The sequence below is a fragment of the Dreissena polymorpha genome, chromosome 3 (genome assembly GCF_020536995.1).
Source record: "Dreissena polymorpha isolate Duluth1 chromosome 3, UMN_Dpol_1.0, whole genome shotgun sequence".
Taxonomy (NCBI): domain Eukaryota; kingdom Metazoa; phylum Mollusca; class Bivalvia; order Myida; family Dreissenidae; genus Dreissena; species Dreissena polymorpha.
Genome location: NC_068357.1, coordinates 13,064,775 through 13,208,953, shown reverse-complemented (window position 1 = coordinate 13,208,953; position 144,179 = coordinate 13,064,775). Strand labels below are relative to the sequence as shown.

The window sequence follows — 144,179 nt, the reverse complement described above, 5'->3', positions numbered from 1 at the left end:
AAGCCGACCCACTTTTTCAAAATTGTTACAGAACTTAAATTAACTTAAAAGGAATTGCGAATGCGTGTATTTTTTAGAACGCTTGCATCCCTCCAAAATACATCTAGATGGTTTGTTCGAAATGTTTTGTGTATCTTTCTGCACATATCATGATTATTCTACATGCACTGATTTTTTTTCTGTTTTCTTTTCTTATTGCACATATACATGACACTTTTGGTCGAATAAACTCAGTCATGAATGCTAAAATGTGTGCAACGTGCTTATATTGTTCACAGACATTAGTTAATTTAAAGTCACCAAAATCAAACAATGGAGATTATTATACAGCTTACCTTGAACAGAGAGATGTTCGTATAATACATTTTTTAGAAACGTAATATATACTTTATTTTATAACTAAATACAAGGTAGGTAGTATATTTAATTCACTGTATCTCAATAAATGTCCAATGACTTTGTAACTTACTGGGTTTTTTAATCAGATTATTATTGAAATATTGCTACAATTAAAAATCAATAAACATTTCTAGCCTTATAACATTTCTGTTTATTTCACGTATGAAATGTTTACTAAGTTTAACGGCCACGAAGTTATGATTAAATACAAAGTTATGAGTACAAGACATAATTACTGGGGTTAAAGATTTGAACAGAAACGACAAAGCCTTAATTACAAGCATACTTTGCGTAGATCCTATCTCTTTTTTATGGTTGTAATTCATACGCAAACAACTTCAATGAATGATATATTAGCTGACCGTTTACCGTTATTACGCCTACACGTTGTGTCACCCCCTATCAACAGGTTTAGCTATTGTTAACGTTTCTCTGAAATGTTTGAGATATTTAAATACCGGAATATCAGAGAATACTTTCGAACGTTTTATATGTGTGATATATTTTTCACAACGTTTACAGAGGCCAGAAAAAGGTCTGGTTTTAACAGTATGTAGCAGTTTACTCGTAATTGATCGGTAATGTTCGGTTAAACTCGGACTGTCCAAGACGGAATACCTTGGACGCCCACGTGTCTAATACGGTGAATTTTGTGATGACCATGTGTTAGAAATGACAAAAATGATTTGATATAATTATTTATGTAATAACATGGTCTATCAACTAAAGAACGTATGACTGAAAATCAATTCATACAAGAGCTCCGCGATCGGAGACTTATGCCTACCAAACAGGGCCTTGACACAGGATTTTTTGCAACAAAACGGATAATGATACCGGATAAACGGATAACGGAAAAAACGGAAACCAATCTAACAATTAATTTCACAGTGACCTTGGCCTTTGAAAAAATGACCCCCGATTTCAATAGAGGTCATCTACTGTCCAAGGTCAATGTACATGGGAAGCATCAAGCAGTCAATTCATTGACGAATTATTGACCGGAAACGGTTTTCACACTTATTGTGACAGTGACCGTGACCTTTGACCTAGTGACCTAAAGTTTAAAAGGGGTCATCTACTGTTCAAGGTCAATGCACATGTGAATTATCAAGCCAATAGGTCGATTCGTTGACGAGTTATTGATCGGGAAAGATTTTTTAACTTATTGAGACAGTTACCTTGACCTTTGACCTAGTGATTCCAATTTCAATAGGGGTCATCTACTGTCCAAGGCCAATTCACATGTGTAGTATCAAGCCAATCGGTCAATTTATTGAAGAGTAATTGATCGGAAACGAACTGGACTACCGACAGACCGACCGACAGACAGACCGATAGACAGACAGACTGACTGACCGACTGACCGACTGACCGAAATCCAGCAAACAATCCAGCTTTGCACTCGTGATTTAATTCATACGCATCTATACTCCTTACTGTGGGTTATTCGACAACAAACCATGATAGAAAAATATTATTTCTTAAATATTATACCTCACATAAATTTGTTTCTTCTTTGCGTATATAAACTACACAGGTCTGTTCTTTCGAATAATGCCCGGTAAAGATGCGGGCGCATCTAATAGTTCCCGCTAGAATGTTAGTTATTTGTAACAATTGTGCAAGTTTTACACCGCAAAGATTTTTCGAGTACTGTTTCCTATGTTTACAATGATGTCGTTTGGTGGATGATTTGCCTGTTTAACAGAGGAAGAAAAAGATTTGATGGAATTTATATTGTGTTATTAATTTTTATTTCTATTGACATTTATCTGCACAATAATGTTCGGTATAATAAAAGAAATAGAAAACCTCACTTCAGGCCCAACGGCTTCGGTCCATATACTATTTGGGGCTGCCTGGCTGGTTACTATTCTGCCGTAGGGCCCTCAGTGAAGTTTTCTATTGTTCCCTGATTCCTTATTGCGCCAGTGTTTTCGAAATCGTTTACACTATTTAATAGCGTCCACGTTTTGGTCGACGTTTCATTAAGCAGTTATAATATTTCTTGTCTGAATCATGTAAATGAAAAATCGTTTTTATCGCTCTACTTTGATCAAAAGCATAATTATGTTTCTGTATGCGCGTCTTATACTTTATCGACTTTGTTTAAGCACATAATAAACGGAGGCACGTAATTCTCTTACATTACAGAAATATTTATATTTTAAAGGGGCCTTTTCACGTTTTGGTAAATTGACAAAATTTTAAAAAGCTGTTTCAGATTCGCCAATTTTCGTTTTAGTTATGATATTTGTGAGGAAACAGTTATACTGATAATTTACCAAGCTCTAAAATATCCAATATATTCATCTTTGACGATTTAAAAACCTGAAAATTATAAAGCGTTGCAACGCGAAACGATTGAATAATTTGGAGAGTTCCGTTGTTGTCGTAACATTTTGTTAAACTACGCGGATTGCTTATATGGAGTATAAAATACTCTCAATATTGCGTGAGCGCGGTTTGCCAAGACACCAGGACTCCAGGGGCAGTGGTTCGAGCCCAGTTGTGGGTTATTTTTTTTTCTTTTTAAAATTGTATTCTCGATTTTTCACCGGAGCTTTTTATTTCCAATGTTTACAATTATCAATATAAAGCATTTAATGACAAACTTCAAAACATGCAAAAATCTGTGAAAAGGCCCCTTTAAGCATGCATACGTATTTAATTTTAGCCGAGTCTTGTTGTAATAATTCATATAGGACCGGCCTTTGTGTTAAAAGACCATGTGGCGTATTTCAAGAGAACGCTTCTTGCATTTACAATGACACCTCTGCCATTTACTATCAAGTGATTTCCAATACCGTTATTTACATAACGCGTTTCTTAAGTGTCAATTTAGATTTTCTTTTTAGTGACTCACTGATTTATCTGCAAACCAGGGACCTTCACGCTAGTCTCGCGCCGAGCCGTAATTAAAAAATATAATGGTAACAAAATGAATTATAATAAACTTAATAAGCAGAAACAACCTAATGTGCGTGACAAAATAAATAGTTAATTACATAGCAAATGCTTTAATTTCCGTACTTGCTTCAATTATCCCATACAAGCTTAAGGCTTTTTTTACTAATTGTGTAACTTCAAAACCGGGTCCCGATAAAAACTTCAATGAAAGATTACAAATAATGCCGACGCCTTTGTAACAACTGGATGTAAAATAATTGCCTTTTTATGAAATACAAGACATATAAGAAAACAATGCAGCATTTTTTTTCGAAACTTCAAAAATTGACGATAGCACAAATATATAAATAAGCCATAAGCGATTAAAGTATTTTATCATCGTTTTTAATAAATTGAATTATATTTTTATAGCAAAAATCTTTTTTTTCAAATCATTTAATTTGAACGTAACGAAACTTTAGGTCATTTGTCAAGTTATTAATAGGGCAAGCTACGAAGCTATGCTTAGTCTCCGTATTTGTATATAGAATAGAATGTTACCTATAGTGTTTCCTATACTTTTTAAGTTATGCAACTTGTCTCAAATATTCAAGAAATCGTTTTATAACTTTTGAGTTAAAATAGTTAATTCATGTCTTGTTCGTGAATACCTGATTATCTACTAATTCAAGTGTATCCAGAAAATGACTATATTCAAACCGCCGTGTTTCGAAGTCAACGTAACACATAAACAGCAAAGAATGCCACTTAAGTGAAGCTGGCAAGATGAGTTGATGAAATCATGACGTACATGTATTTGTTTAACAATATTTTTTGTATCTCGATCATTCGTATCGAAGCGTTGTAAAATTTGCAATTTGTCATTAATTTGCTACACTAAATAAATTCCCATCCGTGGTATATTTTAAAAAGACCAAAGCCAATTGATATGGTGCATTATATAAAACGTTTGTGGAGAGGATACTCAAGTCAGCCATTTTCAGATAGTTATTTGTGGTTTTACTTGTGAAAAGATCTGACCGAACATGGATCTGAATAAATCCTTACCGTCTATTGTCTGTATATTTAAATTTGCTATCACTATTTCAATTTAAAAAACATAACTTGTCATTGGGTTAAGGAACATCGGTCAAAAAGTATTCGATAGAACGGAGTCCCGTCCACTTTAATACGCAATTTTCAGAGTGTTCAGAGCACTATTAAGTACGTTTGTGAGTTGGAGATAGCTGCTGAACGCATTTAACAACAAACACCAATTCAGGATTCAGTATGCAGATTCAATTCTACCCAAAAATCATCGAATATACTTTTTAATAAGGCAGTATTCAAAACGGAGTTGGAAGGGTTTACCTACTCTGACTAATTATAAAAAACACTTCACTAATTGGAGATTCGTTATAATATAGTAAAGCAGCAACTAGGTAATATGAAATCAAGATGTTTGAATACTTAAAATACAGCTTGGACCGATCCTATCCGAATTTCATAATTAAAAAGTATCGGTATTAAACGTATGTATGTTTTTTGTTTAAAGTTGTCTCCCCTGTATACCAAAAAATGTCACCTTATAAAACGTAAATACACCAACCACAGGATTGATGATTCACCCACCCCCACCCCCCCCCCCCCCCCAAAAAAAAAAGTTGTTATTCCATTTGTTCGAAGTAAACAATTAGTTGATGTTTTTAACGAGTAAACGTGTATGCGGCGCTACAAGCTTGGCTGTGTATTTACTTACAAGTATAACGGATATAAACTTATACAATTAAATTATTAAACGTTCTTTTCGTGCTCTAAAACTATTCACATTAAGCCCTCGTGTTTTTACTACACATTTAAACGCGAACGTCAATCATGTTCGTTTATAAATTTATTTTTTAATAATGTGTACGATTAAAATGCTAGTGTACTGGTAAGTAAAATGATGCCATGAAAACATGCATTAAATAACATATTCAAATGAACAACTTACCGAAACAGCCGAGAAAAATCAAAATATCCTGGTGCCTCATAATTACTCCCAATTTTCTTGCGTCAATGCGCCACTGCTTATTATACCCGTTCAAATGCGGTATTCAAAAGACGGACGAATCTAATTATTGGACTTTATGCGACGAGCGCTTTCGATCAAGGCCAATGGCATTCAAAAGGACAACATAGAAATTTGAAGCTTCAAACAATTACATATTAGTAACTAATACAATGTCAAAATTACACATATTGATTATGTAATAGTATCCGCTCTGAATGTTTACGCTTTAACTTCAAGGTTTAAAATGCATTGTTGCAATTTGTTCTTATTTCTTTCAAATAAAGTTTAATAGGGAATACATTTGCAAAGGTGGAATACGCTAAGACAAACATTTTTATAGAATATATTTTCTTAAAGGAGAAAGGTCATGATTATAACGAAAAATGCTATTTGTTAAATAAATATGACCTAAAACTATTAAAATCTTCAAAAAATGTGTTACTAACAGCATATGATTGTCTTGATCGGCAATTTCCGTAATTCGCTCGGGTATTTCCGCAACCTATTTTTGGGATTGACGTAGACTCTTCCCAACGCACATGAAACGGAAACTCGTCCATTTTTATGACGCTTTGGAGCTTGAACATTTTGCGCGTAACGTCAACTTTTCATATAAATATCGTGTTATTTTATTATAGTTTTTTATTAAGTTTTATGGAAAGCGTGTGTTACAACTGTTTGTTTTGCTTGACAATCGTTACTATCATGGATTTAGTGTGTGCATTCGGGTGCAAGGAACGTCCGGACAAGGGAAACACGCGATTTTTTACCTTTCCGAGGGACGATGTTACTCGTTAGAAATGTATTCAGGCAGTCAAGGAGGGAAATTGATGAAAAAGCGGTTCATTTCAAACCGAGTAAGACTTCTAAATTGTGCTTGAAGCATTTTGATGACAGTTGTTTTGTTCACCGGCCAAGTGTTATGGCTAGGCTTGGAATGGAGAAAAAGCTCAGAGGCTTTGGGCTGTTCCAACCGTATTTCCTGAAACAGAGTAATACAAAGCTTCAAAGAAAGCCTAACTGAATCCCAACGACCTTGGACCAGTGAAGCACAAACGAGCGAAGTATGGGGCCTTTTCTAAAAGGAACCAGAAAAAGGTATGTTTTCAGTCTATGCTTGTGTATTTTGATTTTCACGGTGCCGACCATTTGGATTCAGAATAATATTATATTGGTTGCCAGACATTTAACTATAACATTTCCTGTGACATCTAGTTAGCAAAAAGTGTACAATACTCTCTGATTCAGGTAAATGCTATATACTTGCTAATCAAAAGTAGAGGAAGAATGGCTTTAGAAATATTTGTATCACCAATCCTCGCATAAGTTATATTGTCTGGTCTTTGAATCCCCAAACAGCTGATTTGTATTCCTGCTTACTATTTACCAGGCTAACGTTCACTATATTTAAATACAGTATAGTTCTGAATTCCGTAAAGGCTGTCCTGTTAGCGCAGTGGGTGATAAATGCGCCTCTTAGCTAGGCAACCAAAGCTCAATCCCAATTCCTGGAAAGTGTGGGATGATGTCAGTTTGTTTGATGGTCACCATGCCGGACAGATGGGGTTTCCTCTGGGTACATCGGCCCCCCCCCCCAAAAAAAAAAACAACAACAAAAGACCACACCAAAATTGACCAAATAGATGGAAATTGCAGCTATAATTTCAAATTCATCCAAACTGTCGGGAGTCTAGTAAGTGAATTAGGTAGGAGTGCTGTGGCACACTCTGGGTCTACACATGATGCAGCCTCATGCCCAGTACGAGCTCATTAGCTTCGAAATACACACACTGGATTCGATACCTTAAAATGCTTTTTACATTTTTTGTCATTGCGCGACAAAAATCTAAATGTATTAAAGGTTACTAGAAACATGGATATGCATTATTGTTATGACTTTATGTAGTTTACAGATTAGGGTTATTTTCAAAATGAACTAATTTTTCATAATTATGTATCCATTAATGCTTTGGTAACAAAAAAATATGTGAACCCTTCGCTTACTATGAAGGACTATAGGTGAATCAATACAGCAATACCAGGAGGAAATCCAACCTAACTGTCTGGTATGATGAACACAACCCAAACTCACATGCTTCCGGGAACGGGGATTGAACCCGAGTCGCCGAAGTGAGAAGTGGTGATACGCGCATGTATCAAAAACTGCGCTTACAGGACAGCCTGATTTTCATATTCTGTATTGAACTCAACTAATCATAGATTGCCTTAAAGTAAGTACCCGATGCTGAGAAATCTTCTTATAAAAACACCAATATACATTTAGTCGGACAGGAAGTTGTTCTTACTTGTGGAAGAGCCGGACGGTCTCCGGTTCCTCGACTTGCGTCATGAGAGGCTCGAACTCATCTACCGCGATCACACGAGGGAACGCGATGTAGCCGAACTTGTGGGACAGAAGCGACTGCGATAGAAAACTGGTCATTATAAGAGCCTCGTTCTGGGAAAACTGGGGTTAATGTAGTCCGCACATGGTTATCATGGACGACTATTTCCGTTTTTATAATTTTCGTCTAAAGGAAGTCTATTCTTAGCAAAAATCCTGTTTAAACGGAAAGTGTAGACCCAGATTAGCATTCGAGGAATGCACAGGCTAATCTTGGACGTCGCTTTTCGTTCATGCATTAAGCCCAGTATTCCTAGAACGCTGGTCTTAAGTAGTGCACCATCAGCATTTCTTTTATATGGGCGTCACGGATTCATAATGGTTGACGGCGAACCACTGAACAAGCCCTTTAACATTCTGCTTACTTATTTGTTTAAAATAGTCACATGTTGAAATTGCTTCAAGAACATTGTTGTCTTATTCGTGTGTTTGTTTTATATATAATTATCAATGTTAAGCCAAACAAAAAAAAAACAACGAACAAACAAACAAATAAAGTCATATTAATAAGGAAATCATGCGCAACAAATTATTTGTTCAACCCAGATACTTTAAGTAAGGCGAATTCATAGTTTTTAGTCACTATGAAATATTGCATCCACTAAAATCGCAACAAAATAAACAATCAAACATTAGTGCCTCGATTTGGGAAACTGAGATGAATGCATGTGCGTAAAGCGTCGTCCCAGATTGGCCTGTGCAACATGCCTTTACGCCTAAAATTCTATAAAAGCGGAAAGTGTCGTTCCTGATAAGCCTAAGCGGACTGCACAGGCAAATCAGGGACGACGTTTTACGCACATGCATTATGTCCAGTTTTCCAAGAACGAGGCTTATAAGAAGCAAACAGGATTGGGCGCGATGCGATGACCTGGTCCGGAAGTACGTACCAAGAAGCTGGGCTCGGTGGAGAGCTGCTGACACAGCCCGAGTTCCTTGAGACAGAGTTCCGTACCCAGTTGTTCATCAGTGGCCTCGTCTAGGACACCCCAACGCATGTCCACTACCTGCAAGACATAGCGAGCAGACGCTTGGTAACTACATTTAGTGTTTGTATTTCGATTTTTTTTCCGCGCCTCAGGCAGCATTATGTGAGGACCTGGAGTGTGCCCAAGCAATCCTACATAATGTGCTTACTACAATCATGAAATATAGCTGCACTTTCCAGACATTTAGTTTCAACTTACAGATTTTCCTTTCTGGTGGGGTCTTGTATTCTGTGGGGGCGGAATACCCGGATGAAACCTACCTGTCCGGTATGGTGACCACCAGCCAAACTCACATGAATCCAAAACTGGGTATTTAACCCAAGTGGCATATGTACGAGGCGCGTGCACTGCGCTAACCGGGCAGACACCACAGCATTTAAAAACACGAGCTAGTTTTTAGTTGTTCGCTTGCGGACAACTAAGGTTAGTGGTATGCGTTGAAAGTCAGTCTGCTTTTAACTACGCTAAGAACGATAACCACCTCATCTGCCGGTTTATACTTCATCACTGGTACTGCAGACAGTGAGTGTCTGTATGTAATCAAAAGTGTTTAACAGCTTGTGCGACGACATTGGCCAGTTTGTCATTGAAATCTGTACATATTGGCTGCTTTCAGGTCACAATATACTAAAAGATTTCCTACACAAATTCAATGTAAAAGCAATAACTTTAACGAAAAATAAAGTCAAACTTTTGCGCATAGAGACCCTCATTACCATACCTTTTCTCGAAGAGCATTTCAAGCCAAATTGATTTTAGTAATAAAAAAATAGATCACGCGGTATGTAAGAAAGAACTCGACACGAATCAAAAGTCACTGTTCTACGGCCATCTATGTATACGGTTCTCTCCAGATGAAGAGGGTTTCCCGCCATCTGTCAAAATCTTATGTAGTCTCCAACCTTCAAGTAAAAGAGTGAATTTCTAGTAAACAATAATGTTTTCCCTACCACATGCACACAGAAATATTCTAAAATCAAGTCATGGCTAGTGACCCTACAGAGAACCGTACCGTGTCTTCAAATTAATGATGTTCATGTTTGTAGAGGGTATAGAATTGCACTCCAAAATTATTTAGTATATTGTAACCTTCAGGGAAAACGGGGCTTAATGCATGTGAAATAAGTGGTGTCCCAGATTAGCCTATGCACACTGATTACCCTGTGCAATGCGCACAAGCTTATCAAGGACGACACTTTCTGATTGTATAGTGTTTTTCGTTAAGAGAGAGTACTTGGTACTGGGATCATGGTCAGATTTGTTCATTGTTAAGCATTTGATAATATGACAAGAGATTTCAATAGCCGCAGATTATTGCATTTTGACGCAATTAAATTGAAGTTGCTTTTTTTACAGATTTATTTCTTGAGTACCAACCCTTCAAAATTGTGACTAGTGATTCAACATCAATCATACACATAACACGTGCCATTGTTATGATTCAGCTATGTAACTTATTGACACCACCACTGTGTATTGAAAACACCATCTATGAATAAAAGTGACCCCATGGGACTTCACTTATCTATCTCAAGTTCATTCATGTCACTTTAATAAATGTGTATGTTGGAACAGAACAATAGGAGATGTATTTATATATTTCTCTTTAGTATGCGATTTGAAAAACATTCGATCCTTTGAGTTGAATAAATTATTTGACAAGGTTGAGTGCAAATATTAAATTTCAAATAATTCTATGGTACAATTATATTTGAAATCTGTAAAACAAATATCAATACCTCAAAACTGAATTCACCCTCCAAAGTAAATATATTTATGGTAAATGAAGGTCTCATTAAATAACCACATGCTTCGTAATAATCACACAATATTGATTATCTACACTTAAGTTGTCAAAACTATCAATAGGATATTTCATAATGGTTGAATTCGGTTATATCCATGCAAACTTAATGATCTGCGTTAAATATTTTCTGAATAACTGCCTTGTATAACCCTTTGCGAAATTGTCATGTCAGGCAATTTTAATTGAAACCCGTTGAATGCTTTCATGACAAGTTTTACTCTCGTAACATCCATGACAAATAGCCCCATGCTTGTAATGGAATCAAATTACAAGTACAGCAATCCTATTCAGTTAACAATTTTGAAATGTCTTGTACATCTAATTAAATAATCCTCAAGTAGTTGTCCATAATGCTCAATTTTTTAATTTATTCCTGTACTAGTGAATTTTGTCAATAGCTGTTTCTGCCCTCGAGAAAGATTCAATGACTGTTCATGAACTATTCATTAACATCACATTCATGAACAATCCATGAACTCAATCAAGATTCAACAAAATCATAAATATTCAGTTAATGCACATGGAACTGAGAGTAAAATGCATTCAATATGACTCTAAATTATAAGATGCTATTTATCACCATGGTTAAGCTTTTTTTGTTATTTAATAACAATTGAAAATATTGCGGAAAGAGATAGTTATTGTTTATTATGAGTCAATTTTTTCTTTGGTCACAATGTCTAAAAAGGCAACACAAAATTTGACCCTACATGGTACACTGTTACATTTTTGTTTTATTTAAATAATTAAATGCCAAGAAGTTGGCAAAGATTGACAGAATTTTTTTTTAAATACCCTGAACCGTACTTAATTAACTACTTAACAAATTAAGTTCATTTACTGTGTATTTTATTACCAGTATCATTCATGAAATTATCCAAATGTTAATTAACATTTGGTTCCTGAACTTTTAGTTTATAAGATTGTTGTGACTTTATGAATAGCCATTCGTCATTTATACTCGTTTGTGAACAAATTTATTGAACGTGTTCATGAATCTTTGTTTAAACGTTTTTATGCACAGTTCTTGAATGCGATTATAAACAGTTTTTTAACATATTTATGAACCGTTATTGAACACGTTGTTCGTGAAAAGTCCTTACATTTTTTTGCATTGGTTTGCCTCTGAGAATTGAAAGAGCTAAATAGTTTATGTGAAATATGCTTTCAAAAAAAGGCAATTCATGGTAACGCATTTTCAGATGTCCAAACATTACAAGTGTGCCAAGAGGATCAGCTAAGTGACTCCTCAGACTCAGATATATATATATATATATATATATATATATATATATATATATATATATATATATATATATATATATATTGTGTTTTTGTCATATGTAGTATTCGTGGTATGACCGTGAATATGATTAACATAGGGTCCCGTGTGTGTCACACAAACGATGTATGCATTTAGAGCTGGTGTCAATATGACGGTGGTCTTTTACCACCTTGAGTTTGTTCAAATCATGAACCAGGGGTCACATGATTTATAAAGACTATAGTAACATTTTTAACTCTTCTATGAAACCAATGGTGTCAGCTGTTCAACATTTAGTTTTTAATCTTAATTATAACACTTAAGATTAAATTAAACATGTACTGATTGTATGAAAATCTAGAGAAAGTGAAAGTTTACAATTGAGCTTCATATTTATGTATCTATATCATCTGATGTCTTTGAAAATTTATCTTTGCTTGTTTAATTTTCAGTTTTTCGCTGGTAACGGTAGTTGTAAACGGGGTCGTTTTGGCGTGTTTGCACTTTGTAATTGACAGCTTTAATTTAAATAAATAAACCCTTATTATACCCTTTCAACATTTATGTATTTCAAAATCTGACAAGAAAGATGGCACGAAATGTTTTGCATCTTAATGTCTTAATTTTAGAAGCTTGTATTGCATTATTTAAATATACTGTAGTTGTTCGTGTATGGCGCGCAACAATGCATAACGGGCAACGGCTTTTATATTGCAAAAATGAAAAAAAAAATCAAGATACAAAATCTAGCAAATCAGACCGAAAACGGGCGCACATTTTTATTGCGCAATCAATTTATTCATGTCATTTGAAAGCGTTCTTTTGAAAGAAGGTAGTGTTTAGAGATCAGAAGAATGAGTTGCTTAGCAGTTTACGTTTGACAATTTCTATAGACTATTCCCTTGAGAATATGGAGGAACTGAATAGGTGCAATTACATATTTTAAAGTTCTTAAAAGTCAATATATGTCTCCAATGTAAATAATTACCTTAAATTAGTCAAACAAACATGGCTTAAATATATATTTATTGAACTAAGTTTCGTTGGAATGTGAAAGCTTGTGAAAGTGAATGTTTGAAAGCTACAAAGCATTTTTCTCTTTAGTCAACTAATAGCACAGACATTATATTGCTAAGTTGATGCTTTTAGTTGATAACACATCTGAATAATTATAGTGGAAATTATGTACCTCCAAATGTTCTGTGGTCCAATTATGACAGTTGAACATTATTCAGTTCTGAAACTTTTCAATAGCTCCACAATTGAAATTACCCTCCCCAGTGTATCCCTTGAGGTCATAATAAAATGATTACATGACTGCTCTGCTAAACTCTTTGTGTGACTGTAGTGTATGGCAATCTGAAAATTTATTCACACTCAATTACATTTCGTTCTAATCTTATAATTACCGGTACTGCAAAAACACTTGAAGCCTTGGTCTACTTGTTGAAATATGAGATCCATATAAAAATTCTAAAATGAGCAATTTTAAAGTGTCTGTAAATAAAGTTATTTTGGGGAAAATATTAAATCCACTGGTAATCAGCATCCACTGGTAATCAGTTGATCGTTTCAGTTGATAACACGTCTGAATAATTATAGTGGAAATTATGTACCTCCAAATGGTCTGTGGTCCAATTATGACGGTTGAACATTATTCAGTTCTCAAACTTTTCAATAGCTCCACAAATTAAATTACCCTCCCCTGTGTATCCCTTGAGGTCATCATATATTGATTACATGACTGCTCTGGCAAACTATTTGTGTGACTGTAGTGTATGGCAATTTGAAATATATTTACACTCAATTAAATTACGTTCTAATCTTTTCATTACTGCCAAAACACTTGAACCATTGGTCTACTTGTTGAAATATGAGATCCATAGTAAAATTATATAATTAGCAATTTTAAAGTGTCTGAAAATAAAGTCATTTTGAGGGAAATATTAAATCCACTGGTAATCAGCAATTTAAGGGATTGTTCACACTATTTTTCATGTTTATGCTACTGTAGGAGGCCACATGGTAGTCACACTGTCTGTCCTTTAGTCAGAGTGGGTGTCCGGGGGGATTCTGTCCGAAATTGGTGTAGGCTCTGTATCTTTTACATTATTATGGGGATTTAAATATAACTTTTTATTATATTGCACATGACCAGATAATGAGTAGCAAAATCCTCACATGCTCCTATGTTACATGTCAAGGTTGTAGTTCAAGTTCAAAGTTAACATGTTTTTTTAAGGATTAAAAAAAAATACTCTTACATTCCTTGACCAGACAATGTGCCACTAATAAATCCCATGCTAGAAGGTGAAAGGTCACAATTCAAGGTCATTAGTCGTGAGTTTTCAGTTCTTCTTTTGTATTGAATTGTCAGTGATTTTTTCATTCAAAATTGGGTGCAGTAATCGGACCCATTCCCAATGGAAAAAAAGGATATTTTTTCCCAAATGGAAGCTTAAAATTCTCAATGGAAAAAATATTTATTTTTTTAGATATAATTATTTTGTTCCTCTTCAATCCATATAAGTTCAACCTTAGAAAATATAATACTGGACATACTTGTATCCCCAATTTTGAAGCATTTTTTTGCAAAGCAACAACACTAATGTCCCAATTTAAGTCAAAACGCCGCGAATTTTCCCCATCCAAAGGGACCAGGCCCAATTCCAAAAAAGGTGAAAAAAATACACTGGGATGACAATTAATGCATATGCATGTAACCCTGTTTTTCCCAAATGAAGCTTAAATTATCTTTTCTATTAATGATTTGAAAAAGATGAAAGTGTTAACTTCAAAGTTACAAGGCAAATAAGTAAAATCACTTTTAAATCAAATAAACAACCAATGAGTTTTAAATGATTACCCTGTGTCATTTTTAGTAAACATCTTAAAGGGACCTTTTCACAGTTTGTCCTTAAATGCTTAAAATTGATAAATGTAAACATTGGATCTAAAAAGCTCCATTCAAAAAACAAAAATAAAATTGCCGAAACAAAACAAGTTACCCTCAACTGGGCTCGAACCACTGACCCTTGAATAAAAGTCTATCGTTTAGACCACTCGGCCATACAATGAGAGATGTATTTTATACTTAAAATACAGTGGGGTTAGGGATTTTGTTCCGCAAATAAGGGGTTGCTTAGGGATGAATATTTTTTGGGATTAATCTCTAGCAATCCGGGTTTTTTTTAGGGATTAATCCCTAACAATCCCTTGTAGAGATTTTTGGGGTTGAAAACGGATTATTTGGGATTCTTAGGGTTGCTAGCACTCTGCGCATGCGTGCGGCATAAAAGGCGGAGTTTAGAATGTGAGCTTTTGCTATGACTGCGCATGCGTAGGGCTGAAAAGGCGGAGTTATTATTGCGAGCTGTTGCTCGCAATAATAACTCCGCCTTTTCAGCCCTACGCAATGCGCAGTACTTTAATGTATTAAAGCGATGATCTATAAATAAACAAAGATTGGAAACATCAATTCGGACCAATAGAAAGTATCCGGAATGCGCGCAACGATAACGAGATCAATATCACGTGACATCAATCGTGCAGACGCTAATCTCACCATTTTACCTGGCGTTATCATTCGCTACTGCAGCGTGTCTGCCCGCTTGATTCCAATACACAACATTTCATTACTTCGCACAATAGAACTGAAAACATATTAATCATGAACAAGTTTCGATAGTTAAAGCAGCGTTGATAAATTTAACGTGATTTTTAAATAAAACATAATAGATTTGAAAACGTATGAGTCGCTGAACCAATATTAAGTAATGAAACGTAATAATGGTATTTTAGGCCGAGTTAGCTTTTTTACAAGTACACCTTTCAATAGCCTTAAACTTTATTATTTCTTTCTGGCAATAATGATTTAAGAATAAATATAAGAGTGATCTCAAAATCTACAGTCTTTAACTTTAATATTTTCGCGGGTATTAAATAACAATACTTTGAGAGATTATCGGCCGAGTGAGAATATTTAAAGGCATGTAAATACTTCTCATGAACATATAATTTTAACGGTATTTTAAAATGTACAAGACTAAGATTTTTATTTTATTTTAACGTGAACGGTCTCCGAGATATTCATTACCGATGCATTTTTTTCTTATTGAAAAGTACATATCTGCCTTTTCCCAAAACTTAAATATTTCAAAATAAACATTTAATGTTGTAACATTTAGAGGTAATATAAAAAGCTATTGCCGAAAATTAACTTATATTAAACGGTTCTTGTCATGCTCTCTATATTTCCTAAAAAGATATATTTCTGTATTAAATTTTTACAAATAAAGTGTTTAAAAATAAACTTTATAACAGGAAACAAATATATTGATTTTAGTTTCGTTTATAACGTAAAAATAATATTAGCAAAACAATAAACATTTGGAATACACTACTCTTCAAGGGTGTTATGTCTGTGACACCACATGTGTTGATAAGATTATCACGATAAGATGAATAAGATCTCGTCGCAGGGAGTGAACATCCAATAACACTAATCTTTGTTTATTTATACATCGCACCTTTTTACTGCAAACATTTGCTGTAAACAAAATGTTAAACATTGTTACTTGTGACCATTTGCTCATAGTTATGAGTAAATTTATTATTCTCTATTCTCAAAATACTATTAGATTCTCCTCATCTTTATCAACCATATCATCATCATCCTTTCGACATCATTATCATTATAGTTTTCAAATATAAACCCAAATACAAAATAGGAGTGATTGCTTGTATTTGACAGGACTTCGACATACAAATGCAAAAAAAAAATTCTTCTGACGCCCGTATGTGTTCCATTTTCAACGGAGATCGACCTCAATGGCACCGCTCAGTTGATGAATGTCAAGACGACTTTAGACGGGGTAACATCCTTGCTCAGATGTCTAAAGAACCGAAACGATAATATTTTAATGATGCAGGGCATATAATTATAAATACTTAACACGCACATGTATGGCATGTGAAAAGTACAAATAAATTTATAACAATTCGGCGGAAAGTATATACCTAAAATCAAGAGTTAAGCCCAAGTCTCACTATTGCCGGTAGAGCGCCGGTCCATCCCGGTTTGCGGTCACACTATTTACCGGTGCCGCCCCGGTTGAGGCCGGTCAACAGCCCGGCAGAGTCCCGGTCAACCCCGGACTGGCTACGGTTTATCCCGGTGAAGCCCCGGAAGAGCCCCGGTTCTCGCCGGTTATGCCCCGGTTGAGCCCCGGTGAAAGCCGGCAGCGTCACAGCTGAGCCCCGGTATACCGTAACTCCGCCGGCACTCACCGGGGCTATACCGGCATTAGACTCCGTCAAAGCTGCGGCAACGCCCCGGTTTAACCCCGGTCGTCGCCGGTAATACCCCGGTTGGGCCCCGGTGAATGCCGGTGGCGTCCCGGCAGAGCGCCGGTTAACTTATGTACCGTAGCTATACCAGGACTATGCCGGCATTCACCGGGGCGTTGCCGTAGCTATGCCGGGGTCTGCATGGCCCCGGTGGAGCTACGAGGCCATCCCGTTTGTTCCCGGTGCCACGCCGGTCGTTGCCGGACCTTCCCGGAGACTCCCGGCTCATCCCGGAGGTATTTAACATTTTAATACTTTCCCGTTGAAGCCCGATTCATCCCGGTATTTTTTTTTGGAATTGGGAAAAAAAAATTCAATTGGGAAAAAAACCAGATTTGCATTGGGAATGGGGCCGAATTTCGGACCCGTGGCATAGGGCGGAAAAAACCTGGTATATATTATATTATATATGTATATATATTATGTTGTGTGTGTGAGTGTTTGTGTGTGTGTGTGTTAAATGTTAGATAGTTGTCACTCATACTCGATCACTAGTAACAATTACAATTGTGAAACATTCATTTGTTTAAAGAAGCTGCTATTATCTGCAAGAAAATTAGATTCATCCACAGCCACCAATGAAGAGAAGAGTACATGACTTCACGTTCACCCCATATATACAATAATCGGAAATAATGAATGATTAAGGTAAAACCGCGAGCGGGATACGCAACCCTAACTGCATATGGCGAAACAAATTTAACAGCTTTACTTAACCGACGTCAACATCTAACCAATCCCACCAAAACGAAATAATAAGACGTAGTCGTACAATAAGAGTATATTTTAAAATTAAACGTTTATTACGTAAGCAAACAAAAAAGTATAATACTGACATTTAAACATACCAAGATTTCAATAATTATGCTGGAAGTACTCTCCAGGAAGTGTTACAATATACAATACACATACACTATATGAAGTAAAGGATTAATAAAAACAATCAAGAAAACTTAGCTACTTCAGACTGACATGAAAATACACTCATAGACTTGTTATGTTATGAAATCGACATACCGGTTCGGAATCCATTTTAAACTTATTGGCGGGTGCACACAGCAGCGGATAATATGCCAGGTTAAAAATAGATTTTACATCCGGTGATGCGGGTTTTAAAACCCGACGCATATAAACACGTCGCTCTGAGTTATCTGAAAAATTCCCACGCACGGATTTCAACCGTCAATGTTAACAATCAATAAAGTGCACGGGTACTGGAATTGGTGTAGCGTTTTTTAAAGGTGTATGTCCAGCGCGTGTGCCGGGAAAACAGGGCTTAATGTATTTTTTTGTTCAGCTCTGTAATATTTATATCAAATATGTATGAAACAATGTCGGTGAACATTAATTCGGTGTTAATTTTTGAAAATATTTAGGCGTTCATTAATTATGGATCTAAAACGGAGCATTAATCCGCATATAGAAAACACCGGGCGTATTGCATATTAGTTCGGAGACATGACTCCCTTTGGCAAATGATCAACAGCTTTTTCATATGTAAACGAGATTAACACGAAATACCTACCCATCTATAATACATTTTATATGCTAACTTCAATATTATAGTTTTATAGCATTTTATGTGGTGCAATATAAGTGTTTTCTTACGAAAGAGCTGTTGGTCATTTGGTAGTCATGCTATGCTGCTTAAAGTACATATAGATGCATACCTTAATTTAGATTAAGCAAAATAAAACACTAGGTGTTTGCCAAGATCCATATGAGTCAAATACATACGAGGCGTAAGAGCGTAATCGTGCGCAGCGAGACTTGCTCAAATAGAATTGAACCTCTAATTGCTTTCTTTCGAAATAATTTCATGTCTCCGAACTAATATGCAGTTTGTCGGCAGGTTTTTTTGTATAATTCTACAGTAAAATGATTAATACCGTCGAATGTCTTATATTACACACACTAAATGTTGGCGTTAAGTACGCGATAAAACATATAATAATAAAAATTAATGATATAACAATTAATAAAAAGATAACTATTGATTTCCTCAAGTGAAAATGTTTTCCAAAACATTCGCACCAATGCGGAATTTATTCACGACAGTTATTTCGCATAAAACCTTATAACATAGGAAAGAGCTGTTTATCATTTGGAAGTCAGGTCCCAAAATGTGCTTAAATGGAAGTTAGTTCCAAAAAAGGGGGTTAACGCGTTATAATTCGGAATTAAATCAATTAAAAGACATAAAACGCGTCGATATAATAAAATAATCTTGATTTATTTTATAAAGACGCGCAAATCAGTATATGTTTTAATTACAAATTACAAGGCAATTAATGCAAAAAATGGGCAAGTATTGACCCATTGAGAAAAAACAAAACGTCAGATAACGACTTATGCATTGCAGTAGATGCATTTTTAAAGTGCCATACTACGATATTTGACAAGTACGTTTACAAAAATATTGGTGAGGCGGGGAAGGTGGAGGCGGGGCGTATATTAATAACCCGATACGGTAAATACATGGAAATTAATTACAAATGAAATGAAAATAAATGAAATTTAATTTTATTTTAAAAAATATTCAATTTTTAATTTAATGTGGTTTGCTTGATAAGTTTATGCAATGCTCAATGGTACCAATACATTTATGAGAAAAATTATGTTGTACATTCTGTGTTAGTCTTATACACAAAGAGACCGGTACAGGTTTCTCTACTGAATATCGGCTGAAATTCTAAATTCTGAGATTAACTTTGAAATATTTCAGGCCGTGGTAAACTTTCTTATTTAACAGTTCATATATGCCTTTGCCATAATCTAAAATTGTTTGTATGTTTCTTAATCAAGTATCAATTTAAAATTAATACAAAAACTATAGGTTGAACAAAAATGATTTATTGATATTTTACTGTCCCTGCGATGTTCTCTCTATTCCTAAACTGATCTATTTCTTAATAAAATGTTCCAAATGAAATTTATAATTTTAAGATTGAACTGCAAACAGAAAACACATATATTTATATTGCTTTCACTAATTATGGATAAATAATATATGAAAGACATTTTGAATTCAAATCTGCGATAGAAGGGCACACGCATTCATTTCAAGGTGGATTCCCCATTTTTTATTAAAAGCGTTTACTGGTATGCTTGTGACACCACATGCCGGCACATGTGTAAACAAGATTATAACGATAAGATACGTCATCTTTATCACTTAACTGAAATATACGTTGCCACAATGACACGAATCTTTGTAGCAGGACGGCAAATATTACGTATAATCCAACTTGTACCGTGCTGCCCGGGTGTTCGCCAAAGAAATAATTGATCCAATTAGACCAGTGCGTGATGGCCACTGAAACCTTAATGTGCACTGGTGTACAATTAAAGAATTGTATTATGCATAAAACCGACAAAATTAAAACCTCATCTAAAAATAGTTGTCTACGCCCCGCCTACTCGTTTACGGCAGTGATTAACTCCGCCTTTTCATCCGCATTCCCCGCTGACATCGACTGCGCATGCGTAGAGATTAATTAATCGCTTGAAGAGATGAATTCATCCCTTGCGCTGAGTTGCGATGAATTCATCCCTTATAGGGCTAAATTCATCCCTTGCGATAAATTCATCCCTTATAGAGCTTAATTCACCGCAATGTATCCCTAAAAACCACTGGAAAAGGTTTAATACATATGAACTCGGATAAAACGGGGCGAAAACGGATTAATCCCTAAAAATCGACTGAATGAGGGTTATTTTTTAAGGATTCTAAAGAGATTAATCGTGGAACAAAATCCCTAACCCCACCGTAAGCAATCCTCGTAGTGTGAAAAAATATAACGACAACAACAGAACTCTCCAATTTTTTAATTCGTTTAATTTTGTCAATTTACCAACACGTTAAAAAGTCCCTTTAATGCCTTCAGACTTGCAAATTGAATGAGTTCAATACACTGTCAGATCTTATATCATGAATAACTAACAGGTTTAGTTGTTGCCTGTTAGCCTGGGACCAGTAGATTTAAGCCCAGGAAACTCAATTTCAAAAGTTCGTTACAGTTGGGCTAAAAAGCAGGGCAACTAGCCTTTTCAAAGCGCGAACAACTCAATCCAATTTAACATAAAATACAATTTGGCGACTGTGGATCAATAAGGCATAGAAAATAATTCGATTCCGGCTCGCAACAAGACATGATGCATTAAAAGTCTGTAATAGCGGCAAAATTGTTGCTCAATAATTTGAAGAAAATAGATCAAGTATTAGATACACATAACACAACATATACATTATTCTAGGCTTGTTATTCTTAAGCAAGGCAACCAAAATTCTAAAGATGGTTGCAAGTGCAACACAAATTTGCGAAAAAATAGACATATTGTTGTTATTTTGTCTAAGTTATCTCTTTAACATAAATATGAGGATAAACAGTGCACACACATCTCGACAAGTTCTTTAAGACACACTCTTTATAAATTTGAATGGGTTGTGTTCATTTCAAACTTGCGATATAAAAAGCTATAACATAATTCTGTAAACTGAGTTGCGTCTAGGATTATGCAATAGCGAACAACTTCAGTGCCTTCAGCGCTTGGATTTAAGTTAATGAATGTAACGCAACAATAACCTTCGGAATGTGTTCATATAGTGATGATGAAGTGTGTTTTGCTTTACGACGCAGCAAAAAATCTTCAGATACCGTAATGTACATTTACGTCATTCATAAAATGCAATCAATGAAAAAACATTTAACATAGCTATTGAAGTATTGTTTTTATAATTCGGTAAAATCCAAGAGATATGGAGGATCTGCGCACACATTTTAACAAGTTGCCTTTAAACTTTATATGAAAAAAGCTTATGGAATTCCAAATTCCGCCATACTATTATAACTGGAAAGGTCCTGCAAAATAAGAATCATTTCCCGACTTTCCAAAATATTTTTGGAAAATTTTAAGGACTGGTTCATGAAATACTTTGTATGGGTGAATAAGCCCTATATATTATATTGCTTAACAAATTTCCTACAATACATACTCATAAACCTTTACTTGTATAAGTACGTATTGATCTCAACAAAACCGGGTAATTATGGGCAACATCAGCATAAAGTTGCATTCAGACATGTTAATGCTAAATGTCAACATGGAGTGCACCCGGTTGCTAACAGCAGACTATAAGTTACTGGCCACATCGCGGAGGAGTACACTTTAGGGCATGATTAGTGTGGGAGGTATAACAAAGCCGACAAACTGCCTTAAAACCACTAATATGTTTTATTGATAGTGACACGGGATTATCACGCATTACTGATTCATAACATTTCGCATCTAAAAGAAAGGTTGGAAAGCCACTAAGTTCAATTGGCCTTTTTCAATAGTAGCAATAATCTTACTCCCAGCTATTGACCCTCCGGGTCGCTGGGAGTTGAAACTGATAACAGCATATTTCATGTAAAGTCTCCCGCCTGAAATCCAGGCTGCACATTAATAGGTAAAATGAGCAACATAAACTATTTCTAGCATAAATAACCACACACAGATCATGAATATATCCCTAAACTGCACATTAAAACAACTTACTTGATGTGTTGTGCTCGCAGAATAATGATATTAATCCAAGTTTCAAACACGTCACCTGTTCACGAAAATGTGTTAAGTTTTTGAGAAGTTTTTTCGAATTTGAAAATATGCTATTTTATACATCGAAAAATTCTGGTATCCTCGGCGAGATAGATCTCGTGTCTTATCAACCAACGGTGCTATCCCAACTAACTTTGAAACCTCCGTAAGATAGATTGAATCGTTTATTCAAAACATCGGCTTTCACTTTGATTACGGTTAATTATAAACGTTTTGTTTTGAGCATTTTTCTACAAACAGCATGAACATTGATATTAATGGTAACATGTTTTGTGTTTGTTATGATGTTTAATGTTGATTGAGTTTGATTTTATATACAAACTAGAGACAGATTGATAATGTATCATGTATATAAACAATGTTTGAACTTTTAGTGCATTTAATGGAAATGCATTTGAATCACTTTCCAAATGGATCACATTTTACCTAACAATATTCTAAATGGATAAGAATAATATGTAGATTCTACATTGTTGCACTTTTCTTGCTCTTGGTCATCATCATATTACACATGTTTTTCAATTTCGTCAAATGATCTTCATAGTAATTCACTCCATTTCCATTTTAAAAGTGAAAGCTTTAAATATTACTTGGATCATACCAACGACACAGCAGATTTGAAATATCTTTAAAAATAAATTAATTGCAATTGTGTTGTAATAAGCCGAGCTTACGTAACAACACCGGTATCAGCTATTTCGAAATTGTAATCCTTAATGATTATAATTAAATAAAAAACAAGCATAACAAGTTACATAAGTAGAAAACACAATTTGCAAAATCATAATAAAAACAGAAAATGAAATTTTAATTTATAAAAAAAATGCGTTTTTGACAGTTTTAAGTAAAAACGTAAGTTTTTTAACAAATTGCGGAGGCTGTTTTTGTAAAATACATGTTATAATTTGTGAAATTGTGTCAAAATTGTTTCAACATTGTGAAATAAAGACCCTAATGTAAGAAGGAAAAAATGCAACATTTATAGGCTTGTTTTTCATAATAATAGCATGATTTATAGTAGAACAACAACATAATTTATAGCAGAACAACCTATCTTTAATTTTCTTCACTCTCTACAGAAAACAGGTTGGGGTGGTGGTAGAATGAGAACTAATTAAAGCAAAGTTTAAAATTATACTGTTCATTGAAGTTGAATAGTAAATCTACAAAAATCCGCACAAGTTCATTATTTGGACCAAAATGCATATGCTAGCCAAGTTAATATTATATGGCAAATGGGAGATGTTTGCTTATATACCAGTAGATGTATGGCAAGCATTGAAAAACAATGATAACAATTGTGTAGGCAACATGCAAGTACAATAATGTCATAGATGGGGTAAGTGATAACACAGCACATTGATGTATAAGTAATACACTGCGGTTTATGTTTAAAATATCAGTAAATTACAAATACTTTGCATAGCATCTTGTTGAGATTGTTTCAAATTGTATAACAGGTGTACACATTGAATCTTATAGAAAACACTCCTTAACCATTGATTAGATTCCAAACAAGACCTACTTCTTTAAGTACATAGTCAAAACAATAGTATTGTGAATTTGAGTGTGTCCTTCAGAAATATTTTCGTGTAAGGTAAATACAATAAATAAAATAGCCAGCCTAAAATCGTCCGTGTTACGGTGAACACACCTAGTTATTAACAAGTGGTTGAAGTGTGCATGCATGCCTCTGTATTGAACTACTTAAAAAAAGTCTATAAACATCGTCCTCTACTCTGAATGATAAATTATGAAATGTGCTTTTGAAATAGACAATAACAAAATGTTCAACTAAGAGTTTTATCATAGATTGAACAATTTCTAGCTTTTATATTCCATGACATACACTTTGATGGCCCATCAAAAGACAGCTTATGTAGCACCGGCTTTAAGCCATATTTGAAGATAAATATCTATTACAGTTGCGTAGTTATTTATATACAAAATTAAATCTGAAACTTAAGATTACTACAAGAATAGTGGCCATGAAAAATCAAAGCGCTGAAGGCACTGAAGTTGTTAGCTATTGCATAATTTAGGACGCAACTCATTTTTGACGATCTGAAAGCATATAAAATGGTTATGAGAACTGAATATAAAGGCAATTTGCAATCACCATCATATTGAATGAATATTGTTGGAATATCGAATACCTATCTCACTAAGAAAATATCATTTCATCATGAAAATTCCCTGTACAACAGTTTTGATTTTTGACACCAATACAAATTCAAAATATACAATAAGATAATTGATAAAAAAAATAAAAAAAACTGCAAGCAATACTTTTTACTCACGAATTAGGTAGTCATAAAGACAGAGCTGTTGACCCGTACTGTGTTGTTTATGCATTACTTGTTACCCTAGCAGTTCACACGATGTCAACAAATCTGACCTAAACATGGGTAAAAAGCACGAATGCGCTTTTCGGGGTAGCTGTTTTACCTAGCTTTACACCTTAAATGACTTTTACATTACGCCAGCAGACACGCATTGATATGTTCGAATATTGCATATGCTGATTCGAGATAAAGCCTATGAACTTTGGCTACATCACTGTGCATATGCTTTTGGCTACATCACTGTGCATATGCTCAGCGCAAAGGATGTAGCACTATTCAGTGTAAGGAATTCCGTACTACTCTATGTATGTTCAAGCGACACATATAGTGACTCAGTTACAATTACGCGTTAAAATCCATCTCGCAGAATTTCAGGGTCAGTACTCGTTCAATAAATCGTCCGGGGAATTTATAGATGAGAAAACAATCGTAACCAAAATCGTTCCTGAACGCCTGGCTAGGCTGCCCTTAGTTACCAGTTTGCTACTTTGAATTCGATTTTGTATCGAAAAGCATTGTGCTTAAATGTGCCATTTACAATTCGCAATGAGATTTTTAATGACTCCGTCATGCAAAAATGAGTCTTATTCCATATGCATCCATCATATTTATATATAGCCTACTCAGCCTGCGCATCTCTCAGTCTGGTCAGGAGATACATAATGAGACCATAACACAGTGAGTGATGTTATAGCGAACAGAATCGCCTCTGACCAGACTGCGCAATTGCACAGGATGGGCATAAGATACGCTGGCCGAAACGCATAAGACCCTTTGCGCATGTCGCGGATATGAAAGTGTGATTTAAATGTGTCGAAAGAAAACTGCGTGTAAACCAAATATTAACATACGATATATTTCGATGGTGAAGAAATACACTCATAATAAGGCATGTGAGGACACATATGATGTGCACTCCCATAGTATAATTTGTATCGACTTCAACTAAAATGTGGTTTACAATGATAACACACATTTCATGCGACGAATATGTGACTTACAAGTGAAAAAAACACAATAGTTAAACTTTTGTTTTTAATTTTATTATTAACATACTTAAATTGCAAACGTTATTGTAAAGTCAGCATTTACGCCGTCTACCTTTTTAAAAGATATGTCTTGTTATATTTAGTTTTTTATACTCGGTTTTAGCGAGTATACAGCATTTTTGTTGTTGTCTATAGTAATTGGTGAACTCATGTTCAACGTTTTTTTTTAAATTGAGAACTGTGAATTTAAACAAACTTAACCTTCTACTATTGCGTGTAAGCACCCGTGAATACAAAAGATCACCGCTATCTGTTGAGAACAAAAGAACGTTTCCCAGACATATCAAATTTAACCCCGCTGTATTTGCATGTGCTACGAACGAGGTAACGCAACATCCCACTATACTGGTTTATCAGCAGAAGTTTTATTTACCGCATCTATTAATAGCCTCAGATTATGAATGACCTGTGGTGAGCAAAAATACTACGTTATTAAGACGCAGCAGATAGTGGACTATTTTAATCATTCATTAACATTCTCTTCCGCGACACATATAAGACAAACATTGTTTATTGATTTTTTTCTATATAAGCTCCGTTGAAAATTGTTCTATTTAACACGATATTCACATTATGTTTCCATTTGTGAATAGATATAGTTGAAGAACTCAAACCTCTTGCGTAAATTATACAACTCTTTCTCGCGCGGATGCGGCAGTTATCAGATTTATCGTAGTTAAGAGCGAACTGACTTGAAATATTTGGTTCTAACATAAGTTGTTCGCAAGCACGCAACAAAAACCTAGATTTCCATCATAATTTATTTTTTTATTTAAATAACTACTGGACGACAACCATCAAAATACCACACAAATATAGGAAAACTATCAGACAGTTTGCTGCAAAATATGGTTGGTTCTTTAGCCCTTTTTCAATTAAAATATAAGAATTTCTTGACAGTCAGGTCTCTCTATATATTTTGGGAATTCATTCTTAGGCACACCTTTCTTTATCAAACTATATTGCTAACAGAGGTGGTAATAACGTGACAGTCAAGATGGTGACTTACATGCCGAAAAAGGTACTTTTGGCCGTGTAATACCATTTATTACTTTTGTAAATTGTTTAAATGCCGCTTTGTTTCCAGCCATTTCAGCAAACGTTTATTTTGTATTATTATATACACTCTATATCTCGACTTTACTCGCTTCAAATTTTCTTAGCGGGTTCTGTAATTTTGTGATAAAGTCGACATATAGAGCAAATATTAATACGAAATAAACGCTTAGCACTTTCTTGCTGATATGCCTGGAAAGTGAGCGACATTTGCGAAATTAATAAAAGTTATAACGGGTATAAAACTGCGATAAATACCTGTCTCAACCTTGATGTCGCCAACTTGACTGTCACTTGATAACGCCCTCTGGTTAAAAGCATGTAAAACAAGTCCTAATAATTGTTTATATTTCCTGTAACAGGACCAATCCTTACTCTTTACCACAAACCCTATATTTAGTTTCCACTATATACACTATACAGTCTGAAAAAACAGCTGTTATGGAGACCATAAATTTCTTTACGTGTATTATAGAGCAATTTGCATACCCCATATGTCGATCATCGAGTACTCATATTTTAACAAGAAATGTGTCCACACGACGCGGATGCCCCAAACTGTAACTTTTTCACCACATAAAAGCATAACTGTGTAAATGTTTTTTGAGATATACATCGCCTTTATTCTATTTAACTATTAGTTTGCTGCGTAACAGGTTTTCAATATTTAAATTTTGTTGTGTGTTACATATATCAACTGCTGCAGTTTGTAGATGTTTTATCTGCCAATTCTTTGCATGCAAATAACAGGAATGCACGTATCTTCTTGTCAACTGTAGAAAAAAACAACATGTTCTTATACTTACTGAAGCAAAGCGTTGAATACATTGATAGTGTACTTGTTTGTATGGCAGTCTTTTTCATGACACGTAGCACATTTAAGCAGGTGGATACTGGTGTATTGTTATGTGTTGCAGCTGAATGCATAATCTCAGAGTGTATGTTACTAAATCACAGATATATGGTAATGTCCATACCAGACGCTATCACGTTTTGACTAGATGATCATGTTTAATTAATTTTTCTTTACGAGATCTCATAGTGTTTGCGTAGATTAAGAAAACTAACTAATCTTAGAAGAAAATGTGTTTTAATAAAGGCAGAATTATGCAAAAAATTTACTTAAAACCGCAATAGCTTAAACAAATTTTAATAATTTAAGAATATCACTGATATCTGAATGTTTAAAACGCATCAAGTGACCCCGTGACCAAGTTTTTGGCCCGCATGACCAATGTTCGAACTTGGTGTAGACATTATCAAGATACAATTTCTGACCAAGTTTGGGGAATATCGGATATAAACTACTTGAATTAGAGATCGGACACCATGCTGAACGGCCCGGCATGACCCATGTTCGAACTTGTCCTAGACATTATCTAGATACAACTTCTGACCAAGTTTGGTGAATATCAGATGAGAACTACTTAAATTAGAGAGCGGACACGAAAAGTGTGACGGACAGACAGACAGACTGATCGACCGACCGACGGACAGTGCGAAAACTATATGCCGCCCGTTTAGGGCATACAAGGCAAATTCTGCCAATATCAATGATAAATGTGTTTAAGAATTCAAACGAACCTCTGCCATTATTTAAAAGTTAAAACGCAGTTGCACTATGACAAAGCAACAATGGAATTTAAATGAAAAAGACAGCATCATATACAATCAAATGTCCAAAAACTGTGCAAAAATCAAAGTAACTTTGTAGAGTCAAGGGTATGTGTAGAGTCAAATGGTATTTGTCTGCATTTAAATGACCTATTTGTTTACTGACTTCCAAATAATTGTTTTGACACAGTTCTGACTCTTCTAAACCTATTGGGGTAGTATAATGACATTCAGTTGAAAGCTAAATTCGGCATTACATCTTTCATATGAAAGACAGGGGCCTGGTCAATTGCTCCCATTCAAGTAGATGTACTATAAGGATCAATAGTTCAGTATGTTGACCTCAATTACAGATCTAGATATAGCATCAAAATATTGATTTATGACAGCCAAACATATACAAAGACTTTAAAAATCTTTCTTATGTGGGGAAGGAAACATACATAATTTTTTATGAAGCTTTAACTCAGCATTATACCATCATGCCTTGTATAAACCTTTGAATACTGAATATATAAATTCTCTCGCCGATAAATCTGATTTTATAAAGATTTTGCATAATATTAATGTACCTATGCATGAGGAATAAAGAGGATAAATAGGTTCTTTCACATGGTATATAAATACTCCTTAAATATAGATAATATTTTACGTAATTCACCTTCAAACAGTTAGACTTCAACCAGACACTATTTTAACACTATGCTCTTGACAATTAGGCAGAAACTATTCTATTTGAATCATATTTAGGGGACGAATGGCTGTGGAGCGTTTTATGAACAATCTAAACACAAGTTATGGGACCCGCCTTTGAAAACCCGGCAACCACGAATATGTTATCCAGAGCTCTACCTACTAAGTCGTCCTTTTTTTGTTGAAAAATGAAATAAGAAGAGCAAAAAATGGTTGAAATGTCACCATAAGGTTCTATTTTACCTTCTCCGCCACATATTAATAGCCTGTTTTAAAAGTGTTTAAAATGAACTTTTTATGCGCGCAAGTTGTATTTTTTCTTTGAAAATGGTCTGCATTTTGTATGACAATTCTTGTTGGAATTTCAAGCCAAATTAACACTTGATAAATTAAACCAAATAGCAGAGCAAAAGGACATGTGATTTTAGAATATATGATTGTTAAACAATGTTGATATATAAGTCTATATTAACTCGCCGATGTTTAGCACAAGGACATAATTTGAAGTAATTTAGTAGAGGGCAAACTTTTTTATATAATATACGAAATGTCAAAGCTATGGGATTGTAGTTTCTGATATGTTTATGTAGTTTTGCTTTGTAACTCTATATTTTTTCAAATACAGATACAATAACAATTACTTAGTGCAAAATCTATAAATATTTAATTGTGCTTTGCATAGATTCACAGTATGTACAGTATATTAACAGCCACAGTCAGTACAATTGGAAATCAAAGTATCACAAAGAATTAAGTCGCTTAAAAATTCTTTAACACGAAATTTAAGAGTATCTTGTAATTACTATTTTAAAGTCTCAAGGAAGTATTTGCTACCATTTTGGGCCAGCCACCTTCAGCAGTCTGTCTACAGGCCTGGTTATACACCTTGGTACTTGAAACTGGTTGTCACCAGATAAATGTAAGTAGGCGTATAAAAAGGAATATGATATACAATGAAACGGATGGCTCAAACGACAAGCTGACACGAACATGTCATTAAGATGCAATTCACATAACTTGATACTTAGTCTTTATGTCACATCGAAATGACTATCCCAAAATTTGGCAATAAAACCCATTTGGCTAACGATATATTAATTTTTGCAAACCTGTAAAATATATGCCGTGAGGAAATGTTGTTTATCATATATCTTTAATTTTCGTTAGAAGAAGATTTTTTCACAATGTACGAAACTTATGTACCACCATAAAAGGGCCAATTTCGACCACCAATTTCTCTTAAATTGGTAAAATACCACTATAGAAATGAAATTCAATGTTACAACCCAAAAACCAAAACACTGGGCCTTGTGGTTTCAGAACACCAGATTAAAAATGTACCTTTCTTTTAAAGTTTTCATTTACCATTACATCCCTTGCAGCGTAGCTTATTTTGATCGCAGTGTTATAATTTAAAGGAATGTTGTACGGGGCCACTACATGCCATTGTCCCCCTGCCACTGGGGGGGGGAAGTTACTATCAATTATATTCAAACAACACAAACACAAACGATATTAACGTCCATGTTGTAACTACTTAATGGATAAAAAAATGAAGATTTAAGAATCAAAAGATGTTATCTAAATGTAACTGACATAGGAGTGGTTTTCACGCTAATAATTATACTAACCATGAAATATATGCCAGTTTCTCAAAAAAGTGCCATCTGTGAAAGAAATGTTGAAACATTTTTCTCCACCATCACAATATCTATGAGCATGCTCTCTGCATCCACATACGAAGAACAAAACAAATTAATAAGAAGAGATGTTTGTAAAACATTGATCCCTCCACTCCCAACCCCCACACATTCATGACATTTTATGGTATCTTTACCCTAAAGTAATAATTCATTACATTGTTTAATATATAACTGCCAACTACAATGTGATTTGCATGATTGAAAGTCAATGCAATGTCTTCATAGTGTTTAGCCCAAGGACATAATTTTAAGGAATTAAGTAGAGAACAAACTTTATGATATTACAGTCAAAACTGACCTAACGGTCACTTGAGAATTACGGTCATCTGCAGAAAACGGTCAGTTTGGATCCCCCCCCCCGGCGAAAATCACTCTATATTACAATTGAGAATAACGGTCAATCGTTCATAACGGCCAACGTCCAATAAATTCCACTCCGAAAGTCATGTTTGAACTGAAAACAATGGTCACGCGTCAGTCGTTTCGAGTCGCGAAAAGTAAAATTACAGAACATCATGTGCCCGTCTATTTTGCGGGTAAAGCATCTGATATCGGTGCTTGCATTTAATATTATAAAAGTCGCCCGCTCCGAGTTAACAAATAATAGGGTGTTGAGAAGTTTTGTTTTCTGGAGATAATTATGGGGGGGGGGTATCGTCAAAATAAAATATGTCAGAGTTTGTGAAACGTTTAAAATAATTATCGCTAATTAAATGACCGCTAATTAGTACATCGTACTTACATCCTTGAGGGTGGATTTATGGACCATTCTTTGAAAGAGCTCACTTTTACAAGCATGAATATACATCACGGAATAACAATGAGTGGTAAACGTAAGTTCCTCACATTAGAGGAGTGAGTCAAGTGTTTGAAACTGTTGGAATCTGGAAAAAGTTCGCGTGTAATAGCAAGTGAGCTCTGTGTTGGACGTACGCAAGTGCGGTGTGTGCTTAAGCGTTAGCGAGAACTAATGGAGGAGTATAAATCGAATGGAGTTTGAACGGTCCAAATGTTGAGACGGAATACAGCGGGTTGAACGATTTGCTTTTCTAGTGGTTCACCGAGGCTACGGCTCGTATGATAAATGTTTCATGGTCAATGATTCAAGAAAAAGCAAAGGAGTTGTGCTGGTGAATTAGGACTTAATGATCGGACATGAATTGACGTGGAGTGTGAAAAGCTTTATTTACTGAATGAACGAGATGCATGAATAAACAATTATAATACTATAGTTGATGAAGTCATTGATTTAGTTTAACAATATGAAATTAAATCCATGTATAAGATATTATTCTGTGTTATTCAATGTAAGTCAATTATGTTATTATGCTTAGTTATCGGCAATAAACCTTTGTTTTTCACTGTATGCAAACGACTGGGTGGGGTAACAACGTAGCAATACTACCAACTGACCAACCATCTAAAAATTGTGATCCAAAAACAATGGTCCCCTGTGGAAAACGACCGCTGTTCTACGTTTTGACTGTATTATGTTTGAATGATCTGCCTATCACTTATATACAGTATTTAATATAATTGATTTATTTTTATGTTTGTGACAAAAACAAAATGATCGTTGGTTTCACGTTCTTTTCCTCATCTGCAAGATGATGATGATGCTTATAATGATTATGATGATGATAATGAGCACGTGTAAGCTATATGAGACAATTGCTGGACAAATTGTTACCATCTATCTGATAATGTCTTTCTATTCATGATCTAATATTATGTTACTTATGTTTAAAACTTGCTATAGTAATACAGAATCAAACAGGGAATACATTATATATTGGGTTGTCTTTTATACATCTTGTATAGGCGTTATTTCAATAGGTCTGTTAAAAACCGTATCAGTGTCAGATTGAATCACTTTGGGTTTAAAACTAGATCCCTAGATTCACCTATAGAAAAGGCTAAACACTTTAATTAGAATTCCCGTTGAATTATTGGAAGTAAAGCACAGTGGCACAGTGAAGAATTGAAAAATGCATAGATGTATTATGAGTCTAACATACTATAGAGAAAAAATGTATTATACTCTTTATTGCATATAATATGCAGTTTAAAGTTTTCACATTTTTTAACCATTTACTTGCATACAAATTTGCGCAAAGATTGGGCAAAGTGAAAACTGCCCTTATTAAATCAGAAGAATTTTCTGTATAAATATTTTTTGGAACAATCTTCACAAAATGTACGTAGCAGGGCTTTGAATGCAACTACTCAATCCTAAGATTTGCAGTTAATTTCTATGCCACGGAGCTAGCCAGCGGACCCGTATCTTGATAGCCTTCATGCTGTTTGTTTCTCGGTAAGGTATATCTTATGTCCGGACTGAAAGTACCACTGACCCCAGGATTTCAGTGTAACTAAAACTGCAGTAGGGTGTTGTAAGTTTATTGGCGTCGCACTGAAGTGCGGCGACTCGTATGTAATACTTTTTTTCGCTTATGGGAGGAGAAGTTATTTTACGGATCAATGTATATATTTTTGTTGTCAGAATATCTTGCATAGTGGTGATTTTTTGTGTAAATTAGTGTAAATAAGTACTGCATTTGTGTGTATTACATTTACTACAACATTTATTGCCAATAATGCAAAGCTTATTCTTTTAATTAATAACTGATCACAGGGACTGGGAAATAATAAAAGATCACAGGGACTGGGCAAATACGCGAACCGGTGAAACTTTCTGGTTTTGTATAAAACAAACCATAAACAAAATATATTTATTTTGTGGTTTTTGTAACAATAGCGCAGACTATTGCTGTTCGAGTTTTGGTTGACGCGTATTTTCTTCAATTTTACAAGACGACAGCAATTACACGGTTTATTGCTTTATTGATAACCGTTACACTACAGTCACTTATTAATATCTTAGTTAGAAGGTGATTTTTCAAGCGGTTCCGTAGAGTAGTGGTTACACGCTCACTTCACATGTAAGAGGCCCAAGGTTCGAGCCCCAGTAGAATCTTTTTTTTTATTTGTGTTCTATGTTAACTTTTTGTTTTGATGTAGACATTTTAGTTTAAATAAATATGCTGTTTTATTGTAGCCATTTTTGGTTTTTATTATGCCCATGAAATATATGTGTGAGAGGGGGGGGGGGGTCGTAAACACATTAAAACTTTTACAGGGTTTTCATATCAATGACTACTCAACCTCTATCGTAAATGAGCAACGTAAGAATAAGTTCAGAATCATCTACCCTTGAAGTTGCAAAAAATATGAAATAACGCATACAAGATGAAGCAGATTTTTTAAAACCTACACAGTTCTGTTCCATTAATGAAAACTGCACACGGATGCCAGTAAAAAAAAGGAAACCAATGTAAATAAAATTAACCATGAGATATTTGGGGGTTACAACACAAAATCATAGATAATGGTTATTTGGGGGTTATAACACAACATCATAGATAATGGTTATACCAGTATCTTTTTCTATTTTGTTTAAAATAATCGGCCAATAAATTAACATTTACAGTAGAAAAAAATCGTTCCATGTAATTTCATTGAGTGCCTTTTACACTGAAATTCCCGACGCCCTTTGATGCTTTGCATCAATAGTTATCTTGTAATCAAGATGAAATAAAATAATTTATCGGCTGAGTGAAATTCGATTCCTGTAAAAAAAATCTGTTTAAAAAACAAGACTGCAATGAGGCGCAGCAGTTTTCTTTTGTGGCTATAGGAAAACAATTTGACAACTCTAGCGGTAACACTTGTTTACAGTAACAAACCCATCATGACAGTTGTTAAACACATTAACACAAATTGTGCTGGTATTTTTTCTTGACACGATTATTTTGTTGTTTTTTTTTAAACATGGCTGCCTGGTGCTGGGGCAGTTTTCTCAACAAGTTAGTTGTAAAACCTTGCCAAAACCACCTGCTTATATAGCTTTAGTTCCATGCAGTCTTAGATGAGCGCCTCAGAACCTTTTTTGCGCTCTTGTGTCTTTTCTTGTATACCTTCAAGGCCGGTCAGGCATTGGCTTGGATCAAAACAATTATGTTTTAAGTTTAACAGCACTTCACATTGCTAATCTTAAATCATGACAATTATTCAGTTGGTACTTTATTTTTTCGTTCGACTGTTAACCATAGAACCTATCTTGTGTGCGCACATTCCATCCTATCAACGTTTCGTGGTCAAATGTAACGTATTAACAATTTATTTTCACTATTGCGCAGTGTACTTGTGCGTTTAATATATTTAGTAAGAGCACTATATACACAAACATCATTGTCTGGCACATGTTTACACTATCGAAGGATTGGAAAGTGAGTGGCATTTTAACAATTAAAAAATGTAATAAAGGCTATAAAACAGCAAACATACCTGTCTCGGCATGGACGTCGCCATCTTGTTTTTCAAATGATTGCAAATTGTTCAAATTGTAAATTTCAATGTTTTCTAAGAATTTAAAACTTTGTTTTCAATTATCACTTCCTACTTTATACGTTATATTACTTTTTGTATTTGGTAATGTTGTTTAATACAAACTAGTATTTAGACTCCTTTAATAATTGGCAAATTTATGCACATTTTACATGTATTTTCTGCAAGTTATTAAAACATTGCACAACAAACTTTATCTTAACTTGCATTTGACAATGGATTCAAGATTTGAATAAACTTAATCTCTTATTAGATTTGACCTAACAGTGGTTTTTATGGGAAGAAATTTCACCCCATTCATATGCTGAAAAGGTGTTTACTTTTCTCCATATAAACTTTATTTTTACATTAAATTGACTGAATTAGGACCAAAATTTACTAAATTACAGTTATTATTGTAAACAGTGTAAGCTATATTTATGACCCTGGTAGGGTAGCACATAGAAGTCGGACTGTCCGTTCATTCGTCTGTCCCTCCGTCCGGCATTCTATTTTCCGTTCCTATTCCTAAACACTTTTAGATAAAGATTAGATATTTGGTGTGTGAGTCTACCTACTTGACTTACAGATGCAGTGTTTCATTCCAGAGTTTCATTCCAGTCCATTGATTTTTGGCAAAGTTATGGGCCTTGGACTTACACATGTTCACTATAATAATGGTTTTCCACAGTTGTTTTTACAAAATGCTTTCAGAAATTTAGTTGATGTTTGATATATGAGTCTACCTATATGACTTACAGATGAAGTTTGAGTTTCGTTCTGTTCCATTGAGGTTTGGCAAAGTTATGGGCCTTGAAAATGGTCACCCTAATAATCGTTTTTCAGATCTTTACATGACTTTTAAGTGTGTGAGTTTACTTAAATGACTTTCATATCAAGTATGAGTTTCCTTCGGGTCCACTGATATTTGGCAACATTACAGGCCATGGACTTTTCTCTTGAATAACAGTTTTCCAGACATTTTTCCTAAACGCTTGCAGAAATTGACCTGATTTTGGTGTGTGTGTCTATTTACATGACTTATTCCGATCCAATTAGAGGAATTTACGGGCCTTGGACTAAGGGTTTTTCTTTAAAATAACACTTCCAATAGCTTGAAGTGAGTCGCACTTCTTGTGACATTTGTCTCCCTTGACAAAGGCTCTACTTAGTGGTATTTAAACAATTATGTGGAACTTTGTAAAAAGGTTCAATAATGAATAATTACTGCTGATATTTTGAATGCCTGGTCAATGATTTGAAATATAAAAAGATGCAACAGAAAACTGATAGACATTACTAAAATGAAGTTTGTTATGCAATATGGAAGTGTTTTTCGATTAAACACATAATAGTTCAGATGAAACAAGAAGAAGTTATTCAAATATCCTCAAGTTTACGATGGTCTTTTGCGGCACACTGCTGAACGAACATCGTGCACGCTGAATGATTGATAAGCAATGCAGCTGTAGACATATTGTAATATCAGTTGTTGTTGTCAATAGTTCATGGATGGGGTTTAAACTAAATTTTGGAAATGTTTATGATTTTTTTTATTAGAAAAAAAATAAGATGAACGTTTTTTTTTGCCTCCGTTAATGGGGGAGGGGGCATATAGCAGTCTTACTATCCGTCCACCCGTCTGTTCTTCCATCCGTCCGGCATTCCATTTCGATAATATTTTTCAGAAAAAGGAATGAGTTATGTACATTCCATCATTCAAATATTTTGCATGACATCAAGTCAAAGGGTATACAAGAGATATGAGCATTTGTTTCAACAAAACAACAAAATATAATGTTGAGTGACCGTATTTTATTACACTCTTTTTCGACCATTCTTCGTTTTGGCGTGGTGCGAGGTGATGGTAATTGTGAAATTCTTTGTATTTCCATACTTACTGTAACGAGTGGCAATTTTATTTCTGAGGGAACATTTCGTTTGTTGATTTCCGAGAAACAAACACAAAGCTTCATTCTGCAACAAACACTATGGAATGTTTAGTAAGCCCTTTGTAGTTAATTCATATTGTTTGTTTACGATATATTTAATGATAAGTCATTACCGTTTACCACAGCGCGACAATGTTATTATCCGTCCCATGATAGGTTCTATCCTATTTGCATGTGTTAGTGTTGTGTGTAGTTCTTCTTGAATGTTCTGAGCTTTTATGAGTACATACTTACAGCTCAGCGTTCTTCTTGATCAAACGAAATTCCATGTAAAAAATATGTCGCACGTATGTCTTTAAAATCGAGTTAAATCAACCTAATACATCTTTACAATCACAATACCTGTCCTCATCTATATCAATTAGCGAGTCATGTGTGGAGAAATACAAAAACTTTATACAAAAAAAAAACGGTTATCAAACCAAAAGCTGAAGTTTTGCATTGACGATTCATTCTATCTTACAAAGTTTCCGGAGAAAGTTGGTGTTTTACGATTGGTTGATTAGACACGAGATTGATCTCGCGGATCATTCCGGAGATAATCTATAGCGTATATTTAAATTCAGAATTTTCGGTTTTTTCCACTGCAAAAACTTACACATTTTCATGAACCGTTGACGTGTTTGAAACTTTGGATTTATATCATTACTATGCGAGCACACCATATCACGTAAGTTGTTTTAATTCGCGCATTTGTGATATATATATGATCTGTTTGTGTAAATTTATGCCCGGAAATAGTTTATATTTATAATATTACAGATTAAAGTACCGCCTGGATTCTGGGCGGCATGTTTCTATGAAAAATCTTGTTACCAGTTGCAACCCCCAGTGAACCAGAGGGTCAATAGCTGGGAGTTGGATTATTATACTAGTGTTATGTGTAGAAGTTCACAATTAACAGATTGAATTTGGAAAACAGATTTATAGTGTAGATTGTGAACTACGTAATGAACTGTGCTAGGTGTTTATTTTGCGGCTCGGTTTGAATGAATTACTAATGTGATGAAGCCCTATTAGTCTGCGTCAACAATTTGATGCGTTAGATGCAGACATGCATACCATATGAAGTTCTGAATACATATTTATAGTGCAGATCCTGTAACTTCTATTTACCTGCGTCTCGACAATCTTCGCAATTTTTTATACGGGTGCTATAGCGTTGGCGAAGAAATGAGCACCTATAAATCTGCATCCAGAACGTTCGCATCGAGCTTATAATGTTTAACTCGGGTTTATAAGTTATTGGTCGCTTATGATCTGTGTTCGGTTTGAATTGACATGCGCTTATACATGCATCAATTAGCCCATAGTTGCACATTTTCAATCTGCGTCAACAAATTGAGTGAGCTTATACGCTATTTAAGTATTTGTGCATTGGATGACTCATGGACTTGTATTTATGTACAATCTGCGCGAATACGGGTGTTAAAGCGTTTGGTAACTAATGAGCGCCTATTAATCTGCGCCCAGACAACGTTTTTCACATCCTAAAAGGTTATATTTGGGTTTAATAATGATTGGTAATGATAATCTGCGGCCAGTTAACATTCACATACGGTCGTACGTGCATTATAGAGCTAATAGAACCCTATCAATATGCGTCGAGTCAACACATTGAGTGTGGTTAAATGCTATAATTTGCATAAAAACTAAGTTAAGTCTCTTTATGTACGTCCATAAAATCTCCGTGTGTTCTTATACGTTTTTTACGATTGTAGAACTCATACGCCACCCCCATCAAAAACATCAACAAACAACAGCATCCACAAAATTTCCACATCGTGCTTATACGGTTGAAATCGGATTAAATCAGGATCCCTAATTATCTGCGCCCTGTATACATCCACATGCGATTATATGGTCTTAATTGCATTATGGGCTAATGGAACCCAATCAATCTGCACCAAGTGTGTAAATGGAGGTTGTTTATACAGTATCAATGGCATCAAATAACTTATAAACTTCTATATATCTTTGTCCATAGAATATCCTCATGTTCTTATACGGATTTAATAGCGTTGGAAAACAAATGAATCCCTATTATAATGCGTCAAGCAACGATCACATCGTGCTTTTAAATCGAGTTTTTTACATGAAGGACCCTTATAAAGCAGCGACCAACTAACAATCTCATGTGCTTATACGGTCTATTTTACATTTTAGAAGTTATGTACCATTTAAACTAATGGAGCAATACTGTTATATCAGGGTTGATTAATTACAACATTATGCTCACGCTCATCAAGCCGAAAACAAAGTGCATACAAATGCAAGTCATCAACAATCACTTAATAACATAATGTTAATGAATTCACGGTATAGTTGATCCTGTATACATTGGACTTCTTCTAAAGAAAAAAAACAATCGCTATTTTCGCCGCTTATAACTACAGCGGAATTCGAATAACATAAGGGAACGATGCCTTTTTAATCATATCTCAACAGTTATGAAGTTAAGAGAAACATAAATATAGATTTACAATAATAATAATATAGTATTAGGTTTATGTGTAAAGTACCATATATTTGAACGAAATTAAAAATAGGAAACAATGTAGGCGATGTAATTGAGGTATCTTCGTTTATCATAAATTGTATTTTAAATATTAAATTACTATTGTTAATTGCAAAATGTTATGTTTAATAAGAAATCGATAAGAAGCTCTTTTTGTCAGTAAAAATGTTTACAATTGCAAGTGTACCAGCCAACGAAAGCTATACAGTCTTATTATAATTGTTTTCATTTAGGCTATGTATTCGTTTAAAGTGACATGGATAGTCGTACTTTTAATGAACAAGATAACAAAACACCTTGATGAAAAAGAGCCGTATGTATACAATAATTAAAATATATCACGTCGTATTAGTAAAGGTTAAGTAATAAAATAATGCGGTAAAAGTCTAATGCAACTTTTTCATGCAACATGTGTTTCAAGTCACAACTTGAGATTAGGAAAAGATAAGTTGAGGGGGGGTGGGGGGGGGAGAATTACACTTTTATAACATTATTGGTGTACGTTATATATTCTCGTGGTTACAACAATTAAAGTTTCAGTTTATCAAGAATGTTATTATTGTCAATGACTTTATGTTCTCTGATCATCTTCCGTTTTTATTTTCAAATAATACAAATATTGTTACAAAAAAAACTTACTTAGAACAACAACCATATGTATTCAGCGATAAAGCTTATACAAGCTCATAGCCTACATTATATATGCATTATACAATTTATAAGTAATGTTAGAAGATAGAGGTTGGACGATAGTGTTATGAGATGGTTAACATGGTATGTTATGTAAGAAAAAAATCATTGCTTCTTAATATTGCAACTGCACATCTAAAATTTACAAATTTACTTACAATACATACAATTACAAGAATTTGCAGTAGGAGAAAAACATATTGATACTTATTTTTCCAAACAATAATTATTAACGTGAAATGTATCAAATAGATTGTTTAAAATCATTATTTATGTGGAACTTAAATTCAAAGACATCCATTCAAAGGGTATACAAGAGATATGATCATTTATTTCAGCAAGATGAAATGTTGAGTGACCTTATTGTATTACACTCTAGACGAAATCTAAAATGTTTGGATGCAAACATCACCAGGGAATTACTCCAAAGCAAACACATGTTTGAGTAATAAAGCTTGAATTATCTGAAGAATATTTAAAACAGAAATACAAATTCAAAGTCATCGTAATTTATAATGATGTAAAAGCAAACATAGTCAAGTACATATTCCTGTTTTCAAAATGTAAATAGATTCAACAAAGTATATACCACCCAAGATTGATGAACTAAGACCTATAAATATTGAAAGGTAGACGTGCCCAATTACAGCTTTCACAAAGATAACACAGCATTAACATGTCGGATTAATTTTTTATTTGACATTGATCAAACAGTGTGTGTGGTTGTTAGTTTTTACATTACTTTCATATTGAGTGTATGTTTTGCTAATGGCATTTTCTTATCATTAATATTATGTTTGCCAATGCTATACTTGTTTAAACATTATCTAATAAACTGCTGTAAGTTAACCAATAAAGATATCCAGCTTTTAGGCCGAAATATAAATGTTAAGTTTTCAGGTCCAACTGCATAGATTTTAAAGCCTCTATAACGCTCAATCTCAACGTAGATTTCGTAAAGTATTTCGTAAAATAAAGTTAACTCCTAAACAATCAGTGTTCTTTATAGCAATAGCCACAATTTCACAGCTAGATGTGGTATGATTACATAGATTTGTGTAGATACAAAATGCTCGTTATTATTTATTTGTGACACAATTAATTCCATTTTAATTTTCCGCCAATATATCTATTCATACAACACACCAACACTAAAATGGTACAATGTTCGTGTTCATGTGTCGTATGAATAGATATCGTTGCGGGAAATTCAAATGGAATTAAATATGCAAAACAATAATATAAACGAGCATTTTTCATCTACAAACATTTATTATACCAGACCACATCTGGCGTTGAAATTTTGGCCATTGCCATTAGGAACACTGATTTTTAATTGTTTAACTTTATTTAACGAAATATTGTACGACATTTTCGTTGATTTTGAGTAGTAATAGGGGCTTTAAAATTTCCGCTTTGAGTTTTGATCAATTGCAATTAATTATTGTATCAAAAATATATTTATAAGATATAGGTTTTAATTATAGGTTTTTAATTATTTTACATGTGTTTGTGGTCAATTTGTCAGATCGATTACTAATTCTATAACTCTGACCCTCAATTTGAAACTTCACGCATGTCTTTTGTATTATCATTTGTGGGCTCTGACAAAGGCTAATAACTCCGACCCATAATTTAGCAGATTTTTCCCCTTTCATTCTTGGACAAGTCGGGAAATTGCGTGAAACAATTTTATATCTGTGTCTACTACATATATTAAAATAAAACTACAGATTGGTTCATTTGTTTTTAAAGCAATCACTTACTACGACCCATAACTTTGACGAGCCTTTAAACGTGATTATACCCTTGTAGTACTTAGCGCAAAGTCAGTAAAGTAAGACACAAACTGAAATTCATTTGAGGTCACCAAACAAGGTCCATAAATATGTTTTCGCGCAACAAATCTTTTTATGAGGTTTTCTTTGGGACCCCTTTGGTCAAGGGCAGTGTTGCACTCAAAAACATTAGATAGGATGAAACTATTGTGCTGAAATTTTGTGTTAAGGTAGGTCACATACTGGTATAGTGACGGATTGCATTTTTGGATAGTGGGGTGAATTTCACCATTACTAAAAATAAAAAAGGCTTCGCACTGGATAACTTTAGTTTGGATGGAATTATTGTGCCTTAATTCTGTTTGCAAGTAGCTTAAATGAAGACATAGGGTGGGATTATATTGTAGACCAGTAGGGTAAAGGTAATGATTTCAGCTCAATAGCGTGAGTTATGATGGAAGTCATACTTCAAATTTTATTAACTTAATTAATTGGTAAATAGTTAAAAATCAAGTTTCTTGGAATGATCACTTTTCTGTTCCTTTTTCTGGATCTCGTTACTAATACTTTATAATTAAGGGGTGTCATTTAAATACTGCTTTTGCTACTGTTAGTGCTGATCCTATGGCAAAGCCATTACCTGTGTTGCTGCTGATTGCTGTTGCTGATGATGATAGGTGCTGCCATCAATAATTATGGTTGCCGTTAGACAGGCACTATTTTGCTGTTGGTACTTCTGTTGTTGCTGCTGATTATAGCAGTGGTCCTCACACTGCTATAGTTTCTAATGATATTAAAACCTTGTTGTCATTTTTTTCTTCTGTTGATGGAATTGTTGTAGATGTTGCTGCTGTCTATGATGACGGAACATTGCTTATACTAGTGTTTTTCGTAGGCCCTTTTTGTGTGGAACTTTGCCATGCCGTCGTTTTCAATGGCAAAAGCCACCACGCCCTTATTGATAACATCTTAATTGCCTCTTCAAGGCTCTTGACCAATCTTCTTAACCGAATAGTATAAGAGTGTGGTCTTAAGGCAGCCAAGATGCAAGCAGTTGTGAATAACCCCGTGTTAAAATATCAGTCGCTAATTTCATTGGCTTTGTTGTACCAAGCACACTTATCGGTCCATAATGTTTTATCCGCCACGATAAAATCATGGAAAGTTACTAAGGAGACTTATAACGAAAACCGAGTCCGATCCTCAATAATATGTGCCTTTATCATTATGGTCTTCAAGATAAGTAGTTATTGAAACAATGATTATACAACATACGATTTTACGTTGCTATGCGCACCTGTCGCTTCAATCATTTTAACAAGATGGCAGACACTATAGAAAAGAAATTTGGACTCTCCACAAATATTACGAATAACAATCAAATTAACGATGGGCATCATACAGGTAATTGAGATTAATGAAAAGCCTTTGATAATTTACGATGCATAAAAAAAGCGTAGATACAAACAATATATTCATTAATTTAGTTGATAAAACGTCTGAATAATTATAGTGGAAATTATGTACCTCCAAATGTTCTGTGGTCCAATTATGACAGTTGAACATTATTCAGTTCTCAAACTTTTCAATAGCTCCACAATTGAAACTACCCTCCCCAGTGTATCCCTTGAGGTCATATTATATTGATTACATGACTGCTCTGTCAAACTCTTTGTATGACTGTAGTGTATGGCAATCTGAAATATATTTACTCTCAATTACATTTCGTTCTAATCTTATAATTACCGGTACTGCCAAAACACTTGAAGCCTTGGTCTACTTGTTGAAATATTAGATCCATATTAAAATTCTATAATGAGCAATATAAAAGTGTCTGCAAATAAAGTTATTTTGGGGAAAATATTAAATCCACTGGTAATCAGCAATTTAAGGGATTGTTCACACAATTTTTCATGTTAATGCTACTTTAGGAGGCCACATGGTAGTCACACTGTCTGTCCTTTTGTCCGAGTGGTTGTCCGGGGGAATTCTGTCCAAAATTGGTGTAGGCTCTGTATCTTTTACATTATTATGGGGATTTAAATATTACTTTGTATTATATTAAATACATTTGAGAAACTACTTAAAATATGTTTAATTGTGTTTTACATTATCTAAAGAAAAAATAATTCCTTGAAATTTGAAATCAATCAATTGCAAATTAAGGGAGAGTGATGTCATATGCTAACACTTGTCAATAATCGCAATTTTCTCTATTTGTACTCAAAATAGATGTTATTGCTTGAAAAATATAAAGTTATCTCTCTTGTAAGATATTACTTGTGTTCATCTCTCAACATAACAAGTTCATTCATACAATAATACAAAATATAACACACTTTATACTCAGCCTTTAGTTTGTACTGGGATTTTGTGAAATTAATACTAAATAAATGTATGTTTGTTCAATGAATTAATAGTTATGATACAATCTACTCATTGTTACAAAAGTAGTAAAAAAAATGCATCAGTAATGGCATTTATTTAAAATCATAAAATTTAGATTTCAAAACAATGCTTACAGTTTTTAATCGCGACAATAAGAAGGAAACGTTCTGCATAAAATGTCCTTTTAAGACAGATGTATATCGTAGCAATCATATTGTACTTCTAATTATATTATACACGATAATTAATACCATTGTAGTAAAATGAAGAACTAAGAGCTTATATAAAGTATTAAATACATCTTTCATTGTATGGCCGAGTGGTCTAAACGATATATACTTTTATTTCAGGGGTCAGTTTTTGTTTCTTAAATTATGCCCCCCTTCGAAGAAGAGGGGGTATATTGCTTTGCTCATGTCGGTCGGTCTGTCGGTCGGTCGGTCTGTCGGTCCGTCCACCAGGTGGTTGTCAGATGATAACTCAAGAATGCTTGGGCCTAGGATCATGAAACTTCATAGGTACATTGATCATGAGGTCAAGGTCACAGGTGAAGGTCACAGTTACTGGAAATAGGCATTTTAAGGATTTAGTATTGTTCAAACAAGGGAAACAACTACCGTTTATGCATGTTCTTTTTGTTACAGCATTTGCCTCCCTTGTAATATATTTAAATTTTACCAAATGTAAGGCTAACTGCATTTTTGTAATGCATTGTATCCACCACCACCACCAACACCACCACCACCACCACCCACCGTTGTTCACAGTGACAAAAAACGTATTCACACAATGGCTGCTACTACAACTTATTGCCCATATAGGGGGGCATGCATGTTTAACAAACAGCCCTTGTTTTATTCTTGTTTTTGTAATGGAGCTATCAAGATCCAATGTTAACATTTATCAAGATTAAGCATTAAATCACAAACTGTGAAAATCTCCCTTTAAGATGTTTACTAAAAATGTCAAAAGGTAAAAAAATTAGAACTCATTGGTTTATTATTTGATTTAAAAATGATTTTATTTATTTACCTTGTCAATGAGATTACTTTTAAGTTATTATCACTTTTTCTGTTGTTTTTTTTTCAAATCATTAATAGAAAAGATTATTTAAGCTTCATTTTTGGAAAATAGGGCTTAATGCATATGCATTAATTGTCATCCCAGTGTTTTTTCGCCGTTTTGGGAATGGGGCCTGGTCCCTTTGGGTTGAGGAAATTCTCAGCGTTTTGACTAAATTGGGAAATTAGTGTTGTTGTTGTTTTGCTAAAAAATGCTTCAAAATTGGAGAAACAAGTGTGTCCAGTATTATATTTACTAAGGTTGAATGGATGGGAGATGAACAAAAAATAATTAGATCTAAAAAACAACAACAACAATTATTTTTTTCCATTGGGAATTTTTAGCTCCCATTTGGGAAAAACATATACCTTTTCCATTGGGAATGGGTCCGATTACCAGACCCAATTTTGAATGAAAAAACACTAACAATTCAATTCAAAAGAAGAACTGAAAACTCACGACCTATGACCTTGAATTGTGACCTTTCACCTTCTAGCATGGGATTTATTAGTGGCACATTGTCTGGTCAAGGAATGTAAGATTAATTTTTCTTAATCCTTTAAAGCGGGTATATACGATTTTTATATGTGCTGAATTGTAAAATATTGATACAAATATGTTATAATAACACACAATATGCAAGAAAAATGATACATTTAAGACAAATTTCATAAAATACAGCAAATACAAATTAGCGCCCCGAGCCGATTGTGACGAAGATAATTCGTAATTATTTTCCTACAATAACCGATGCATTCGTCTTTTTAGTAAGTGTTCGTGTGTCGTATGAATCGATATCGGTGCAGGAATTTCAAATGAACCGTTAAACTAAATTTAGATTCACATCGTACATGCATGATATACACGCTGGCAAATTCGGCTGTACAGCCTTTTTCGATTTCAGAATTAAATACCTGGCTTATTCAGCATTTTTCGACACATGTTCTTCTTAACTTTTATTTTAGTTTATATTGAAATACATGTATAATAAGTTTTTTACACATTTTTATTAATTAATAAATATTTGACAAGATCGTATATACCCGCTTTAAGACATGTATGACCTTTGAACTTGAACTACAACCTTGACATTTAACATAGGAGCATGTGAGGATTTTGCTACTCATTATCTGGTCATGTGGAATGAAAAGCTTTGCATATAACAAGGTTTTTCTATTGCCTTAAGTATATTTTTATCTTAAGAATCTGTTACACTTCATTACTTAAACAGTTTAATACATATATGCATTCAAACTAACAATGTTATAACAATGGTTGTACAAATGAATGAAAACAGTTTTTCTCATAAAAATGGCAACAATAAATGAATAATTTACATCGAAAATACAACTGTTTTGCAGTTGCTTTATCTATAAATACCAAAATATACCTTCATTCTGTGATCATGAAATATGGGTTAAGTTACTCACTGATTCCCGAGAATACAATCTGGATGTCTAAATTTGTCTAAATGTGTATAAATGAATATATATACAGCATAACAAAACAAATTTTAGCACGTATGAGAATGTAAGTCTATGATCTAACAACACAATTCATCAATAGAGTCATACTCTAATTATTTAACAAACCATAGCCATTTAAATCAACAAAGTACTGGTAGTAAATACAGAATTGATAATGTTAGGTAGATTGAATGATTTTTCCCAGAATTTATTTATATTCCCATGAAATAGTATGCTACTAAACAAGATTCTTGATTGATTACTGGCCCGGGTGAGCAAATTGACTAGGATTGTTTTCAGAAAGATTGATAGACAGACAAAGCTGATGTGTCATAACTCTCAGCCTTTCTGAAGAATTCTTTTAATTAGCACATCTATATTATTGGTAAAAACAGAAAACATGAACATGTTTCATTACAGGACAATACTTCAATATTTTTTCAATTTTGTCCAAGTTACCAGCATCATTTAAACAGCTTTGACAAAATTGTATCATTATCAGGATTAAAATCTGTAGTGAAAGTTTTATAATACAGAGAAAGACATTGAATAGACTTGTAATATGTGTGCTTACGATTTACGTTCTATATTTTACCAAAACTTTCCACATCAAATCACTGACAGCGTCATAATTACCATAAAACATAAACTAGTGTTTTACATTGAATACAACTTGGCTAGTCATATAAGAAATGTGGCTGTTGACATGACTTTCTGGCTTTCCTCCTGAATTGTTGTGATATGTCATTCTGCCATTTCGATCTGAACAAGGTCATTCATTTACACCCGTCATAAAATTCAAAGAGTCAGAGTAAGTGCTGAACAACCAGGAGGTATGTAGAGTCTAGCACATCTAAAACAGTATTTATCTCTGAGCTTCTTAGGTTTGAATGGGGTCAATATGGTAACAGCTACTGCTACCGGCTGTGTTTCTGATTGGATGGTCTGATTTCGTCAAATAGCATCTGAAAAAAAAACTCGTTACTGTAAATGTCAGTTTTTTATTTTATTTTGATACCAATGAAAAAACAAGCACAGCACTTGGTATTTAAGAATGTTACAACTAATCTGATTTGAATCCATAGATAAAATGATGGTCCTGAGACTATTCATAAAATAATAATTAAGAACAAAGACTTAAATTGAAGTATAACCTTTTTATTACCAAACACTTTGGATTGGGATTTGATGAAGGTACATTTTGCCATTGGACTCAAATGTCTTTTGTGACGTAGGAAAAAAGGTTTACCACCATGCACCCACAATTTTTGCTTTTGTCTCATAATTCCACTTATGTCAAAGAAATATGTTTGGTTTAATCACACTAGAAGCAATACTATTCGAGTTTAGACTAGACATAAACATTCAACAGCTGGATGTACATATGGATGGACACGGGTAAATTTACATGCAGCCACACATCTCTGAACTTGGGGCTTGCACAAACATGCACATGACTTGAAAACTCACCTGAGGTTTGCTGGAGATGCAAGAATCTCAAGATGATGACTGCTGCTGGTGCAAATGCTTCAAGAACAAACTCAACGCTTGGCTTTCCGGGTTTCTGTCAAACAAGACAACAATTTTAAAGACTTTACTAGCATTTCATTAATATTGTCAAGGATCAAAATGCGGGTTCAACCCGGACAACGCACTTGATAGTCTCTCAAAAAGCAATGAACTTTTAAAAAAAACAAGCATAACTGTACATATTTGATTAAAGCCTTGTTGTGGCCTATACATTCCAGAGTTTGATAGCTATTCACATGTTTTTAGAAGTTCAATGCAATCAAGCTAATTAAAAAGAGAATACAAATTATTTTCTTTCTGTGTATGACCAAATTTTATTTCACAAGTGAAGATAGTAAACAATAGAATTGTATAAGTTGCCAAACCATAAGTTTTTTTCTCTTATAAACAAGCAATATAATTGTTTAAAGATTCAAAACATTCAAAACAAGAGATGTGTTTGTCAGAAAAACATTGCCCCCTACTGCGCCGCTTTGAAATAAAAATAAAAATTATTACATCCCTTTAAAAAATATTACTTCCCTTATTTAAATGATCTGTACCTGCCAAATGATATAAAATAAAAATTATCTCCCTTTAAATCTTGTTACTTCCCTTTGTGTTGGTTTTTTTACCTTTGACCTTTAAGGATGACCTTGACCTTTCACCACTCAAAATGTGCAGCTCCATGAGATACACATGCATGCCAAATATCAAGTTGCTTATTAATCTTCAATATTGCAAAAGTTATGGCCAATGTTAAAGTTTTCGGAGGGACGCACAGACTGACAGACAGACCGACGGACTGACAGTTCAACTGCTATATGCCACCCTACCGGGGGCATAAAAATATATTTGTGTTTTATGTACAACAAATAACCAAACTTATGCAAGAAAAGCTTAAACTATACATGTTGATGTTTAACTGTGCAATCAATTTAACATGCAGGGTTTATATTTACACACTGACATCTTTTCAACAAAAATGAACTTAGAATACATAAATATAAGTTATTGAATAACTTGGTCTTAAAGTTATAATATATTTTATACAAATATTATTTAAACAGCAGTACAGCATTTTATTTAATATCCTAAAATAATTATAATATACAGATCAGAAAAAGCAAAAAAGCATCCATAGGTTTTTAAATTGGGATAATAAATATTGGATTACAAGCATTAAAAGCATTTTGCGATACCATACAATATGTAATTCAATATATTGGTTAAATGAGTAGTTATATGTTTCTTTATTTAAATATCTTGCCACCTTTAAATTGGTTTTAGTAATGTCATTTGGGTCAGTCAAACTGCTAATATAATATGTGAACAAGTTCCTTTAAAATCTTACACTTTCTTACTAACATGACCACCCAAGCCCATGTGACCTTTAACCTGATCCCCTGTTGAGTGATGGTGCACGGTCAAGGTCACGGTGGAGGATTTTATCCCTTGGCACTGAACGGTTTGGGGCGACCCATGACCTGGTTAGGAAAAGAGAGGCAGAGTGTTAAAATCAAACAATAGTTCAAAGCAAAGTCAAATATATCTATATGCTTAAATATGTTTTGAAACAAATTTTTGGGAATGAATTAAATAAAGAATGTCATACTATAAGTTGTGCATAAATATGTGTATTAGCTGTCATCCATATGCATCAGTGTTGTTGATTTAAGTGCATTACAAAATTATGATCTTACATGGGAATCAGCAATTATGCTTTATAACTCCGTTAGCTTTTATTCAAACAATCCATATTGTGCTAACGTTGCAACAAACTGCTACGACTAGGTAGCTCAAATGTGTAGGACAGCTTACTAGACTACTGCTGATGTTATTGCTGCTGTGCTGACGTGGCTTGGTTGCTAGGATATTGCTTGACACTGACTAACCACAGCCGAAAGACAAATATATACAGGGCAATTTGTCATAATGCAACATAATATTTCACAATGTTTCCTTTATGAACATGCTTGATTACAAGTGATGAAAGTGACCTTATGATTTTTTTGTTTTTAAACCAACATATTCACACAACTTTGCACAATGTGGGCACAATGTTAGTTAATAACCCTGAATATAATATAAGTTACACAGCCTCTGAATTCCCATGTATGAGATACAAAAACAATAAATAAATACTATGCAAACGAGTGACTTGGCCAATGAAAAGATAGAGTTTGTCACAAAATCACCACTTACCCACAGTTCAAAGGTTTCACACAATTGAGTAATTTCAGTACACTGAAAATAAAAAATCCGTATATGCAACTTTTTTTCTAAAGCAAACTTAATGTTACTTACCTGAAAACAAGCAAAATAGTCCGTCATTGACAATGATTAGAATGTTGTTAATGGAAAAAGAAGGCATGAAACGCTCACTTGAGTTCAAGGTAAACCTACTGTAGAAGACATGACCTTGTGACATAGTTTTTGACCTCATTTTAAATATTCTGATAAATTTTGCCTACAGAGCTATAAAAGGGTGTTTTAAGGTTTGAACTGGTGACCTTGTTTTTGAAAGCATGTGACACAGATTCAAACTAAACATAAAAAATATCAAGATAAACATTCTGACCATGTTTCTTAATGATTGAGTCATGAAAACTGAGTTTTGAGACCTAATTTAGTTTTACACAAGTCGCCCTGATTCAAACTCGGGCTAAAAATTGTCAAAATAAACTTTTGGAATACGTTTTATCAAGATTGAGTCCCAAATGAGGCCTCTAGTGTTAATAGTGATTTTCTGCGATTTGAATAGATGACCTAGTTTTAGGATGCAAGTGACTCAAATGCGAATAAGCCTAGATAAACAGTCTTACCAAAGTTCAGCAAGATTCAATTAAAATCAGGCCTCTAAATTGGCAACGAGCTAAACGTTGATGCAGCACACCGCACGATCTCTGATGTAGGGTGATCACAACTGCTTACTTTGAATACTTTGTGCTCAAGGCAGCTAAATGTGTTAATTACCAACACATATTACTTGGGAGTCTTCTGGGGGTAATAGCCATATGGAAAATTCCTGATGCACTAAATAAATTGCCACTGACACTACTACTATCATGTGCTTCTATTTACTATTACAATTATATAAAAAAGTCCATAGGTCATTATTGAACTAAACCTAGAAAATGTCAATATAAACATTCTGACCATGTTCTAACGCTAACCCTAACCCTGAACATTCCTGATAGCAGGCCTAAGCTTTCTTGATTTATCATCCGGAAACAATTTTACTGCTTCAGGTTACTGTAACCTTGACCTTTGACCTAGTGACCTGAAAATCAAAAGGGGTCATCTGCCGGTCAGGACAATTGTCCCTATGAACTTTCCTGATCCTAGTCCTAAGCATTCGTGAGTTATCATTCAGAAACCATTTTACTGTTTCAAGTCACTGTGACCTCGACCTTTGACCTAGAGTCCTGAAAATCAATAAGGGGTCATAAGTCGGTCATGACCAATGTCCCCATGAACTTTCCTGATCCCAGGCTTAAGCGTTCTTGAGTTATCATCCGGAAACCATTTTACTGTTTGAGTCACTGTGATCCCATTTCACTGTTTTGAGTCACTGTGATCTTGACCTTTGACCTAGTGATCTGAAAATCAATAGGGGTCATCTGCCCATCATGATGAATGTACCTATGAATTTTACTGACCTCAGGCCCAAGCGTTCTTGAGTTATCATCTGGAAACCATTTGGTGGACGGACCAACCAACGGACCGACCGACATGTGCAAAACAATATACCCCCTCTTCTTCGAAGGGGGGCATAAAAATGTAAATGTTATGGTAAAGCTTGAAAGCTTTGCATTTTCTTCACATTTCATATACGATACAATAGTTAGTCGCTGAAACCCTAAACTAAAATAAGATAAACTGGTAAATTGAACAGCAAAAAGCTCAGTTTGAATTGGGTTTTACCTGTTTGTTAAAGCTTGATTGCATCTTAAGTCTAAGGCTATTACAACTAGGTCTCCTGAATGCTTTGCCACAGTAACCCCTTTTGAAATGGCAAGGGGACTTACCTATTGAGATGTAGTGGCTGAGATGGAGTTGGGGAACATTTTTCTCTGGGCCTGAACTTGTGATGATAAGCCACTGTGAACAGATAAAAAAGATCTTAGCACATCCCAGAAATATGTCCCTGTAAACCAAATAATTTATTTCATTCTGAAATGGCATCAGTTATATTGGAAGTCAATCAAGTTTGTTTAAGTAAAAAAACATATAAGAAGCAAATTATGTTCTAAGGCTCTTGATACAAATGACATATTCACTAAAAACTTCGTACAAACAAGCCTACTATATAATGAACAATTGATACAAACATTGTTCATCCCTAGCTTACCAAAATTTATAAAGTTACGTGCTACTCCAGTAAGGTGTGACAGACATAGTGAATGATGGAAGGAAGGGAGGAGAGATTTACAGACAAGGACATATTTGTACGCCCCCACCCCCTGCGCTCCCTTTCAAGGCAATAAAAAATGGCGGCTATTATGAATATTAACGTTTATGTAGTGATTGTTTTTTAAGTTAGCACCCAGGATAGAGTATTATCAATATATAACATGCACACACTATTTAAATTGAAATTTTGAGTAAACAAGAGCTGTGTTCGTGAAACACAATGCCACCTACTGCGCCGCTTTGAAGCCATATTTTTACCTTTGACCTTTAAGGATGACATTGACCTTCACCACTCAAAATGTGCAGCTTCATGAGATACACATGCATGCCAAATACCAAGTTGATATCTTCAATATTGCAAACGTTATGGGCAATGTTAAAGTTTTCGGACGGACGGACGGACTGACGGAGGAACAGACAGACTGACTGACGAACAGACAGACGGACAGTTCAAAAACTATATGCCACCCTTCAGGGGCATAAAAAAGTTATGGCGAAAGTTAAAGTTTTTGGACAGACGGACAGATGCCATATATTTGACCTTTGACCTTGAAGGATGACCTTGACCTTGACCTTTCAAAATGTGCAGCTCCATGAGATACACATGCAAGACAAATATCAAGTTGCTATCTTCAATATTGAAAAAGTGATGGCCAATGTTAAAGTTTTCGGACGGACGGACAGACGCCATATATTTGACATTTGACCTTGAAAGATGACTTCTGCTTCACCTTTTACTACTCAAAATGTGCATCTCCATGAGATACACATGCATGCAAAATATCAAGTTGCTATCTTCAATATTGAAAAAGTTATGGCCAATGTTAAAGTTTTCGGACGGACGGACAGATGCCATATATTTGACATTTGACCTTGAACGATTACATTGAACTTCACCTTACACCACTCAAAATGTTCAGCTCCATGAGATACACATGCATGACAAATATCAAGTTGCTATCTTGAATATGGAAAAAGTCATGGCCAATGTTAAAGTTTTCGGACAGACAGACAGACGCCATATATTTGACATTTGACCTTGAAGGATGACTTCTATCTTCACCTTTCACCTTTCAAAATGTGCAGCTCTATGAGATGCACATGTATGCCAAATATCAAGTTGCTATGTTCAATATTGAAAAAGTTATGGCCATTAAAGTTTTCGGACGGACGGAGAGACTGACTGACACACTGACGGACAGTTCAACTGCTATATGCCACCCTACCAGGGCATAAAAACTGTACATTATGCAGAGTTAATTACAGTACAGATGTACCTTGTTGATGAGGTAATCTCGAACACTGGGCAGGAAAGTTTGGAACCCCAGGTTTAGAGTGGCTGCAACCTGCGGGTAGAACTCGTTGAGCATTTTTCCCAAAGTCCTAGGCCAGGAAGTGTCACTGGGCGTTTGGGCCCAGCCGACCATAGAGCCTGTTGTTCAGCTGGCTACCTATCTATGAGTGCACAGGATCCTGTAGGAACCTGCTCTTAAGACAAAATCCAGGAATTAAAATAAATATTGAAAATAAATGAAGATAATACTTTTATAATGTGCTGAAGCCATTTAAATAATTGTTTAACTAAAATTAAATACAATTTTTTTATGCAATGAAAAACTTTTGTTTCAGTGGCTCAACTTTGGCTGAACAATAGACAAAACTATGTCCTGACCTTCTATGATAAAAACTGATATGAGGTCTTCTTTTATTTGCTATTTAATTTAAAAACATAGAATTCCCATTTGATGCTATGATCTTTAACTCAATCCGGCAGAAAAAGGACTGAAGTTAAGTGAATTATGTGAGCGTCGTTCTGGGCAAATAGGACTCAATGTATGTGCAGTCTGCACAAGCTTATCTGGGATGACACTTTAAGCACATACATTAAGCCCCATATCCCAGAGCACCGCTCAGATACTACTTGTTGTTCTAGTTGCTGCTGCTGCAACCGGGCCATACACAGAGATGGAGCTTACGCCAAAGTCGCCACCGTAAACCCGGGAATGCCTGACAATAGCTGTTGTTGAATGGAGTCAATTGCAGGCTTAACAGCTGGCATAAGGTTCACATAATTCGAGAGCAACATATCCAGGTCAGTCACATTTACGGACGAGTCACTCAACGCCTGCTCTATCTCATATCGTTTCCATCACAGCGACTCGTTTGGAACAATTTGTCGTTGCTAAGCGACATCAATGCTGGGACGGAAGTCGAACTCACCAAGGCTCCGCTTTTGGGAGTGTTGATGTAGCCGCCTTGTGAGCACATTTTCATAGACAAGACGTCTTCATGCTGAATTTCTTGAGCGAGTTGTAGTAGTTGTGTGAGAAGAGGGTTGCAATTGTCAGCAACATTCACTACAACGACGTTTTTCTTGCTAGCTAACAATGTTTGCTGAAAAGAAAATGGAAAGTTAACTAAAACCCGATGTGTTCTGTGACAAATGAAAAGCCTTAAAACTTAACTTTACACACTTGCTTTTTTTAATGACAAACATTGGGTCTATAATTTATATTAAGGATTAATTTTTCACCAATTAGAACACAGAATAGTGTAGTATCAATGTGTTACGCACACCAACTTTATATTGAAATTTTGGGAGTTTAAACCGCCAAGAATACATGGTAAAGTACAGGTTGTATCTTGGTGTAATACTTATTTAAAAAAACCAAACACAGGCATAACTGAAGCAATTTAAAGTGTGAGACTGTACACCTTTAAATGTGCGTCTAAACATATTTTATGCGAGACTTTACAACTTTAAATGTGAGAATAAAGAGGATAAACAACTTCAAATGTAAGACAACTACATAATTTTAAATGTGATACTCAGCAGCTTTAAAGGGACTGTCAACCGCGATTGACGAAAAAATAATTTTTAAATTACCGTATTTTTTTACAATTATTAGTTTAAATTGATTTAAATATCACGACTGGTATATTACATTACTTGAAAAAAGTTAATATTTTCAGTATATTCGGTAATAAAATTTTGCGATGTGAAATCGAAAGTACATCGCGAAAATAGGTGACATAACGATATACACACTATAAATAATGCAAGTAGATTGATCATTTTATATATAAAAAAATACAATTCACTATGCATGCAAAATTTGCATTCCTGGGTTTACCACGTGACGATGATGATCAATCTACTTGCGTTATTTATAGTTAACTGGTAGTTACCTGGTGGATATACGCAGTAAAATTTATTACCGAATATACTGAAAATATGAAAACTTGAACTTTTTTCAAGTAATGTTATATACCAGTGGTGCTATTTTAATCAATATAAACTAATAATTGTAACAAAAAAACTGTAATTGAGTACTTTTATTTTTTCGTCAATTGCGGTTGACAGTCCCTTTAAATGTGAGACAAAACAACTTTAAATGTGACAACATATTAAAATGCGAGACTGCACACCTTTAAATGTGAGAGTATATGACTTAATACTTGAGACCTAACAACTTTAAATGTGAGACAAAACAACTGTATGACATTTCATAAGAAACAATTGATGTGAGTTGAATACAGTAAGTGTAAGAGTACTTGATCACAAACGTTTTGTCTATGGATTAGACAGAAATGCAGAAATACAGATGGATGTATATGGTGAATGCAGTCTACGATACCCTGTCTGGCAACCAGGAGCCATTATACTAGCATATAGCCTATGCTGGTTAAAAGCATTCGCTGTACATGATATTGAATCGATACTAGTTGATTTTTAAAATATATGGCCTTGTTTTGTAGGACAGACCTAAGATTTAAAGGCTCACTTCTAGTCACTGTTGTTGAAATTGTGTTCATAAAAATATGAAAGCAATATAGTGCTATTGTTTTTGCCAACATCCGGGCTCTTATTTAAATAAAAATCGTATCCAATTATATGTGAATTAAACAAATTTTATAACGCCAACAACTTAATTTTTTTTTAATAAAACTTAGTGAAATAAGCAAATTAAGCCAGTTATTCTTATCAAATACTTTAAAATGTGATAGAACTAGGGACTAGCTCTGTGCAAATTGTATTCAACCATTTTTGGAATTGGGACACTTTAGAAAAACCGTGAAATTTTTATTTAAATTGGGAAAATGGTTGTTTTTTTTTTTGCTAACAAATATTTTAAAATTGAACAAATTGATATCAATATTAAATGCATTAAGGTTCAACTTATAGAGCTGATTAAAGAAATGAACTCAATGTTGCAACCAATTAAAACATTTTTTTTGTGTGGCAAACCTTGAATTCAGAATTTTCGCCAGTAATTATGGAAAAAATATAGACATTTTGTGATTAGGAATGGGGTTGAATCTCTGCCCGAACTTTCACAAAATAAATAACATTGTAAGGTCTCACCTGAAGCTCAAGACGCTGAGATGACATGTTGGCCTCGCTCATATTGCTTAGGGCCGAGTTTGAGTTCTGATTAACGTCGGTTTATAGTCAAAGACCCTTCCCAAATAAGTGTGTAAAACTCGAGTTAAACACGAGTTTTATCCGTGTTAAACCAAGCGGTATTGGCAGTTGGTTTTTAGTGGGTTTTGGTATGTTGGTTTTTGTGAGTTTTGGTAAGTTGTTTTTTTCTGTGTTTAAAGTGGGTATTTTTACCAACTTGGTTGAAACTGAGTTAAACACAGAAAAAACTCACTTGTTACATAAATGTGGGCTTTGGTAAGTTGGTTTTTTGTGAGTTTTGGTAAGTTGGTTTTTTGTGAGTTTCGGTATGTTGGTTTTTTGCGAGTTTTGGTAAGTTGGTTTTTTCTGTGTTTAAAGTGGGTATTTTTACCAACTTGGTTAAAACTGAGTTAAACACAGAAAAAACTCACTTGTTACATAAATGTGGGCTTTGGTAAGTTGGTTTTTTGTGAGTTTTGGTATGTTGGTTTTTTGTGAGTTTCGGTATGTTGGTTTTTTGTGAGTTTTGGTATGTTGGTTTTTTCTGTGTTTAAAGTGGGTTTTTTTACCAACTTGGTTAAAACTGAGTTAAAAACAGAAAAAACTCACAAAAACCAACATACCAAAACTCACAAAAAACCAACATACCAAAACCCACAAAAAAACCAACATACCAAAACTCACAAAAAACCAACATACCAAAACTCACAAAAAAGCAACTTAAACACACTTCTGTCTACAATAGTGTGTTTAAGTTGGTTTTTGTGAGTCTTTTGTTCGCTTAAGGGATCATAAAATTTTGCTTGTTTGACCTGTAACCTTTGTAAAAAAAAATATTTACACCTTAATGGTAAAAAGGTTATTTGAGATAAAATCACAACAGATCATTACAAGCCCCATGTGATTATAAATAAAAGACACACACAATTTGCAAAAAACAATGTTTATATTAAAAAAAAACAAATAATGTGAACATTTTTACAGTGCATTTTTAACAAAACCAGGAAAACATCTAACCAAGATACATTATCACAATATGCGAGCACATTTAACATAATAAATTAAAATAAATAACATTCTCCTCTTTGGGCTACCACAGGTAAAAATGGGAGGAAGGGTATGAACCATGATTATATACAGTTTCAGTTAGTGAGGGGTGATACAGAGGATAAAATTAATAATAATTGTTTTTAACTGTGTTGGTGGTACCGGAATAATAAAATGACAACATTAAGGAATCCTTCATCCTATCTTTTCCTGGAATAGCCCTTTACACATATTTACACCTATGAACAAAGGAACATATTGCTCAGCACTAAACAGTTTATATATTCTCCCCGCAGTACATGACACGAAGCCTCCTCAAGGCCCATCTCATGTTCTCTTCCACAGTTGATATGGGCAGGGCAAACTTTTTGGAGATGACAACTGAAATGTATATGAACAATCAATGCAGGATTTTACTGTACATTACAGTATTAAAAAAACATGTAGAAGTTTATTCCACCCAAATCAAGTCTGATCTGAATGACTTGATTTTGGTGGAATAAACTTTTACATCAATATCATCAGTTCAGATATCCCATTTTAACATCATCTACATTAGAAGGATTTCAAAAGAGGTTTTTGAAACAAGGAGGTAAATTACTGTTGCTTGAATTTTTTATATCGTTCAAAATTAGAGCTTGATCATTAACTTTATACTGAGGTTATTTTTGTCTGCCTATTTGTTAAATTCTCAAAACTTTTATACACAAACACAATTTTTAGTAACTCTTAAATTTTAGCCGTAGTACTAAATTAACGCAAGACAGATTATGTGCTGGAGTCAAATTTGAATCAATTGCATTATGTTTGTTTCAAAATGAATATGGAGGCAGTAGAACACCTATATATTTAAATCCCCTTTTTCCCTATAAAAAAGAATCATACCAACCATGGCGTAGTGTTCAGCAATCAGGAGACCCTCTCGAATCTCCCCCTTAGGGGAGGTTGAACAGCACTTCATAGAGCAGCCACCAGCTGATCAGGTCTGAAAACTATACTGTCATGGCCTTTGCGAGGTGCGTCTTGTGCATGATCTCATTTGAGATCAGGTCCTGAAAGATATTTTATAATGTAAGTGATAAATATTGCTGTTATGGTATATCTTGTTACTATAAATATTATTAATTTAAATCAAAACAAGTTTGTTTGCTTGTTGTTTTTGTTTTTTTATTTTTGCAATTTAAATCCTGTGATCACATGTGACTTAACGCTTGTCATAAATAATTAAAAGAAATTACGTGTGGTAGAAAATACTGTTTGAAAATGTACCAAGATATGTGGTCTCATTTGGCTGTGTGGACTGGTCGGAAGTGTGACGCCTTTCAAATGCTAAAACCTGTATAGTTTTACCTCTCAACAAATCCAACTTTCCTTGGTCAAGGACAGGGCTCGGTTTTCCCACTCCTGATCTACTCAAGTTGGGCTGCTCGTGCAGGGTAAAATCTGGTGTCAAAATCCATACATCAGTTAGTCCCCCTTCTGCTGTCTTTTGGCAGGAATATTCTATCCAAGGAATCTTCCAATCAATGTAAATTTCACCTTGGGAGTTTAACCTTCAAATTTAAAATATAAAAGTTTTCATTGAATATGTGGGAAAGAAATCTGTTCATTAATGACCAGAAATAGGTATAAATAACATTTAAGACGGCAATAATCATAAAATACAGCCATAATTATTTGTTTTTCCTTATAATTGCATTACATTTATACTTATCCATTTACATTTCCCAGTGACAATACATAAATATGATAATGATCATAATTAATTCAATATAAAACTAAATAAAAAAGTGATGTAAAAATGAAAATACAAACCTAAAACAACTGTTCTTCAGTATTCCAAGATAACAGGCAGTTGATGAATTATGAGACCATATTACTTTAACCATCCACTTTGAATCTCCTTTGCAACAAACTTATTGTTGATTTACACATTGTAGTACATACACATTGTTTTCACCACACAATACTTCATGCTGAAAGTTATTCAAGACATTTTAAACTAGAATTATAAGTCTTAATGTTACTCAATTATACCTTAAAGCTCAAAGTCAGTTGATGAAAACCCCCTTTGTTTTCAAAACATAACTTCCTGTCTCCAGCCAATCAAAGTCGCTTGTTTTCAAATAGATGGTGGCTCAGCCAATCAAAAGTCTATCAACACCCCTTTGTTAGGCCTATAGATGGAGCACTGATACTGTGATAAGAATTAATGTTTATGATTTAATTGGGGGGGGGGGCTAATCTCTTATGTGTGTCAGCCAATTACTAAATCTGAGAAATATCTACTGATTTCAACACCAACATATATGTATTTATTGAATAATACACAGCACCCTTAGCATATTATATTTAATTGTGAATATTTAAAAAAAACATGCTGAATGGTGTTAGCAAATAATATTAATAGTATAAATATTATTTATTTTTATTGCCTTTTAAATTGTATGTTAAAGGTCAATGTGGTAGGCATTAATTGTATTGGGGTTAAATATCAGTATAAGAAAGTTAAAATAGTTATTGTTTTTATGTTGAGGAGATATAATTGATGCTGGCAAGCCCACATAAGTTTCCATATATTAATCAACACTTTCACACTGAAACTAGTTTTATTTATTATAGAAACAGTGTCACTCTCCCCCTCAAAAAATGAATAAAAAAACACACTGTAAGTCTATTGAATTCTCCAAAGAACATGAATTAAATGGAAGTATTCACATTTTTATAGATGTGTGATTGTTCTTATAATATATTTAATATTTATGTATTGATTCAAAGTGAAAGACAAACAATTTCATATTCAGGTATAAAACTAAGTTTGAACATTTTAACATTTTTATAGTATCTGTGAACCTGTGATGTTCTGAAAGAGCAATTTTTATCCAATGTTTCCTTAAAATTATGGGGAGCCCATAAATGTACAAAAGGTGCAATGGCAAACAAGCTGTAAAAAAGCCCCTTTACAATTCACCTTGATAATATATGGCTATAAACATGAAACAAAGACCTAGTTGAAGAATTATTGTTTTATTGTTGAGTTATGTTAATAAACAAAAGACCAACTTATTGATAAGTGTGTTAAAGTGAGTCTTTTAGCCTTGTTGCGGCTTTCAAATTATTTATAAAAAGACCAACTTAAACTCGCTTTAACCCACTTCTGTTTATAAATAGACCCACTTCTGTTGTAAAAGACTCGCTTATGAAACAAAAAGACACACTTAAACACACATAAACCAACTCATAAATAAAAAGACTCACTTTTGACACATAAAAAACCAACTTCTTACAGCAAAAAAACTCGCTTTAACACACATCTACTTTAAAAAACCAACTTTAAACTCAGTTAAGCACAGTTTAGCTCACATAAAACTCGCTTTTATTAGCAAAAACCAACTTCCGCTCAGAAAAACTTAGAAAAAACACAGTTTTATGTTGGTTTAAGTGTGTTTTGGTATGAAAGTGGGTTAACTTTTTGCAAGGGGAGCGTACTGGACCACACAACTAAACTGCTGTAATTTGTCAAGCCTTCTCTAGCGTCATATCAATGCGTGGCCCTTTGGGCTCGGAGTGCGAAGTGCTCGTAACAAAACCGGTCGTGTTCACTTTTACCACCTTGTTTCCAATATTGGGCGGAATTCGCATCTGAGGCACATCCCATTGATGTATCGTGCTCTGGGTGTTCACAGCCAAGTCATGACTGCCCTTCTTTGTCAGCAACAGCGTCAAAAGCGTGTTCTCTTTGGACAGTTTTGACATATGAGAGGACAAACCGGGACAGTCCGTAATGCTTCTACTGTCCAAACATTCACCAGCACACTTCTGAATTAATCACTTCAATTGTTCCTTGATTATCTCCCGTTCCTCATTGAATTTATGTTTCTCCCATAAAGAATGGAACAATTTATTCTTTTTTTTCCGTGATATTCGTTGTGATGTCCAACAGCAAGACCATACCATAACTACTGCTATAAATCATGGTGTCGGTAACACTCGTCCCACTCTGGCCCTCGAGCTTAACAAAACTACTCATGCTTGAGTATGGAAAACTCAAAGCTGACATTGCGGTTGTTCAGAAAAGAATCATGTTCTCGAATTCTTTGCAGAACTGCATTGTTCAACGATGCTGACCCTTTGAAGCTGGATGTCAAGGGGGAGGAGTTAGGGGTCAGGGGAGGGGAAGGGTCATCCTGGACTGGGACTCCTGCAGGCTCAACTTGTGCTATTGCTGGGCAGACTCGATATCAATGCTGGTGCTCTCCTGAAAACAAGAGCACAATGGGTGATATGAACTTGTAACAAATGTTTATATTTCATTCTATAACTAACTATGCCTCTTGATTGGATGTGAATGTTTTCTACAGCAAAACATCATTCTCATGAATTTCTAATATGGCATTTCATTGGTTCCTTGTCCAAATTAGTATGAAAATTAATACAATTAAACATTTTCGAATTAAAACATCAAAAGTGTTGGCTATTGCTATACTAACGTGTGAATTCATAGTTATTATTTTTTCTTAACTTTCAGAGATTTAATTTTATCAGCCAATATACAGCTCGTCCCAGATTAGCATGTGAAGTCTACATAAGCTAATCAGGGAGAAAACTTTCTGTCTAGACTGGATATTTATAAAAAGGATACTTCTTTTTAACAACAAATACCTTTAAAGATGAAAGTGTTTTCCCATTATTAGCTTGTGCAGACTGCACAGGCTAATCTGGGACAACAATTTAAGAACATGCATGGCTTATTTATCTTTTTAGCCAGTTTTTTCCTTTATAACAACAAAAAAATGGAAAATATCTTGTTAAAAATGTAATATTGTTTGATTTCACCCATTCTATTTATCACTTTACTTTTACAAAGCCTTCACAGATGTTTTACTGTTAATATAGGTTTTAATAAAAGGGAGGCAACAACTAAATGGTAATGTCTTCCCAAAGTTGCAAAAAAAACATACATTGTTTTACCTGTAATGCCTTTAAATATCTTTGTTAAAATATGTTTACATTCACACTAGACAACAGGTCCAAAGTGAATCAACATCTAACAAAAGTTGTCGACATAATAAAAATAATTAACAAATAAAACAACTTAAGGGCAACAACTCACTTCTGGTGCAGATGTGCAGTTCTCTCCCTTGAAAGTGTCAGCTTAATTAATTAAACATCAACTCACGAGTAATTTACACTCACTGCTGGTGCAGATCTACAGTTCTCTCCATTGTTAGTGTCAGCTTCATTATATAAAAAGCAACATAAGAGCAAAAACTCACTGCTGGTGCAGATCAACAGTTCTCTCCCGTGTTAGTGTCAGCTTTAATGTCCTTCGTGATGTAATACGCGGGCGTTGAAAGGCCGGTTACATGTCACATCGCTGGACTTTGATACGGTTGAACCTTTAACTAGACTGTTGTCTTCTGTGCTTCGCAGTTGCTGCAACATTGAGTGCAAAATATGCAATATGTTGACCAGGTCAGTCTTTTGAACAAGTAATTTAATAATACACCAGCAATTTTTGTTTGCCTAATTAAAAAAAGTATCTGTACAACAACAATTGGTATAATTAGCGTAATAATATCCAACGGTGGTAAAATTCCTAACATGAAATCTTCAAATTGGGAATTACGGGTCTTTCTAATTGCACGGAACTTAATATAATACATAAGGAAGTGCCTATTACATGTACTTTATAGAAAAGGAAAGAAAAGCCTATTCATATACACCTAGGAGTGATACTATGTGACAGGCCACTTGCCCTTCATGACTAGCAGCTGACAAAACGTGTTTTCCTGTACTTAGATGATGACCAAGAATCAACATTTTCACAGTAACCAATACCGAGACATACATTTTTTTCCAACTACATTTTAAACATTAACTTGGTTTGATGTATTGAGGTAAAATAAAAGTTTAAGTAAAAATATCATCCTAACCCCCACAAACACAAAGCAAATCACAGGGCTTGTCTTGTCTCATCCTTTTGAAGCTCCTCGGCCCACTCATTTTGTGAAAAAAGCTCGAATTTTTCAAAATTGTGAAAAAATTAGTAGCAAACTTGTTAAAATTGCAAAAAATTGAGTCGCAAACTTCTTTAAACTGTGAAAATTTTGGTCAAGAAATTTTCAAATTTGTGAAAAACAGTCATTCCCTACAGAAGGAAAAAAAGCCCTGAATCATGTCTCTTCGAGACAGATTACAATTTCAAAAAAGGCACTGACTGATATAAAAGAGCAAAATATTAGTCATAAATTCAAGCTGGAGACTGGAATGTTTCACCTCTGATACTGCAAAATCATTTATATGCGTTGGCATAACACTTGGAGGTTTTTCAAAAGAAGAAATGTGTTTGTCGGAAACACTTTTTCCCTTCTGTGCCGCTTTAATTTTTTTTTGTTTTGACCTTTGACCTTGAAGGATGACCTTGACCTTTCACCACTCAAAATGTGCAACTTCATGAGATACACATGCATGTCAAATATGAAGTTGCTATCTTCAATATTGCAAAAGTTATGGCAAAATGTTAAAGTTAGAGCAAACAAACCAACAGACAGACCAACAGACAGGGCAAAAACAATATGTCCCCAACGATAGTGGTGGGGGGACATAAAAAAACTTTTTCGTAGACACGTTCATTCTTGGGCTTATGATTTTGGAAAAAAAGGATATTGCCTGCAAGGGATTTGTGTCGGTCATTTTGTTTTGTTTTTGAGTCAATTTTATGGATCGTTAAACAAAGTCAACTTAAATTAATGTCTCACAAATAATAACGAATTAACAATACATATTCAACATTTTTTATAACAATGTTTGAAATGCTTTATCTTGTATGTATTTTTTATTTTGTTATATGATTGTTCACTAAGAACTAAAATTTTAAATCTTTTCTAATAAGGTCCTTAGTTTTAATACGATGCAAACATTGATTGCTGAATATGGTCAACACCCAATGGCTCAAACTTGCCGGAGCTATCCGGAATTCAAGCCAACCGATTTATAATATACTTATGTTTACTTACATTAATCTGCAATATATGTACGTCTTGAGTTGAAGAGTATTCATACTTCCTATACCCAGTTCTATTTTATGCTATAGTAAGAACTAAATTTATACTTAATATAATTAAGTAATCAATATTTTAAAACAGTAACAAATACAATAATAAGGGACAAAATTGTCACAAAACAAGGTTTTCAATGTGAAAAAAGTCAGATAAAGGGAGACAACTAAAACTGAACTGATTTAATCAGTTCAGTTTAAGTTGTCTCCCTTTATCTGATAATTGTTTATAATTAACCCCATTTGTATCAAAATAAATATATTGTAATGCCGGTCCGTCTGGTGGCCGTCAGACGGTGCCAACATCACAAATTTCCTACTGAATAAAGAAAATAAAGACTGCATAAATTAAAATAACGCTTTTTATTAACACAAAAGTCATTTCTCAAGTTTCATATTATTTCTGTTTTCTGATATTATTCGTTTCTTAGCCTAAAAGAAAATCAAGTCATCTAACCTCGTTATCCATGTCCCTTTCCAATGAGTGCCAGAACGCAACTAAAACCAAACGACATTTTGGCCCTATTTATACTCGTAGTAAAGTGACGTCATACGCATGTTTCAATGAATGACGTCACATGACTAAGCAAATCTTCAATGAATGACATATGATTTAGCACAATTCCAATGAATGACGTCATATAATAGTAAACATTCAAGATGGCGGAAAAGAGAAAATACCGCGAAATACTTGCGAGTTAAATTTATGACATAGGTAATCATTATAATATGATGAATTAATAAATAATATGCAAAGAACTTATCAATATATCATTATATTGATTATATTAGAATAACATTTAATAATTATAGAATAAACAATGATTGACTCATGACATTGACAATCGTACTGTGTACATCGTAACTGACTATTTAAAGGTAATAATAGGCATTGATATAGGTCATAGCAATATTTTTAGTCGTGGTGACCTTGACCTTGGAATTATTGACGTAATTCTTTTGTGCCACACAGTATCCCATGATGGTGAACAAATGTGCCAAATGAAATTAAAATCTGACGATGAACGACAAAGTTATGGCCCGGACAAGCTCATTTATAGCCATTTTTTACCTTTGAACTCAAATTGTGACCTTGACCTTGGAGATATCGACATAATTCTTTCTTGCGACACACCGTCTTATGATGGTGAACAAATGTGCCAAATGATTTTAAAATCTCACAATGAACGACAAAGTTATGGCCCGGACAAGCTTGTTCCGCCCGCCAGCCCGCCAGCCAGCCCGCCCGCCGACATTCGCCAATCTAATGACCAGTTTTTTCCTTCGGAAAACATGGTTTAAAATATCATATAATAAATGAATATATATATTAGCCCGCTTTTATGTAGCATATTTATATGTACTTGTAAGGAATAACGCATTCATAAGCATTATATTCACATCAATGAAATATAGAATGCGATCAATAAGTTGACATAGTACATATTGTGATGCAGCCGTTCCAGCCATTATAATTACAGCATCAACAAAAAACTCAAGATTGTATACGAAATGTAATCTTTTACTCAAATCAAGTAACAATTGAGTCAATGACATGTTTGAAATTATAGGGAGACTTTTATAACTTGCTTAAAATCAACTAACAGATTTATGCGACCCTAGGCGCGTAAGAGCCAAGCGTGTGAAAATTGTGAACGGGACTGTGAAAACAGTTCGAACCATTCAATAATTCGACCCTTGCAAATTCGAGCCATTTGACATAAATGTATATAGCAAGAAAAAAAAGAGGATAGTTTGTGCCAACTGGAAATTCACGCCAAGCGAATTTGAGCCGACGGGTTTCGATTGTATATTATAATTTTTAGAAAATTGCAATTCTGCTAATCTGTGAACAAGTCCAAATACATCAATAGGTACCGTCCATACATTTTTTATTTTATTATTGCATTTTTTTCATTTTTCTTTATTTAAATAAATGTAGTTTCCACAATATAATAAAAATAATTAGACATTCATGGTAAATTATAATATATTCAGATTTTACAGCTGTGAGAAAATTGTTCAAATAGCACAAGAGCAATTAAATTTTAGCTCTCTAAATTAAATCATACATTGGTAACATAAATATGGTTTAACAATTATTTTTAATTTGCATGTACATGTACACCATTGTCTCATTAACCACTTTTCAATTATATTGTTTGTTAAAGCATATTTGTTCTCATCAGAATTAATACCACTCATAAACAGACTGGAATCGGACTTAACTTGAGCCTTGTCCTGCCAAAACTGGTTTTAATGAATGTATGTAATGGTGTCCCACATTCACCTGTGCAGTCCGCACAGGTTAACCGGAGTCGAAACTTTCCACCAAGACTTAATTTGCGTTTAAAAGAAATTAGCTTAACACAAAAATTTCCTAAAAAACAAAAAATATTATCCCTGATTAGTCTGTGTGCGCACTGCACAGGCTAATCTGTGGATGGCTTTTAAAATGCTTTTAAAATTAAGCATTTTTTCACAGAACGAGGCTCACCTGGTACCATTTTGTCGACTCTGTAACAGACTTTTGGTGGACTTACTTTGAGCCTCATTCAGAGAAAACAGGACATTATAAATTTGTATCTTCCCAGATTAGCCAATACAGCCACACAGGTTAATCAGGGACAACACTTTCCGCTAGCCTGAAAATTGTTTAGAATAGACTTCCTTTATACGAACAATTCGATAAATGCGGAAAGTGTCAGTCCTTATTTCCCATTGCAAACTGCACAGGCTAATCTGGGACAACACTTTACGCACATGTATTTAGTCCCATTTTCCAGGAGCTAGGCACATATGTTTTTGGAACAACACTCAATAACAGACTGGAAGCAGACTTACCTTGAGTAGGATGTTGATGGATTTTTTTCAGTTTGTAGAATGTTGCTGGGTTTCTCAGATAGTAGAATATATATTGAAGGGTTTGTACTCCGAGTAGAATTTCGCTGGGTTTCTTACCGTGAGTAAAATGTTGCTTGGTTTCTTAATGTGAGAAGAATGTTGCTGAGTTTCTCACCGTTAGTAGAATATACATTGAAAGGTTTGTTACTCCGAGTAGAATGTTGCTGGGTTTCTTACCGTGAGCAAAATATTGCTGGATTTCTTACCGTGAGTAGAATGTTGCTGGATTTCTCACCTTAAGTAGAATGTTGCTGGATTTCTTATCTGGAGTAAAATGTTGCTGGGTTTCTTACCTTGAGTGAAATGTTGCTGGACTTCTTACCTTGAGTTAAATGTTGCACGATTTCTTTGCCTCTACCTGGATCTTCTGAATCTCAACATACTTTGACGACTGACTAGACAGAACGGCCTCCTGTGGGTGGCCATGCACCTGAAGAGAACAAGGGAATGAGATCGGACTAGCAGGCTTGGGAAATATGAGCAAACCTTAAGCTGTTGGTTAAGCAGTGACTGTGCCACTCTAGATCAAAAGCCAATGTTTGTAATGATTGAATAAACATAACGGATGCCACGCTCGGCTGCGAAAGCTTGTCATAATTATTTTTTTAGAGGTTGACATTTGACCTAGTGACCCGTAAAATGGTTGTAGCGTGTAGAACTCATCAAGGTGCATCTACATATGAAGTTTCAAAGTTGTAGGTAGAAGCACTTTGATTTTAGAGCCAATGTTAAGGTTTTAGCACGACGCCGGCGGACGACACGACACAACAACGACAAGACAACGACACGACGAGCTGGCTATGACAATAGCTCGGGTTTTCTCCGAAAACAGCCTCGCTAAAAATCGTTGTAAAGTGCACATTGGTAGCAATAAGTGACATAGTTAAATCTCTAAATTAGAAATTATATGGCTTTTATTTTCTAGGTAGGAAAACATTATACCTTACAGTGTTGAAATTGCAAACATAAAAAGAACTAATTCTAAAGCTGTTTTCACTGCTTTGAGAATGAAGGCAGAGGTCCTTCTAATAGGGAAAAATCGCAGTGTTTTGACCAAAAATGGGGACATTGGAGTTGTTGTTGTTTTTCTTACAAATACTATACAATTGAGAATAAAGTGTTTTCAATATCATATTTAATAAGGTTCAAGTAATAGAGCTTGAAAGGGACATGAACTTGATATTGAGATTAATTTATTTTACTTTACCTTCCATTGGGAAATTAAAGGCAGTTGTTTGGGAAAAATACATAGTTGTAGGATTGGGAATTTGACCGTTTGTGGACCCGAAATTTAACAAAAACAGCAACACTGTACACACCAAGAACTTAACAACCCCTCGCAAGCAGGCTCTATAAGACCAAGGCATTGGATGGGATATATTCCAATCATATACGCGTAATTAAATATTGAACAACTTTATAACAAGGGCTGTTTGTAAAACATGCATGCCCCCCATATGGGCTGTCCGTTGTAGTGGCAGCCATTGTGTGAATACGATTTTTGTCACTGTGACCTTGACCTTTGACCTAGTGACCTCAAAATCAATAGGGGTCATCTGCGGGACACGATCAATGTACCTATGAAGTGTCATGATCCTAGGCAAAAGCGTTCTTGAGTTATCATCCAAAAATCATTTCACTTTTTGGGTCACCGTGACCTTGACCTTTGACCTTGTGACCTCAAAATCAATAGGGTTCATCTGCAAGTCATGATCAATCTACCTATGAAGTTTCATGATCCTAGGCGTATGCGTTCTTGAGTTATCATTCAAAAACCATTTTACTATTTCAGGTCACCGTGACCTTGACCTTTGACCTAGTGACCTCAAAATCAATAGGGGTCATCTGCGAGTCATGATCAATCTACCCATGAAGTTTCATGATCCTAGGCGTATGCGTTCTTGAGTTATCATCCGAAAACCATTTTACTATTTCGGGTCACCGTGACCTTGACCTTTGACCTAGTGACCTCAAAATCAATAGGGGTCATTTGAAAGACATGAGCAATCTACCCATGAAGTTTCATGATCCTAGGTGTATGCGTTCTTGAGTTATCATTCAAAAACCATTTTACTATTTCTGGTCACCGTGACCTTGACCTTTGACCTAGTGACCTAAAAATCAATAGGGGTCATCTGCTAGTCATGATCAATGTTCCTATGAAGTTTCATGATCCTAGGCCCAAGCGTTCTTGAGTTATCGTCTGACAACCACCTGGTGGACAGACCGACCGACCGACCGACAGACCGACCGACAGACCGACATGAGCAAAGCAATATACCCCCTCTTCTTTGAAGGGGGGCATAAAAACTCAAGGCCACATGGGGAAGACTCTCAGGGTGTTTTGTTACTGAGGTTTCTGTATCGGTAAGTTGAAAAGCATCGAGCTGAAGAAAGCTTTGAGTTATTGATCATCAAGTAAAAGCAGTCGTGCTGTAAACATGACATACAAAAAAAGACGCCATTGTACCTTAGAACTGTGAAATCATATCATTCTAGTCCACTTCATCTTTAGCATTCTTAATACACAGGTAACACTGTAAAATCATTATTATAAGTGGGACATTATTTGTTGTTGATTTTAAGGGTTGACCGATCCATAAATTTATCACAAACATATGGGAAAATAACTGACACAAATTCCTCATTTATTTTTCCAAACTGAGAAATCCACGCATTTACTTTTGTGTCCAGAAAAGTATTTTTTAGCACCAAATTTCATGCGGACAAATATACATGATTTTTTAATATACACACAATTAAGGATGATATTTTCTAATGTAAATTCTAGTTGCTCTTTTCCAATCCATCTTTTTTGCATTCTTAATAAACAGAAAAAAACGATAAGGCCTTTCCTTGCTCAATGATGGGTCTGTTATCTTTTTAAATAAGTGTCTTAAGATAATTATGTCTCAATCATATTTCAGAAAGATCTAACCAATTATATAACTATCATAATATGATTGTATTCCTATAATTTGAAGTATTAAAAAGAGTTATAATACATTTGTTTTTCCCAAGTCAATGGACTTTTTGCGCCAAACAAAATTCCAAATCCCAAAATTGCATTTTCCCCCAAAATGGCCAATAAAAGGCCTGACAGCGTCTTTTTTACCTTCTGCGTATTCAGGTCATTCTTCTCCACCGCATCCACAGCATCGTTGTCCTGACTCAGCAGGGACTGGAGCAGCAGAATAGCTTGATGAATTTCTTGAATGTATATTTAGGACTCACAACTATTTAAATAAATGTAATTAAAAATCATAAACAAATGTTAAACAGCATAAAACAAAGTAAATTTATAAATCTCACATCATGTGTAAACATTCTGTAAACATTCCTTAAAACATCAACATATATATTCCTCCAAAGATTACTAACGTCAAGTCACCTGTTTCGGTCGGTAACAACTGGTCGGTCGCAGTGCACACCTTTCCTCGTATGCTTTAATCTCGGTGTTTATGGTAAAAAGGGGAAGCAATTGATCGAACTCAATAAATGAATTGGTGGACTGTGAATAAGTCTTGATGTACGTATTTTTTATTTTGCCGACTTTATTGAATTTAATCTGATTTTTTTTCGATTAATTGTTACATCGACCAAAACTAGTGACTTGAGGATACAACTGTTTTATATTTTATAACAAGAGCTGTGTTCATGAAACACAATGCCCCCTACTGTGCCGCTTTGAAGCAATATATTTTACCTTTGATCTTGAAGGATGACCTTGACCTTTCACCAGTCAAAATGTGCAGCTCCATGAGATACGCATGCATTCCAAATATGGAGTTGCTATCTTCAATATTGCAAAATTTGACCTTGACCTTCAAGGATGACCTTGACCTTTCACCACTTAAAATGTGCAGTTCCATGAGATAATCATGCATGCCAAATATTGAGTTGCTATCTTTAAAATTTCAAAATTTGACCTTTGACCTTGACCTTTAAGGATGACCTTGACATTTCACCACTCAAAATGTGCAGCTCCATGAGATACACATGCATCCCAAATATCAAATAGCCATCTTCAATATTGCAAAATTTTGACCTTTGACCTTTACGGATGACCTTGAATTTGACCTTTCACCACTCAAAATGTGCAGCTCCATGTGATACGCATGCATGCCAAATATCGAGTTGATATCTTGAATATTGCAAAATTTGACCTTTGACCTTGAAGGATGACCTTGACCTTTTACCACTCAAAATGTGCAGCTCCATGAGATAAGCATGCATGCAAAATATCGAGTTGCTATCTTCAATATTGCAAAATTTGACCTTTGACCATGACCGTGAAGGATTACCATGACCTTTCACCACTCAAAATGTGCGGCTCCATGAGATAGACATGCATTATAAAGAAGTGAAACTCCAGCTGCTGGAGCAGTATTGAATTATCATTAAAAACTATTAGTTGGTCCTTTATTTAAGGCAAGTGACCGATTGCCAAAACAGTACAAAACAGCACAATAAAGCACAATACAAACCAACATAAACACAAAATATGAATAAAGCTGGGGTCACCGCCTTGGAACGGTCAATGCAAAGCATCGGGGGTTTAAACCGGTTATAGAGCGCTCAACCTCACACTTGGCCCAGCAATATTCATAATACATTTAAGTGTAAATAAAATTTAACTTCATAGCATTGTAACTCAAATCAAACAAAAATAAAAGGGAATTAAAACGCATTCAATTTAATTACAATTTAATTACTCAATAGTATTGAAGATACCAGAGCAACAGAGTTACAACTTTTTGACGAACGATAAAATGAAACTACAAACAAGTGTCAACTACATTCTTTCTTTATAGAAAAAGATTTAAGAATATAGCGACATTAAGTTAATATTTCAGATAATAATCGCGCAAATACAGGAAGAAGCAGCAATAATGGGTGTAAAAATTCCATATTACATTGCTTGGTTATTTATGTGACTGCTAAAAATTTAATTAATAATAATTAAATAAAAAAAGAAACGCCTATCAGAAAGAAAATATAAATAAAATTGAACGTTATAAACCCAATGACCTATGCATGTAGCTAACAATTGGAAAGTTGATCGTATGACTTCAAGAAATCCATGTACCCAGGAACAGAGAAAGAGTTATGACGTAATTGACAAGCGAAGACACAATGACGTGAACAAAATCAAGGGGTAGTACTGTAAAGTATTAATAAAACTATTAATGGGGAGGGGGGGGCTACTGCAAAATTGTACTACTAATAAAACAAGTTTAGTTGATTAAATATTAAGAATCAAATATATAAAAATAGTAATTCCATTAAAGCGACATTATTGGAATCAAACAGTATATAGGTGTTTTGACAACTGACAACAGAAATGATATTATGTACGATGTGAGTCCAAATGAAGTTTTCATGCAGATGTGTGCATACGACACAAAGACACAATTTTGTTCAACAGTGAAAAATGCCTATAATATCACCAATGCATGCCGAATATCAAGTTACTATCTTCAATATTGCCAAATTTGACATTTGACCTTGACCTTTCACCTTGAAGGATGACCTTGACTTTTACCTTTCACCACTCAAAATGTGCAGCTCCATGAGATACACATGCATGCCAAATGTCAAGTTGCTATTTTCAATATTGCAAAAGTTATGGGCAATGTTAAAGTTTGGGAACGGACGGACAGACGAATGGACAGATTGACTGAGGAAGAGACAGACGGACAGTTCAAAAACTATATGCCACCCTTCAGGGGCATAAAAAAGTTATGGCGAAAGTTAAAGTTTTCCGACGGACGGACAGATGCCATATATTTGACCTTTGACCTTGAAGGATGACCTTGACCTTGATCTTTTACCTTTCAAAATGTGCAGCTCCATGAGATACATATGCATGCCAAATTGCAAGTTGCTATCTTCAATATTGAAAAAGTGATGGCAAATGTGAAAGTTTTCGGACTGACAGACAGATGCCATAAATTTGACATTTGACCTTGAAGGATGACCTTGACCTTCACCTTTCACTACTTAAAATGTGCAGCTCCATGAGATACACATTCATGCAAAATATCAAGTTGATATCTTAAATATTGAAAAAGTTATGACCAATGTTAAAGTTTTCGGACGGACAGACGCCATATATTTGACATACGACCTTGAAGGATGACCTTGACCTTCACCTTTGAACACACAAAATGTGCAGCTACATGAGATGCACATTTATGCCGAATATCAAGTTGATATGTTCAATATTGAAAAACTTATGGCCATTTAAGTTTTCAGGCGGACTGACAGACTGACACACTGACTGACTGACTGACTGACTGACTGACTGACTGACTGACTGACTGACTGACTGACTGACTGACTGACAGTTCAACTGTTATATGCCACCCTACCAGGGGCATAAAAAGTATTTATCAATATACATTTCTTACATAACAGGGTGTAAAAAAAGAATGAGGTGCCATGAACATGGCAGTGCATCTATGTACAAGCATTAAATGTGCAGTTAAAAATGCTTTGTTTTTTTGTGCAGAGTTTAAAAAGGTTTAAATTAAAAGATAATTTTGTCACAATTGTTGGTACAACTTAACATAATACATAATAGTTCTAACTTCGAAAGAAAAACTTCACATTTTCTAAGTAAAGAACAACATGTGCACACAAAATATTTGGATTTGCAACAGTCAACTACACATACAATATTGTATTGAAATGTAACACACTACAATGTTTTTAATCTCAACAACACATTGTCATTAAAATATTAATCACTAATAACATCAACTAATACATACATGCTGTAGCAGACTGACACTGGTCTCAACACTCCATCCCACTCCTGTGTAGCCAGAGTGGCCAGCGTCATCCTCCCCTCCGTGTCCACCTGTAGTAAAGTGTGGGACCAGTGTCCACAGACCAGCACCTTGCCTGCAGGGGCCACGTGTAGACCATATGGGCCACTTAGTTCGGGGTCTCGGAATGTAGCCAGGAGTGATCCATCACTGGCCAGGGTGAGGAGCTTGTTCTGGGAGTAGTTAGCGATATACAGCTTGTCCCCTGAGGGACTCCCAGTGCACTTCCATACTGCAAAACAGAGTAACATCAAGAAATTAAATTACTGTAAATGTTAAATAATCTTATTAAATATACTGCAGTGATATTGTATTACACATGTGTTGTTATAAATAGGCCATTTACACATCTAAAATATATGCATACATTCCAATAATTCAGTAGTTAAGTGTGACATTAAACTTCAGTAGCAGTATTATTGTGTACAAGTTTGACAAGTTGAAATTCGACTAGTGAGTTACAAATTAAGTGTAGCAAAATAACACTGATGGAAACATTATTACACATACTGAAAAAATTGCACAGTTCAATCAACACATGTATATCATGAATGTTACTATATGCAACAATTATAGATATCCCACACATGTATACATGTACATGTGATAACAATGTATTGACATGAGTGAAATTGACAAAAGCAGACAAACTTCGTGCAGTGTTACGACTTTATTTGTGTGTTTATAATAAGAACAAGAGCCGTGTTTGTGAAACGCAATGCCCCTTGAAGCCATATATTTTACCTTTGACCTTAAAGGATGACCTTGACCTTTCACCACTCAAAATGTGCAGCTTCATGAGATACACATGCATTCCAAAAAATCAAGTTGCTATCTTCAAAATTGCAAAAGTTATGACCAAGGTTAACGTTTTTGGACAGACAGACAGACACACACATACAATGACAGACAGACAGGCCAAAAACAACATAACCCCGATCATTTGATCCGGGGGCATAAAAATAATGTTTCAAACAACACACATTGACGCTTTTCTATCTTGTTTCTTACCGAACCAATTAAAACAGCAAAATGTTTAAATGAACTTTTTAATTAATACACTTCTTAAAATCCACCAACAACAATTTAAAGAGTACCTATTTGTATATGATGTTATGAAATTGTTCAATTTATCAAACATATTGTACATGTACATGATTTAACAACAATAAAAATGAAGACAAGGTCAGAAAGTATGTTTTTCCCAGGAACTCAGTTTCTATTGATAGACATGTCATGTAGTGACTTTCAAAATGATTCATTACTCATGTTTATAATCAAAACGATGAAGGCACTGAATTTGCTCACTGTTGTACAATCTTAGATGCAACTCAGTTTTAAAAATTATGCTATAGCTTTTTATATCGCAAGTTTGAAATGACCACAACCAATTCAAATTTATGAAGAGTGTCTTAAAGCTAGGGCTGTCACGATTCACCGGTATATCGGTATATCGCGGTGCATGTCGTGAAAAAAATCGCACCGCGGTACGACGTTGCCGCACCGTTTTTTTTTTAATATTATTATATTAGCACAGATATAAATACATTACATAATTATTTTGATATAGATATCGTTTTGAAAAATGTAGAAGCGATTCAAAAGGGCTAAATAAATAATCCCTTAATATCCAGATCAAGCAAGCGCTTCCACTTGTAGATGTTTAACTTTCACGTTTAAAATACGGCGATGTATGGGTCCGTACCTTTTTTGGAATTAGGGACAGATTTCCTTTGCAAATAAGTTCATAATTATCCAAAAGATGTATATTCTATTTCTTATTTTCTTTCTTTAGTATATCGATAGTTCAAAGCATGGCACTTCCGAATCATGTTATCTTAAGATTCTGAATAAGTCGAGGAAGAGTCAGAACGCTACGGATGTTCAATACTGGGCCGCTGACTCTGACATTTTGAACATGCCCTTGAAGCGTTCGATTTACACAGATCGTAGTCACAGCTATTGTAAACAACATGGCAGACATTTTAGAAAAAGACGCGAACAATAACAATGACTACTTCTATTCAGTTTATTACAGTTTCTTTTACAGTTTCTAGTCATACTATGATACCAGTGTTGTCTGATTTTTGAGTTTAATAAAGTTTGTAAAACTCGTTATTCTGCTGTTTTCTTCACAGTTACATATTCTTTAAAATATCGCGGAACGTACCGCGATACAGTGTTGCCGTACCACGATATACCGCGGTACGCTCACGGCGTATCGTGACAGCCCTATTTAAAGAACAGGTCGAGATATGTTTTTTTTTCAAATAATTGATACAGCTAATCAGTGTGCACAGGCTAATCTTATTTGACATGCATTAAGCCCTGTTTTCCCTGAAAGCAGCAAATATGTACAGATTTCAATAATAAACACTAGACTGGCCAACGTTGTCTTACAAGCTGTTAAATATTTTTGAATACATACACACAATGTAGTGTACCAGTGGAAACTATAAACAGGCAGATGTGGTGGTTAGAGAAGACGCTCCTTAGCATTCCTCGTCTGCATAATTTTACTGCAGTTATCCATAGAGGCAGTCACGGGTTACGGTTCCTTGCGTAGTTATGCCCAAACTGATTTTCAAAATTGCCTCTACAATATTTGTGAGCTAACGCTCACAAATTAAAATCAATAATAGTGATTTTTTGTATAGCTATTGTTACAATCTCAATGAAAAAAGTAAATTATACACAACTTACAAGAAGTTTGTAATAAATACTTGTAATGCTTTAGGATGAATTCTCCATATTTCTTACCTGTATATCGATCTGATCTGTCCTCATAGAGTCTGCAGACCTGTTTGCCACTCAATGAATACTTGAACAGTGCAGCACCAGAGCAGATAAACAGGTCAGCCTGATGGGGGCCATTCCATAACAGCTATGTTGTAACCCAAACTTTCAGGCTGGGACAAGCTTGCCCTGTGTGACTGTGATAAACTGGACCTCATGTGTGTTACCTATATCATGCACAGCCACTGCAACCTCACTGGGTGTGATCATACGAATGTCCTGTGGAAAGGTAGCAGACCACGGTAGACACACACTCTCTCGGAGCCGCGGACGCCTTCTTGATCTCCACCACGCTCAATTCAGAAAACAATGAACCTGCAATCATAAAAACACATTCACTGCACACAAGTAGTCTGAAACTTACATTTAAGATAAAAAAGAGCATATGGAACCTGTACAGGTGATACTATTGACAAAAGTGAAAGAATTGCAAGGCCGCAAACAGTGGCTTCAAAATAAACGTTTTACCATGTATGAAAGTGGCTGGGGACGAATGAAATGGAAATGATAGCCTGCTTTTGGAATTATATTTTTACACGCAAAACATAGCACAACCCATCAAACCATGAATAAATACCACGTAACCAGGTGGTTTTCGCGCAATACTTCACAGCGTGATCCTACTAGCGATTCCAGCTTAAAAAGAACCCAAAATACAATATGCCTACCGCAGTTTTCCTTCCTGAGTAACAAAGAACACAACAACAACAAGAGGTCATGACCCCACAGTTAAGCATTTGAAAATGGTCATATTCTCAGGATTTAATGCAATTTGGGGATACAATAAGACCTATTACCCTCAAATTTGACATGGAAACCTACCATTTCCCAATATTTCACTATTGACCGGGGCCAATTGGCATATTTCTGCTTCCTACCGTGTACTGCTACCTTAAGGACACCAATTATTCTTTTTCATTACTGCAAAAGCAGCTTTTTCAAGTATTGTAGACTATTCCCGACAAAAACACACTGTTTTCACTCAACTGTACTGCAAAATAGACTGTCTTTCTTCATATCAAACACTTAACCCAAAGTGCACACTTTATTCCTATTTCACGGAGAATTCATGCATTCAGAGTTCTGAGTGAGACACTCTTTAAACCTCTCCTGGAACCTTTTCGACACCTTTCAAACATGTTTCCTTTTTATAAACACTCTACTCATGCTTTTATACATCTTACTTGCACAGAAGATACCTTTTTCAACATGTCTGGACCTAATTTTGGAGAAAAATAGTGGATTTTTCAGCCCGGGAAGTGCCAATTTCCTTGACTTTTGTCTATTTTGCTCCTTCTCCTACATTAATACAACTGTTTTGGCATACTTAAGACACTAAGAACATGAGAAACACTCAAATAACATGAAACAGTAAGAATAACCTGATAAAATAATAACAAACTCGATGTCAGACAGCCATATCACTGTTACGAGCTTTTTTTCTGATTCCAGCTGAAACAAGATGTGTTTGTGAAACACTATGTACACCCACCACATATATATGACCTTTGTACTTGACCGTTGACCTTGACGGATGACCTTGACCTTTCACCACTTAAAATGTGCAGCTCCATGAGGTACACATGCATGCCAAATATCAAGTTGCTATCTTCAATATTGCAAAATTTGACCTTTGACCTTGAACTTTGACCTTGAAGGATGACTTTGACCTTGACCTTTTACCACTCAAAATGTGCAGCTCCATGAGATTCACATGCATGCCAAATATCAAGTTCCTATCTTTAATATTGCATAAGTTATGGTTAATGTAAAAGTGTGACGCTAACAAACAGACCAACGAACAAACCAACAGACAGGGCAAACACAATATGTCCCCCAGTATAGTCTGGGGAACATAAATAGCCATTTTTCAATATTTGAATCATCTCCCTTATTTAGATCAGTTATTTACATCCAAATTATGAAAACTAAGCTCATCCTAGCCCATTTTATGACTGGACGGTGGTGAAAAATCTTTAAAAAAATACATTTCACAGGCCGACTGTGTACATTTTTTATGTCATTTACCCACTAAGGACACCAAGTACTCTTTTTCATAACTGTTAAAGCATCTATTTCTAGTATTTTAGACAATTCCTAACAAAAACAGACTGTTTTCAATCAACTGTTTTGCAAAAAAACTGTCTTTCTTCACACCAAACACTTAAACCAAAGTGACACTTTACTCCTATTTCACTGATAATTCATGCTTTCAGAGTTCCAAGAGAGACACACTTTAAATGTCTCCTGGAACCTTTTGGAAACCATTTAAACACTCTGCTCATGCTTATATACATCTTACTTGCACCGCCGATACCTTTCCAAACATGTCTGGACCTAATTTTTTAGAAAAATAGTTGATTTTTCAGCCTTCGGCGTGCTAATTTCCTTGATTTTTGTCTATTTGGCTCCTTTTCTTACATTAATACAACTGTTCAAGTATACATAAGACAATAAGAACATGAGAAACACTCAAATAACATGTTACAGTAAGAGTAACGTGATAAAATAATAACAAACTGGATGTCGGACAGCGAAATCACTGTAAGAGCTTTTTTCGGATTCCAGCTGAAAATAGCCATTTTTTAATATTTGAATTACCTCCCTTTTTCAGATCAGTTATTTACATCCAAATTATGAAAACTAAGCTCATCAAAGCCCATTTTCACACTGCACGTTAGTGCAAAAGCTTAAAAAAATACATTTCACAGGCAGGCTGTGTAAACAAAAATTTGTCATTTACCACTTAAGGTAGCAGACCACGGTAGACACACAATCTCTCGGAGCCGCGGACGCCTTCTTGATCTCCACCACGCTCAATTCAGAAAACAATGAACCTGCAATCATAAAAACACATTCACTGCACACAAGTAGTCTGAAACTTATATTTAAGATAAAAAAAGAGCATATGGAACCTGTACAGGTGATACTATTGACAAAAGTGAAAGAATTGCAAGGCCGCAAACAGTGGCTTCAAAATAAACGTTTTACCATGTACGAAAGTGGCTGGGGACGAATGAAATGGAAATGATAGCCTGCTTTTGGAATTATATTTTTACACGCAAAACATAGCACAACCCATCAAACCATGAATAAATACCACGTAACCAGGTGGTTTTCGCGCAATACTTCACAGCGTGATCCTACTAGCGATTCCAGCTTAAAAAGAACCCAAAATACAATATGCCTACCGCAGTTTTCCTTCCTGAGTAACAAAGAACACAACAACAACAAGAGGTCATGACCCCACAGTTTAGCATTTGAAAATGGTCATATTCTCAGGATTTAATGCAATTTGGGGATACAATAAGACCTATTACCCTCAAATTTGACATGGAAACCTACCATTTCCCAATATTTCACTATTGACCGGGGCCAATTGGCATATTTCTGCTTCCTACCGTGTACTGCTACCTTAAGGACACCAATTATTCTTTTTCATTACTGCAAAAGCAGCTTTTTCAAGTATTGTAGACTATTCCCGACAAAAACACACTGTTTTCACTCAACTGTACTGCAAAATAGACTGTCTTTCTTCATATCAAACACTTAACCCAAAGTGCACACTTTATTCCTATTTCACGGAGAATTCATGCATTCAGAGTTCTGAGTGAGACACTCTTTAAACCTCTCCTGGAACCTTTTCGACACCTTTCAAACATGTTTCCTTTTTATAAACACTCTACTCATGCTTTTATACATCTTACTTGCACAGAAGATACCTTTTTCAACATGTCTGGACCTAATTTTGGAGAAAAATAGTGGATTTTTCAGCCCGGGAAGTGCCAATTTCCTTGACTTTTGTCTATTTTGCTCCTTCTCCTACATTAATACAACTGTTTTGGCATACTTAAGACACTAAGAACATGAGAAACACTCAAATAACATGAAACAGTAAGAATAACCTGATAAAATAATAACAAACTCGATGTCAGACAGCCATATCACTGTTACGAGCTTTTTTTCTGATTCCAGCTGAAACAAGATGTGTTTGTGAAACACTATGTACACCCACCACATATATATGACCTTTGTACTTGACCGTTGACCTTGACGGATGACCTTGACCTTTCACCACTTAAAATGTGCAGCTCCATGAGGTACACATGCATGCCAAATATCAAGTTGCTATCTTCAATATTGCAAAATTTGACCTTTGACCTTGAACTTTGACCTTGAAGGATGACTTTGACCTTGACCTTTTACCACTCAAAATGTGCAGCTCTATGAGATACACATGCATGCCAAATATCAAGTTCCTATCTTTAATATTGCATAAGTTATGGTTAATGTAAAAGTGTGACGCTAACAAACAGACCAACGAACAAACCAACAGACAGGGCAAACACAATATGTCCCCCAGTATAGTCTGGGGAACATAAATAGCCATTTTTCAATATTTGAATCATCTCCCTTATTTAGATCAGTTATTTACATCCAAATTATGAAAACTAAGCTCATCCTAGCCCATTTTTTGACTTGACAGTGGTGAAAAATCTTTAAAAAAATACATTTCACAGGCCGACTGTGTACATTTTTTTTTGTCATTCACCCACTAAGGACACCAAGTACTCTTTTTCATAACTGTTAAAGCATCTATTTCTACTGTTTTAGACAATTCCTAACAAAAACAGACTGTTTTCAATCAACTGTTTTGCAAAAAAACTGTCTTTCTTCACACCAAACACTTAAACCAAAGTGACACTTTACTCCTATTTCACTGATAATTCATGCTTTCAGAGTTCCAAGAGAGACACACTTTAAATGTTTTCTGGAACCTTTTGGAAACCATTTAAACACTCTGCTCATGCTTATATACATCTTACTTGCACCGCCGATACCTTTCCAAACATGTCTGGACCTAATTTTTGAGAAAAATAGTTGATTTTTCAGCCTTCGGGGTGCTAATTTCCTTGATTTTTGTCTATTTGGCTCCTTTTCTTACATTAATACAACTGTTCAAGTATACATAAGACAATAAGAACATGAGAAACACTCAAATAACATGTTACAGTAAGAGTAACGTGATAAAATAATAACAAACTGGATGTCGGACAGCGAAATCACTGTAAGAGCTTTTTTCGGATTCCAGCTGAAAATAGCCATTTTTTAATATTTGAATTACCTCCCTTTTTCAGATCAGTTATTTACATCAAAATGATGAAAACTAAGCTCATCAAAGCCCATTTTCACACTGCACGTTAGTGCAAAAGCTTAAAAAAATACATTTCACAGGCAGGCTGTGTAAACAAAAATTTGTCATTTACCACTTAAGGTAGCAGACGACGGTAGACACACACTCTCTCTGAGCCGCGGACGCCTTCTTGATCTCCACCACGCTCAATTCAAAAAACAATGAACCTGCAATCATAAAAACACATTCACTGCACACAAGTAGTCTGAAACTTACATTTAAGATAAAAAAAGAGCATATGGAACCTGTATAGGTGATACTATTGACAAAAGTGAAAGAATTGCAAGGCCGCAAACAGTGGCTTCAAACTAAACGTTTTACCATGTACGAAAGTGGCTGGGGACGAATGAAATGGAAATGATAGCCTGCTTTTAGAATAATATTTTTACACGCAAAACATAGCACAACCCATCAAACCGTGAATAAATACCACGTAACCAGGTGGTTTTCGCGCAATACTTCACAGCGTGATCCTACTAGCGATTCCAGCTTAAAAAGAACCCAAAATACAATATGCCTACCACAGTTTTCCTTCCTGAGTAACAAAGAACACAACAACAACAAGAGGTCATGACCCCACAGTTTCGCATTTGAAAATGGTCATATTCTCAGGATTTAATGCAATTTGGGGATACAATAAGACCTATTACCCTCAAATTTGACATGGAAACCTACCCTTTCCCAATATTTCACTTTTTGACCGGGGCCAATTCGCATATTTCTGCTTCCTACCGTGTACTCCTACCGAAAAGCAATCACATCCCAGTGACTCACCACCTGGTACTCCTGGTTCAGAAGCTTGACTCTCTTATTATAGCTGTCTGCAACCAGTACCTGCCCATCAGGAAGAACACATATGCCCTTGATATTACATGAATCTGAATCACTTGGTATTCTCACATTGTGCACAGAATTCCGCTGGACGTTAAACGCCTTGTCTGACTTTCCTAGCACAGTCAATGCTTGCTGTATTATATGCTTACATTGTATGCTGGCTATAAGGCAGAGCTCCTTATTATCTCCAATTTTCTGAACGAATTCATAGAATTGTGACAAGTCATTGTGCAGACCAATGCATTTATAAACAGAACTTGTAACTGACCCTTTTATGCTTATAACTTCATCTTTCATCTCGTTTAGTTCCTTCACAGTAATATTATCAAATTCATTCAATATAGAAAGAACACTTCTACAAATTCCTTCTTTGAAATATTGCTCATTTTTGCCTGATGTGCCCACATAACTTTTACCACACTTGTCTTTACTAGTATTCAAATTGCCACGCAATTTTTCTATCATAGCTGCCTTATGTTCATTGTATGTTCTCTGTAATGACTGAACGTTGACCTCCTGACTGATCTGAAGGCTTTTGATTTCTCCCAGGACAGTTTTGAGCTCAACTGACAGTCCCTGTAGGTCTGTGGGCTGCGTGTTGGTCAGCTCAGAAATCGGGGTCACTTTACAGCACTGGCTGAAATAAACAAATAATACAATGTCATGAACATACCTAGGAAAAGGGAGTGATATTAATATGTAATATATCAAACAAGTATACAGTGTAAAATAAAAAAAGAGATGTGTTTGTCAGAAACACAATGCCCCCTATTGCGTCGCTTTGAAGCCATAAATTTGACCTTTGACCTTAAACGATTTCCTTGACCTTTATCCACTCAAAATGTGCAATCCATGAGATACACATGCATGCCAAATATCAAGTTGCTATCTTCAATATTCAAAAAGTTATGACCATACTTTAACAAAGGTAAAAGTTTTAGGAACAAAAAATACAATAACATTTGACCTTTGACCTTGAAGGATGACCTTGACCTTGACTTTTCACCACTCAAAATGTGCAGCTCCATGAGATACACATGTATGCCAAATATTAAGTTGCTATCTTCAATATTTGCAAAAGTTATAAAAGTTTAACCAAGGTTAAAGTTTTGTGACACACACATACAATGACAGACAGACAGGCCAAAATAAATATACCCCTGATCTTTCGATCCGGGGGCATAAAAACATGAAAATTAAATGAAAACTTTTTTCTTAGGCTTAATATGGGGTATACAGATTTGCACTTTTCCATCCATCCGCGTGCCTTTTCTGTCTTATAAAACTCAACACGTATTCCTGCAACTTTATGAGTTCAGTAAAACTGCATGTGAGCTTGCACACCCCTATATGTTGGTTCTGTTTTTTTGTTCATTATATTTGCAGTAATGTCTCCTTTTATAAAAAATGACATTTTAAAATATGAGTCAAGTTTAAAATAAGCAGTATTGCTACTTAAGGACTGACATAACATAAATATTTACTATCATGTAATTTTGCCGACATGCATATTTTGATAAGTCTTTTTTCAACATACCCAGATTAATGGCCCCTGTTTAGCAAAAAAAATCACATTTAAAATTGTGTGAGTAACTCAAAGAGTACAGCTGATAGGGGGATGAAATATTCTAAAAGTATTACCCACCATGTGAAATTACGAACCTTGACATCTGTTTAAAGGTTTGTTGTTTTTTTTACATAAAAGGAGTAATGTCCTATTAATAGTCAAGTCAGCTCATGTAACTCCATATGTTAGTTCATAAATATAATTTTCGATGTTTGAAATTTATTGAATGAGTCGAAAATTACTTTCCCTTCAGTATGAATTTGCCGCTAGAGGCGCTCTAGAAGCACGAGGTTTTCGTGCATGGTTAAAACGTGTTCAGTTTTCGTCATTCAGCTTTGGGAACTCGCACGGTATACATGTTATTTTTTAAAATAATGTGTTAATATTTCATAAATAATTATGGAAATTATATATGAAATTGAATAATAGATATATGTATTGAACTAAATTTACATACAATGTCACTGTATGATGACTGTTAGAAAGATTGTATTATGTGATGTATGTTTGACGTTTTGATGATGGTTATTATGTTAAGTATAATAATAAATGGACAGCCGGTATGCGAGTCCCTGCGGCTAGTACCAAAAAACAGAGTTTTTGTTTGTTTTCTATATAGGCAAAGGAGGGATGTAAGGGAATTTTTTTTACATTAGTTTAGTTGTGGGACAAATTGGATTGTAGAGGTATCCATGTATTAAGATCACATTTCTAGTTGTTTATATTGTTTTCACAAATAATATTGTAAACCATGACCACACTATCCATAATAACACATGCATGAACAGATAATTAATGCTCTTCCACCCCAAAAACAAGAGGTCCATGATGGCCCTGTATCGCTCCACTGTTTTTTATGCGAAAAAAGAGTGCAATGCACATGGGTTGAAATGTACTCAAGCATGTGACTTTCTCTTTCTATCTCTCGTCCCACTGGGCGCATAAAGTTGGAAGGGTGAGCATTTTTATATGTGGAAAACGTTGCTACGGTGTTAACTAAACAGACTAAAAAGCCCGTGAATAGTCGCACAAGTCCTTTCTTATATTGTAATTACATTTATCTCTCCAAAATTGTCGTTCTTTTTATTTCAAATATTTTTAGATGCTGAAGATCAAATTCTACGCATGTTCTAAAAGATTAATGAAAGTTCCTTCATTCAATCATGGTAGAGAACTATAAGATGTCACTGCATACCAAATTTGGTAGCCCTAGGCCCTATTGTTATGGACAGGAAGATTTTTAAAGTTTGCACAAAATAGGCCTAATATAAGCATATGTTCAGTTTTGGTACCCCAGGGGCAGGGTCAAATTTGAGCCCAGGGGAATAACTTGAACAAATTTGGTAGAGGACTATAAGATGTCACTACATACCAAATTTAGTAGCCCTAGGCTCTATAATTATGAACAAAAAGATTTTTAAAGTTTGCACAAAATAGGCCTAATTAAAGCATATGTTCATTTTGTGACCCCGGGGAAGGGTCAAATTTGACCCCAGGGGCATAATTTGACCAAAACATGGTAGAGAACTTTGAGATTTTAATACATACCAAATTTGGTAGAAATAGGCCCAATGGTTATGGAAAAAAAGATTTTTAAAGTTTGCACAAAATAGGCCCATTATAAGCATATGTTCAACTTTGTGACCCCTGTGGAACGGTCAAATTTGATCCCAGGGACTTAATTTGAACAAACTCGGTAGAAGACTATTAGATGTCACTACATATCAAATTTGGTAGCCCTATGCCATACGCTTATGGACAAAAAGATTGTTAAATTTTGCACAAAATAGGCCTTATTTAAGCGTATGTTCATTTTTGTGACCGCCGGGGCAGGGTCAGATTTGACCCCAGGGATATAATTTGAACAAACAAAGTATAGAACTATTAAATGTCACTACATACCAAATGTGGTAGCGCTAGGCCCAATGGTTATGGACCAGAAGATTTTTTAAATTTGCACAAAATAGGCTTTATATAAGCATATGTTCAATTTATTGACCCCTGGGGCGGGGTCGAATTTGACCCCAGGGGCATAATTTGAACAAATTTGAAAGAGGTTCACCCCATGAATATTTGTGAGATGTTTTATCAGAATTGGACTTGTAGTTTAGGAGAAGAAGATGTTTAAAGAAAAAGTTAACGCACCCACCGACACACGCACGCACAACGGACACAGGACCATGACATAAGACCCGCTGGCCTCTGGCCAGTGGAGCTAAAAACAGGCATGACTTATAATTAATGTCTATTCCCAAACATGTGTAAATAAGCCAGCAATGAAATCAATATATTGTTCACAAACACCTGTCTTAAGTGGATAAAAATTCAATGATTGAATGCATTTAATAATGGCAGTACTGTAATATATCTGTACAATGTCCAATGTTCCTACAGTGTTTTATCATAATTTGAAATCTGCTTAAAATATTGTTATAATGGGTATTACAGGTACTTAAACTGACTACTACACCTTATTTATTTCATGTTATAAGCTTGTGTGACCTTTGACCTATTGAACTCAAAATGGATTGACCTCTTAATCTTCCTCGATGTAAACATATTACATGATGCATGGCTGTAGGTGAAGCAGATCAAATGGAAATGATTGGTCTACGGACCAACTGAAAAACAGACCAAAGGACAGATGCAAAGCAAAATATCCCCGTTTCTTAGATGTGGGTCCTCTATGTCTTAATAAAGTCTCAGTATGAACAATCTAGCCTGTGATTAGCGGCTTATGACATGCAACCTGCCCGGGTGTACATTTTCCAGGGTAATCATGGAACTTAGGCTGGAAATCCATGGTATAACATGGAATTCCATGGAAATCCCTGGAATTTGAAACAGTTTCCAGGGTTTTCCAGGGTTTTGTTTTGGAAATGTCCATGAAACGTGGACTTTTTTTCCGAGCATTTTCCAGCCTTGGATGGAAAAGCATGGAAAAGGAATGGAAAACGCTCAGGGCTTCCGCTGTCGTTCGCCAAATTCGCCGTTGGCGAAAATTTCGCAAATTCGGCGAATAAAATTCTCGGTTGGCGAAGATGCTCGGCGAAACGTTTTTAAAATTCGGCGAATAAAATTCTCGGTTGGCGAAAATGCTCGGCGAAACGTTTTTTGCCTGTCAAGTACCATCCCAGATAGTAAACTCTTTAAACCGTCGACTGTGCATTAATACATCATCGTGTTATTAACCAGAAAATTTGATACGCAGTCTGCAGCAACACCGGTCAGAACCGGTCATCGAAACAAAGGAAACTTGCTGGTGCATTGTGTACTGGTAGTGACGTCACCATCTATGTATAGAACGCTTGCTGGTGTGAAAACAAAAGGTGTTATCGAACATTATGTCAATACCACGGGCCTGGCAAAAGCATTTAACAAAAAACTATTTCTTCACAAAAACACATGAAATCTTGTTTCAACAGGAATTTGAGAGCATTTCTGTTTAATAGTTTCATTATTATAATATTTTGGGAAAGGTAAAGTTTGATTAAGAAACCAACAATTTCGGAAATAAAAAGTATACCATTCACTCGTAGTAATATATTTCGGATATGTTAAAAATTCGGACATTTAAAGATACGGACATTTATGTGTTGGTTTGTTGTTGATAGTTTGTAAAACTATGTGTTATCATATTTCAGGCAACTAGAATGGATGGTAGCAATTATCTGGGCCTTTCTGTCAAGAAATATGCGTTAAAAACATTCATTTATTTGAGCCTAGAAATCATCCACCACTTACAGAAAATGTTTTAACAACAGAAGCTGTCAAAGCTGATGTATATCATATCCAAATGACCAAATATAACTGTTTAACAATATGAAGTGAGAGGCTTTGAAAATAAAGCATCTTTAGTCTTGATCAACTGTTATGTTTTGCAAATATTAAAATATGTGCTCAAGAATGAATATCTTTAATATAATGAAAATGTGCTTATTTTGTAAACAATGTGAACTGAACATGTGCTTATGATGTATGAATAAACTGATATTCTGTTATGTAGAATAAAAGTATGATTATTACATTGATGTATGTATATCTAGATGTATGCATATCTATAAATGTTTTTTTTATAAACTGATATTCTGTTATGTACAATATTTTAAAAGGATGATTATAGTAATAAATATATTTAAGCTTTATATTGTAGTTATTTGTGTTCTTACACCCCTAGACTTTCAGGAGGCGGTCCCAAATGCTTGGCTAAAACTTTGGCTACAGTTTCTAAAATTTGGCTACAAAAAAATCCAATTGGCTAAAATGTTGGCTAAAGAAATTTTTGAGCCAGGGGAAGCCCTGCGCTGGATTTAGGCTGGATAACCATGGAAAATATTTCCAGATAGCATGGAAAGTGGAACATAGAATTTTTTAAGCATGGAAAAAACTCTTAACATTTTCAGCTGACCCTGGAAAAAACTTAGACTTTATAAGAGGAGAAAATAACTTATAAAAATGCAACACATTTTATTCAAAGTAAATCAGAGTTCAACAATTTACACAACATATGAATAAAACATAAAACAATGTGCATAGTTTGGGCAGAAATAGTAGTAGTTATAGAAGTAGTAGTAGTAGTAGTAGTAGCAGTAGTAATGCTGGTGCTGGCAGTAGAATATGTTGTAGGAGTAGAAGTAAAAGTGGTTGTTGTATAAGTTGTACAAGCAGTTAAACTACTGATAATTATACTATTGGTGCAAATTTAAGTGACAGTAGCAGTAGTAGCAGTTATTATTGTGTTGTTGTTTTAGCATTTACAGGAATAGTAGCAGTAATGGTAGCAATAGTAGTATAAATAATAATAACAATACTAGTAGCAGCAGTAGTAGTAGTAGTTAAGGAAGTAGCATTAGCAGCAGCAGCAGTAGTAGTAGTAGAAGTAGTAGTAGTAGAAGTAGCAGCAGCAGCAGTAGTAGCAGTAGCAGCATCAGTAGCAGTAGTAGTAGCAGTAGTAGTAGCAGTAGTAGTTGAAGTACTAGTAGTAGTAGTAGTAGTAGTAGTAGTGGTAGTAGTTGTAGTAGTAAAAGCAGCAGCAGCAGCAGAAGTAGTAGTAGTCGCTGCAGCAGGAGTTGAAGTAGTAGCAGCAGTAGCAGTAGTAGCAGCAGCAGCAGCAGGAGTCGTAGCAGCAGCAGCAGTAGCAGCAGCAGTAGCAGTAGTAGTTGTTGAAGCAGTAGTAGTAGTTGAAGCAGTAGTAGTAGTAGTAGCAGTAGTAGCAGCAGTAGTAGTAGTAGTAGTAGTAGTAGTAGTAGTAGTAGTAGTAGTAGTAGTAGTAGTAGTAGTAGTAGTAGTAGTAGAAGTAGTAGTATTAGTAGTAGTAGAAGTAGAAGTAGAAGTAGTAGTAGTAGTAGTAGTAGTAGTAGTTGTAGTAGTAGTTGTTGTTGTTGTTGTGGCTGTTGTAATAGTAGTAGTAGTTTTGCGGAAGTAGTAGTAGTAGTAGTAGTACTAGTAGTAGTAGTATTAGTAGTAGAAGATATAGTAGTAACTTTCAAAGCAATGTCTACAAGTTTAAATTCCTTAACCCTGTTCAAGGTGTATACGCACTCAATATTTAACTACAGTCCAGGTTTGCAATTAACAAACTATCTGAGATGCCTGTGTGTGAGTCAGATATGTCTGCGCTAATCTATTGGTTATAAAATATCACAGCCTTTTCTGATTGGCTGAGTTCAAATACAGAAAGTTTACCTGTTAGATTGAAATTCTGGAAAATATGCAGGTTAAACTTGTTGTTAAAATGAAGTTAATGTAATTTCACAAACAGTAGAGTTAATGAGTTTTTCCATTAACAAGAATTTCTTAAAATAATAATGTATGGATATCATTTGGAAAGTGACATGAAATTTTGTTAAAAAGTGATGCATACAAGTGTTTCAGAAGTCTGTCTAGGAATAGAACAACAACTGAAGGTTTGTGCTTTTCATTATTTCTAAATATTCCTTTAAATTTATTCTTCTTATGTCATCATTGTAGACCTTTTTTATGTGACATTTTAGGTAAAAGTATGGCAAATATATAGAAGTTTAAAAGCAGCTGTCACACACATTTTCACTAAGTGCAGTTTGCAGCTTGATAAAGGAAGTCCTATGTGAAGATATTTATAAGCTTGAATGTAGTATCGGAAGTTTATAATGCATGGCTAGGGAACTGAGGCTAAGGGAGTTATGTGCTGTGCATGACGAGAACTCAATGCTCATTAATGCTGTTAATGTTTATAAATAAATTAATTAAACCAATAGCATTGTTTTTTAGGTTTCACTTTGCATTTTCATACCAATAGAATTACACATCATTCTAATTATAGCAATAATAAATTTGTACTAATCATACCAACAAATTTTGTTATGCTATGCTTTGTGATGTATTAACTTCATTGTAAGTTATTATTTAAATACCATTTTACTAAATATTTAAAACAATACTTGAATTATTTTCTATATACATTTTCATTATGTGCTTTAACTGTAGCTCAGACCAGTTGATGGAAGATACTGCAGAGTTTGGCAGGGAAATAACCCAAGACAGCAAAGCGGCTCTTTTGGCGCATTTACCAAGAGGACTAACATGGCCACAAATTCATGGTAAATATTGTTATGCCCCGGGCTCATATAAGTAATTTAGTGTTAACCACCTGAAAGTATTTTGTCTTTTTGGTATCCAATATTTTGGTCTAGTTTCAATTACAGGTTTTTTTTATATGAATTAGCAAATTAGCATAACTTTCATATAGCAATATCTGAATAAAAATTTCTATATATGTTTGAGTTTCCAGATACATGCTAGTGTACCCCGTTTTGGGGCATTTAAGAAAACAACAATAAAAATTTCAAAATAAAAGCGAGTCATATAAAAATATAAGTTAAATCACCAATTTATTCACTTGAAAGTCTCAGTTTTCCTGTGTGGTTGCCTGTTTGCAAGTAGATTAAAGCTCGCTTGCAAACTTTAAGAGAATAAATTTCAGTAAATGGAAAAGAAATAATTGCTTACTACTTAGGATCGTAAATGTTCGCTCAAATACAAAAAAGCCAGATGTACCGAATTGAGCAGTGATATGAAATATCTAAAATAGATTAAAATATGAATGAGCATTGAAGTATAGATATTCAATCATATGATTGCTGCACATTTACTTTTACAGATGAATGTAAAAAACTTAAGACTTTCTTGTAATATTGTTTGCTTTGTTTTTCTTTCAGAGATCATGCAGGAGCCGTACAGTATAACAGCAGTGCAAGTTCTATAAAAGATCCACGACCTACTGAAGCCCAGCTAATTAACAAAAAAGTTTTTAAAAACTGTAATTTTATCCCACCTGGGTACTTATAATTTACTAAGCTGCCTACACAAGTTTTAGACTTGCAATTACATTTTAAATTGTCACTTGGAAAGTAATACATGTACATGCATTATGTTCTGAATTTCTTTGAACAATAAAATTATATAAAAGTATTTTAATGAAATTAAGCACCTAAATTGCATTAAAGTGAAAGTAGCTGAGAACAAGATGTGTTTGTGAAACACAATGTCCCCCTATATGACGTTTGACCTTGATGGATGACCTTGACCTTGACCCTTCGCCACTCAAAATGTGCAGCTCCATAAGATACACATGCATGTCAAATATAAAATTGCTAGCTTCAATATTGCAAAAGTTACATTACATGAGCAATTTTGACCCATATATTTGACCTAAAAGGATGACCTTGACCTTTCACCACTCAAAATGTGCAGCTCCATAAGTTACACATGCATGCCAAATATCAAGTTGCTATCTTCAATATTGCAAATGTTTTTATAAAATAAGCGATTTGGGCCACATATATTTGACCTCAGACCTTGAAGGTTGACCTTGACCTTTCACCACTCAAAATGTGCAGCTCCATAAGTTACACATGCATGCCAAATATCAAGTTGCTATCTTAAATATTGCAAAAGTATTAATAAAATAAGCGATTTGGGCCACATATATTTGACCTCTGACCTTGAAGGATGACCTTGACCTTTCACCACTCAAAATGTGCAGCTCCATGAGATGCACATGCATGCCAAATATCAAGTTGCTATCTTCAATATTGCAAAAGTATTTATAAAATAAGCAATTTGGGCCACATATATTTGACCTCTGACCTTGAAGGATGACCTTGACCTTTCACCACTCAAAATGTGCAGTTCCATGAGATACACATGCATGCCAAATATCAAGTTGCTATCTTCAATATTGCAAAAGTATTCATAAAATAAGCGATTTGGGCCACATATATTTGACCTCTGACCTTGAAGGATGACCTTGACCTTGACCTTTCACCACTCAAAATGTGCAGCTCCATGAGATACACATGCATGCCAAATATCAAGTTGCTATATTCAATATAGCAAAAGTTATTGCAAAATGTTAAAAGTTGGCGCAAACCAACCAACCAACCAACAGACCAACCAACCAACAGACCAACCAACAGACAGGGCAAAAACAATATGTCCCCCACTACTATAGTGGGGGACATAAAAATAGTATCCTTGTGCTCATGGGCAGCTACATATATTGTGACATACATGAAGCAGCTAAAATAACTTAAATTTTTCATATTGTTTCTTGTATATCGTTTGTACAGGGTTCGTGAATTGTTACTGTATATTACTTGACTTGCTTGTATTTTGTTACTTTGAATACATGTTGTGAAGGTTGCATTATACTTTTTAACTTTTAAAGTAGCGCCTGTTCTGTTATGTAAGGGCCTGATTTATGATAATGGACCTAGAGGCTTTGTAAGCATGTATTAAACAACACTTGTTTGATCTGAATAATTTGTTAAATAAATGTGAACAATTTGTAATCTGATGTTATATTTTGATGAATTGTGAACAAAATAATACATCAAAGAAACTAAGGCATTATGTTGATTTTTTGTTTTGTTTTAATCTAACCTTAACTTATGATTTACTTAAGCTGTGAGTATTGTATTCATTTAATACATGAATATTGTTTTTAGACCAGAAATTTCCTTTTTCTATTCAGTGACCATGGTAAACGCTGGACAATTTTCCATGTTATACCAGGCATCTATGGAATATTAAACATGGAAAAACCCTGGAACATTTTCCAGGGTTTTCCAGCCAGCATGGAAAAAATACCGTCCGAATACTCCATGTTATCTGGAAAACCCTGGAAATTAATCCATGGTTTTCCATGGTTTTCCAGATTACATGGAGTATTCGGACGGTATTTATTCCATGCTGGCTGGAAAACCCTGGAAATTGTTCCATGGTAATTATTCCAGGGAGCCTGGAAAACCATGGAAACTATTCCAGGCTATTTCCTCATACCATGGACAATTTTCCACCCTTTTTTTTTAATATTGACGCTGGAAAAGGCTGGAAACTTAGTCCGAATACTCCAGCCTCATATTTTCCATGGATTTCCATGGAAAACCCTGGACAAAGTACACCCGGGTGGTCTACTATCTATCTATCGTTTATTTATATGTGATATTGAAATTTCATACAGTAGCAAGCCTAGAGTCAATGATTTTTTTTTAATTGGGATATATGAATAATATTTTGCAATTTACTTTATCCTATGCAAAATAAGAAAAACAACAACTTTTTAATAATTGGTTGAAAATATACTCTTTTTTTCTCACTTTTTGCAAAAAATGCTTAAAGCGCAGCAAAGCAAGCAAGAGCCAGCATTGTTCATAAGCTATTTTCACATTCAATACAAAACACATTTTTTACAGTAAAATGTACTTAATATTGAACAAAGTAGATTGCACATTTTCAACAAATATACACAGACCAATGTGTAAAGTAAAATAGTTGGCATTCAATATGCATATTCAACTAGAAATATAAAGTATACTTTTGTCTTAGCCATGAAAAATGGCAGGTATCACGAATGAGTAAAGATTCGATTTAGCCAAACAAATGTAATATGAAAAGTGTAATAAACAAGAGACGTGTTTGTCAGAAACACAATGCCCCTTTCTGTGCCGCTTTGAAGCCATAAATTTGAGCTTTGACCTTGAAGGATGACCTTAACATTTTATCACTCAAAATGTGCAGCTACATGTGATACACATGCATGCCAAACATCAAGTTGCTATCTGAAGCGACATAGAAGTTATGAGCATTTTTCAAAACCTTAATGCGAAACCTAAATGCAAAGTGTGACGGAAAGACAGACAGACGGACGGACAGTCCCATCACTATATGCCCTCGTTAGGGGGCATAAAAATGCTCTAAAACAATACATTTTCTTTCACTGACAATAATAATTTATTCAAATAGAAACCAAATGTACACTTTCAATTTTTGTTCTGTTAGTATTATCAAGTACCTAAATAAGATTAACATTGTCATTAAAGTGCTTGCCTAGGACCTAAATAAATTAAAATATTCTGAGAAGGTGGAGTTGAAGAATAATAAAAGTACTTTATGAAACATAAATATTTAATTTCTTGGTTTATTCTTATGTTTGGCTTTGGCAGAGATATAATTAGAACAAATGTTTTTACCTATTTTCATAAGGATTGTGAAAAAAGACACATTTTAGAGTGTTTACAAGCCTTTTTAAATTTGATCTAGTTACCTAGTTTTTGACCCAGTTTAAAACTCAGCCAAAATCTGATTGAAACAAATGATTCATGAAAAGTTGAATAATGTTTTGATATTACCCGCAACTGTTAAGGCTATGAGATATATGCATACTGGGTGTACAGTACATCACCTGCAATACTCTTCATAACAATTCCTAGGGCCCTTAAACCAATCACCTGCTTTACTCTTTATAACAATCCATAGGGCCCTTAAACCAATCACCTGTACTACTCTTTATAGCAATCCATAGGGCCCTTAAACCAATCACCTGCACTACTCTTTATAACAATTCATTGGGCCATTTAACATATCACCTGCGCTACTCTTTATAACAATCCATTGGGCCCTTAAACCAATCACCTGCACTACTCTTTATAACAATCCATAGGGCACTTAAACCAATCACCTGCGCTTCTCTTTATACCAATCCATAGGGCCCTTAAACCAATCACTTGCACTACTCTTATTAAAAATCCTAAGCGCCCTTAAACCAACCACCTGCAATACTTCCATAGGGCTCTTAAATCAATCTATCTCACTACTCTTAATAACAATTCATAGGGCCCTTCAACCAGCCAGTCAGTTTTTCTAGGTAATCTACCGTAATGACTCTATGTTTTCGGACACTCGAAGTTTTCGGACACCCCTTTTTTAGCAAAATTAAATATTTTTCGTGAATCTTAATTTTCGGACACACAAGTTTTCGTCCATAATTAATGTATCGAAGTTTTCGGACAGTATATTTTAAATCGCTATTTTACCAAATTTCGGTCCTGTTTTCGATATCTTATGACACATCGATCATGGGGTTTTACAACCAGAATTCCATCATAAAACATGGCAGGAGCATGCCCGAGGGCAACGGCCCATTACATTTGCGTTATTAGGTAAAGAACCTTGTAAACCAGTATTCAACAATGGTTTCTTCCGATAGCATAAGCGTTATGTCAATTACCAGGGTTAGTGCCAATATACAGTTCAATTATCTACCGCAATGGTACTCCCCCTTCTCAGTAAAATAACTGACAAATGCTAAACGCTGCAAAGTGTGATGCACCCTATTGCAAGTTTTACGAACAATGGAAGGCGTTTGACAACAACTATCGGAAATGAACAAACAAAGAATGCATAGTTGGCCTTTTTTATTGCGTTCATTACAGGTTCATACTAGCAAGTATCGGTGCATCACATGCTAATTTTTGAACTCGTCGGTCAAAGTACAACTTTGTAGTAACTTTCTGAAAAATAAATTAAGCATTGAAAAAAAATGCAGTGCAAACATAAATAACTGTAATTAATACTATACGGCATGGTATTTTACAAGCGCATGCTATTACCGGTAGTAGTTGATACAATTGACGCTATTTTCGGACACAGGCTAATTCCGTCACAGAAAATATTAAACTCCCATGAATACAAACTCAAATACATAGTATTTTAATTAAGAAGTTCGTTGAAAGGCAAAATTTGACGTTAAACAGCAACGCCGAAAAAATTGCTACTCAGTCTTATTTATCACTTTTTTGTAAGATTTACCAGTAGACGTTCTTCAGTGAAATTAAGCAAACACACAGTGCCGACAAATATGGAAGGGTATTTAGGTAAAAATTACATCCTTCTTTGTGACTGTGTCATGATTCTTGATGGTACTTTCAATAAGTATGTAGACACCTTTTCATGCTTGATGACACTTACATCTTGCCTGATGTCCAATGTCTATTTACATTCTGCTTAATGGTATCATGCATGTGTACAGATGCAACATTCTTGTTCGTTAATTGCATGCTGCATATGTGTATGTTGGTTTGTGCAGAGAGACTTGTGCAATAGGCGCAGTGCATAATGTAATCAAATATTAATGCGTTTAATAAATTAACGCGATGGTAAGATGTGAGTTTCACCCAAGCACAAAGCAACATACTATCATGCATGATACAATGATGTCAATTGACAGTCATTCCGAAATGCTACGGAGGACTACGTAAATTTACGGCGTATAACGGAAATTTTATGTTATAGGAGAAGTTGCGCACCTTTGTAAGATATTTGCTACTGAACCGAAATTAACCGTGTGTTTGTAGACTTAACTTTTTTTGGTTAATGACTAACCATAATTTTTGTACAGTAATTTACCTTCAATAACCAAAGAAAGTCTATGGATATAGTTCAATATATGCTACTAATGCATGTATGCAGAGCTCCAGATAAGACGCTTAAAGTCGTAAAAAATTGAATTAAATTTAGTAAAAAAGTAGACTTAAATTCTGTGCGTACGGTTACACATTGGAAAAATAAAATAAGAATTCAAAATGTGTGATCATGCGTAAAACTCAATATCAATGCATATAATGTAAACATTTTATCAATGAGTTCCCACACGTCTAGGCCCTCATTACAATTATGAAATCAACAGCACTTTAACGTTATTATGAATAACAGACCATCTTTACAACAGTCGAAAAGCCGAACGTTTTCCATTATCTGGTCCTTTTATCGCAAAAAGTCTGCTGTAACCCGGCAATTGTCATGAGCTCTTCTTAGACTATAAATCTTAATGCGGATGTGCCAAAAATTATATTTACCTGATAAAAAAGAATTAATAATATACTTTAAGGCTGGATTATTATAGAGTGTAAACCAAGATTTTGCTGAAAAAGTTATCTGGAACTTTGCATGTATGTTGAGAGGAAATCGATTACATAATTTCAAATTTACTAGAGTACTTTTATATTGCACCACATAAAATGCTATAAAACTATAATATTGAAGTGCACATATAAACTTTATTATAGATGGGTAGGTATTTCGTGTCAATCTCTTTCACATATGAAAGAGCTGTTGGCCATGCTGCTTTAAGTACATAAAGATGCATGACACAATTTAGATTAAGCAAAATAAAACACTAGGTATTTGCCAAGAGTCAAATATATACGAGCAGTAAGAGCGTAATCGTGCACAGCGAGACTTACTCATGTAGAATTGAAACTCTTATTGCTTTCTTTCGAAATAATTTCATGTGTCCGATCTAATATGCAATATGCCCGGTGTTTTTTTGCGGATTAATGTTCCGTTTTAGATCCATAATTAACGAATGCCTCAATATTTTCAAAAATTAACACCGGTATAATTTTCACCGACATTTTTTTCATACATATTGGATATAAATATTATAGAGTTTAACAAAAAATACATTAAGCCCTGTTCTCCCGGCACACGTGCTGGACACACAGGTGGTTAGCGTGTGGCTATGATAATAATTAGTGAAAACATCTTTTTGAATGATAAATAATCATATTAAAACGAAAAATCAAATTTTCTATAAAAAAAATCACTATCGTTTTATATATAACAAGGTATCCAACTCGAAATCATCCGAAAACTGGGTGCATTGTTTTGAGCAGCCATTACTAAATTAATTTTGCAGCGATTTTCATGGCCCGGTCTTATTCAACGCAGAAATGAATTTCCTTTTAGGAAATGTATATATATTGTTATATTTCTACACATGCTGGGTCAAATTTTAAGAAATAAAGCTATACATAATTCGCTTGACCCAGTTGTGATCGATCAGACCGTATTTATGAATGAAATCTCCAGTTGTAAAGACACAACTCCGCATTGGAGCAATGAAATCACTCTTGTGTTTAAAATGTCAGTTGGTTGAAATGTATGTAAACAAAGGTTTGAAAATGCGCTGGACAGTTAGTTTTGATTCATAATGCTACGACAAGCACGGTAAGAATTTTTTTTTCATACGTTTTATTGAATTATGGTCGAGGTTCGTGAACTTTGCAGGGAAAATGCCCTTTTCCCCGTGAAGATTTCAGTCATGAATACTGTCTGATCGATCACAGCTGGGTCACGCGAGTTGTGTATCGTGTTATTTCTTAAAAGTTGACCCAGTATTTGTAAAAATATTGCAAGACATATACATTTCCAGAAAGGAAATTTATTTCTGCGTTGAATAAGACCAAGATCGTGAAAATCGCTGCAAAATTGATGAAGTAATGGCTGTTTAAAACGATGCATCCCGTTTTCGGATGATTTCGAGTTGGATACCTTGTTGAATATATATTTAACTTATTTTTTTTAAGAAAAGTTGATTTTTCGTTATAATATGATTACTTATCATTCCAAAATATGTTTTCACTAATTAGTATTATAGCCACACGCTAACCACCTGTAGCTGTACACTTTTAAAAAACACTATACAAATTCAAGTACTTATGCACTTAATTGATTGTAAACAATGACGGTTGAAATCCGTGCGTGGGAATTTTTCTGGTAACCAAGAGCGACATCAACGTTCATGACAAACCTGTTTATATGACATTTATTAATTGATTTTTTCCAACTTGATTGAAAATTATGTATTATGAAGTAGTTGTTTTCTCAACGAGGAGAACAATAGTTGTACAGTACTAGACACGAGTACTTGTAACTTTCAGGTTTCTCTTTATACCACAGACATTATATAGTCATAAAATGATAAATATGTGTTTATAGAAATTGTAATTATAGCATGGTAAACAGACTAGAGAAATCTGAAAGTTTCACGCACAGGTCTGTGGCAATGGGGGTTTGGGCTACTTTATAAATATGAGGTCGATATGCAATGCACATCGGTAGATTACGTCTACTGTAATTATTTGGACTAGGGAAGGGCCACAATTCCAACACATCAGCCCCGTTATGTCCTGAATAAAATACATGTATAATTTCTTGAGTGCCAATTGCATCTCACAAATATCAAAAACATTCACGGCAGTCAATTCATTGTGTAAACCTACTGGTCTTCATGGCAATAATGAACGTATTTAGTTTAATGGAGATTATATAACGAAGGGAACTAATTCAGCTTATTCAGTTTACTAGTAAAAATGATTCGGATGTTTTCGCTTTTTTTTCCGAAAAGTAATTTATTCAACATACGGAAAATAAACGCGCGCCACCTGTTGTCATAATTTAGTAACTTGCATTCTGCTTACTGCCTGTTGCTAACTGCCGTTGTTAATGACGCTTAGTGGCAAAACCGATTATGACTGGTTTCAGGAATAATGAACACACAAACATTGGATAGTCACCAAGCATGTTGAAACAATCATCAAGTATAACCGATAGAGAACAAGCATGTTGGAACTGTCATGAAGCATGTTAGAATAAACATCACGCATAATGTAAATATTCATCATGAATGATGTAATGTTGCAGCAATCATCAAGTATAAACGAATAGACAACAAGCATGTTGGAATTGTCATAAAGCAAATTAGAATAAGCATCAGTCATAATGTAAATATTCACCACGAATGATGTAACTTTTACCTAAATATCCTTCCATAGACATGTGTTGTTACTAAAATAGACATAGAGATTTGAGCATTGGGAGTGACCTAATCATACTGTGCTTTAGCAGTATTACGGAATACCGTTAGTGCCATCGTGGTTACACATTAAAATCCAGAGGGCGAGAACGCGATAGTACGATGGCGACAATGTGACAATACGATGATGACAGGGTGACAATACGATGGCGACAATGCGATAGTACGATGGCGACAATGCGAGAACGCGATAATACGATGACGGCAATCAGACAGTGCGATGACGACAGTGCGACAATACGATGGCGACAGTGAGATAGTACGATGGCGACAATTCTACAGTTCGATAGTGCGATAATACGATGACGACAGTGCGAAAATACGATGACGACAGTGCGACAATACGATGGAGATAGCCGACAGTGCGAAAGTACGATGGTGCCAATGCGATAACGCGATAGTATGATGGCGGCAATTCGAAAATGCGATGGCGACAGTGCGACAATACGATGGCGACAATGCGATAGAACGATGGCGACATTGCGATGATACCACGGCGACAGTACGATATGACTATCGCATTGTCGCCCCAGTACTATCGCACTGCCGCCATTGTATTGTCGCACTGTCGCATTGTCGTCATCGTACTAGCGCGTTTTCGCAATCGTACGAACGCATTGTCGCCATCGTATTGTCGCACTGTCGTCATCGTACTTTCGCGTTCTCGCATTCTCGCCCTCTGGATTTTAATGAGTAACCACGGTGGCCCTAACGGTATTTTGTACAGTAAAGTGCGTAAAATCTGGTTTGGAATAACAATTTATATGCCGAAAACAGATGTTGAAAACCCGACTTTGTTTTATAAGTAGTAGTCTAAATATACAATGAGTTTTCCGAGCATTAAACAAACATATTAAAATAAAATTCATGTTCGTATCGGTTGAAGTTCTTGTTAATAGTAGAAGCAAAGAACACAATAAAACGCTGATTGGGCTTACTAATTTGAGGCAAGAAAAAACACATCGCGCTATTATATATAACATATAACGCGCATCCGCAAAGTTCGAGCGCCCGTCTCGGTGCCATCGTTTCCGGTGAAAGTTTCGCACAGGAGCTACCGAGTTTGGATATGAGACCACGAATCATGGCTTGACTTTATATATCAGTCAGCATAGAACCTGACCAGACTTCGCGGTTGGACAAGCTAGGATGGACCAACTTTGGCCGCATATGACATAAGACCCATTTTCGCATGACGCGGGGCATCTGACCTTTGTAATGTGTATATAGCTTTGAATGGAATTTGCACATAGTTTTTGGCATGGACTTATTGTTATGTTAATGTGTTGCACGCTTTCAAAAGCAGAGGGCATATATAAGATCAATTATACTACGGAGTTCATTTTCTGTTGCAAAATGAAATGCAATAAAGATTGTTACTCAGCGGTGTGTACAGTATGACAGCGTTGTCTGTCTGCGATGCATTTATACTGGTTCTAAGCTGGCATACTCACCAATTGGACTCAACCATCTGCTCGAACAAGAAATGATAAGTTCTACTAGCATAAACCTTTAATTGTAACTCATTTTAAAAATATTCATGTGATTTATATTATTCAATTTATTATTCAAAATTATAATTATTATTTCCTTTATTGTTGTTTTTCGCATTAAAAAACTTATTCGGCTTACGAAACTGAAAAATCCCATTGGAAAAAAATCCCATGGGAAAAAAAATCCCATGGGATTTAAAATTCCCATGGGATTTAAAAATCCCATGGGATTTTTTGTTTTTTTTGTAGTTGTTCATCATTTCATAAAATATGCTGTTTCTGAAAGTTTCATGAAAAAATCTCTCAAAATAAGAAAAAAATCCCATGGGATTTTTTTCTCCCATTTTAAAATGGGATTTTTTTATTACTATATATTTATATATATAAAAGGCATGAAACCAATATACAGTCCTTAAATAACGTTAAAATACTTGCAAACGCAAATAAAACACGTTTTTTAAAATGTTCAAAATCCCATGGGATTTTTCTCCCATTTGCAAATTATGGGAGAAAAAATCCCATGGGAAAATCGAAAATCCCATGGGAAAATGCAAAAATCCCATGGGAACCCCAACTTTACTAATAAATTTCATAGTGAAGAAAACGCGTTTTTTGAGTGAAAATAACCAATTATTAATCAACGATAAGACTTTTATCGTATACTATGTCTCAAAGTAGCAAATCTTTAAGAAAAAGGGTACTTAAGTTTGCGAAATTTCGGTTTCGCAAAGTTTTTCCGGTGGCCGTTAATTATAATTTAAATACAAATTGCATTTTTACTATTAAAACATCATGCCATTTCCAATATTAAAGCCATTGGAACAAATGTACGTAATATGGGACATCCTACAAGTTATCAACAAAACAGTATTCAGATTTGATGTTCTGTTGTTTTTTAAAGCATTTACCACACTGTTGAACTCGGATGACAACAATATAACAATAACAAAGCAACCCAAGAAACAGCAATATCCTCCACAAAGAGTGTTATGACCTTGAAGGGGTGAGCTCTATTTTGAGAAAGTGTGACTGACTAATGTCTATTGTACATTGTCCCAATCACCTATCCTTGATGTAAAACTTGATAAAAATCATTCAATGAGTAAAGTAGATATAGACTGAACAAGAAAAAAAAACTCAAACTTTTTATCTTAGAGTACAACCTTGACCTTCAGCCAGTGGGACTCTATCATTTCTTTTTAACATTGTCTGTATGGCCTAAACATGTTAGTCCAGTTAAATGAAAATCTTTCAACCGTGATGTAAAACTTTGATTGAAGCCAATTATTAATGCCTTATGCACATCATCTAAAAGACATAAACATTACAAGAGTTCCGCGGTCGGAGATGACCGCATTAAAGCCGGATTTTTGATTTAAATGACAGGAAAGTACCTTACGTGTTTTTGTCAATGCAATACTTAAATTACTGAAATATTGTTCAAAGGTCAAAATGAAATGTAAGTACTTTTCAAGGCATGAGCAAACCTTGTGTTATGTTTTGAATGCATGCATATACATGAACAACAATAACATTTAAGGTCACAAATATGAACTTGAATTGACAATTAGGAAAGTTTGATCTAATATTTTAGAGCCCTTTCACATTTGAAGTTGCCGCAACAGTGAACCTCAATTGAATGTCCTTGAAATTACCAGTGGTAAGCATACCAAAGTTAAATCATGAAAAAAATATTCACATTTAAGGTCACTGTCAATTGAAAGACTTTAAAATGACCAGTTGTTCTCTTGACCAGTGGTCATCTGTTAGTCATGGCAAAGTCCATGTCCAAGCATACGAAAGTTAAAACAACTTTTAATTTTTAACATTCAAGGTCACAGTGACCTTGACCTTCAATGACCTTAAAATGACCAATTGTCATCTACTAGTGCTGGCCAACCTTCATGTCCAGTTTGAAGACTGTAAGTCCAAGCATAAGAAAGTAATACCATGAAATAAGAATTTTAACATTTTTACATTCAAGGTCACGGTGACCTTGACCTTAAAATGACCAGTGGTCATCTACTAGTTCTGGCCAACCTTCATATCAAGTTTGAAGACTCTAGGTCTAAGCATACCAAAGTATTAACAACTTTAACATATTTACATCCAAGGTCACAGTGACCTCGACCTTCAAATGAATGACCTTGAAATGACCAGTGGTCATCTAAGTGTGCTTGCAAACCTTTACGTCAAGTTTGAGATTCTAGGTCCAAGCATACCAAAGTTACAACAATTTTAACATTTTAACATTTAAGTTCACAGTGACCTTGACCTTCAAATGAATGACATTGAAATGAATGACCTTGAAATGACCAGTGGTCATCTAAGTGTGCTTGCAAACCTTTACGTCAAGTTTGAGATTCTAGGTCCAAGCATACCAAAGTTATAACAATTTTAACATTTTAACATTGAAGGTCACAGTGACCGTGACCTTCAAATGAATGACATTGAAATGAGCAGTGGTGATCTTCTAGTACTGGCCAACCTTTATGTCAAGTTTGAAGACTCTAGGTACAAGCATACCAAAGTTATAACATGGAATAAGAACTTTAACATTTTTACCTACCAAAGTTATAAGAACTTTAACATTTTTACATTCAAGGTCACAGTGACCTTGACCTTAGAATGAATGACCTTGAAATGACCAGTGGTCATCTAAGTGTGCTTGCAAACCTTCATGTCAAGTTTGAAGACTCTATGTCCAAGCATACCAAAGTTATAACAATTTTAACATTTTAACATTTAAGGTCACAGTGACCTTGACCTTCAAATGAATGACATTGAAATGACCAGTGGTCATCTTCTAGTACTGGCCAATCTTTATTTCAAGTTTGAAGACTCTAGGTACAAGCATACCAAAGTTATAACATGAAATAAGAACTTTAACATTTTTACATTCAAGGTCACAGTGACCTTGACCTTCAAATGAATGACCTTGAAATGTCCAGTGGTTACTTACTAGTTCTGGCCAACCTTCATGTCAAGTTTCAAGACTCTAGGTCCAAGCATACCAAAGTTATAACAACTTTAACATTTTTACATTCAAGGTCACAGTGACCTTGACCTTCAAATGAATGACCTTGAAATGTCCAGTGGTTACTTACTAGTTCTGGCCAACCTTCATGTCAAGTTTCAAGACTCTAGGTCCAAGCATACCAAAGTTATAACAACTTTAACATTTTTATATTGAAGGTCACAGTGACCTTCACCTTCAAATGAATGACCTTGAAATGACCAGTGGTCATCTGTTAATCCTGGCCAACCTTCATGTCAAGTTTGAAGACTCTAGGTCCAAGCATACCAAAGTTATACCATGAAATAAGAACTTTAACATTTTTACATTCAAGGTCACAGTGACCTTGACCTTCAAATGAATGACCTTGAAATGACCAGTGGTTACTAACTAGTTATGGCCAACCTTCATGTCAAGTTTCAAGACTCTAGGTCCAAGCATACCAAAGTTATAACAACTTTAACATTTTTAATATTGAAGGTCACAGTGACCTTGACCTTCAAATGAATGACCTTGAAATGACCAGTGGTCATCTGTTAATCCTGGCCAACCTTCATGTCAAGTTTGAAGACTCTAGGTCCAAGCATACCAAAGTTATACCATGAAATAAGAACTTTAACATTTTCGAGCACGCCGCCACCCCGCCCGCCCGCCCGCCCCCCCGCCCGCCCGACAACATCAATCTATAAGCCGAGATTTTTTCGAAAAAAATCCGGCTAAAAACCAAAAAGCTTCATTAAAATCCACCAAAAAGTATAGGAGATACTGAGCAGAAAAGATATGTAGGAACACACCTTTAACCTTAAAGTACGACACTGACTTTGAGTCAGCATCAATGATTCATGGCTTCTGAACATCATTTGAGGCAAGTTTTACAAAAGTATTTCAGACAGACTGATGGAGTGACTTATTGCAGAGTGACAATGGGCATTCCTGTAATATAGATCCTGGTAGTGGACTAACAAAGGTTTTCACTTAGAGGTTAAAGCAAGGCTTTTTTTGCTGATTTTTTGAAGCAGCCCTGGCCCCCTAACTTTGTGAAAAATAGTCGCGAATTTCTGAAAATTGTGAACAAACAAGTTGCGAACTTTGTACAAGTTGTTAAATTCAGTTGGCTAAGAATTAGTATAGTAAAAGCTAGTTTAATACTGGCATCATATTGAACTGTTATTAAATAATGCATTAAAATAATATTTTCATTGTCTTGACACAAATAACCACTTACAGTTAGATCAACAATATTCTGACTGGTAAACTCTATCTAAAACCATAGAAAAGCCTAACCCCCGGTAAATATCTTGTCTTGCTAAATCAACTTATGCAAGGAATGTAAACCATTTATTTTAATTTTTCAGATTTTACAAAACATAAATACATACACTGTTTGAACATTACTACCCATCATGAAAATGCATTAAAATCAATGTTCATATAAATGGATCACAGTTAAACTTTAGTTCAACCAATATTTACAATTGCCAACGGACTAGATATGAAATAACAAGTCTGCTCTCAGTTATCAATACATAAATAAAGTGCTTTCATCAAAATTTCAAATGACTTTCTTTATAATTTAATCCATGTCCGTTTTAAAAGTACATTGTAAAAACACTAACACTTCTGTAGAAATCTTTTGTTTCTTTATTGTTATCATGAATTGCAATTCGGGATTATTTGATTTTTTTTAAATCTTTTTTACATAGCAACGCGAGTTTCGCGACGCCATTTTGTTTGTTTAATGGTGAGGTTGATCGGCCACGCTTTAACTAATACATCGGTTGCACTGGTTTCAAAATTTTAATTGATTCACGTTTGTAATCAATTAAAACAAGCGAAGCCAGTTAAACAGTTAGTAAACAAAATTTGCAAATTTGGAATGAACAACTATGAAGTGAAACATATTTTAAATTGTGAAATAGCTGTTTTTGACAGTTTTGAGAACAAAAAGTATGTTTTCAACAGTTTAAAACAGCCATTTTTGTAAAAAATCACAGCCGTGTTAGATTGTGAATTATCCGTGTCGAAATTGTTAAATGTCTCAAAGAAGGAAAAAAAGCCCTGAAAAACCTTTCAATTTGTTTATATTAAGATAAATGAAAGAGTGTTAGAAATTATGTTAAACACATTAAATGAGAACACATATATTTAAGCTTGATTGCTGAAAGCCCAAGGTTTAATTAAAACACTCTAGAGGTTGTTTTCGCTAGTTTTGCATAGGCGGAAGAAACCCCCTTGCTAGTTTTGCATAGGCGGAAGAAACCCCCTTACATAGCGGAACAAACCCCCTTCCAGACGATTAAGTTACATTTAAAGCACGGTAATTGTTTACAGAAATTCACTTTCATTTTCAGAAAGTTCCCGGGAAGCACGTTTTTATGCATAATTCAAAATTGTTTTTTTTTAAGACGAATGCTTCGGTAATTGTAGGAAAATATGTACGAAATATCTTCGTCACGATCGGCTCTGTGCGCTAATTTTGTTTTTTTGTTATTTTTATCAATATAGTACAAGTTAACGCATATAAAATGGTATAATCTCACTGAAACGAGTGCAAGACAAATTCACACGAGCATCTCATCATTAACAACTTGTGAACATACGGCCTGTACACCTCTTTACTCAGCACATTACAGTTTGGAAATAGATTTTCGCACCATCATTTAATTATATAAAAGGCCCTTTTATGTACCGGCTATTGTAGATAATGATGACAAGTTGTGATATTTCATTGTATTTTTGTATATTTTATCCTTCAATAATATTTCTTTCCCCCATTCATACATTATTCGTTTTATTAACATCTTGATTAATTCTTCACAGCTTGTGAACAAACGGCCGGTACACTCCTTTAATCAGATTTTCGCACCTTCTTTCAATTATCACGATAACCATGTTTGAGTTCCACAGATTGAATATTTAGTGTGTATTATTAACAACTTCATTAACAACTTGTGAACAAACAGCCGGTACATTTCTTTACTGTAAATCCGAAACACACTCCTGTAAGTTGGTGTTAACGCGTTTTTAATACGAAACACACTTCCGAATGTAAATGTTACCGCAACGTTGAAATATTTGTGCAGTGTAAATTCTATTTTGTGTTGACTCTTTTTCTCAATTAAAAGGGCGCGAAAATTACGCAGCATAGAAAGCGTGGGTGTATTGAGCGTTGTAACAAGCACACAACTAGTCAGGGGATTGATGCATGTTCGGAGGGAATATTTCATCACGTCTATAAATAGTCACTTATGCCGAAATTTATTTGATACAAGAGAAAAAATGGCAAGGTTTGTGTTAAAGAAATTATTGAGAGCTTTTATCGTTAATATTTACCAGAAAGTGCTTTAAAAATGTTATAAACGGGATTATCGGGAAATGAATATAAACTTGAAAAGTCGCAAGCATGCAGTAAAAGAGTCGGGTTGAAACGGATGTTTTGGGGAATCGTTCGAGTCGGGATTTAACTACCTCTGCGGGAAAGACTTAACACTTAGGAAGGGGGTTTATTCCGCCTGTCTGAAAACACGAAGGGGGCTTATTCCGCCTGTCTGAAAACTCGAAGGGGGTTTGTCCCGCCTATGCAAAACTAGCGAGGGGGTTTCTTCCGCGTATGCAAAATGTGAAAGGGGGTTTCTTCCGCTATGCCGTTTTTATGGAAGGGGGTTTCTTCCGAAGGGGGTTTATTCCGGTAATCGTTTTCTGCACAAGTCCTTGGTGTCCTCAGAGTAGATAATGACAAGGCTTCCAGAGTTAGACCCAAGACAGCCTCATAGCTAGGGTGACAAATGTACATGAGCTATAGAAACATGTACACTTGCTTGTAGAAGAACACTCACTTTTTTCTGCAAACAACACCCAAATGACACACACATTTACTGTCAGTAATATTTGCTGTTCCGTAACAGCCATGCCTAGTTTTGCATTATCAACATCTGCATTATAACAGCAAGAACTTGAGTTACTCTGGTGTGATAGACATGATGTGTCATTTGTGACTTTGACCTAAGACTTAAGTCATGGTTGTTGCAGGCAGCCAGTTTTGACAGAATGGGCATGATTTGATTAAGCTTAGTAAAATATGGCTACGGTATATGATGATATGCAACACATATAAAATCCCTGACCTTGTGGTTTGGGAGATTATGTGTACAGTTATATAATATTAAGAGTCAATATAAATTATGTCATCACAACAGTACGAAATAGCACAATATGAAACAACATGCACACATAGAAGAATAAAGCTGGGGTCACCGCCTTGGAATGGTCAATGAAAAGCATTGGGGGTTTCAAAAAAGTCTATCAACACCCCTTTGTTAGGCCTATGCACTGATAGGGATTAATGTTTATGATTTAATTGGGGGAGGGCTTTTGAATCTCTTATCTGATAGGATAATGTGTCAACCCTTCTCAATCTGAGAAATATCCACTGAGGGACATTTCAACATCAAAATATTTATTGAATAATACCCAGCACCCTTAGCATATTATATTTAATTGTGAATATTTCAGTTTAACATGCTGACTGGTGTTTAAGCAAATAATAATATTATAAATATTATTTGAATTGCCTTTTAAAATGTATGTTAATAGTCAATGTGGTAGACATTAATTGTATTGGGGTTAAACATCAGTATAACAAAGTTAGAATTGTTATTTTTTTATATTGAGGAGATATAATTGATGCTGGCAAGCCCACAAAAGTTTCCATTTATTTATCAACATTTTTAAACTGAAACTAGTTTTATTTATTATAGAAACAGTGTCAGGCTCCCCCCACCAAAAAAACAAAACAAACACACACAACACTGTTAAAGTCTTATGAATTCTCCAAAGAACATAAATTAAATGGAAGTATTCACATTTTTATAGATGGGTGATTGTTCTTATAATATATTTAATATTTATTTATTGATTCAAAGTGAAAGACAAACACTTTCATTTTAAGGTATAAAACTAAGTTTGAACATTTTTAGAGCCTTTGGCAGTTGTACTTGTTGTCTATCTGTGAACCTGTGATGTTCTGAAAGAGCAATTTCCATTCAATATTTCCTTGAAATTATGGGGAGCCCACAAATGTACAAAAGGTGCATATTGGCAAACAAGCTGTAAAAAAGCCCCTTTACAATTCTACTTGATAATATATGGCTATAAACATGAAACAAAGACCTTGTTGAAGAATTATTGTTTCATTATTGAGTTATATAAATCAAAAAACCAACTTATTGAAAAGTGTGTTTAAGTGAGTCTTTTAGCCGTGTTGCGGCTCTCAAATTATTTATAAAAAGACCAACTTAAACTTGCTTAAACCCACTTCTGTTGTAAAAGACTCGCTTATGAAATAGAAAGATACACTTAAACACACATAAACCAACTCATAAATAAAAAGACTCACTTTTGACACACACAAAACCAACTCCTTACAGAAAAAAACTCGCTTTAACACACACCTACTTTAAAAAACCAACTTTAAACTCAGTTAAGCACAGTTTAGCTCACATAAAACTCGCTTTCATTAGCAAAAACCAACTTCCGCTCAGAAAAACTTAGAAAAAACAGTTTTATGTTGGTTTAAGTGTGTTTTGGTATGTAAGTGGGTTAATTTTTTGCAAGGGATATTCCCTCCCAAACTTGGTTTGTGGGGGTAAAAGGGGCCTTTCACAGATTTTGGCATGGATTGAAATTTGTCATTTAATGCTTTATACTGATAAATGTAAGCATTGGATCTATAAAGCTCCAGTTAAAAAAACAAGTGTCGTTGAAAATGATGGATTGCTCCCCTTGTTTGACCTTAAGAAAATCTATTATTAGCCTCTGTGACCTTGCCCCCAGTGACCTCAAACTTCATCAAAAGGGAGAAGTCCATGCAAGGTACCTACATGCCAAATATGTAAGAGATCGGTAAAATATTGAAGGCGCTATGATAAACTGTAACAAAAGTGTGACGGAAAAGCTATTATTAGCCTCGGTGACCGTTACCCCAGTGACCTCAAACCTCATCGAAACGTAGAGGTCCATGCAAGGTACCTACATGCCAAATATGAAAGAGATTGATAAAATATTGAAGGCGCTATGGGAAATGGTAACAAAAGTGTGACGAAAATCTATTATTAGCCTCGGTGACCTTGACCTTGACATCAGTGACCTCAAACCTCTTCAAAAGGTAGAGGTCCATGCAAGGTACCTACACGCCAAATATGTAAGAGATCGGTAAAATATTGAAGGCTGTTAGAGAAACTGTAACACAAGTGTGATGGAAGGAAGTAAGGAAGTTAAAACTGGCAACTAAATGCTCCACCGAAAATATTTCGGGAAGCATAATTTTTATTCCAGGGAGCATTAAAACTGTTTGCAAAGGCCTTCAAAATTCGGTTCCAGCGCTTAAAGGGTTAACTATGAGTTTTGGGTTTAAATTAATAAACAACCAGTACCATTCAAATGCATTTTAGTTAACAGGGTTTTTTTTCCACTCTTTGGGAAGATAGCCCATGGCTTTGGAAATTGGGAATTTTATCGGCATTTTCATGAAATTGGGAAAATAAATTCATTAGCCTTTTTTCCACACGAAAAGTCCACTGATTAGGGAAATACTAAATTTGATTTAACTCTTTATAATCATTCAAATTAAAAGAAAAAAATAATATAATACTTTATACTTTGTTAGATGTAATTGAATTAAATTTGAGATAAAATACACATAAGACTTCTTTCTAAAAAAAAAAAAAACATTTTTTTTTTTTTTTTGGCAATTGGGAATTTTTTGCCACATTTTGGGAAAAAAGTATACTTTTTGGGATTGGGAACATGGCCGAATTTCGGCTATAAAATCGGGCCGAATTTCGGCTATAAAATCGGGCCAAAAAAAAACCCTGGTTAATAATAAATGTCATTGTCATATAACACACAATAATGAATATGTCAATAAATGCACAGCATCTTGAATTGCCTGCCAACAAATAATGTTGTCACGGTCAGTTATGAGGAAAGAAAAAGATACTGTGATGTTTAAATGATCTCAGTACTCCAAGGCTAATGATATATTTAATTTATTTGCGCGAATACTAAATTTAATTCTGTATTCAACTTGGCTTTAATTTTAGTCTCTGTCTGTAACTTAAGTGTAAACGAGAGAATCAGTATTTACGCGTTCTGTGATGTATATGCATATACTTATGTAACGAAAACGAATCATTTGATCAGTTATACTATTTTAATCTACTTTTATTAAAAAAAAATCATACGCACTATTGAGTTTTACAATAAAAAAACATATTTTACCTTCTTCTTCCGTGTTTGACAATACAGATTCCGCCATATTTGTTGTTGTTGTTGTTGTCACAATGCGTGTTTATATTTAAATTTATATTTAAAATCTATATTTAGTCAGGGAAAAAACCGATCCAAGGGTCAGTGGTTCGAGCCTTGGTGCGGCTTACTTTTTTCTTTCTTATTTTAACTTAATTTTTGTTTTATACTGGAGCACGTTATTTGCGATGTTTAATTTTATCAATTTAAAGCATTAAATGAAAAACTTCAAAAAATGCAATTTAAGTGTGAACAAGCCCCTTTAAAATAAGAAACTTAACGTTATATGTTTTATGAAACAAATGTAAGTTTTATTTGCACTAAACTAAATTTCCAGTACTTTATATTGGTTATGTCATATTCAGAGAGGTAAATGTTATGCACATATACAGTACTTAGATTGGCATGTTCACAAATTCAAATATATGACTGCGCATAGTTATCATTTATTTTGATATTATAAAATATGAGAATACCTTGATTTTCGTCATTAAGCGAGAGCTTTTTCCGCCATTGTGTGCTTACGATGTACATTTGTGATCACTTGATTCTCCGCAGTGCTAGAACCTGATTGCTAAGTAGACACCACGTAAATACCCCTTTTGTTTAAGAAAAGACTCACCTGTTGAGATATAGAGCCACATTGGATTTGGGGAACATTGTTCTCTGAGATTGAACTGGCAATTGTAAGGCCGCTGGAAACAAAACAACACATCTATTTCAAAAAATATATTCCAAAATATGTTACCAGTATATAACATCTTCACAAGAGCTGTCACAAAGACAGCAAAAGCTTTACTACTCTTCAGCTTTGATAGCATAATGTACGTATTCTGTCAGTCACCTGATATAAAGTCACAAAAACCTATTTGGACTTAGATATCTGTAGCAGCTAAACAGTATAATGTAATCTAAAATATGAAAAATTATCAGTAAAGACACGTGCTCATGCCAAAAAATTAGATGTTCAATTTTTTTACTGCTTAATTAAGGAGAATTTTATTAACTTAGCAAGCAAGGTTGGCATTTAAGCTACCTAGGCAGAGCACACTATCCAGACTACAGTTATTGGCCAGAAACCATTTTTCTATTTAAGTAGCAGTGACCTTAACCGAACTGGAACTAAATGCAAGGTCTGCATGTTTCTAAGCTACCAACACACTTATTGCAGAAAATTACCTTAATCCAAACTTTAAGTATTGAGCTCTAACTAAATTTCTCTTTAAGTAACAATTAACTTTAACCCACTGACCCCTAATGCAATCCCTCAACCGATCAGCATTGAACCTAACTGAAAACATTATTTCATTACAGAACAATATCGTAATCCTGTTGTTATAAACCCAAACTTTTATACATTTTTAATAAGTTCAGTTACCTTGAACTGGACCCAGCTAGCCCCAAAATCCAATCCCATGTTATGTCTGCATGCCAATAAGAGATAGCTAACCTCAATTTCTTACAACAAAAAGGAGCATAATTCTATTAAATTGCAGGTCAGATTTATGGCCCTTGGTCTGTGTCTTTGCATTACGATTCCTAAAGCTTTCGTACGATTCCCTTATTTCGAGCATAACCTAATTTTGATTACTTTGTTTACATTAAGAACGCGGCTCTCGTGATGACGTCACACGCATTCGCTCCGAGTATTTTGTTGAACTTACAATACTATACTTGAAAATAATTACAGACACGACTAAAATAAGGAAAAAAAACAGTTAAATTGCATTTGAAAATCTTACTTTAACTGAAATGATCCAAATTTTTGCATATTCAGTGCATTTTTTCGTTATTCTTCATTAAACGTGCGCATAAATTGCAGACCACTGCACTATTGTAAACACATACTTGCATTTATTTGATTTATTTTTAAGATAATTCTTTTACTTTTTCACGATTGTCATAAAATATTGCATGGAACAATCTGTGCGCGCACATCGCGAAAATATCCTGTGCCGATTGGATGATAATTTTATTAAATATTTCAATAGTAACATATATGCCGAAATTTTATTTGAACAAATTGCAAACGTTTTGTTTTTTTCAATTCTTGATTACTTTTTCGTGTCAATGTTGCTGAAAGGAAGATTGACCGATAAAACTGAAACTTGTTAAATGGTAAATAGAAGTTATAAAACAGTTAAATTACTATTTGAGTTTCTCTAAATTTGTTCAGTGAATCGAATTTTCGAAGTTTTGTTGACCTAATGCCTATTGCAATTGAGTACTCTCGCTTTTTGGATGTGACCTCTCGACTCAAGATAAACACCGCGCGTAGTGTATGTCATTTGCGGGTGTGTATGAAACTATCGGCTATGCATGATGCATGGTTAAACACGCTGTAAATAAACAATTTTGACATGGATTTAACGGGAATTGAATAAATCTTTAAAGGTATATCGTTCGTTGTGGCATTGTTTGAATGAATTTTAAAATTACCTTAGTTGTTTCCTTAACTGCTTGACTCAAGGTAATTGGAGGATATAGGAGGTTTTGGGGATTCCGATAATGACGTCACGTTTGCGCATGCTCAAATTTTGGCCGTCAAAACGGCGGCCATTCTGCTATTGTTTGCATTTGATGAACCGCATCGTGATACGGTTACAATCATATTCGCGACCCTTTTGAAGAACAAAAAATACTCAGAAATTGAAATTCTTTCAGATTAAATTGAATCCAATGAACAACAAAAATAATGACGAAAACAAACAACAAATTGATTGATTTTATGTAATCAACATATAGAAACTGATTTGAACCTATTTGCCTGTAAAAACTTACCTTGTTACAAATTAACTAAATCCTCTTGATAAATGTAAATGTTTTTATTTATTTAATTGTTCACACCAATTTTGACACTCTTTGTTTCAGCATTTTTAACCCAGTGTTTAATTGCCCCTTTGTTTATCACAAACCGACTATCTCGATATGATCGGATACTGTCCAGACAATTACTAAGAAAACAGTGTGTCATAAACCCAGGGACCTATGCTACTCTGTATGGGGTCTCTGCATAAACCACATGTGTCTGGTCATGTAACACAATTTATGATACCTCCATGTCATCTCTTGGCATATTAAGTCAAAAACTTAACAGTTGCTAAAACTTGCTTTAATAAAATATTTGAACATATTTAAAAAATAGACATTTGTCCGAAATGGATTAACAGCTATGAACTATTAAGTATATATACTAGTGTAAACACAACAATAAAGTGTTTAATAACTATATATAATAATACATTTAAAATATTGTACAAGTTTACTGCTACACAATTAACGTATTTAACGGGTACCTGCAAATATAAACTCTGATATAATGTGTAAAGATCGTGCGTTACTGCAGTGTTCGAAACATCATCATTAAAACAAGCAATCGCGTTTGGTCATCATAGATATATAAAATACTTGCGTAAAATAAATTAATTGTGTAGATTTATGGTATCATAAAATGCTAGATTTGTATCGCTCAGTATCACTACAGAAGAGTTTTCAATATACATGTACATGCAAATACATTTCAATTTGCAAAATATGCAGGTGTTTGTTTTCAATTTGAATGCTTAAAATTATTAATATTTTCATTTAATGCAAACGAAACGAAAATTCGTTCAATGAAAAATAAAATTAAAACTACATTTCAAGATTGAAATGTATTGAGCTATTTTAGGGCTTTGTTTTTATAACTGATTCAATGCACCCCTTACACTAAATTTCAATCGCTGATGAAAAATAACACTATCGCATACACCACTTATAGTAATATTCAAATTATTATATGTTTTATTATTTTTGAAATACCATTTATTAAAGTCTTACTTAAAAAAAGAATACGGGTATTGATAGTTTTGTTTTGTGAAATTGTAAGTATTAAGTATTCCGACGACATTTACTCTGATACAATGTAATTGGCCGCGATCGAGAAGTTGACGGCCAATCTATTTTTAGTAACGGAAAACCCATCTTGTGACGTCACACAAAAACCTCCTATATGCAGTACAGTTAAGTCCGGTAATCTTGCGCGTCCGGTAATCTTGCGCACTTCGCATTTGCGAATCTCGCAGACGACAAATAGTTTTCTTTGGCTGCACACCACACTTTTTAGCCACCAATGCGAATTTTTAAATAAAGAAAACATTGCTCAAGTAAGCACCAATATGAGTGTCTAAATAATAATGAATGAATGTCAGGTTTGAGTTGTGGTTATTTTTCTTGGATGTTTGTAAGTTACCAAAACATTGGTATTATAACTATAGCTGCATCCAGAAAGTAGAATTAATTCAATTCGAAAACAGGTGTAATGCTGGCTCCGGTCAGTATTTCTGTTGGAAATTTGAAAGGGCGTACGGACATTGAACTATTACAAAAAATATAATCCTTTGACCCCCAATTTTCTCCATTGCTGTTTAGTACTTGGTAAGTTACCAATGTAAAAACATGGTTTCCAGGCACCTTCCTTCTGCAGGAAAGTGGCAGTTTGTTGTTGAAACTGGCTTAAAAAGGCTCGCAAACACACAGAATTCTGATGTTTTGATTTGAAATAATCAATACTAAAACATTTTGCCCCAACTCATTTGATTTGAATGTTACTGATTTTTCAGAAGGCACAGCCTCAACCTTTTTGCAAATGTGCTTGGTTTATTTTCAGATTTGCGAGGAGACCAGTTTCCAGACATTGGTTCGCTCCTGCTTGTGTACGAGATTGGCAGAGACTAAAAAAACTGTAGTGTGCCACCTTTAGTGATGAAAGATGAAATTTCACATTTCTAAGAGTTAACAGATTTAAAAGGTACGTATTCCATGCAAAATAAAATTCGATCATTACCTTTAAACACCGGTTACGTAATCCCTATACATCGTAAACACTGGCCTTCTTACGAAAAATGTGAAATGATTCACAAATTCCCTGCAGTTTTTAGCGTTTTCATACTTTAAATTAAGAATTCATAAATCCAAAGTGTAATTTAGCATTCCATTGCACAATATCCAATCAGTTATGGTATTTTTGGCTATGAAAATATATCGCATCAGACCGACACAATCATTATTTCCCGCCATTCTGTCAAACCAATTTGGTATGATCTCCGCATGTGCAATGGCCTAGTTTTGATATTTTCTGTAAACTATGGAAGCATGATCGTGGTAAAATCAAACCCGTTATGCATAAACATTTTTTACGGATACCGGTATTTTTTTATTAATTGTGAACTATTACTAGTGACTATATTATTTGTTGATTTGTTGTGGACAAAAACTGCACTAGAAATCCACATTTAATTTCAATGGTTTTACAAACTGATTTTTAAAATATTTTTCTGGAATGTTTTTTTGTCAATAATTGGACACCGTATGTCTACAATTATGCCTAAACGAGGTCATTGCAGAAAGTGCGCAATATTACCGGACACTGTGATAGTTTAAAAATGAGTTGAGTCATGTTTGTTTTGAAATCAAATCGGACAGTTCTTCACTGAATAAATCAAATATTTTTGTGTTAATAAGCACATGAACTTATTATTTCCATAATAAATTTAGATATTATGTTGCCAATTTATAAAAGAATTTGTTTTTAAACCAATTGACCCTTAACTGCGCAAGATTACCGGACAGCATCGTAGTAAAACAGATATGTACTTATGCACGAAAACCTTATAACATAGATTCCGTACCACATGCAAACCTTTACCAGACGTGTAAAAGTACATTTGTACAAAAGGGTTTATAATCCTGCAAAACACTTATCACAGTTATAGGGATAGGTCAATAGACACCCTGAACATATATGTTAACATATATTTCAATATCTGTAGCAGATATAGCAATATGAAGTAATTGTATGTTTAACTAATTTTCTTATTACAAAAAAGCTAACAACGGTAAATGTTCCAAGAAAGAGCACTCTATTTTTCTTCCACAGAGATATGTCGTCATTGTATGCATACTTCAATCGTACCATTATGCTTATATGGGGGCCTTCGATACTCGACACATTTGCTTGTTATTCAAAACTGTTACAGGTCTGTATCATCCTTAAAACAAAACACAAGGCATCTACCACGAGTTTCAGTAGTTACCAATATATATGTAACGGTAAAGGCACTAAAATTAGAGATTATCTGGACTTATATTCAATTAAGTCTGGTGTATGTTATCCATATTTTGTAGGTCATGTTCAATGTTTAGAAAATATTAAATATAACATTTTCTTAGAACTTTGTTCACTATTTTTGTATGATAGATTGAGGGCCATGTCAGCCGACACTTTCTACGCCTTTTTAAAACCATTTACAAAAAGACAACAATGTATCATGCAATAGAAGTAATCGCTTACCATGAGCAGGTAAATTGAAAGACTCTGTGTTTGACTGGCCGTATGTTGAGGGTAGAGTGTTTTGATCATTTGCCTTAAGGTCCTGCTACGAAGCCTTTCGCTGCCCATGCCTAAGCAATGTCCCCATCTTTTTAGGGTCAACATCCCAGAGAACCCGTTGTTACCCAGGTAACTGATCTGTGATTATTGTTGGTCCTGAAAGAACCTTCTTTGAAAAAAATATGATGGATTTATAAAAAAATACACAACTATACAAATAATTTAGTTTTTGTTGATGTAGAATTAATTGTGCATTCAAAAGGTTATAATGGTGGCGGTCAGTTACACTTTAAACCACTGTACTTGTTTATCCTAATATACTCTAAATAATATGTTGTTAAGAGTTAAGCCAAGCGTGTCATTTCATCCAATCATCATGTCTGCATTGACAAAATATCAACATGTAAAGGAAAACTGCGTTCCATAACAATATATACAAATAAAATAGGTAAAGAAATTAAATGAAACAGGCAATTAAAACAATTATGATCTCATTGAAAAAAAATGATTTAAAAAATGATGCAAACATTTCCCCATCCCATGTTGTTTGTGTCCTCAGCTCATGTGCTGTAAAGTTTGTATGCTGCTGCTTAGTTATAATAATCTTAAGTTTTACTTAAAACAAAATTTCAGATAACATTTGTTTAGTTTGCTTTGACGTTTGTATGCTGCTAATGAGTTATAGTAATCTTAAGTTGTATTTAAAACAAAATTTCAGATAACATTTAACATATGACATTTATTTTAATTTTATCGGCTTATAAATTATTATTAAAATACTAAAATTATAACAATATTGTCTTGTTCAAATCAAATAAAATTAAAAAGATCTAAACAAAAATATGCCAGTTCAGCATGCCAAATATGAAGTTGCTATGTAGGGTAAATTAAATGAGCGATTTTGACCCATATATTTGACTGTTGACATTGAGGGATGACCTTGACCTTTAAGGATGACTTTGACCTATCACCACTCAAAATGTGCAACTTCATGAAGTACACAAATAATTATGCATGCCAAATATGAAGTTGCTATGTTCAATATTGCAAAAGTTATGGCAAATGTTTGAAATGCTATGTACAATAGTTAAAAAGGTATAGGCATTTTTAAGTATATGACCTTGAAGAATGACCTTGACATGTCACCGATTAATACGTTCAGCTGTATGAGTAACACATGCATGTAAAATATAAAGTATCTGTATAAAGTGGCACTGACGTTTTGGCATATTTAAAATGAAAATTGACCTTTGTAAATGACCTTTGACCGTTCATGATGACCTTGACCTTAACATTCTACAAATTAAATTGTGCAGCTTCATATGCATTTGAGAAGTCGTTACGAAGTTATAATGTATAGTAAATGAGCAATTTTGACCCAAATATTTGACCTTTGACCTTGAAGGATGACTTGACCTTTCAACACTCAAAATGTGCAGTCCATGAGATACACATGCATGCCAAATATGAAGTTTCTATGTTCAATATTGCAAAAGATATGACAAATGTTAAAGTTTAGTGATTTTGACCCATATATTTGACCTTTGACCTTCAAGGATGACCTTGACCTTTCACCACTCAAAATGTGCAGCTCTATGAGATACACATGCATGCACAATATGTAGTTGCTATCTTCAATATTGCAAAAGTTATGGCAAAATGTTAAAGTTTGAAGCAAACAAACACACAAACAAGAAAACAAACTAACAGACAGGGCAAAAACAATATGTCCCCCACTATAGTGGTTGGGGACATAAAAAAATACTATCATCCACACTTAAGTTTTTTAGCCAAAACTCTTTTCAGCATTAAGTAACAGTGACTTTGAACTTCACCCATATGTGAAATTTCAATTGAATATCTGTAGTATAAAACCTTAAGCTATATTTCAAGAACAAAGTGGGGTATAATCCTGCTACATTGCATGTCAGACTTACAGAACTTGGACAGTGAACTAATACAAAGACACTGAACACATGTGTTTCAATCAAATCCTTGTTAATGTATAAGAAACAGTAACATTGCAATGTTTTAGATTTACCTTAATCAGAGCAATATGCAGACGCTGACATCTGGGTGAGTAGTGCAGCTCATACTACATAGGGTATATACACTAAACAAGTCCATCAGATTTTTCTTGCTGATGTCATCCTTAGCATCCTTGCTCAGGAGCGACCTCAGTAGCTTGTTGCTCTCTTTCTCATCCGTCCTTGAGGCCACTCCATGCCTTTGGGATAGTCATCATTAAAAGTGCTCTGCTGTTTCTCCATTTTGCTCTGTATGGGTCCTGTCCGCAGGAACTGGCTTCTGTCTGTGGGCGACATTGCCTAGCGTCCCTTGTATCGGCTATGTCCACCTGGGAAAATATATTTAAACTTGTTTTTTACTGAATGAAAACATCACAGAATAACCCAAACAACAGTCATGTTTACCACTTCCACCAGGGAAAATATTTTATATTTTGCCTTTTAATTTGTAATTTGAGCACAGTGATCCTGGTTAAAACAGTGTTAATTACATACAGACAGCCATTCCATGACTTCAATACACAACACAGCCAAAAAATCAAAAAACAAAAACAAACAAGCCTACTGACCTCTAAAACATTGTGTCATTCAAATATTAATCACTAATTAAAATTAACACATACATCATCACACTATTCCACTCTGAAAACCAGGATGAAGTCGCTCTCAACCAAGCCCTCCATTCCCACAATGATGGAGGATGTGGTGCTGCTGTAGCAGACTGACACTGGTGCCTTCACTCCATCCTTCTCTGTAGCCAGAGTGGCCAGCTTCCTCTTACCCTCCCAGTCCACCTGTAGAATAGTGTGGGACAGACATCCACAGACCAGCACCTGGCCTGCAGGGGTCACATGTACACCCTCTGGGGAGTCTAGTGCTGGGTCTGTGAATGTAGCCAGGAGTGTTCCATCCCTGGCCAGGGTGAGGAGCTTGTCTTGGGAGTAGTTTGTAATGTACAGCTTGTCCCCTGTGGGACTCACAGCACACCTATATACTGCAAAACAGAGTAACATCAAGACATTGAATAACTGTAAATGTTAAATAATTTTATCAAACATTATAACTGCAGTGATATTGGATTACGTATGTGTTGTTATAAATATACAGTTAACACATCTTAAATATATAAATACATTCCAATAATTCAAGAATTAAGTGTGATATTAAACTTCAGTAGTAGTGTTATTGTGTAAAAGTTTAACATGTTGAAATGTGATTGGTGAGTTAGAAATGAAGTGTATCACAATAACACAGATGGAAACAATTACACAGTTTAATCAACATGTGTATATTATAAATGTTACTATAATGCAGCAATACTAGAATTCCCACACATGTACACATGTAAAACAATGTACTGACATAAGTGAAATTGACACAAGCAGAGATACTTCATACATGTGCAGTGTTACTTGTGTTTGTTTATAACAAGAAAAATAATGTTTCAAACAAAACACATATTGAGGCTTTTCTATCTAGTTTTTCACACAACCATTTACACAAGTCAGATGTTAAAATAAATAATTACAATTACATACCAGTGTTTTTTTTGGATGAAATATTCGGCCCCATTCCCCCATCTTTAGAGTATATATTTTTCCCCAAAATATTTTTAAAATTCCCCTCTCAAAAGTGTTTGTAATAGTTTGTAATGTACAGCTTGTCCCCTGTGTGACTCACAGCACACCTATATACTGCAAAACAGAGTAACATCAAGACATTGAATAACTGTAAATGTTAAATAATTTTATCAAACATTATAACTGCAGTGATATTGGATTACGTATGTGTTGTTATAAATATACAGTTAACACATCTTAAATATATAAATACATTCCAATAATTCAAGAATTAAGTGTGATATTAAACTTCAGTAGTAGTGTTATTGTGTAAAAGTTTAACATGTTGAAATGTGATTGGTGAGTTAGAAATGAAGTGTATCACAATAACACAGATGGAAACAATTACACAGTTTAATCAACATGTGTATATTATAAATGTTACTATAATGCAGCAATACTAGAATTCCCACACATGTACACATGTAAAACAATGTACTGACATAAGTGAAATTGACACAAGCAGAGATACTTCATACATGTGCAGTGTTACTTGTGTTTGTTTATAACAAGAAAAATAATGTTTCAAACAAAACACATATTGAGGCTTTTCTATCTTGTTTTTCACACAACCATTTACACAAGTCAGATGTTAAAATAAATAATTACAATTACATACCAGTGTTTTTTTTGGATGAAATATTCGGCCCCATTCCCCCATCTTTAGAGTATATATTTTTCCCCAAAATATTTTTTAAATTCCCCTCTCAAAAGTGTTATTCAATTTAATTAATACCTCATTTAAATACGTCTTTCGTTACGAATTTACTACAATTTTCCTGAACTGCATTCGCATGTTTACTTTATTTTAGCCTTTAACGCAAACCGTACGTAGTTCACTATCACGACTTTCACTTTAAGACATCTACCGCAAACCATATGTATTCCAACAGGTTGCACAACAACAAAAGCTATCGTAAACAAGGGCCACATTGGCCCTGAATCGCTCACCTGAACAAATTTAATAGCCTTAGGCCCAATGGTAATTGACAAGAAACAAATTTTCTTGAACAAATTTTTAGGGGAGCCTTTAAGGATCATCCTTGTAAAAAACATTGAAAATCCGACCAGCCCTTTCTGACAAGAAGATTTTTTAAGGTATTGACCATATATGGGCATGGCGGCCAGCTTGGTTATGTGACCAAATTTTTTTTTAACAAAATTTTTTTTTCGTGACGTAGGAATGCTCTACATGAAATTTGGTTGAAATTGGCTCAATGGTTTAGGAGAATATGATCTGCTCAGGTACGCTAAAAACTTAAACATTGAGATAAAAGGAATTTTTGCTTGTTTTGAAGAGATTCCTCCTTTTTCTCAAAATTGACAAGATATCATCGACTAAACAGGCAACCCATGTTTGCATAAGGATAAATCCTTTTACCAATCAACATATTTTGGACTGAACAATTTCTCAATTTCCCACAATGATCCAACCCTACCAGAGCAATTTCCTAAGCAATAATCACCTCCCATTTTAAAAATGGTATCCATTTAACCCTTTACCAATCAACATATTTTGGACTGAACAATTTCTCAATTTCCCACAATGATTCAACCCTACCAGAGCAATTTCCTAAGCAATAATCACCTCCCATTTTAAAGGAAAAATAATTTCTCATCAACAAAACTACAGCATTAATTGATTTCTGGTAGTTAACCCTTTTCCAAATTGAAAGAGGTTGCAGACGACAAATTAAATTATAATGGAATAAGAAGAAACTGATTTAATAGGGTAGGAAGCATTGTGATGAAAGGAGAAAATGCTAATTTCAGCAATTTCTCCTTTTATTTCAATGATTTCCACAGTCACAAACATTTGCAGAAAGAATTAACTGTTCTGGGTTAAGGGTTTATGTGGTCTGCAGCAAAGCCATCAGAAGAGAATCGTGTCAGAGAAACCTGGCCTGTAGCCAGCAAATCCTTTACTCTAATAGCACTATTAATTGGAAAAAAGAGTACACTATAATTATTTCTAAATCTGCCATCTCAAGGAGATAATTCTGGACTTAATGGTCTGATGTTGCTCATTTTCGACAGGGCTCGAGTTTTCATTGATATGAAGACACTGTGCAAGTTTGGAAAGAATTGGATGAAAAATTTGGACTTTATTGCATAAACACCATTTTCTCAATTCAAGAGGAGGTAATTCTGTACTTCATGGACCAATAATGCTCATTTTTTGTAGGGTTTGTGTCCTCATTGATATGAAGACACTGTGCAAATTTGGAAAGGATCGGACAAAAAATGTGAAAGATTTTTGAAAGTTTTCACAAAATAGGCAAAAACGAATAAACATGCAAAGTTCAACGAGCTCCTGCGGCCATTTTTTTTGACGAATCAAATTTCTTTGAACAACTTTTTCAGGGGAGCCTTCAAAGGTCATCCCTGTGAAATTTTTTGAAAATCTGATGAGCGATTTCTGACAAGAAAATTTTTTAAGGTTTTTACCATATATGGTCATGGCGGCCATCTTGGTTATGTGATCAAATTTTTTTAACAATTCTTTTGTCCCATGACCTAGGGATGCTCCACATGAAATTTAGTTGAAATTGGCTCAATGGTTTAGTAGAAGAAGATGTTTACAAATTGTTTACAGACAGACAGACAGACGGACGGACGGACGCCGGACGGTGAGTGATCACAATAGCTCACCCCGAGCTATCGCTCAGGTGAGCTAAAAAATTGACAAATCTGTTTTAACTTAAAAATAAATTGATATTCTTTTCAAACAAGTACAACTTAAAAGTCAGTCTTCTTCAAATGCCGGCAGTGAAACGCCAGAAACGTCCGGTCAAGAGAGTATTGAAAGACTGTTTAGTTTGCTCAACCTGCTTTGCACGCCACAGAGAAACAGGCTTTGGGAAGCTACACTGAAGTCCCTGATCAGACTTTGTCTGCACACGGAGAGACTTGGTGAAGAGAAGGTCACCAGAATAATTGATAAATTCGCTGTAAAGCCCAGAAATGTTGAACTTAGAACATGAACATATCATGTTAATGAATAAAAGAGTTTGAATTATGCTTTTCTCCCTCTGTATGGTGAATTATAGTGTAAAAACTTGATTTTGTACTGTTACTAGCTAAGCATAGAAATTTTCCCCTTTTACGCGCGAATTTTCCCCCTCTCAGGGTACTCGACCCCCTTCCCCCAAAACTGAAAAAAAAAACACTGCATACATACGTTTGAAAACTCCTAAAAATACAATAACAACAATTTTAAAAGTGTATCAATTGAATATGATTTGATTTTATCTGTTATTTAGAAAACATTGCACATGTGCAGTTATCAACCACAAAAATGATTATGGCGTGTTACAAAGTGTTTCTTTCCCACAAAGTCAGTTTGTAGTGACAGCTAAAATACTTCATTACTCATGTTTACAAATCAATAATAATGAAAATCTGTCTGGCTTCTGTAGAAATCAAAGGGCAAATATACTTGGCATGAAAATTCAAACACAGAATAATTTTGTACATGGGGAACTTGGAAGATCATCTTTGATAATTAAAAGAGCCATTAATGTAATACGGTATTGGCTGAAAATTATGTAAAGTGTATTTATAGCCACATGTTTGAGAATTTAATAAATAAACCAAATAACCATTCTTGGGCAAAATCTGTTTGTAATCTGTTGCAGACCTTAGGCTCTCAATATGATTTGCTAAACCATGGTGTAGGTGATGAAAAGTGTTTTTTATCCTTGGTAAAGTCCAGATAAAATGATACATTTATCTAAAATTGGATGTCAGAACTTAATAACTCTTCAAGAGCAATCAGGCCTTTTCCAATGCAAATCTGGTTGTTTTTTTTCCCAATTGAAAAAAAAAAAAACAATTCCAACTTCCAACAATTGCAAATTTGGTTTTTTTTTCCGCCGCTAAAAATGCGCAAAATAACATTACATTAATCTGCAAACTAAACATTGGGGAAAACCCGCCTGTTTTAAGCCCGGCTTTGTATCGATCAACACTGCACACTGTGCAGGTAATCATTAATAATCAAAATGGCGTCTCACAACAGCAAATATTGCGTTGCCAAAATAAGAAACAAGAGGGCCAAGATGGCCCTAGTTCGCTCACCTGAGAGGAGTCGGTTCATTCAATCTTTACCAAATGTCAAACTTGACCTAGATATTGTCCAGACAAACATCCTGGTCAAGTTTCATCATTATTGAACCAAAACTCTGGCGTATGGAGTGTTATTGTTTTTGTAAGACTTGACCTGGTCACCTATAATTTGAGTTGACCCCCCTTACCAAACATCAAACTAAATTGCTTACAAAAATAAATATTATTACCAAGATTCATAAAATCTGAAACAAAATTGTGACCTCTAGAGTGTTTACAAAGATTTTCTATAATATAATGAAAATTTGGACAATCTAAGGGCAATAATTATGGCATTAATTATGTGATTTTGCTCATTATCAAACTTGACCGAGATCTATCAGCAACTTTGATAAAGAATGCTTAAGAAATGTGAATGCTAAAATGTTAACAAACCAAATGTGGACAGACAGACGGCGGACAAAGACCAATCCTAAAACCTTACCTGAGCAATCAGGTGAGCTAAAAAGTGTGTTTCACCGATCTGAGCAATTTTCCAACTTGTCATAGAAATCAATAAAACCAATGTATTGACTGAGTTTCACGATGATTAGGCAAAAAATGTGACTTCTATAGTGTTAGATCACAAGGTTTCTCTCTAGTCACATAAGGAATACTGCCCCACCCCCTTGCGGCCATGTTTTTTTACCGATCGGGACCATTTGCAAACTCATCTGAGATATATATAAAACCAATCTTTTCACCAAGTTTCATGATGATTGGGCAAACAATGTAACTTCTAGAGTGTTCACAAGCTTTTTTTACTATATAAATATAAGAAAACTGCCCCCCCCCCGGCAGCCATGTTATTCAACTGACCGGAACCATTTTTTAACTCAACTCTCGTATCAAGGAAACAAATGTTCTGACCAAATTTTCATGAAAATTGGACAAAAAATGTGACTTCAAGAGTGTTCACATGTTTTCACTATATACATATAGAGAAAAATGCCCCGCCCACTGGCGGCCATGTTTTTTCGACGATCTGGACCATTTTAGAACACGTCCGAGATATCAATTAAGCCAATGTTTTGACCAACTTTCATGATGATTGGGCAAAAATTGTGACTTCTAGAGTGTTTACAAGGTTTCTCTATAGCAAAATAAGGAAAACTGCCCCGCCCACTGGCGGCCATGTTTTTCAAAGGACCGGAACCACTTTTGAACTCAACCAACATATCATTAAGGCAAACATTTTGACAAAATTTCATGAAAATTGGGCCAAAAATGTGACTTCTAGAGTGTTCACATGTTTTCACTATATACATATAGAGAAAAATGCCCCGCCCAATGCCGGCCATGTTTTTTCACCGATCTGGACCATTTTCAAACTCGTCCGAGATATCAATAAAACCAATGTTTTGACCAACTTTCATGATGATTGGGCAAAAATTGTGACTTCGTTTACAAGGTTTCTCTATATAGGTAATCAACAACAAAAATTCTTGTCCTAGACCTTTTTATGTATTGATACTTTATTTAACAACTTATAAAATGAAATACTGATAACAATTCATGCCTTAATATGTGTTACTATGTTTTGATCATGTATACTCATGGACTGTATGTCAATTTTATATATTGAATCAACCATACACCATATATAATAGAGCAATTATTACTTTTTAATACGTATTTCTAATGATATCAGGATGAATCTACAATGATTCTTACCAGTACAATCATCTGATTTATCCACATAGAGTCTGCAGACCTGTTTTCCACTCAGTGAGTACTTGAACAGTACAGTACCAGAGCAGATGAACAGATCTCCCTGGTGATGGGCAAAACCATAACATCTATGTTGTAACTGAAACTTTCTCCCTGGAATAAGCTGGCTCTTGGTAACTGTGATAAACTGGACCTCATGCGTCTTCAGATCATTCACAGCCATTGCCACCTTACTGGGTGTGATCAGACATATGTCCTGTGGACGAGCAGTCATTCCACAGTGACTCACTACCTTGAACAGCTGGTCCAGCAGTGTGATTTTCTTTTTATTGTAGTCTGCAATCAGGATCTGTCCATCAGGAAGAACACATATGCCTGTCATATAACATAAATCACTTGGTATTCTCACATTGTGCTCAGAATTCCCCTCGACATTAAACACCTTGGCTGATTTTCCCAGCAGAGTCCATGCCTGCTGTATTATAGGCTTACATTTTATGCTGGTTATAAGGCAGAGCTCCTTATTATCTCCAATTTTCTGAACGAGTTCATGGAATTGTGACAAGTCATTGTGAAGACCGGCGCATTTATGAATCAAACTTGTAACTGACCCTTTTATGCTGATAACTTCATCTTTCATCTCGTTTAGTTCCTTCACAGTAATATTATCAAATTCATTCAAGATAGAAAGTACAGTCCTACACATTTCTTCTTTTATATATTGTTCATTTTTATCAGATGTACTCACGGAACTATTAACACATTCGTCTATGGTAGTATTAATATGAACAAGCATTTGTTTTTTTATATACGCTTTATGTTCCTTGTATGTTCCCTGCAATGACTGAACACTGAGCTCCTGACTGATATGTAGGCTTTTTACTTCTCCCAAGACAGTTTCCAGCTCCACTGACAGTCCCTGCAGGTCTGTATGCTGCGTGTTGGTCAGTTCCAAAATCGGAGTAACTTTACTGCACTGGCTGAAATGAACAAACAATACATGTACATACTAAGGAATAGTCAGTGATGTTTAACTATTTAATGCTTCAAACAAGTATACAGTGTCAAATAAAAACAAACATGGAAAATAAAAATGAAAGCTTTTTTCTTAAGCTTAATATAGGGGTATATAGATTTTCCCTTTTCTCTCTGTCCTTCCATCCGCGTGACTATTCTGTCGTATTTAACTCAACACGTATTCCTGCAACTTTATGAGTACATAAACCTAGCATGTATGCTTGCGCGCCTCTATATTTTGGTTCTGGTTTTCTCAACATAATTTTTACAAAAATGAAATATTTGTCCAATGTTAATTTAACAGTATTCCTGCTAGAAGACTGACAGTTAACATTAATTTTTACCTTCGTATTGATTAATTGTGCGCACCTGCATATTTTGGTATGTCTCTTTTCAACATACCTGGAAATAAGGCTCTATTTAGCAAAGAGATCAAATTTTAAATTTTGTTGTGAGTAAATCAAATAATACAGCTGATAGTGGGATGAAATGTTCTAAACATATTACCCACCATGTGAAATAATGCATTTGTTAAATGTTTTAAAGGATGATCTTCAGTTTCAAGTGATTGGTCTATTGTTAATTGATATGTGACATTGAAATTTCATACAGAAGCAAGACTAGAGACAAAGATTTTTTTAAAACTGGGAATGCCAATTCAAATTGGCGAAACTACAAAAACACACATTTTCAGGAGACGTACTTTTATCAATTTTTTATTTTACAAATAATCAAATAAATATTATTTTTAACATCTTTAAAAGTGTCTTAACATGAAGCACGTTCGTATGGAATGACTTTGACCGTAAATAAATCTGCTCTAAATAGTATCTTCGGCATTTAGAATTGCATTTATGTGAAGTTTCGGCAATTTTGACAGCTAACTGTGATATATTTGAAAGGATATTCCACTGTTTTTCATTAGAATTAGCAAAGTTGTGGGTATTTTTCTCTGTTGTATACGATGGCATCGGCAATTCTATATTTTTATTGTGGCCTCAACTTAGTAACTTGTAGGAACAACTTTTAAAGTTGTGGAAATAATTTAATAACTTGTGGCCTCAGCATAGTACATTGTTCCAACAACTTATTAAGTTGAGACCTCAGCTAAGTTACTTGTGGCCACAACCTCATTACTTGTTCCCAGAACTTATAAACTTGTGGCCTCAACTTAGTAAGTTGTTCTTTCAACTTAATAACTTGTGGGAACCACTTTTTAAGTTGAGGCCTCAGCTTGGTAACTTGTGGCGACAACTTCATAATTTGCTCCCACAACTTATTAAGTTGTTGCCTCAACTTAGTAAGTTGTTCCCTCAATATAATTACTTGTGGGAACAACTTACTTAGTTGAGGCCACTACTTTAAGTTTAACCGATCAAATCGACCCTTTTATCACAATTACTACCCCTTATACTACTAGGTGCACGGATTCGAGCGTCGGGCTGAGCACTACCCATGCAAGCCTAAGATCCCTGGTTCGAGCCCCTGTCTAAGCACTTGCCATGTAAACTATGGATTCCAGGTTTGAGCTCCTGTCTGAGCAATTGCAATGTAAGCAACTGGGTTCAGGGTTCGAACCCCGGTCTGAGTACTCGCTACGTAAGCGATGGATTCCAGTTTCATATCGCGGCCTGAGAGCTCCCTGTGTACACGATCGGTTTTCGGCTCCATCCTTTAGCACTTTTCCTATAAGCGACTGGAACCCAAGTTTGAGCATTCCCACTCTGAGTAACGGGTGCCAGGTTCGAGGCCCTGTCGGAGCACTTACCCTGTATGCTATAGGTCTTGGGTTTCAGCCCCGGTTTAAGCACTTAAAATATAAGCGAACAGTCTCTGATTCTCTGAACCCGTAGCTTATAGTCCAAACGCTCAGACTGGGGTTCGAAAACGTAATCCGTCGCTTACAAGGCAAGTGGCCAGGCAGATGCTGGAACCGGGGATCCATAGCTTTCAGGGCTTGTGCTCAGACTGGGGCTCAAACCCGGGACCTGTCGCTGTTGGTGTGAATTCTCAATTTGGGATTCAAGCCGTCGCTTTCAGGGCAAGTCCTCAAACTGGGGCTCGAAGCCGAGACCCAAAACTTTTAGGTCTAGTGCTCGTACCGTGATTCAAACCTATGAACCATCGCTAACTTCTAATCAGGCATCTCGCACTCGCTTTGTAAGCGATGGTTCCCGGGATCGAGTCCCGGTCAGAGCACTCGCCATTTGCCAGAAGGGTTTCAGTTTGAATCAAGAACATGATGGACCATTCTCTTACGAAGCAAGTGCTTTGGGATTCGAAACCGGAATCCGACGCGTATGTGGCTAGTGTTCAGACCAGGGTTGGAACCCTGAACCCATTTGCTAACATGGAAAGTGCTCAGACAGGGTCTCAAACTTCGGATCCATAGCTTACCTGGCAAGTTCTCAGACAAGGGCTTAAACCCAGCATTAATTGCTTACAGAGATAGTGATCAGAATGGTGCTGGAACCGGAACACACAATAGTACGTGTAAAGGGTACTAACTGTGATTAAAGATGAAACAGCCGATCTGATTGGTTAAAATAAGTTGTGGTCTAAACTTAATTAGTTGTGTCCACAACTTAAGTTGTGTCCTCATCTTAGTAACTTGTGGCCAGAAGACCACAACATAATAAGTTGTAGGAACAAGTTATTAGTTGTGACCACAAGTTACTAAGTTAAGGTCTCAACATTTTGTATTCTTTGAATCTCTGAAAGCCCCAGACTTGATATCGCAGTTGAAAGCTAGAAATTTTGACGAAAACCTTCACTATGATGCTTTGTTTCAGACTAAACTGCTTTGGTGCAAGTTATGCTTTGATGCTCATTTTATTTCCTATGATTCCAATGCGTTTGCGCTCAGGAATATAGTCTCTTGACCAGCTTGTACAGTATGTTGAATATATAAATGTTGCTCGATACTCTGTTTATGAAACACATTAAAAAAAGATAGACAATGGTACCAATTTAAAAGGAGTTAATCATAAGTGTTAACCAAAGAGATCTCTTTTTGAGTTCATCAATTCTGTAAAATGTACATACATTGAATTATTCTATAAGCAAAAAATTTACATTTCGTCAATTTATCTTTTCAAAATACACGGCTATATTGATACTAGTATATTGATACTTTAGCGCGCAAAATGCCTTAGTAACATTTTTTTCCGCTTCGTCGTTTTGACTACATTCAATTGCAGTTTGTAATTACATCACATGACTAATTTGAGATATTGCGCTTGGTTAACTAGTTCGTCATTTAGGGGGTATATGCGCACTGATTTCCAGCTTTGAACAGTATCGAAATCACGAAATGCTAAAAAATGTAGGTTCGGCATTTTGAATGGGGACCATCGAACAAAGTTCTTAACCGGGTTTTGTTAGGTCAAAAACTAGATTGAAAGGCCAAATAATATAAAAAAGGTTCTTACAACTTTAGACGTCATATTAAGCATAGAATCTTAATGAAACCTTGTCAGAAAATTTTTTCAAATGATGTTTTTCTTGAGTTGAACAAAAGTTTTGGTTCGTTGAAAACATGGCTTCCATGGGACGGGGCAGTTTTCCTTCTTTGGCTATAGTGTAGCCTTGTGAATACTTTAGAGGTCACATTGTTAGTCAAATCTTCATAAAATGTCAGAACATTTGTTCTTATGATAACTCAGCTCTCAGCTGAGTTCAAAAATGGTTGTGGTTTGTCAAAAACATGGCAACCAGAGGGCGGGGTAGTTTCCTTATATGGCTATATAAAAACCCTGCTAATGCTCTTTTGGCCAATCTTCATGGATGGAACTTAGTTCAAGCATTTTTCCAAATAAAATCTTGGCTGAGTTTGAAACTGGGTCACATGAGGTCTAAAATAAGGTCACTAGGTCTAATTTAAAACAAGGGCTGTTTGTAAAACACGCATGCCCCCCAAATAGGTTGTCAGTTGTAATGGCAGCCATTGTGTGAATCCGTTTTTTGTCACTGTGACCTTGACTTTTGACCTAGTGACCTGAAAATCAATAGGGGTCATCTGCCAGTCATGATCAATGTACCTATGAAGTTTCATGATTCTAGGCCTAAGCGTTCTTGAGTTATCATCTCGAAACCATTTTACTGTTTCGAGTCACTGTGACCTTTACCTTTGACATAGTGATCTGAAATTCAATAGGGGTCATCTGCCAGTCATGATCAATGTATTTATGAAGTTTCATGATCCTAGGCCAAAGCATTCTTGAGTTATCATCCGGAAACCATTTTACTATTTCAAATCACTGTGACCTTGACCTTTGACCTAGTGACCTGAAAATCAATCGGGGTCATCTGCCAGTAATGATCAAATTACCATTGAAGTTTCATGATCCTAGGCCTTCGCGTATGGGCCGATGGACGGACCGACAGACATGTGCAAAACAATATACCCCCTCTTCTTCAAAGGGGGGCATAAAAAGGCTTTTTAACACTCTAAAATTGCTGTACCAATCTTCCTGCGACTTGGTAAAAAACATTTGTAGTAATGATGTATTGGCCATGGCTGAAAATAAGAATGTACCCACACATTAAATATTTATGTTTCATGAGGTACTTGTATTATTCTTAGCTCAACCTTTGCTTAATAGATTCGTTCATTTGGGTCTCAGGTAAGTGCGTTCATGACCATGTCCCTAATGAAAAGGTTCTAAATACTACATTTTCTTTCTATATTTTCAGTAGTCTTCAGTTAGTTCTTGATATTGTCTCAATATGGTTTTGTGCGACAAGTGAATGCTAGTATTATAATCTGCTGTTAAAGACTGATATAAATTATGCATGTTGTTAACATTAACCAACAAGTTAGGCAACTCGTGACATCACAATTTGGGAAGTAAACAAAAAGTGGTTCTTTATTACTTTGTTTTATGTTGGTCTAAATAATGTTTAAGAGCTCTTTTCTGGTTGGATTAAACAGTCCCAAATAGCCCAATCAAGACAGTAGAAACACGTATCTGACAGAACATACAATTTCACGCTGCATGCGAACTATTTACAACACAAAAATTGTAAACCAAAATGTTTGGAATATTTGTTTTCGCAGTTAAAGACAGGGTTCCAGACTGAAATCAATGTGTCATTAATTTAAAATCATTTTTTATTGGTTAAAACCAGGAAAGTGGTATTATGTCTGCGGAAAACATAAGACTTTTGATTAAATTTTGTTTCTGCCAATATTTGCCGAGTGGTTACGGAAATTACCTATTGTACAGATAAAGTGACAGGCATAGGCTCAAAAGACAGAATAGCCTTCATATTTCAAGTGTATCGGCCTTGAAATTGTCACTTTATTCAATTAGAAGCAAACTCATATATTTATCAACAAGTTATAGCCAGTAGCATTAAAATCTTAGGGTGCATTCATTTTGTTTTTTGGAAACGGCGACACGCTGTTTTTTGGAAAGGGACAATAAATAATTTCTGCAACCACTGGGAAAATTTCACCAAATTTTCGTCAAAATTCTCATATTTTCCGCAAATATTCTACCACTTTCTTGTTAAGTAGCAATACGTAAATGATTTAAAAGCAATATTACCTTGATTTTGGCCAGGAACTCTTACATAATTTCCAAAAGACGCCTCAAATTTAGGACTTACAATATTGAAACAAAAAAATTCAGTTTATCCTTTTTTCAATAGTTTTATTAATTCCTAAAACTTCAACCACCCACTTATTTTGGAAATTATGACACTTATCTGATAAATGATATCTTTAGTTATTTCTATGTATTAAAAAAATTCTATCAAATAATAATTTTTGGTAAACACAATGTTAATATTATATATAGTTTGAAAACAATATAAATTTATTGATTTATTAAAAAATATTACAATTATAAGATGTTAATATTATATATAGTTTGAAAACAATATAAATTTATTGATTTTTTAAAAAATATTACAATTATAAAATGTTTTCTTAGAAAAATGATGACATGACAGATTGATAGGATTTTATATTAACTGCTAAATCACTGGTTTGCTAAGATGCCATCCTAGAATTTTCTTGTTACTACGGAAGTACCTAAAATGTCAAATACTTTGCCTTAATTTTGTAAAGACATATAATGTTTATTAAATGTCTTACTTTTAATACAAATGTTTTCATTCATATATTTCATTCACATATATATAGGATCTGGCATGAGTTGCCATATCATACCATATTTTATTAAACGAGTTCAGGAATTTTGTAAGTAAGCGAGCCTTTGGCGAGCTTACTAACAAATTTCCTGGACGAGTTTACACGTTTAATAAAATATTGTATGATATGACAACGAGTGTCAGATCTTTTTTATCACATGCTTTTAAATGAGCAAATTAAATATTTACGCAAACATAATGATAAATCCCAAATGTTGTTTACATTTCATGACGTCATTTGACGTTGCAACGTCATTTCAGCAAAATAACAAAATGCGATTGGTCAATAAACAAAAACTAATTAAGCCAATGAAAACGCTTAAAAATGTTATATAACACATGTGTAATATAAAAAAATAAGGGTATAGCATGTGATAAAAAAAGTAAATGAACTCTGAATAGTGGCTGAATATACTGGAAAATAGGCTATACACCTATTGAAATTAAAAACAAAAACCTACTTTAATATCTGCATTTTCTTATAAAAAGTGGTATTTAAAATTAGTAAAGAAGATCTTATTTTGAATTCCAAGAATAGACATCAGAATTATAAATGTTTTGTAGAATTACCTTGATCCGAAAAAAATTTATGAAACATATAATTTAGGGAGTAATTCATTATAGTTAACAGAAAATGCTTTCAGAAACCCTAACCAGTATTTCTGCAATCATTTGTCATCAATAACTTTTTTTAAATCATTGGTTCATGCTAATTTTGTATTTATAATGTTCAGCAACCTCAGGAACATAAAAGCAAGTGTATATTTGGCTTCTTTTTTACTAAATTATTAATGTCAGTCTAAGAAAATATATTGTTTAAGAGATTTCTTTCATATTGGAACAACTCAACTCCAGAGACATTATGGGTAGAATAATTCTGGTTAACCTAAAGGCTGTCTTTCGTTAAAGAAATGTGACTTACTTTTTAAGGCTTTGTATTCTGCCTTTGACCATTTTCACCAAGAGATATGAGAGCTGTATGAGAATATTGTTTGATCAAATGGAAATAATAACCACATGTAAAATTAAAATCATATCAGGGAATCAAAAGTTACATGCTAAAACATAATCTAAATTGATGGACTCAAAGAAAAAAGACAGTGCACCTACTATATGCCCCCTTCATGGTCAAAATGAGCAAACAATTGTCATTTTTTACATATAGAATGTTAACAAAAAACATGGCCATGCCACAAAACCACCATGATTCAAAGCTTATTAATTCTATATAATTATCCAATCAGAAGCAAGGTCTTCAAGTAAGCTTAAACATATAATAATAACAGAAGAATTCTTCAAACTGAACTGAAGTTATTAACTGCATCAATTTTTTATTTTGACTTTTAACTAACTGTAATCTGAGCTAGGTCTCCGTGTTAGCTACCAAACAACACACTACCTTCATCAAAACTCAAGTTATTTGGCAAAACAGTGTTTTTCTGTCAGTAACAGTGACTTTGACCCAACTAGCCCCAATTGCAATCCTGAAGCTAGGTCAGCATATAGGCTACCTACACATCTCATTTCAATGCAATATCGCCATGAAAACATGTTTCTGTACAGAAACTTTTTTATTTAGTTACAGCGTATGGCCAAAGAAACCATAATTGACAAATACTCATATTACACAGGTAGCAATCTCCCTGATATGAATGTATGATATATTAAACAAAACAAAAGTTGTGTATAGTTTACATGCTATGTAAAACAAGATGTGTTTGTGAAACACAATGTCCCCCTATATGATGTTTGACCTTGTAGGATGACCTTGACCTTGTGAAGGATGACCTTGACCTTTCACCACTCAAAATGTGCAGCTCCATGAGATACACATACATGCCAAATATCAAGTTGCTATCTTCAATATTGCAAAAGTATTCATAAAATAAGCGATTTGGGCCACATATATTTGACCTCTGACCTTGAAGGATGACCTTGACCTTGACCTTTCACCACTAAAAAAGTGCAGCTCCATGAGATGCACATGCATGCCAAATATCAAGTTGCTATCTTCAATATTGCAAAAGTATTTATAAAATAAGCGATTTCGGCCACATATATTCGACCTCTGACCTTGAAGGATGACCTTGACCTTTCACCACTCAAAATGTGCAGCTCCATGAGATACACATGCATGCCTAATATCAAGTTGCTATCTTCAATATTGCAAAAGTATTCATAAAATGAGCGATTTTGGCCACATATATTTGACCTCTGACCTTGAAGGATGACCTTGACCTTGACCTTTCACCACTCAAAATGTGCAGCTTCATGAGATACACATGTATGCCAAATATGAAGTTGCTATCTTCAATATAGCAAAAGTTATTGCATAAAAAAAGTTATTTGTTTTGAAACAAAATTATTTAAGATAATTAATTTAAACTAAGCATACATTGAGTTATATGGACATAAATTATTGATAACACACTTCTTCTCTAAGTAAAAACATTATTATACCATATGTTGCCTTTTTTCATTATTTATCTGTAAAAGTGTTGTATGCATTTCTTCACTTAAAATACAATGTCTTTCATACTTGGTACTCAAGTTAAAGGTTAAAGATTTTGTGGTTGTTAATGTTATATGAAAATATGAAAATTTAGTATTCTCTTTTAATTGTTACACATTTAAGTGACATATAAATATCTTAAAGAGCAAATTTTATTTGTGAAATGCCTTTTATTTAGGCTGGTACAATTCAATCAGCACAGCTTTCTAAGGTCACCACAGACCTTTTTTTAATGAAAATAATTTTCATTGCATTGTATAATATCATGGTACACCTTGTGACTAATAATACATATGCAAATTTGAAAGAAGGCTCATTGTAATTAAAATGTTAAATCTGTGTGCATTTATATGTTTATATGAATATAGAAACAATAATGATTAATAGATCCCTAAAAAAAGTACTGGTAAGAGATAAACACATGAATGTGTGTTTATTAAGAGACAGGCTGTCTGGTTAGTGCAATGGTTGGTACACTTGCTTCCCGTGTTGGTGACACAAGTTTAATCCCCGTTGATGCATGTACATTGGGTTCGTGGTCATCATAGAAGACAGAGTGGGTTTCCTCCGTGTACTATGGTTTCCAGAAAAGCACTAGACCACAACAAAATTAAATATCTTGTAGTAGAAATATATACCGCCAGCCAAATATTCGAGCTATTTTAAGTACTTTAAAACTTTGAAAGAATGTCACCCAACCGTAATCCCTGTGACAGGGATCAAATTTATTATCTTAAGACTAGTTTCTACTCGCAAATTATTATGAGCAGCTTTAATTCCGACTCCCATAATAATAATCTTTCTTACAATGTTTTCCTGTCCAAAACGACAGTTTGAAAACAAGGATATTCCAATACAATATATCCACAAAAGTTGTTAAAAACAACCATGCTTATCTCTTAATACATACATTTTCTGTCTATTCCCCAATAATCCAGAATAATCAAGATATCTTATTTCAAAAGCCAAATTTTGCAAATATTGAGATTAAATGTGTTTCACAATGTATAAACACAATCACTGTTTACGGTAAGTATATGTGTAAGGCTCAGGTAAACGCATGAATCATATCTTTCAAAATTGTGAAAATCAATTATTTATAACTAAAGGAATATAAATTACTAGTTGGTACCTGTGAATTGTTAAAACACAATCAGAGCAGCACAGCTGACTGTGGTCATGACAAAACTGTGCCAGTGTTTTATCCTCATGAAATTCACACATCCTGAGAAAATCCTCCTCCGCCTTTAAAACTGGCCATTTCTGAATATCTCCCCTTCCACATGTTTTATGTTTTGTAAACAACTGACCATGATGGATTACACACTTTTTACAATAAAACCTCAAACATGTCTCACAATAAATGTCTGCAGATTCCTCAAGATTCTGCTCTAAACAAGATGTGCAACAAAAGTTTTCAACCATACGCAAACGTTTTGGAAGCGAAGAGAATGAACCTGTTGCCATTTTGTTATTGTGTGCATAAATTACAAATCCTTTTGTTCAAATAGTAAACGTATATTTCTGGGAAAAGGTCCATGAAACACAAGCATATAGTTATAATGAAAAGTTAATCAGCCCAATAATTTCACACTGAAATAAGTTCAAACACAAATCAAATTCAAGCCCAATATCATTCAAACTTTACCGTCACTTAACAAAGTAAGTATGTAAAATACCACATTCGCTAAAGGGTTAGAGTAAACCAAATTGTTACATCCTAATAAAGAAGGAAGTTTTAACCGCTGTGTAAAATCAAAATGGAAGTATCTCACTGCTTGAAGTTTAACAGTTAATTGTGCGAAAGTCAGTGTTGCCACAATACTTGTGGACAAAATGCAATTTATGAAGACTTCACAATGGCTTTATTCATAATTGTGAAAATAACAAAAATCAACATTCTAACTATATGCAATCCAATAGTCTTATTGATTAATTTTGAATAAATGCATATAGTAATTACCATTTTAACATGTTTTCTTTTAGAATATTTTTCATTTCAACAGATGTTTGACGTGTTTAACAATGAAATTCGATATTGGTCTCACTGAATTAGATTTAATGAACAATAGGTCCCAAAAAAATATAAGGTATACTGGCTTTCTGCTACCGTATTCAAGCTTTTTTTCAGTCTGCACTGTATAAACAAAATAATCTCAAAAGATGAGTTCATGAGACAAAGTACAAATGTAAAATTGTATTAGTATCCAACAAGAAATGTCTTTGTCAGAAACACAATGCCCCCTAATGCGCCGCTTTTTTTTTTTTTACCTTTGACCTTGAAGGATGACCTTGACCTTTCACCACTCAAAATATGCAGCTTCATGAGATACACATGCATGCCAAATATCAAGTTGCTATGTTCAATATTTCAAAAGTTATTGCAAAACTTTAATGTAAGGTTAAAGTTTTGGTGACAGAATGACGCAATGACAGACAGAGAGAAAGACAGGCCAAAAACAATATACCCCAGATCATTTGATCCGGGGGCATAAAAACTTAATTTCAATGGCATGTAGCTCTAAAAATAATATAGCGAAGTATATGAAAAGGTAAGAGTTAAATTGAGAGATAAGTTCAAGACACAAAGTACACAATTGACAGATCAACCAGCACACAGCCCCAGTAGACCCATGCACGCACTTTGCAGGGCTATACACATTACAAAGTACAATAGTTCTTCAAAACTAATTCATGGCAAAGACTTTTTGTTACTATCACCTTAACATAAAGGTCCTCCAAAAGTGAATGCTTGGGTTAAATTAGCCAAACACAATTGAGCTCAACACACCAAATTATGGGGACTTGTCATAGCAAAAATGTCTTCATCTACAATAATCCCTATATTTAGGTCATTCAGCTATGAAAGAGAAATCCATAAAGCAATTAAAAACAGAGATGAAAACATAAGCTCTGCGACACACATATGGTCTATAAATGATGGTCTCACACATGCAATTCTTAATGCCACCCATTTTGTGAAGGCATTAAATCAACTTGACATTGAAAACAAGGTTGCCATAAAATGATGTTGAGCCTCACACACCAAGTCATACATGTTCAGATTTATTCCAAGGTTCTAGTAGTATGTTTTAAAATCCTTCAACCCTGCAATAATGATCTAGTTATAGAGCAGACATGCCACATTTTATAAATAAGTGGTGTCTGCACTTTTGAATGTTGACACTAATGGTTCTTGCGGAAAACACTTAGTCTCATGACGCAGAACATTTTAGTCAAGCAATAATCATTCAAGTTATAGAGCCAAAAAGCCTCATTTTTACAATAAAGTAATGTATTTTTATGTATTTTAACCTTTCAACTCAAAATATGACCTTGATCTTTAAGTTAGCCATGTGACACTACATCTTGTGGGTTAACATTTTGGGATTTTTTTTTCGAAATCTGAATTACATCAGGAAAGTGTAGTCCTGATTTTTTAACATACACAATTAAAGAGAAGAGGCTGATAAAGAGATGCACAACAACCAACACTTCTTTAAGAAAGGTAATAATTATCATTTAAAGACCAAATATGTTTATATATTAGCAAAGCATTATGAATACCCTAAAAGCACTCAAAGTCTTTAAGTTAACAGACACAAGCTATCATTTCGAAACGATATATTGCTTTAGTTTAAAGTAAGAATACACGATGGAATGGTACAAGAATCCTCAACACTATACTCTGCTGCAGTGACAAAAGATGACACTTTCCAGTTTTTATGTGAACTGTTAACCATATTCCTATGATATGTTTTAATCAACAACTACAAGATCATTATCAGTTTGATCCAACTATTTTAATGACACACACATTTATTGTCAGTAAGGTACGGTCAACATCTGGATTTTAAAAGCAATACCTTGCCAAAAACAACTTTGCGATACTCAAGTGTTATTGGTAATTATGACCTCTGACTTTAGAGAGATGCTATGGTAATCATTTGTGTCAATTAATATGATAATCGATTGTGACCAAGTTATGAGAAAAAGTTATGATTTTAGAATCATGCACATTTTTCTCCATGGCATAAAGGATATGGTGTATATAGTATGACCGTATAGTCATGGGTTTGCATGATCCCCGATGCAGAACGTTCTTTAGATCTCCACAAAGTCACTGAGTATTCCTTCTACCAGGAAAGGTGCCCTATGGCGTCTCAATAAGCCTCAACTAAATAGGTTTAAACTTAACATAACAAGAGTGCCTCAAAGGCTCTATGTTGCTCCTAGGTAGAAATCCACAACATGATACTATGATGATGACATAAATCCTTAGCATGATACCATGATGTAATGACATATGACATGATAACACTTTCGAGTATTAAACCAAATGTCTGTACCAAGCATAGATTTTTACTGTGTAAAGGTTTTCCTCAACATTTTAAAGAGCCATGACCTAACAATAATAATAACAGAATTAGTATTATTTAGTTGAAACTTATTTATTTAAGTTTTATTGCATCAAACACCTGAGCCGTATTGACAAAATCAAGGAAAAACTGATAAACAAATATGCAAAGCTTATATTAGTTAAACTGCTGCAAAGTTGTACAATTACAATTGGTAGCCATGAAAGCCAAAGCAATCATCGGAATGAAGTGACGTTGCGTCAGTTGCGAAACAAGTCCCTCACAGGCGTTACCACTTGATCGAAGGTCAAGGATACCGGTATAGCCAGAAGAGCGTTACTGATGAGTAACCATGGTATTCCACATCATGGCACCAACTCATGCAACAACTGCAAACATTCACACGCGAAACAAAAATGTCCTGCATATGGGAAAACATGCCATGCCTGTAAGAAACTCAATCACTTTGCATCTCAAAGCAGATCAGTTAACTGTGTTTGTGACAGTGAGTGTACTGTTAAGTGTG

General features: G+C 34.7%; 3 protein-coding genes and 2 long non-coding RNA genes across 9 annotated transcripts in view; 1 reads left to right on the top strand and 4 right to left on the bottom strand.

The window, feature by feature from the left end:
• The window catches only part of LOC127871404 (acetylcholine receptor subunit delta-like), a 313,711-nt gene extending 308,043 nt beyond the window's left edge, over window positions 1-5,668 (bottom strand). Inside the window, exon 1 of the mRNA XM_052414304.1 lies at window positions 5,285-5,668. Coding sequence (XP_052270264.1) covers window positions 5,285-5,324 — 40 coding nt within the window. The 5' untranslated portion in view covers window positions 5,325-5,668. The remainder of the gene's footprint in view (window positions 1-5,284) is intronic.
• LOC127873034 (NACHT domain- and WD repeat-containing protein 1-like) lies at window positions 5,660-22,825 on the bottom strand. Of its 2 annotated transcripts, none has more exons than XM_052416595.1 (4): window positions 22,699-22,825; window positions 8,639-8,755; window positions 7,651-7,766; window positions 5,660-6,326 (listed from the first exon to the last, which is right to left on the bottom strand). In XM_052416595.1, exons 2-4 carry the CDS (start codon window positions 8,744-8,746, stop codon window positions 6,251-6,253), a joined length of 300 nt encoding a protein of 99 aa, XP_052272555.1. In that variant the 5' UTR covers window positions 8,747-8,755; window positions 22,699-22,825; the 3' UTR covers window positions 5,660-6,250. The 2 variants fall into 2 exon arrangements, with proteins under 2 accessions (XP_052272555.1, XP_052272554.1); XM_052416594.1 differs by lacking the exon at window positions 22,699-22,825 and adding an exon at window positions 18,175-18,308.
• A 24,237-nt stretch (window positions 22,826-47,062) lies between these two features.
• LOC127873029 (uncharacterized) lies at window positions 47,063-58,302 on the bottom strand. Of its 3 annotated transcripts, none has more exons than XR_008045903.1 (7): window positions 57,750-58,302; window positions 54,661-55,777; window positions 51,793-51,926; window positions 51,173-51,214; window positions 50,322-50,454; window positions 48,929-49,022; window positions 47,063-48,423 (listed from the first exon to the last, which is right to left on the bottom strand). It is a non-coding gene; the product is annotated as an uncharacterized LOC127873029 (long non-coding RNA). The 3 variants fall into 3 exon arrangements; XR_008045902.1 differs by lacking the exon at window positions 51,793-51,926 and adding an exon at window positions 52,999-53,071 and having other exon boundaries at window positions 47,064-48,423; XR_008045901.1 differs by lacking the exon at window positions 51,793-51,926 and having other exon boundaries at window positions 47,065-48,423.
• Window positions 58,303-58,362: 60 nt separating this feature from the next.
• Window positions 58,363-140,938, bottom strand: LOC127873028 (uncharacterized). Of its 2 annotated transcripts, XM_052416585.1 has the most exons (16): window positions 140,428-140,938; window positions 129,611-130,587; window positions 122,834-123,204; window positions 122,225-122,539; window positions 120,145-120,339; window positions 114,436-114,508; window positions 84,298-85,093; window positions 83,696-83,789; window positions 81,172-81,265; window positions 78,393-78,743; window positions 78,061-78,244; window positions 75,576-75,864; window positions 71,915-71,980; window positions 69,122-69,229; window positions 64,112-64,271; window positions 61,724-63,093 (listed from the first exon to the last, which is right to left on the bottom strand). In XM_052416585.1, the coding sequence occupies exons 1-3, from the start codon at window positions 140,760-140,762 to the stop codon at window positions 122,843-122,845; spliced, it is 1,674 nt and encodes a 557-aa protein (XP_052272545.1). In that variant the 5' UTR covers window positions 140,763-140,938; the 3' UTR covers window positions 61,724-63,093; window positions 64,112-64,271; window positions 69,122-69,229; window positions 71,915-71,980; window positions 75,576-75,864; window positions 78,061-78,244; window positions 78,393-78,743; window positions 81,172-81,265; window positions 83,696-83,789; window positions 84,298-85,093; window positions 114,436-114,508; window positions 120,145-120,339; window positions 122,225-122,539; window positions 122,834-122,842. The 2 variants fall into 2 exon arrangements, 1 of the variants encoding a protein (XP_052272545.1); XR_008045900.1 differs by lacking the exons at window positions 84,298-85,093; window positions 114,436-114,508; window positions 120,145-120,339; ... (2 more) ...; window positions 129,611-130,587; window positions 140,428-140,938 and adding exons at window positions 58,363-59,216; window positions 59,721-59,887 and having other exon boundaries at window positions 60,186-63,093; window positions 78,061-78,743; window positions 83,696-84,279.
• On the top strand, window positions 92,435-93,443 carry LOC127873031 (uncharacterized). The gene is made up of 2 exons (XR_008045904.1): window positions 92,435-92,601; window positions 93,220-93,443. It is a non-coding gene; the product is annotated as an uncharacterized LOC127873031 (long non-coding RNA).
• Window positions 140,939-144,179: the final 3,241 nt, after the last annotated feature.

Excerpts from the sequence above, each read along its gene's own strand:
- LOC127873028 (XM_052416585.1), bottom strand. The coding sequence starts at position 140,762 with ATGGCAACAGGTTCATTCTCTTCGCTTCCAAAACGTTTGCGTATGGTT. Across the intron at positions 130,588-140,427 it reads TGTGTTTTAACAATTCACAG|CCAGTGCAGTAAAGTTACTC; the intron begins GTACCAACTAGT and ends TGTTCATTTCAG. Across the intron at positions 123,205-129,610 it reads TAAATCAGATGATTGTACTG|TATATAGGTGTGCTGTGAGT; the intron begins GTAAGAATCATT and ends TCTGTTTTGCAG.
- LOC127873034 (XM_052416594.1), bottom strand. The coding sequence starts at position 18,285 with ATGCGTCGGGTTTTAAAACCCGCATCACCGGATGTAAAATCTATTTTT. Across the intron at positions 7,767-8,638 it reads CCACCGAGCCCAGCTTCTTG|TCGCTTCTGTCCCACAAGTT; the intron begins GTACGTACTTCC and ends TTTCTATCGCAG. Across the intron at positions 6,327-7,650 it reads ACCGTCCGGCTCTTCCACAA|GAAATACGGTTGGAACAGCC; the intron begins GTAAGAACAACT and ends ACTCTGTTTCAG.